The sequence below is a fragment of the Anolis carolinensis genome, chromosome 2, assembly GCF_035594765.1.
Source record: "Anolis carolinensis isolate JA03-04 chromosome 2, rAnoCar3.1.pri, whole genome shotgun sequence".
NCBI classification, from domain to species: Eukaryota; Metazoa; Chordata; class Lepidosauria; order Squamata; family Dactyloidae; genus Anolis; species Anolis carolinensis.
Genome location: NC_085842.1, coordinates 150,808,003 through 150,922,186, shown reverse-complemented (window position 1 = coordinate 150,922,186; position 114,184 = coordinate 150,808,003). Strand labels below are relative to the sequence as shown.

General features: G+C 42.4%; 3 protein-coding genes across 8 annotated transcripts; 2 read left to right on the top strand and 1 right to left on the bottom strand.

Annotated features, from left to right (window-relative positions):
- Window positions 1-2,867: 2,867 nt before the first annotated feature.
- Window positions 2,868-70,680, top strand: kif19 (kinesin family member 19). 5 transcript variants are annotated; one of them, XM_062970836.1, is made up of 20 exons: window positions 2,869-3,310; window positions 7,058-7,138; window positions 27,784-27,894; window positions 32,193-32,280; window positions 33,276-33,412; window positions 37,110-37,235; window positions 40,782-40,976; window positions 41,678-41,824; window positions 44,534-44,656; window positions 45,609-45,756; window positions 47,236-47,410; window positions 47,623-47,821; window positions 47,980-48,250; window positions 54,801-54,922; window positions 58,150-58,304; window positions 58,613-58,718; window positions 59,142-59,238; window positions 59,682-60,082; window positions 64,696-64,855; window positions 67,834-70,680. In XM_062970836.1, the coding sequence occupies exons 1-20, from the start codon at window positions 3,266-3,268 to the stop codon at window positions 67,986-67,988; spliced, it is 3,042 nt and encodes a 1,013-aa protein (XP_062826906.1). In that variant the 5' UTR covers window positions 2,869-3,265; the 3' UTR covers window positions 67,989-70,680. The 5 variants fall into 5 exon arrangements, with proteins under 5 accessions (XP_062826907.1, XP_062826906.1, XP_062826905.1 ...); XM_062970835.1 differs by having other exon boundaries at window positions 2,870-3,310; window positions 59,679-60,082; XM_008104121.3 differs by having other exon boundaries at window positions 2,871-3,310; window positions 58,610-58,718.
- A 434-nt stretch (window positions 70,681-71,114) lies between these two features.
- On the bottom strand, window positions 71,115-80,041 carry btbd17 (BTB domain containing 17). Its single transcript, XM_003217100.4, has 3 exons — window positions 79,879-80,041; window positions 75,906-76,182; window positions 71,115-73,447 (listed from the first exon to the last, which is right to left on the bottom strand). Exons 1-3 carry the CDS (start codon window positions 79,970-79,972, stop codon window positions 72,367-72,369), a joined length of 1,452 nt encoding a protein of 483 aa, XP_003217148.1. The 5' UTR covers window positions 79,973-80,041; the 3' UTR covers window positions 71,115-72,366.
- A 25,514-nt stretch (window positions 80,042-105,555) lies between these two features.
- gpr142 (G protein-coupled receptor 142) lies at window positions 105,556-112,376 on the top strand. Of its 2 annotated transcripts, XM_062970838.1 has the most exons (3): window positions 105,556-106,461; window positions 108,728-108,874; window positions 110,270-112,376. In XM_062970838.1, the coding sequence occupies exons 2-3, from the start codon at window positions 108,748-108,750 to the stop codon at window positions 111,130-111,132; spliced, it is 990 nt and encodes a 329-aa protein (XP_062826908.1). In that variant the 5' UTR covers window positions 105,556-106,461; window positions 108,728-108,747; the 3' UTR covers window positions 111,133-112,376. The 2 variants fall into 2 exon arrangements, with proteins under 2 accessions (XP_062826908.1, XP_016846736.2); XM_016991247.2 differs by lacking the exon at window positions 105,556-106,461 and having other exon boundaries at window positions 107,920-108,874.
- Window positions 112,377-114,184: the final 1,808 nt, after the last annotated feature.

Genomic DNA, 114,184 nt, shown 5'->3' with positions numbered 1-114,184 from the left:
TGCTCCAATGATGTGCAGACACAGCTAGAAATGATAGCATGCTACTACAGCAAGACCAGGAGGGGCTGTCACTCCAGCCTCATGCTGTTTTGCATACATCCCCATAATAATTAACTATTTCCCAGATGAAAGTGAATCTCAGAAAGAGATTTAAGGGAGAGAAACACTCGCAGGAAAGATGTTCCTTTAGGGCAGGTGTGTAGAATGCAGCTGAAAGACCACATGCATTCCTCAAAATCATATCATGCACGTCCAGGAAACAATGTACTGTACTCCTAAAAAGGCCAGCCATGCCCTTAAAGGCTTCCAGAAGGGATGATTAGCACCATGGAAAATCCTATGAAACTCATGGGCTTGCCATAGGTCAACAGGCAACTTGAAAGCACTTGTATACAGTCCTCAGTCAACACTCTTAAGCTTCTCATCATACTTTTTGGAATATGTTGGGGGATAGAGGAGGGCCCATGCACTACAATCTCGATTAGCCAAACCGAATAAATCTACTAAAGGCCTTTTCTCAAGTTGCTGTATGACTTTGTAGAGATGTGATGAGGATTTAGAACGGATGAACACAGCAAACAATGACAGATGCTGTCAAAAAGTAATCTTTTCTGTCAATCAACTGGGGCACTGGTACGCAAAGTAATGATCTATGGATTGGTGTTGATCTCTGAGGGCACTTCCAGACAGCACTAAAATCTACGTTTTAAATCTAAGACAAAAAATCCCAGAACCTGTCTCGGAAAATGCTCTGTTGCGTCCTCACAGTCTTCCTCTGCAGCGGATCAAGATGGAGGGTGAATGGGGGATATTTGGTGGAAGTTTTATTTCAGAAAATTCCTGTTATGTACTTGACCTTTTATGTGCACATGCGAATATCTTAATATAAACACAAGCAGACTTATATGTGTGCATATGAGGTCCAGCGCATAATGGAGTGAATTAAAAAAACTTCCTGGACCTCTGTCTTTTCCCAATTTTTAATCCAAGCTCTGTTTAAGATTATAAAGTGTAAAATAAAGAGTTTCAGAGAGTTCTAATTGCATTCCCCTTGTGCTTCCCTTGAGCCACCTGTGTATCCGTTAGACTGCCGGTTGAGCTGATCAGTTGTTTCGGGCTTTTTAAAAGCTCACATGCACTTGAGCAGTCTACACAGGGAGGAGGGAAGCATGTGTTTTTGCATGTTGGTAGGAATATACAGTCATATAAAGGTGTGCATTTTTCAGGTAGGATCGGGTTTTAAGCGCACCTTTTTAACACATGCTTTTAATTGTCTACATGGGTGGCTGAGATGGTGATATGACGTAGTCATGTTTGCCTCTTCTTCTGATTCTCAGAAGCCAAGGTAGTTGGTACGGAGGGTGTTTTATCAGCTTCTAGGTCAAAGCATGATAAAGTTGGGCCTGCCCCCTTTTTCCTTCCCTTTGAGGCCAGGACAGTTTAAAACAAACAAACAAACAAACAAACAAACTTTAGATGAGATGGATGGAGGGCCTTCCATTTGTTTTGGGTCAAAGCATCATGTCTGCCTTTTCTCTCCCTCTAAAGCAGTTTCTCAAACTGTGCTTCTCCAGATGTTTTGGATTTCAGCTCCCACAATTCCTAACAGTTGGTAAGCTGGCTGGGATTTCTTAGAGCTGAAGTCCAAAAGGAATGGAGGAGCAGTTTGAGAAACACCACTCTTTAGTAAGGCCAGCGGCAGTTGGGATGGCCGGAGGGCCTTTTAAACTCCTGGTCCGAGGCATGGGCGAATTGTGCCTGCCTCTTCTCACGGTGGCAGCAGTTGGTATAAACGGAGGCCCTTCTGTCTACTTAGTCACAGTGGACTCACTCTCAAGAGTCCAGGGCAGTTGGCACAAAAGGTGTTTCCACAATTACTAGGCCTAGCCATAACAGAGCTGGGTTGCTGTGAGTTTTCCAGGCTGTCTGGTCATGTTCCAGAAGCATTCTCTCCTGACGTTTCACCCACATCTATGGCAGGCATCCTCAGAGGTTGTGAGGTGTGTTGGGAATTAATATATTATAATATAATAGCGGGGTTTATATATCTGTGGAAAGTCCAGGGTGGGAGAAAAAACTCTGTCTGTTTGAGGCAAGTGTGAATGTTGCCATTGGCTACCTTGATTAGCACTGAATGGCCTTGAAGCTTCAAAGCCTGGCTGCTTCCTGCCTGGGGGAATTCTTTATTGGGTGGTGTTACCTGGCCCTGATTTTTTCATGTCCGTGTTTTTGAGTGTTGTTCTTTAACTGCTGTCCTATTTTAGAGCTTTTTAAATACTGGTAGCCAGATTTTGTTCATTTCCATTGTTTCCTCCTTCCTGTTGAAATTGTCCACATGCTTGTGGATTTTAATGGCTTCTCTGTGTAGTCTGACATGGTGGTTGTGAGAGTGGGTCCAGCATTTCAGTGCTCTCCAATAATGTGCTGTGTCCTGGTTGGTTCATCAGGGGCTCTACTATGGCTGATTTCTCTGGTTGAGTTAGTCAGCAGTGCCTTCCATGTTCCTTGATTCGTGTTTGGGCAGTGCTGTTTTCCCTCTTGAATCCAGAGCAGGGCCTTTTATTCGCTTTGAGGCCTAACTTCTCTTCTATCCGGCCTTTTCTCCTCCATGGAGAGGGTGGTGGCAGTTGGGATGCATGGAGGCCTTCCCTGACTTCTAGACTTCTCCTCAGGATGGGGCTGGGCCTGCCTCTTTGCCCCTCTCTCCAAGACTTCGCAGGCATGGGCAAACTTCGGCCCTCCCTCCGGGTGTTTTGGACTTCAACTCCCACAATCCCTAACAGCCTGCCGGCTGTTAGGAATTGTGGGAGTTGAAGTCCAAAACACCCGGAGGGAGGGCCGAAGTTTGCCCATGCCCGCCTTGGGCCACTGGCCTGCAGGGGGCGACGAGGAGCCCGCTCTAGGGAGAACGGGCGGGAGCGGGCTGTTTGTGTACAGTTAGCCAAAGATCTCCAGGAGAAACACCCGGAGGCTGGCAGGGAAGCGAAGAAGAAGAAGAAGAAGGAGAAGTGAAGAGCCCGGGAAGGGGGGCGGGGAAAGGGGATGCCAGGCTGAGTTCCCCACCAAGAGGGCTCGCCGGCTCTGCCTGGACGGGAAGGAGCCCCAGGCTGCGCCGACGGGGCCGAAGGAGGAGAAGGGGCGGAAAGCGGGGCCGGTGGGGGTCGCCCCGGAGAGGGCAGGAGGAGGAGGAGGAGGAAGGCGCCCCGCAGGTGGCTCTTTGGCCCGCCGACGCCTCCGCTGCCCCGCTTCTACTGCTGCCGCTGCCATGATCACCAAGGAGGCCTGCGACGCCAAGGACCACCAGCTCACGGTGAGTAGAAAGGAGCCCTGGCATGGGCAAACTTTGGCCCTCCGTCCAGGTGTTTTGGACTCCAACTCCCATATTTCCTGACAGTGCCGGCTGTTAAGAATTGTGGGAGTTGGAGTCCAAAACACCTGGAGGGAGGGCCGAAGTTTGCCCATGCCCGGGATGGAGAGAAGTCCTTCAATCACCATCCCTGTCAGTCCCCCAGATGTTGGACTGCTAGCAAATATATACAGTAGAGTCTCACTTATCCAACATAAACGGGCCAGCAGAACGTTGGATTAAGCGAATATGTTGGATAATAAGGAGGGATTAAGGAAAAGCCTATTAAACATCAAATTAGGTTATGATTTTACAAATTAAGCACCAAAACATCATGTTATACAACAGATTTGACAGAAAAAGTACAGTAGAGTCTCACTTATCCAACATTCTGGATTATCCAATGCATTTTTGTAGTCAATGTTTTCAATGCATTGTGATATTTTGGTGCTAAATTCGTAAATACAGTAATTACTACATAGCATTAATGTGTAATGAACTACTTTTTCTGTCAAATTTGTTTGTATAACATGATGTTTTAGTGTTTAATTTGTAAAATCATAACCTATTTTGATGTTTAATAGGCTTTTTCTTAATCTCTCCTTTTTATCCAACATATTCGCTTATCCAACGTTCTGCCAGCCCGTTTATGTTGGATAAGTGAGACTCTACTGTAGTTCAATATTCAGTAGTGCTAAGTAGTAATTACTGTATTTACGAATTTAGCACCAAAATATCACGATGTGTTGAAAACATTGACTAAAAAATGCGTTGGATAATCCAGAATGTTTGATAAGTGAGTGTTGGATAAGTGAGACTCTACTGTATTAGCATCTTAGGAGTCCAAAAATGAAATTCATTTATGTTTCATATATACAGTAGAGTCTCACTTATCCAAGCTAAACGGGCCAGCAGAAGCTTGGATAAGCGAATATCTTGGATAATAAGGAGGGATTAAGGAAAAGCCTATTAAACATCAAATTAGGTTATGATTTTACAAATTAAGCACCAAAACTTCATGTTGTACAACAAATTTGAAAGAAAAAGTAGTTCAATACACAGTAATCTTATGTTGTAATTACTGTATTTACGAATTTAGCACCAAAATATCACGATGTATTGAAAACATTGACTACAAAAATGGCTTGGATTATCCAGAGGCTTGGATAAGTGAGGCTTGGATAAGTGAGATTCTATTATACCTTATATACATAACCTGTATACCAGACATGGGCAAACTTCGGCTTTCCCTCTGGGTGTTTCAGACTTCAACTCTCACAATTCCCAACAGCCTACCACAAAGGTTTCTGATGGTTCATGTGGACATTTTTAAAAATTATTTTGGAATTACATATAAGAGGTGCTCAACCTGTACTTGGGAGTCCCCAATGGTGCAGCAGGTTAAACCACTGGGCTGCTGAACTTGCTGACCAAAAGGTTGCCAATTCAAATTTGGGGAGTGGGGTGAGCTCCCACTGTTAGCCCCAGCTTCTGCCAACCTAGCAGTTCGAAAACATGCAAATGTGAGTAGATCAATCGGCATTGCTCTGGTGGAAAGGTAACGGTGCTCCATGCAGTCATGCTGGCCACATTACCTTGGAGGTGTCTACGGACAACTCCGGCTCTTCGGCTTAGAAATGGAGATGAGCATCAACTCTGAGTTGGAGACACAACTAGGCTTCATGTCAGGGGAAAACCTTTACCTTTATCTTTACCTTTACCTGTACTTAATAATCCCTTTAGTCCTTATCATTTTTAAAAATAAAAATAGTAACAAAGGAATACTAGAAAGAGATTAGCCTTGTTGTTCCAGACAAGACATGTTGCCCGAAGAGTGCCCTCTGGTCCTAATAAATCTGTTTCCGTTATCGAAATGTGATATACAGAGTACCGCTTCCTTGAGCATGCTATGTCTGGCTGGTTAGAGGAGCAATGGTATTAGACTCTATTTAATCCTTTCTTGACCCAGACCTAAGAGGTCAAGCTGGTGTAAATGTTTTTAGCTGCAAATAATGACTGGGCATAGGAGGTGGCTGGCTGGCTGTGTTCTGCCTACTGGCTTTGTTGCCACAATGCCCTTAGAATAACCAGTTAACCTAGTACTATGGCTAACCATTGCCTGTGATGTCCTGTTAAAGAAAATGGTAGCCAATACCTTTTGTGGTGTATCTTGGTAGAAAGTTTCTTCCGTTTTCAGCTGGTAAACAAAAGACGTTTTGGCAACAGTAGCTCTCGCAGCCGTTGTATGCATTTTTGCACTTAGTATAATTTCATTTTGTATGTATGAATGGATTTTTTAATCTTGTCAGAAGAGATTTGAGAACGCACTGCAAGTTGCTTCTGGTGTGAGAGAATTGGCTGTCTACAGAGATATTGCCCAGGAATGTGATACCATTCTGCTGGGAGGCTTCTCTCATGTCCCCACAAGCTAGAGCTGACAGACAGGAGCTCACCCCATCTCATGGATTCAAACCGGCAACCTTCAGGTCAGCAACCCAACCTTCAGGTCAGTAGTCCAGCTGGTCTACTAATATTCACAATATTAAAGTTCCCATTTGCAACACACTTAAAGTCTTATTATCAACACACATGGCTAGAAAATAGAAGTAGCAATATAAAAATTAAGCAGTGGTAAAATACAGCAACATAGAATAGTAAAAGCTGGGGAAGGTATATGAGCATAGGATGAAAGAACTTCATGTGGAACCACTCCATTAAAAAAGTAAAATACGACAAATATTTATACTATGCTATACTGTATGAATGATTTTGAGATTTTTTTGGAAGCAGGACATAATTAGCAACCCAAAATTTAGGTCAGCAGTTCAGCCGGCACAAGGGTTTAACCCATTGCGCCACCATGGCTCCTTCCTCCTCAGATGAAGTCCTGGAAATGGATTTAAGCCATGCGCCAGAGTGTCATTAATAACTATGCTAGCACCTATGTGCCAAAAGGTGTGGGAGGCAGTCGCAATTTTAGACGATTGTTACAAAAGCTACAAAGAGTTTTGCAGTCCTTAGTTTTAGTTCGCATAAAGTTTCATGGACTTCTGCAGTCCATGTTATCAGATGCTTCTGATAATTGTGGCTACAGTTAAAGAAATCTTGTGCCAAATGAAACCTTTTTATCTTCAAGGTACCACAAGCTTCTTTTCCCTTCTAGTGGCAAAGATTGAATTTTTTTAAAAAAAAAATCAGCAAATGGCACACACATTTGAACATCTTCCAAATTTCAAGCTTTTGGCTTGAGAGGGCGACTTCGGGGGAGGGGGGGCATGGGGGGGGGGCAGAGATTGAAGTTAACAGTGTTTGGCTCAAGTTCTAAAGCAGCCCCTGCTGATCAATAGCTGAGCCAGTGTGCAAAGCCAAAGATGAGCTCTCTGAGCGATATTTCCTTTCTTCCAAGAAAAATACTGCAATTGTCTGTGTTTTGCTACCCATCAGGGCCTCAGAGCCACTGATGATTGTCTTTAACAGACAGGTGAGGCACTCACGAGGCAGGGAGGAGATGGAAGGTATTAGCCAGAAGCATCAATACGGTATCTTCAGTAATGTGTAGAGGTGCAAGGAGGGAACATTCTCCGTGTGCTGTACCTCTGGATGGCCATGGCTTCCGTGCAGGTGCACACTTGACTACTCTCGGGCTCTCCCCTCTTGCTTTCTTCACTGCAGGATACTCTGTAACTCATCCATCTCTTCCTTACATTACAGGTGGCACTTCGCATACGACCAATCAGCATGGCGGAACTGGAAGAAGGAGCCACACTCATAGCCCACAAAGTGGATGACCAGGTACCATGATATTCTTTCCTCAATTTTGGTGAAGAAGTGGGAAATGTAAGGGTGGATTTTGAAACTGAGGACCAGAATGAGATTTGAGATGGCATTCAGAGTTTCACTATAAATGCTTCTATTGCTTGCAAGGCAGTGTAAAGTGAGATGCTCGATTTAAGCAGTAAAAGCAGTCCATGCGGGTTATGGTTTGCTACCATGTCTGATTTGAAAGATTAGTTCATATCAGAAGGAAGTATGGCTATGGACAAAGGGCGTGGAAAAGGCATTCAGCATATGGGAACATCAGGAGCTGCTTTGTTCAGTACTAGCTAAATATTTTCTACTCCATCTAGCTGAAGACCTCTAAGCTCACAGGCAAAAGTCTTTCTTATCTCTGGTGGCCTGGTCCTTTGAACTGGGCATGCCAGACATTGAACATAAGATATTTTCTATGTGAAGCATATGCTTTGACATATGTGTGCAGAGCACATGCTGTTCAGCTTTGATCCTTTCTAAGAGAAGCAAGGCTTTATTCTCAGACAGGACGTTCTTGTCTCCTATGACCTCTTCAGGCTCCTCAGAGTCCCCAGAAAAACCTTTCTGTGGTCGAAAATGAGTAATTTTCTCTCTTAGAAGCCTAAAGGAAAGATGGGTCACGTTTAATCAAGTATGCATAACTGTTTTTCAGAACTGTAAATTGTCTTCCAACCACTTCTGTTGGGTTTATTGGGGGGGGGGGGATGTTGTTTTTGGAGAAGGGGCGGTCTCAGAGTCAGAAAATCCACTGCATTCCCTAGCCTTCCTCTCAGCATTTCCCATAGAGGAACCAGAGTCACTCATTTTTTGTTTTCCAACCCCGTTCTCTAGGCCTAGAAATCAAATAGTTCTCCCATGATTATTCATTGTTGAAAGATCCAGCCTGGGTCTCTGAACATTCCAGGATGATCAGCAGTCAAGGGACAATGCAGATTGTTCCAGAATTTGGAGTGCCCCTTTCTCTCCTAAAAGCTGTCTGAAATAGTTGTCCAGAGCATTCTTCTCAAATGCAGGTTGTTTATTTGTTTGCATGTTGTGGGAGAGCATTTCACAGTGCGAAGCATTAAAATTCTGGAATTTAAAAAAACACATGTAGAGCACATGTATTTGTGCTGAGGCGCTTTGTGAGGTATTTATTTATATTTATGATGTCAGAAGCGAATTGAGGATACAATTATAATGTATTTTAAAACACTGACAAAGTTAAAAACTTGGCATTATATTAATTTCCTTTTACCAGAAGTTGGCCACTTGGAGCATTTCTGGTGTTGCTGTAAGAAGGTCCTCCATTGTGCATGTGGCAGAGCTCAGGTTGCATTGTAGTAAGTGGTTTGTGGTTTGCTCTCCTCCACACTCGCATGTCATGGACTCCACTTTGTAGCATCATTTCCTAAGATTGGCTCTGCATCTCGTAGTGCCAGAGTGTAGTATGTTCAGCGCCTTCCAAGTCACCCAGTCTTCTGCATGCCCAGGGGGGAGTTGCTCATCTGGAATCAGTCATGGATTGAGGTTCCGGGTTTTAGCCTGCCACTTTTGGACTCTCACTTGCTGAGGTGTTCCTGCGAGTATCTCTGTGGATCTTAGGAAGCTGTTTCTTGATTTAAAGCGTTGGCATGCTGACTGATATCCGAACAGAGAATGGGCCGGAGATGTCAATGCCTTGGTCCTTTCATTACAGGCTGCTACTTCCTGATGGATGTCAGGTGGTACAATACCGGCTAAACAGTATAATTTCTCCAGTGGTTTGGGTGTAGACATCCTCTGATAATGTGACATGTCTCATTAAGGGCCACATCCACTGTTTTAACGTGGTGAGATGTATTCCACACTGGGCATGCGTATTCAGCAGTAGAATAGCAAAGTGCAAGAGCAGATGTCTTCACTGAATCTGGTTGTGATCCCCAGATTGTGGTAGTCAGCCTCTGTTTGATATTATTTCTAGCGCCCACTTTTTGCTTGATATTCAAGCAGTCCTTCTTATAAGTCAGAGCACAGTCCAGAGTTACTCCCAGGTATTTTGTTGTGCTTCAGTGCTCCAATGGGATTCCTACCCAGGTAATCCTCAGAGCTTGAAATGTTTGTCTGTTCTTAAAGTGAAAAGCACATGTCTGCATTTTAGGTGGATTCAGAATCAGCTGGTTTTCCCTGTAATAGGCAGTAAGAGCACCTAAAGCTTTGGAGAGCTTCTGTTCAACCATTTCAAATATCTCTGCTTGAGCAGTGATGGCACGATCGTCAGCATAGATGAAACTCTCTGTCTCTTCTAGCAGTGGCTAGTCATTTGTTTAAATGTTAAACATAGATGGAGCAAGCACGCTCCCCTGAGGTAGGCCATTTTTTTGTTTTTGACATCTGCTTCTTTGACCTTGGCATTCAAGAAAAAAGCTCCTGTTTTATAGCAGATTTCCTATGAAGCGGGTGAGGTGGTAGTCCTTCGTGATATTATACATTTTTCTCAGGAGAAGGCAATGATTTACAGTATCATATATTGCTGACAGGTCTATGAAAACAGCTCATGTAATCTGCTACCTTTTAAAACCATCTTCTATGTGCTTTGTGAAGTTTACCACAGCCGTTCCTAGCCTGCTCTTTCTTTAATGCAGACTCATTATTCCCTATTGGCTTTTTGGACTTTCCATTTATTCTTTCCTTTATCCTTGTTTTTTATCCCATCATTTGCTGTGCCTGCCTTCCTTCATCCCTGTATCTCTTCACTAATATGTAATCCTTTTTCTTCCCTAGAGTTCTCTAAATCTTTATCTGCAGCAATCAGGATTTAAAATGGGTTTCTTCATTCAGGTGTCATTTAAGGCTTTGGCTGTTGAAAATCCCTTTATGGTTCTAAAGGCAAAATAATTTTTGTTACACACAAGCATATATTCCCAAAGTGAAATGGCAATGTTTGGTAAAATTGAGAGTACAAGCTAATCCTCACATCTAAATGCCTGCTCAAAGTCCCCAAGTGAGGGCTGGCTGAGCAAAGCAAAGTAACTGCCTTAGGCAGCAGATGTTGGTTTCTATGAAAGGTCAGTAAGCTGTTGGGTATTTAATTTGCTATTATGGTGATTTCAACTTTAATTTTCCTTTGAGGGCTATTTAGATGGGTTTGGGTGCAATGCACATTGATTTGGATGAGTCATAGAGATGACATTTGCTTTTCTATCTCAGGCACAAAAAGGGCATTGACCGGCCCATTACGAAATATGAGTGCTCTTAATTTATCCTGAGATGTGTGTCATGTCAGTGGTTCTGACCTAAGATTTCTCAGAGTACAAAATATAAGCAAGAGTTCCCAATCCCAACAAAATTGTTTCTGAGATCTGCAGTTCATGGTTCCTCTTCATTTCTGATCACTTTCAGAAATGTGTTTCATTAGCAACTGCTAAGCAGCCCTGCTTGATTCCCATTCACTGGAGTCAGGAGGGAAATTAAACACCTTGATTAGTAGAATTTTTTCTAGTCCCCTTGAGAGTTGCTGGAAAGTGCTCTCTTTGCTCTTGACATCCAAACAATCTCCAGTGGGAGCTGAACTCTGTGCCCATGTGCTAGATTTGGAGAATTGCATCTTGTCTAGGCAGTGCAACTGGATTTGACTCTTTTGAGTGGTGGAGGCAAATAACTGTGTTTTAAAAAATTGCTGAAGGGAACAAACAGTGCTCATGGTGGGTATAATTTGTGTCCGTGGTAGATAGGTCTAACAAGGTTTGTACTGTTTTATTGCATCAAAGTGATATGTGTGTGCATGCTTATATGCCTTCATGTTACTTGTCAATTTATGGTGACCTCATGAATTTCTTAGGTTTTCTTAGGTAAGAATTACTCAGAAGTGGTTTTACCAATTCCTTCCACTGAAATATAGCCTAAAGCTCTGGTACCAACATGTTACTAGTACAAAATAAATTCTGTTGTGTGCTTTCAATTTATGTCTATGGTCGCGCTAAGGTTTTTCTTGGCAGAATGTTTTTGGAGTGGATTTGCCTTTGCCTTGCTCTGAAGCTTGGAGAGTGTGACTTTCCCAGAATCACCCAGTGGGTTTTCATGGTCAATTGGAGCGTCATACCCTGGTTTCCCAGTGTCCCAGTCCAACACTCAAACCCCAATACAGCACTGGCATAATGAATATTCGATATGACATCAGTTCTTTAAGAAATAGTGGTCCATGCTACTCAATTAGAGTGCTATTTTTCCATTTTAAATGCCATGGGGACATCCTATGGAGTCTTGGGATTTGTAATTTGGTCAGAGGCACCAAAGGAGCTGCATGACTGCTAGACGCCACAGGATTCCATAGGGCAGAAACATGACCACTAAAGTGCAATCATAGCACTATGATTCTGTAGTATGAATGGAGCCCAAATATGTTTTGTGCCCCCAGTGTAATGCTTTTTAAAAAGAAAAGTTAGATAACACCAATGGTACTTCTAAAGTCAGAGGAAGTTGTATGAAAATCAGAAAAGAGTAGCAGTACTCTACCTCAATAATATCCTTGCCTCTTTAAAGATGCACACTTGTAATAGAGTTAGCCCTCATTAAAAAAAATCAGTCATGGGATAAAAGAGTCCATCTGCCTAGTTTTTGTTTTTTGAGTGTGAACATGCAAGACAAACTGCCTTTGAAATGGTTTCATGGTTTTGCAACAAAAAAGACATAGAAAAATAAATCTTAAAATGAATTAGGCTGTTCATAGAATGTTTTATAAAGTTGACAGAATAATACTTCTATTGAATCCCAAGGGATGAGAGGAATATGGATGCCTTATTCCATCATGTCTGAAGAGGAAGCCTGTCTCCTCTGTGGAAGATATCCATGTGAATCACAACACTTTTTCTTGTCCACCTTCAGACCCACATGGAGAGACTCCATGGATAAAAAGTCATTTCTCTTCTTCAGACATTTTGCTTTTGTTCATATTATGGGGTGTGTGGAGGACTAGTACACTCTTCTCTTTATGTGTGGAGCAAACAACTTGAAGTATGTTTGCATAGGTTATGAATCCAACCAAAAAATTTCAAAATGATACACTTTTCTTTAATCTGAATGTTGTATGTGTTCTTTTTTAAAAAAAAAAATAGAAAAGGGGAGTAGGAAACGTGGTTGGGGACAGAGTACAAGAGTGCTAATATGTGCCAACCACAGTGTAGAAAATATAATTTTAGAATTAATATGGAAACTGAGGTTTCATATCTGAGATCACAGTGCAGGAGGACCACCCGGGGTAAAATTGAAAATAAAAAGGGAGGTGGTTTTGTACAGTTTTGAGAAAAGGGGACTTTTATTATTTTATTACTAAATTTATTTATACCCCACTTTTCCTCAGGATTGGGACCCAAAGCGGCTCACAGTCAAAAAGCAATACACATATACAGTTTCTCCAGGATATGATAAACAAATGCAAACATGACACACTGGAGGTCTTCACACCCAAATTATTATTTCCCCCCATGTATAAGAAACAATATTGTTCTTTTCCTGTTACATGGCTATTATTGTCAACTGCATGTCAGCAGCATGTTTATCTGGCACCATACATATCAGTTTCCAAAATAGATGTGATATGCATGTGGGAAATCACAGTGATGAGTGAAAATATTCAGAATTGTTGATTAGGAGGGTGGTATTGATGCTAGATGTACACCTACTAAGGTGTTCCACCAGCATAGCCAGTGATGGTGTCTTGGCTGCTTCTTGTGCATTGATCTTCAGCTGCTTGTTCTCTCTGTGGCACCAGTTGGCGTAGAAGCTGTGTAGGTGGAAAGTTCACTGGAAAACAGAAGCCTTCCGCTGCATACTGTTCCCAGTTGCAAATGTCTGCGATTCACTGGAATCCCCTTTCTCCTGAGATGGAGGATGCCCTCCCCTTCTCCTGGAACCAATGTTTCCTTGGAGATATCCCCCCCCCCCCACCCCAAAACTCTCTCTGCCCCATCCAGCTGAGGATAATGCTTTAACCGTCAGGCCAGCACATTGTTTATGGGAGTGACTTGTCGCCCTGACAATAATGTGCTGGATTCAGGGCGTGGGTTGAGCAGCCAGGAGGAACAACACCCGGGTTATTATTGGAGGGTGGTATGCAACTGCTGAATGGATTAAGTCTTTCTAAAATATACCGTATGCATCCTCTAGCCACATATAAGGCTGGGCATCGTTTCCACAGTGGCTCTTGCTCTGGCTACAGGGATTAATACTGTATTTCTTGGATTCTAAGGCCCCATCTATACTGTCATTACAGTGCAGATTGAATTGAATTATATGGTCAGTGTAGATGAGTTAAACTGCATTATATGAGTCTATTTGTTTATTTACACCCACCTTCCTCCCTGTGGGGAATCAGGGCAACTAATAATCCCACACTTTGGTCATAGTTTTAAGAAGTTCAATATAATAATAATAAATAATAATAATACAGTGTGTATTAAAGTAAAAAGGATAGAAGTGGACTATAGAGTTGCCCTGGAGGACCTGAATATTCTTAAAGAAAACTTTTTTTTATCAAATCCACATAATCAAATCAACAAATGTAAAACCCACCAATATGTAGGACAAATAATATTTCCAGGTCAAGAGTATGTGACAGGCACAGTCTGAATCCTGGCACCTTCATTTTCATTAAATTGCGGTTGGCAGTAGGCCTTCCTGGGCTGAATAAGAGGTTTTTATTTCTCTCTTGTCACCCAAGAAGAAACCTTTGTTGCCAGACATCCTGTGTTTGGTTTGGCATCATTTCCAGAAAGGGAAGCACAATTTATTCCAGGTCTTGTTTGTGTTTTATTAAAGTAAATATATGCACAATTCAGTTTGCTTGTTGGCTGATATAGTTATTTGTTTGCTGCCCGATAACCTATTAGAAGTGTGGGTGGAAGAGAAAACCCAAAACTAAGCAAGTTTCTGTACTGCTGCATGTCAAACCAGTTTCCTTCTCCCCAAGGGATTCTTCCATCTCAATTTTCTGGATTTTTTTCCAGTCACTTAATTGCTGATCTTAGAGTTTAAAATATTAGCTTAAAAATAATTTGTTTTGTGAGTGAAGTTAATAAATCAGTTTGTTATAATATACAACAGTTTGCATTCATGTACCATACATTTTGATTTCAACTGTAACATGAAGTAGCTTACAAGGAGCATGCCCTCTAATTTGGTGTGAATGGCATTCTTTGTTTCTTCTCTTTTTGTAACTATAATGTTCTGACTGTGAGGAGAAGATGGGGTGATGCTGACAGCGGATAGGGAAAATGCAGAACTACTTAATGCCTTCTTTGCCTCAGTTTTCTCACAAAAAGAAAGCCAACCTCAACCTCAACAACATGGAGTAGATGAAGGATTAGGGGAAATCCAACCCCAAATAGGGAAACAAGTTGTTTAGCAATACCTGGCCATTCTACGCGCATTTACGTTCCCAGGGCCAGATCAACTACATCCAAGAGTATTGAAGGAACTAGCGGAAGTTATTTCGGAACCACTGGCAATAATCTTTGAGAGTTCTTGGAGAACGGGAGAAGTCCCAGCAAATTGGAGGAGGTCAAATGTGCAAGAAGGGAAAAAAGGATGACCCAAACAATTACTATCCGGTCAGCCTCACTTTGATACCAGGCAAGATTCTGGAAAAGATCATTAAGGAAGTGGTCTGCAAACACTTAGAAACAAATGCGATCATTGCTAATAGTCAACATGGATTTATCAAAAACAAGTCATGCCAGACTAATCTGATCTCTTTTTTCAATAGAGTTACAAGCTGGGTCGATACAGGGAATGCCGTGGATGTAGCGTACCTGGATTTCAGTAAGGCCTTCAACAAGGTCCCCCATGACCTTATGGCAAACAAACTAGTCAAATGTGGGCTAGACAAAACTACAGTTAGGTGGATCTGTAATTGGCTAAGTGAACGAAAGGGTGCTCACCGATGCGTCTTCTTCATCTTGGAAAGAAGTGACAAGTGGAGTGCTGCAGAGTTCTGTCCTGGGCCCGGTTCTGTTCAACATAGAATCATAGAATCATAGAATAGTAGAGTTGGAAGAGACCTCATGGGCCATCCAGTCCAACCCCCTGCCAAGAAACAGGACATCGCATTCAAAGCACCCCCGACAAATGGCCATCCAGCCTCTGTTTAAAAGCCTCCAAATAAGGAGCCTCCACCACAGTCTTGGGGAGAGAGTTCCACTGCTGAACAGCTCTCACAGTGAGGAAGTTCTTCCTGATGTTCAGGTGGAATCTCCTTTCCTGTAGTTTGAAGCCATTGCTCCGCGTCCTAGTCTGCAGGGCAGCAGAAAACAAGCTTGCTCCCTCCTCCCTATGACTTCCCCTCACATATTTGTACATGGCTATCATGTCTCCTCTTAGCCTTCTCTTCTGCAGGCTGAACATGCCCCGTTCCTTAAGCCTCTCCTCATAGGGCTTGTTCTCCAGACCTTTGATCATTTTAGTTGCCCTCCTCTGGACACATTCCAGCTTGTCAACATCTCCCTTCAACTGCGGTGCCCAGAATTAGACACAGTATTCCAGGTGTGGCCTGACCAAGGCAGAATAGAGGGGGAGCATGACTTCCCTGGATCTAGACGCTATGCCCCTATTGATGCAGGCCAAATTCCATTGGCTTTCTCAGCAGCCGCATCACATTGCTGGCTCATGTTTAACTTGTTGTCCACAAGGACTCCAAGGTCTTTTTCACATGTACTGCTGTCTAGCCAGGCGTCCCCCATTCTGTATCTTTGCATCCCATTTTTTCTGCCGAAATGAAGTATCTTGCATTTATCCCTGTTGAACTTCATTTTGTTAGTTTCGGCCCATCTTCGTCTAAGTCGTTAATAAAGATGTTAAACAGAACTGGGCCCAGGACGGAACCCTGCGGCACTCTACTCATAACTTCTTTCTTTATTAACGACTTAGATGAAAGGTTAGAAGGCACGATCATCAAGTTTGCAGGTGACACCAAACTGGGGGGGGGGGGGGGGGGAGAGATAGCTAGCACTCCAGAAGACAGGAGCAGAATTCAGAACAATCTTAACAGACTAGAGAGATGGGCCGAAACTAGAAAAATGAAGTTCAACAGGGACAAATGCAAGATACTTCACTTTGGCAGAAAAAAATGGAATCAAATGATACAGAATGGGGGATGCCTGGCTCGACAGCAGTACGTGTGAAAAAGATCTTGGAGTCCTCGTGGAGAACAAGTTAAACATGATCCAACAATGTGATGCGGCTGTTAAAAAAGCCAACGGGATTTTGGCCTGCCTCAATAGTAGTATAGTGTCTAGATCCAGGGAAGTCATGCTCCCCCTCTATTCTGCCTTGGGTCAGACCACACCTGGAATACTATGTCCAATTCTGGGCACCGCAGTTGAAGGGAGATGCTGACAAGCTGGAATGTGTCCAGAGGAGGGCAACTAAAATGATCAAGGGTCTGGAGAACAAGCCCTATGAGGAGTGGCTTAAAGAGCTGGGCATGTTTAGCCTGCAGAAGAGAGGGCTGAGAAGAGACATGATAGCCATGTACAAATATGTGATAGCCATGTACAAATATAGGGAGGAGGGAGCAAGCTTGTTTTCTGCTGCCCTGCAGACTAGGACGCGGAGCAATGGCTTCAAACTACAGGAAAAGAGATTCCACCTGAACATCAGGAAGAACTTCCTCACTGTGAGAGCTGTTCAGCAGTGAAACTCTCTCTCCCGGACTGTGGTGGAGGCTCCTTCTTTGGAAGCTTTTTAGCAGAGGCTGGATGGCCATCTGTCGGGGTGTTATGAATGCGATTTCCTGCTTCTTGGCAGAGGTTGGACTGGATGGCCCATGACGTCTCTTCCAACTCTATGATTCTATGATTCTATGACTATTTACTGAGTTCCTGGTGTATTTATAGCAGTTTCATTTTCCCATTAATTTGGATGCAAGAGTGCAGTTGGAGGATTATATGTGACCCCCAAAGCTGTTTTTGTCTTTGACATGCGTCTCCGTGTATGCTGTCTTGGACAGCAGCGGCTCCCAAAGTGACCCATTTAAGGTGGAATCAGGTGTCAAGCAGGGATGTGTTATTGCCCCTACCTTATTTTCCATCTTCATCGCTATGATACTTCACCTTTTGATGGGAAGCTTCCCACCGGAGTGGAAATCATCTATCGGACACATGGCAAGCTATTTAACCTCAGCAGAATGAAAGCCAAAACCAAGGTCACCACAACATCTGTTATAGAACTCCAATATGCTGATGACAACGTAGTCTGTGCGCATTCAGAAGAAGACCTACAAGCCACTCTAAACACCTTCGCAGAAGCATACGAGAAGCTCGGCCTCTCACTGAACATCGAGAAAACCAAAGTGCTCTTCCAACAGGCACCAGCTAATCCCTCTGCAAAGCCAGGAATACAGCTTAACGGTGTAACATTAGAAAACGTTGACCATTTCCGCTACCTTGGCAGCCACCTCTCCACAAAAGTCAACATTGACACTGAAATACAACACCGCCTGAGCTCTGCGAGTGCAGCATTTTTCCGTATGAAGCAGAGAGTGTTTGATGATCGGGACATCCGTAGAGATACCATGGTGCTTGTTTACAAAGCCATTGTCCTCCCAACCCTGCTCTATGCCTGCGAAACATGGACTGTCTACAGATGTCACACTAAACTCCTGGAGCGTTTCCATCAGCGTTGCCTCAGGAAAATCCTGCAAATCTCTTGGGAAGACAGGCGGACAAATGTCAGCGTGCTGGAAGAAGCAAAGACCACCAGCATTGAAGCGATGTTCCTACGCCATCAACTCCGCTGGACTGGCCACGTTGTCCGAATGCCCAATCACCGTCTCCCAAAGCAGTTACTCTACTCCGAACTCAAGAATGGGAAACAGAATGTTGGTGGGCAGGAAAAGAGATTTAAAGATGGGCTCAAAGCCAACATTAAAAACTGTGCCATAGACACTGAGAACTGGGAAGCCCTGGCCCTTGAGCGCTCTAATTGGAGGTCAGCTGTGACCAGCAATGCTGCGGAGTTAGAAGAGGCACGAACGGAGGGCTTAAGGGAGAAACGTGCCAAGAGGAAGGAGCATCAAGCTAACCCCGACCGGGACCGCCTTCCACCTGGAAACCAATGTCCTCACTGCGGGAGAATATGCGGGTCAAGAATAGGTCTCTTCAGCCACCTAAGAACCCACCCCCAAGACACCAAGGATGGAAGACAATCGTCCTCGAGCTACGAGGGATCGCCTAAGTAAGTAAGTACTAGTATTCCTCAAAAAGGCTATTATGCCATTCCTAGAGATTTTAGTAGTGTAACGGAATCCTGGGATTTGTAGTTTGTTGAGGTGCCAGCAGATTTCTGCATAGAAGTCCAAAAAGCTTTCAAATCCAAAGCCTTTTCCTCCCCCCCCCCCCCCCCACTTCCTGAGTCATCATTTTTGTGCATCAGGAGAGCTCTCCGGAGGGTATACGTTTTGAGGGGGAAATTGGGGGCTGGGGGAGGTGTGGCTGATTGCCCTTTTGGATCAACATTTGGTTAACCTGGAAAGGCATGTAGTCACCCTCCAAGGGAAAACCCAAAGCTTGAGTTGGGGGTGGGGACAGCATCCTGGGAAGAAGTGGATTAAAATAGCCCAGTTCCTCCCAGATTTTGGGCAGTGTAGACGGGCCCTAACTAATATGGCTCATTACAACAGAATCCTGGGATCTGCAGTTTGGTGAATCACCAGCACGTTTTTGCATAGGCCAAAAAGCTTGTAAAACTAGAACTCCCATGATCTTATTACATAGAACTATGTCTGTTAAAATGGTGTCAAACTGCATTAATTCTATAGTGTAGATACAGCCTGAGTGACTGCACACAAAGATGCAACAGAATTAGCTGTCTCAAGCAAAAACCGACTGGTTGGAAAGTACTAGTGATGAGATTGAATCGTTCAGACAATCTTCTTTGTAGAGCTTAAACAAATTACATTAGTATGATGGCCCCCTAGCAGATCATTTCTCATAATAGAACAATTATTTAGTTTTGTTAACTTTTCAAAATCTCCTTCCTCCCATAAAGATTCTTTTCTGATGTGTTATAAAGACATAAACCGTCTGGTCAATTTGTTCACTGGCATAGATATACAATGATCAAGTAAGGTCTGGACTGTTGAATTGCTGCCTGTGTTTGCACCTCTTAAAGGTGTGAATCATGGCTCTTAAAAACAACATAAAGGAAAAGGAGGCCACATTAATTTACCTCTCTCTCTCTCTCTCTCTCTCTCTCTCTCTCTCTCTCTGTCTGTCTGTCTGTCTGTCTGTCTGCCTCCATAGTAGGTCACCTTCTCTTTTCTCCCAATCCCGGACTCAGCACTCATGACAGCATCTCACAGAGGTCTGATTGTCCAAGTGGAGTTACAAGACTGGCCAGCAAAGTTTTTGGCATTGTTCACAAAGCGCCCATTAATGCCCTCTAAAACAATGTCCTGTTTCTCTGGGCACAATGGCCCAAAGAGCTGCCTGTAGCACAGGCTGTTCTTGTTACTGAGAGCTACCTGCAGCTTCACCTGAAACAAGATAACTGTTCAAATCCACCAGGGCGGGGGGAGGATAGGAAGGGGCAAATTATTGTTGTGTGGAGGTAAAATCTTGAGAGAATTGTACTGCTCCATTGACATTTTAATGTACTTAAACCATCTGTATCATTCCCAGTCCTACCATTCTCTTTCTTTGGTTTGCAATCCAATTCTTGGATGTCATATCATACTCAAGCACTCGAGTCAGGAAATCATAGAATTGGAAGAGAGTGCAAGGCCCATCCAGTCCATCCCCATTCAGCCATGAACAAAAATACAATTAAAACCATCCAGATTCCAGGGAACGAGACTCTCCAAGGCAACATATTCCACCTTCAAACAGCTCTTAATATCAGAAGGTTTTTTCTAACGGTTAGGTGAAATCTCTTTTCCTGTAGTTTGAATCCATGGTCCTTCTAAGGAGGAAAACAAGCCTGTTCCTTCCTCAATGTGACATCCATTTAAACTTGCTTTTTCCAGATTAAACATAAACTGACATTCCTTGACTGTCCGTTTCAACAGTATATGTGTCTAACGTCACTGTATATGTGCTAGTTGACTGGAACCAAGATGGAAATCTAGTAATTATTTTAAGGCAGGCTGGAGAAAAGGTAACTTGCTGGTAACTCTTTGAGACTATTCCAGACAGCACCAAATTTTAATAGGTAGGGGAAAAAACCCAGGGCCTGAGAGCAGGTCTGCACAGGTGCCGGGATTTGTGCGTGCAATGTCTGGGCTTGCTCTAAATCCTTTGTTCCAGGATTTAGAAGCCTGCAAGATGACCACTGTGGGATATCCGCCGGAAATTCTGGTGACTTATTTTTTTTTAATGCGCTGATGCAAATATGTGCATTGTTCATACGAGTTTTGTTCCTGGGTTGTAAATGTTGATTCTTCATTGGTTCTATCATAAAAACCTGGCAAAAGTTGTTTACAAGGCAAAAACTTTCTCATGGCAAGAGACATCTCCTCCCACCCATTTATCAAAGTTTGTGACACACAAACAAAATTTTTACCATGTAATAAACTTTCCCCATGTTTTTACAATAGAAGCAATGAGGAACCAACATTTATAACCCAGGAACATCACCCCGCTCTTCCAAGCACAAATACACCACCAAAGCTGTCCTGACAGATGGCCATGCAGCCTCTGAATAATGATGCTAATGATGAAATTCTGTTCCTGGTTTGAAAGTTTAATGGTGTAGACCTTACTTTGAAAGTACTTATCATTCTCTACAAACTTTGTTTGTGTGCCACAAACTTTGATAAATGGGTGGATGGCGATGTCCTTCTTGCCACAACAGTTTTTGCCCTATAATCCATTTTCACCAGGCCTTTACAATAGAAGCAATGAAGAACTGACATTTATAACTCAGGAACAAACCAACATAAACATTCCATATTTTCTGAGTGCAGGGACATACCGAGATTAGAAGATCCTAATCTTCTGGCCAGAACCGAGATATTCCCTCACGTTTTTATCTCGAGTTTTTTTCAGCTTTGTAGCAATTCTTCTCGCATTTTCACCTGATGTCATCTAGCCACTCTCTATTTTGAACTGGGAGCTCCTGGGATAAAGGTACTGTGCGGATTGACCCTGAATGATTTGTAGTAGATCTGTAAGGGTTTTTGACTTTCAGTAGCAATGCTTTTCCTCTCTCTATAAATTATATGAAGAGATGCAGAAAAATGCTTAGTATAGGGAAACCAGGAGTGGGTTACAATGCTGTGAGTTCACTTCTAATAATGATCTTTCTGTGGTGCTGGGATATTAGCTCTGAGGTTGTGCTAATAGTAGTATTGCAATTGTGATGAGGTCTCCCAAGTCAGGTAGACTTCTGTTGAGGAGACAGACTATGAAAAATTATACCATTCAACTTCTTAGCAGCAACAATAGTGAGGGGTGACACGGTTAAATAATCTCTTATGGTGTATCTACAATATAGAAATAATGAGTTTTGGCACCACTTCAATTGGCTTGGTGCTATGGAATTACAAGTGTTGTAGTTTTACAAGGCTTTTGGGCTTCTCAGCTAATGAGTGCTGGTGCCTTACCATACTACAATTTGCAGGATTCCGTAGCATTGAACCCTATGGCAGTTAAAGTGGTGGCAAACTGTGTTATTTCTACAGTGTAGATGCATCCACAGAGGCAATGGCAGTTGCATTTCCCAAATTCTATATACAGTGTTCCCTCACTACTTTGCGGTTCACTTTTCACAGATTTGCTGTTTCACAGTTTTTCATCAGACAAGTAGGACCTGTATAAAAGACTATTATAAATAATAAAAATTACAATTTACAGCCTAAGGAAGGGAGGGAGGAGAAGCCAAAGGGAGAGAAAAGGAGCCCAAGCGGCAACTGGAGGAGAAGGAGGTGATTTATCAACACACGATTGGTTGATAAAGACTTAAAATAGTGTATAACTACTAAAATAATTATAAATATTAAAATAAATATAGTGTCCCTACTTTGTGGATTTTCACTTATTATGGGTGGTCCTGGAACCTAACCTCTGCAATAAGTGAGGGAACATTGTATGTTAGTACAGTAGAGTCTCACTTATCCAACATAAACGGGCCAGCAGAACATTGGATAAGTGAATATGTTGGATAATAAGGAGGGATTAAGGAAAAGCCTTTTAAACATCAAATTATGTTATGATTTTACAAATTAAGCACCAAAACATCATGTTATGCAACAAAAAAGTAGTTCAATATGCAGTAATGCTAAGTAGTAATTACTGGATTTATGAATTTAGCACCAACATATCACGATGTATTAAAAACATTGACTACAAAAATGCGTTGGATAATCCAGAACGTTGGATAAGCGAGTGTTGGATAAGTGAGACTCTACTGTATTACATAAAAGCAGTATTGTTAAATCACTTCTACATATCTTTTTTCTTGATAACACTATAATGAGACAATTAAAAATGAAGCAAGATATAGTGCTGGAATATGAGACTTCCAGGTCAGAGGATACTCAACTAGCTCCTGGGAAATAGTAAAGAACAAATACAAGTAGTTCTGTAGCTAATGTCACCATTGTACTCAGTTGAAAAGGACATTCAGTTGCAGAGATGCACAACACTGAAAGGAAAGTTTGAAGCAGCGCATCACATATAACAGGAAGGGGAACATCACAATAGAAGAAGACTCCTGTTCCTTGGATCAAACATTTGTCAAATTGGGGATTGTAGTCAAGAAGTCAGAAAATGAAGACTTGGAAGAGCAGCTCTAAAGGAACTAGGCTGGATCCTCAGTTACAAAGATGTGCAATTGAATACCAGAAGTCAGGATTGACCATCTCACAGTGATTAAGATGCCTGTCTATGGCCATGAAAGCTGGAGAGTGAAGAAAGGTGACATGAAGAAGGGCAAGCTATTTCAAGTGTGATCTTGGAAGAGGAGTCTGCAGATAGCATAGATAGATAAAAAGACAAAGAAATGAATCTGAGAGCAAGTCAAACCTAACCCACTAGAAATCAAAATGGCTACACTGGGGCACTTGTTCTGTGATCATATCATGAGACAGCATAACTCATTAGAAAAAATAATGGTGGAAGGAGGGAAGGAGATAGATTGAATCAAGGAAGTATCAGTCTTGGGTTTGCAAGGCCTGAATGATGATAACCTGGGCTCAGTATCTGGCTTCTACTTAAAACAAAAGTACATTTCGCAATCTTGAAATCCACTCTCTCCTGTTCTAAGATATATTTTGGAGTATTTAAGTAACTTGCAATTGACATCATTATTGTATTTGTAGCTTACTGAAGCCCAACTAGAACTTTTAATAATGTTGTGAAGTGTATGGCTATGCATCTATGCAGAAAAAACTAATTTACATTTCAAAAGAACAAAGCACAAAACTTTCAAATAGGCTGTTTTCCATGCAACAGGAAGGTAAAGAAAAATACCCATAATGGAAACTTAATTTCCCATTTGGTCTAGATCTTTTTCTTTGTTCAGTAGGCAAGAATGGATGAAATATTATGCAGATGAAATGTTCAAATGCAGTTTCCAAATCTGAATATCTTTTTTGATCAGTATTTGTCAGACTTGGGTCTCCAGATGTTGTTGGTCTACAACTCCCAGAAACTGTGGCTAGCAATATAAATGCAAAGATGTTTCTGGAGTTGTAGTCTAACAGTATCTAGCAGTGCAAACTTTGGAACTACTTGTTTAGGATATTGTTTTAGTTATGGGGAAAGACTATGACTTAGTTGTAGAGCACATACTTTGCAATCCTTGTCACGAAATAGCAGATGACAGGGAAAAACTCTGGCTCTGGAGCCTTTTATTCATTACAAATTAATTTTTAAAAATTAGAAGTTTTCTTTTAAATTGCAGTGTTGCTTCTAAAAATCTCTCTTTGGCACAACTGAGAGGACAAACTGAAATGACCTGTATAACCGAAATTGTCTTTATAGTTTAATGGATGCTAAAGGAATTATGGGCCATCAAAGATTTTAGAAAAGGGATGGGGAATGTATGTGCTTCAGTTGGTGTTCCCCACAATACTTCACAGTTGCTTTGCTGTCAAAGGGTAATGGGACTCGGACTCCAGCAGGATGTGGAGTGACACTTATTCCCAGTCTGTTTCAGAGGCAACTAATGAGCAAGCTGCTTATTTTGGTAGAATGAACATAAAGCAAGAGTTATTCAAGCCTTGCAAAATGAGCCATTTCTTCCCCCCTTTTACCATTTTTGGTACAAATGTTGAGCAACCATTGTACTCCCTGTACAACTCATTCCTTATTTATTCTAAGGGTTCTGATAATGATACTTTAGTGCTAATGAAGTGCATTCAGATGCTTTGTATGACTTATTGTAATTACATATGGAGATTTAGTTTCATTTTTAAGAATCTTTCCTCTCAAAGGAATCCCATGCTTACTTTATTTACTGCGCTTATGTTCTTCCAAACTCAGTACATGTTCCTTATCGCTTTCTGTTTCATATGATGCAGGATAAATTGAAAAGCTGTTGTAGGCTAAAGCTCTCATGGGAGCTCTGAGTTAATGCAGGAAGGTGAACTTGTGTCTCTCCTGTCCTAGTCTAGCTACACTGCTTTGAACAGTGCCAATTAATTGCTCCCCACATCGTTCCAAGCCACCCTTTTTATCAGTTGCTGGGAGTGGGGATCATCTTTCAAAGAGCCCCTATTAAGGCCTCCTAGATATAATGAAATCCAACCTAATGTTGCTTCTCAGGGCAATGTGATCCCTGCACACACAAGGACAACAAGCTGTGCTCACAGGGGACAGATGCTGACATCTCCTTTACCATCAGTAGCTCCTTCTACATAGCAGGTGTCCAGTTCTCCTACTAAATAGCTCATTGAATTGAAAATTGCGGGAGGGGGGCTTGCCTCACCTCGGTCAGTGCTTTTACATGTACTTAATGTATGTGAGCAGTATTGGTCACATGGATACAGGCACTTTAAATTAAGCCCATGATAGAACACCCCCCCCCCCCGAGCTGATAAATACATTTTTTCAGAGGGAAGAAATACTGTATTCCACAGAGACTATCTATAGCACAGCAAAATCTTTGAATCTAGTGGAGTATCCCTTACACAGAATTCAAAACTACACTAAAATCTGATCTTCTTCATATGGATGGCTGAAATAGGGGCCAAATCTATACTGACTAATACATCTGGCATGTAGTATGCCAGATCAGCCCTGGGTAAGGGCCAAACACAGTTCACCACTGCTGGGCAACTATTTTTCCTGTCCTTTCAATGTTGTAGTAGTCTCCAGCTATGATACAGGTCCTACCTGTCTGATGTTGCATACAGTGATGTTGGAGGATGGGGCACTGGAAGAGAGAGGAGACGGAGAAGAGAAATCATCCCTCCTTGCTCCCTTCCCAGAGCACTCTGTCCTACATCACTGTATGCGATAGTGGATAGGAAGTACCTACATGGCAGCTGGAGTCCACTGCAATATGGATTGGGGAAGCAACTGCCATTTCATGTCTCCAGACCCAAGCCTGGGACAAACAGGATGGCAGTGGGAATAGTTCTGCTTTGGAACTAGTCCAGCTGATCCCACAGACCTAAAGTCAGGAGGTAGTCCTAATTCTGGGCAAGAATTCAGACTTTCCCAGGACCTTGAATAACATAAGGCAAGGCTGCACTAGGGTGACCTTGCCCCACGTTACCCCAGATCAGCCTCGTGTAGCATTTGTAATCTAGCTCTACATAGGCCTAAGTCCTCCAGTGTAGATGTGGCCTGTGACACCTTGGCTTTCTGTAGGTTCAGTGTGCACAAACTTGGTTTTATGCCCAAAATTATTAAAAATATTGCATAAGGTGTATATGATAAATGAATTTCGTGTTTAGACTTGGATCTCATTTCCAAGATGTCTCATTTTGCCCATATATGCAAATACAGGTATTCCAGAAACCAGAAAAAAAAATCTGAAATCCCAAATGCTTCTGGCCCCAAGCATTTCAAATAAGAGATACTTAAGTTCCACAAAGAATCAGATTTATTTCAGTACAAAAAATATAATAAATATACAAAATATAAATCCCTCCACTTTTTATTGCCTCAAAAGAGGCCCTGATTTCTGCACAGTCTTATATGGGCGGTAGTAGAGTTATAACACTGTTGACCCCTAGCAGATGCACAAAATGTTCTTTGCCCCCTCTCTCGTCCTGTTGCTGATCTTTCAGGGATTAAACCCAACAAATAGTTACCACATTTAAGACTACATATGGTATCCCTATGGCTAGTACAGACCTGTCCCCTTTGTCAGTCCAGATTAAGGTTAGTAGGGATCAGAGAAACACAAAGGAAGATTAATGGTCCTCACACAGGTGGGTGGACACTTGATTAAGGGAAGCAGTCAACACAGAAGCTGTTGGTTGTTCTGCAACTTCATTTCTTTGTATTATATTACTGTCTGGCACTCCCAGGGATTCTCTTCAAATTGAACTTCCCAGAGGGAAGAAGTGTGTTTACCCGTAGAGCTCGGGATTCACATGGCAGATACTTGGTACTCTGGATTAAATGTCCAGAAGGCAGGTCATCGGAAGTATCTCTGTTTGAGAGCTCTGGAAAACTATCACCAGTAGATAATACTGGGTTTGATGGATGAATAGGTTCACCTGGTATAAAAACAGCTTCCTGTGGCCTTGTTATCATGCAAGGATCTATCCCTTGAGAGTCCTTTTTGGTAAAGGTTAATTTTTTGAATCCCATGACAAAGCTACCCTCTTTTCAAGCCAAATTCCGATTGTTGTGTGCCCTCGAAGTCCTTTCCAAATAATGATGTCCCTAAGAGAACCTATCACAGGAATATTTTTTGCAAGATTTTTTCAAAGGGGGTTTACCATAGCCTTCCTCTGAGGCAGAGAGAATGATTTGCCCAAGGTCATCCAATGGACCAGTACACTGGTTTCACTTAAACCACTATACTATGTTTGCCGCTTTGGTTTTAAGGCAATACTTGCAACCAAAAAGCTATTAGAATGTATCTACATTCTTACTGACAATAGGCTTGAAAACACAGCAGTAGGCTAAGTTAGAAATATGTAAACCGTTGGGCTCTCTATCCCACAATTCTCTAGGTACCTCAGAAGAACCCAACATCCTGCTATTTAATGTATGTTTCCCAGCATATCTGTATGTATTACACCAGGGTAACTTAATTAGTCAGAAGCCAGTTCACAGCTTCAGGCTTAACACCCAAGGGGATCTCTGTTATTAAAGGTTATTATATCTTATGGGAGATGGCTTCAGGGGGAAAGCATAGGTAGATGTTGGAAAAACTATAGATATTACAGCTGCCTTAGACAAAATGTCATCAGATTTAGAAATTTCTGAGACCAAACGTCATCAGATTGAGAAATTTCTGAGCTATTTCCTAAATAAAATCTTTATGTTACAATCCATATTATCGCATCTAGAGATCAGTGTCATCTGAGGAAAGAGGAACAATGGTTAGCTGCAAACTCCAAGCCATTTGGTTTCTTAGCAGGGGTCAGAAAACGGTTTACAAGGAGGAATGGTGTACGTATTATCTTTCCCTCCTTGGTTATTTTTTTCCCCTGATTTATTTACACTTCTCCAGTATAAACACCATCAAAATTCTGATACTGTTCTTTTCAGATGGTTGTCCTAATGGATCCACTGGGGGATCCTGATGATGTCCTCCGTGCTAACCGCTCACGAGAAAAATCCTATATGTTTGATGTAGCCTTTGATTTTGCTGCTACCCAGGTAAGGGGTCAGGTATTCATAACCACTCAAGTGGGGCCCTATGGAAAAATAGATATGATGTGGGAAATGAATGTAGCAGTTTCCTCAGAATTTACTACTTTATCACATCAACCTGTAGTCTTGTGGCATTTTTTAAGCAAGTGGATGTATACCGTCATTGGCAATACTACTTTCACACCTTTTTGCAATTGTGCTATTCTGGAGTTGTGGTGATGTGAATTCACACAATCAGTCTTCCACGCAACCTTGCTTTCTACCCATCCACATACTTTTTTTCCACCACAGTTGTGCAGTCATGCTGTTTTTCATTCTCACAAGACCTTCCCTCCCTCAGTAATATCAGGACTGCAAGTGTTGGGAAACTGTATTATCAAAGGCTTTCATGGCCGGAATCACTGGGTTGCTCTGAGTTTTTTGGTCGGTATGGCCATGTTCTAGCAGCATTCTCCTAACATTTTGCCTGCAATTGTGGCCACCATCTTCAGAGGTTCTGTGACAGTGAGGCAACTACGTAGAAAAAATCAGCAATCTCAACGCCAATAACAAACTTAACAGCTTTGATGTGGTGTTTCTATTCACTAAGGTCCCCATAGCAGCCACCATTGCACTTATTAACTGGAATTTCCCAGGAGACATCACAGTCCTGTTTCAACATTGCCTCACTACAAGTAACTTCCAGTGGGACAGTGAATTAAATGAACAGAAAGATGGAGTAGCCATGGGGAGCCCTCTTAGCTCTGTTATAGCAATTTTTACATGGAACAATTTGAGAAACATGCCCTGGAAACATTATTTAAAAATCCCACTGTATGGTTTTGATATGTGGGTGACACATTCACCATTTGGATCTATAGAGGAGAAGAACCACACAAGTTCCTGGACCACATCAGCAACATCCACCCAAATATCCAATTTACCATGGAAAAAGAAAACGAAGGAAAACTACCACTTCTAGATGTCCTAGTCATCTGCAAACCAAGTCAACAATTGGGTCACACATTTTACAGAAAACCTACACACACTGATAGATGCCTACATAAAAACTCCAACCATCGTCCAGGTCAAGAAAGAAGCACAATTAAAATCTTGGTAGATGGTTCAAACAGGATCTGTGAATCTCACCTCCTCCAAGGTGAACTGGACCACCTAAACTGGGCTCTACAGGCCAATTGATACTCCACTGCAGACATCAGAAGAGCTGCACGACCAAAGACAAGCAACAGGAGTAAAGACAAAGATCTACCTAGAGGAAAAGTGCACTTACCATATATTAGGGAAGCTGATGAAGAAACATAACCTACAAACAATCTACAGACCTACTAATAAAATTAAACAAATACTATGTTCAGCAAAGCTTATGAGAGATCCTCTAACCACTGCAGGAGTCTCACGTATACCGTGTAGTTGTGGACAAGTCTACATAGGGAGCACCAAACGCAGCACCCAAACAAATAAAAGAACATGAAAGGCACTGCAGACTAATTGAGCCAGAGAAATCAGCTATAGCAAAGCACATGATAACCCAACCTGGACACAATATTATTTGAGAACACAGAAATTCTGGACCACTCTGACAACCATTATGGCAGACTATACAGAGAAGCCATTGAAATCCACAAACACATGGGCAATTTCAACAAAAAAGAGGAAACCATGAAAATGAACAAAATCTGGTCACCAGTATTAAAACACACCAGAATCAAGACAATGAATAATGAACACTACTCAGAAACAGGAGAACTCCAGACAATCAATCAAGGGCCAGTTAAAACCTCCCAGGTAGAGGATGCCTCCAGGCAACAAAGGACAGTTACCTCTATGCAGATGCCCTCACTGATTGACTTTGCAAACTTCATGACTACTCCAATGCTAATTCAAGTTTGCTAAGTGCAACATTCATACTTGCGTTGAACAGACAAGGGTTCTTTCTCCCACCCTGGACATTCCACAGGTATATACTCCACTTGCCTCACTGCCACAGAATCTCTGAAAATGCCAGCCACATATGCAGGCAAATGTTAGGAGGGAATGCTGCTAGAACATGACCATACAGCCCGAAAAACTCACAGCAATCCTGTAAGGTAACTATGACACAAGAAATAATGTGGGACAACAGTGATAATGGATTCAATAATGGATTTTTCTATCATTAAAAAGAAATAATCCAATTATGATTCTAGCAGAATGCCACCACGAGGCAGACATAAAGTCACATAATCAAACCTCACCAAATGTGTTTTTGTCCAGTTATGATTTTTTCATTGTTAGCCTAGTGTAATCTTCAGCCAGAGGAATGGCTAGAGGAAGGGAGGTTTTAGTGGGATTATTATACCTTGCGCCAAAAGGTGTTTTTTGTATTCCAGATCTCCCATCTGCTTTGCAACTTATAGGGAGAATATTATACAATGTTCCCTCCCTACTTCGTGGTTCACTTTTCGCACCCTCGCTGTTTTGCGGGTTTTTAATAAACTCTTAATTAGTATAAAACATAAAATAATATTATAAATCCCTTATAAATTCCTCTTTCTACTTCCTTCCTAAGGAGAAGCCTAAGGAAGGAAGTGAAAAGGAGGCTGAAGCAGCTTTGTTTTCACCTCACAAGGCAGCAGCAGTGGTGGGAGCGCGCATGTGTGTGCTTGAGAGGCAAGGAGGGGACAGAGATGCTACTTGCAAACAACACAAATGTAGCGTCCCTACTTCATGGATTTTCACTTTTTGCGGGTGGTCCTGGAACGTAACCCCCACGATAAGTGAGAGAACACTGTACATGGCCTTATAATTCCCCCACCTGTTTTTCATTTCTTAAAAAAAGATAATATATACATCTTTTGTGTTACATCTAGTTCAGCTTGAAGGCACTTCCGTAATCCCAACCTCTCCCTCCTTTATCTTGAAGGTAGTACCGTACCAGGTGGCATGTAGGACCGCTGGAACAAACCATAAGCTCCTGTTTCATCAGTTCCATTTCAAACTAATTTGCACACTAGACTGAAACTGGAGCTTCCTTCCCCTCATCCCATTCGCTCCTCAAGTGAGAATTAGGAAGGGGGTTGGAGTGGAGAAGAAGCAAATGGGTAGGAGGATGGATTGTTGTTAAAAGACAGTGGGTGAAAGTGTGCAATCACACAGGTGTCCTACTCCAGACAGTCACTACTTTATAGCCCTTAATGGACATTGACCAGTCATGATGTGGAAGAAATGACACTGAAATCTCCTTAAGGTTGCAAGTCTTCTTGGCATTCATTTGTGTGGATGCATAACAGCTCCCACAAAATGGAATGACTGTGAAGTAAACTTAATAAGGAAGTTTGCGCATTTGTTGAAGGAAATGAGAACAAATATGCAGGGAGAGGCAGGTTCCTTGGCCAAGACTTCAGGTCACTTGAGTCATCCTGCAGAAAGAGCTCGCCAGTCTGTCTGCAAAAATGGGTGATATTAGTAGGAGCCCCGGTGGTGAAGTGTGTTAAAGCACTGAGCTGCTGAACTTGCAGACCGAAAGGTCCCAGGAGAGTGAGCGCCCGCTGTTAGCTCCAGCTTCTGCCAACCTAGCAGTTCGAAAACATGCCAATGTGAGTAGATCAATAGGTACCGCTCTGGCAGGAAGGTAACGGCACTCCATGCAGTCATGCTGGCCACATGACCTTGGAGGTGTCTACGGACAACGCCGGCTCTTCGGCTTAGAAATGTAGATGAGCACCAACCCCCAGAGTCAGACATGACTGGACTTAACGTCAGGAGAAACCTTTACCTTTACTAGTAGTTGCTTTGGAGATAGCCCCCCTTTTCCCTTCAACAGCTTGAGTTCGATGAAACTATGCCTTTTGGCCTACTTTGCATCCAGTTTTGCAATAAGCTATATAGTGTAGAGAGGTCTGATACATAGAGATTGTTTTTCTTTCAAGGGATTCAAGAGAGCTCTAAGAAAGACTGATAGATCAGGTGCATAATATTAAATTATTAAATATAAACATTATTATAAAAAGAAAAATAGTGAATAAATATCAAACAGGTGGGTGATGCAACATAAAATTAGCTCAAATTTATGGCTAACATTTTTACCTTGAGGAGTGTTCAATGTCTTTCAGCCCTAAGAGCAATTATTGTGACAGTATTTTTTTTAACTCTGTGCTGCTGTGTTTGCCTGGCTGCAGGGCTGTAGTTAAGGAGAAGAGCAAAGAGCAGAAACAACTGGCATAAAAAACAGTTTGTTGACATCTGTTTGCTCTTATTCAGTATATTTGCTTCCTGGGGAACAAATTGTTTTATTGATATACTCATCTGCTCATCTTCCTTTGCAGGACATAGTCTACCGCACTACCACAAAAGGGCTCATTGAAGGCGTCATCTCGGGCTACAATGCTACTATTTTTGCTTATGGCCCTACTGGTAAGAGGACAAACTCAGCTGTTTTTGCTCTGGTCTTAACAATGGGTTCTGGCAACTTTAAGCATAAGATGTTTTATGTCAGGAAGCAGTAGGACAAACTTCAAGATTGTGTTCTTTAGGATGGATTCCTAGTAGCATTCTCTTCCATTAAATGGGGTAGGCTCAATTGAGATCTTTTGACTTGGTCTTTTTGAATCAATGCATTTTTACCCAATGAAAATGACCTGTTTTTTAGCACAGTAAATCTGAAGTACAAAACTAGTCCAAATTCTCTTGTTCTATCCTTGTTATATTTCAGTGTCTTATTCCAGCAAAACCTGTTGAACATAACCTTGTCCATTCCACTACAGCCCTAGCTGCCAGGTTCGAATCCCACCCGGAGAGAGCACGGATGAGCTCCCTCTATCAGCTCCAGCTCCATGTGGGGACATAAGAGAAGCCTCCCACAAGGATGATAAAAACATCAAAACATCTAGGTGTACCCTGGGCAACGTCCTTGCAGACGGCCAATTCTCTCACACCAGAAGCGACTTGCAGTTTCTCAAGTCGCTCCTGACATGAAAAAACAAAACAAAAACACAACCATGTGGGAAATCATTTTGTCACTGGGAAACCATGTTAAGTCACTTTGTGTCTCTTTTGTGGAGAGAAAAAGCAGGGTATAAAAGCATTATTATTATTATTATTATTATTATTATTATTATTATTATTATTATTATTATTATTCTATAATTTGTTCCTAATCAGTCACATTTTGTTTCATTTATGAGCATAAAAGCAAAGAACTTGGGTTCCCAGGGAGCCATTAACTATGTCTACTTTAAAGGGTTTGATAATCAAGACATCTCACCTCACCTCTGTTGGAAAGTAAAGAGTTGAAGGAGCAAAGAGTTCCTTTTAAAGTGTAATTTGTTAAGATGGAGTTCTAATTTGGGCACCTCCTAAATGAAAATATGTCACCTGTTTACTGAACATGTTCTAATTCTTCTTCTCAGGTTGTGGAAAGACCTACACCATGCTTGGCACAGACAGTGAACCTGGCATTTATGTACGCATGCTCAATGATCTCTTCCATGCTATTGAGGAAACCAGCAATGATATGGATTATGAAGTGTCTATGTCTTACTTAGAGGTGGGTTACTACCAGAGCAGAGGAGGATTTAGGATCATAGAATCTTAAAGTTCGGATTTTTGGGAGTTGTAGGCCAAAGCACTTGGGGACCCACAGGTTGAGAACCACTGAAATACTGGCTTCCAGCTATTTAGTGACCTCCAAAGATGAAGACCCCACTACTCTCTGAAGCTGGCTATTTCATGCTCAGTTAGCTCTCATAGTAAAAAAGTTCTCATGTTTAGGTAGAATCTATTTTCTTGTAATTTGAACCTTTTGGTTGGTGTTCTAGTCTCTGGGTCTTCAGGAAACAATCTGTCTTCACCTTCTACATAATATCTACATTCTACATAATGCGGCAACTAAAAAGCCAATGCGGTTCTAGGCTGCATCAAAAGCAGTGTAGTATCTAGATCAGGGGTTGTCAAACTGTTTCAGCTGCTGCGCCTTTTTTGAAGCAAAAATTTCTCATGGAGCCCCAATAAATGTTTATATATTACACTAGCTGTGCCTGTTGCTGTGGCTTATGGGAATACTTTGTTGACCAGGTGGAATAGCAGTGAATAGCCTTGCAGCCTCAAAGCCTGGCTGTTTTCTTCTTTTGCGAATCATTGTTTGGTGAGCTGAAATACAATGGAATAGGCTTGCTGCTTGGAAGGCTGGGTACTTGCGTTCTAGGGGAATGGTTTTTTGGCCAATTTGAATTGCACTGAATATCCTCGCTGTTTCAAAGCCTGGTCGCTTTATAGGGGCATCCTTCCTTGGGCAGGTTGAAAGGGACAGAGTAGGCTTGTGGCTTCAAAACCTGAGGGTTTTCTATCTAGGGGAAATCTTGGTTGGCCAGGTTGAACAGCACTGAATAGCCTTGCTGCTTACAAGCCTGGCCACTTTCTACTTGTGGAATTCTTGGTTGGCCAGGTTGAATAGCAATGAATAGTTTCAGTGTAGCAAGTATGAATGCTGCAATTAGTCAACTTGATTAGCATTTAATAGCCTTGCAACTTGAAAGCCTGGCTGCTTCCTGCCTGGGGAATCCTGTGTTGGGAGGTGTTAACTGGCCCTGGTTGTTTCCTTTCTGGAATTCCCCTGTTTTCAGAGTTTTGCTCTTTATTTACTGTCTTGATTTTAGAGATTATATTGTTCTGTATTATTATACCACAATAATTTTTGATATTACATTTATAATCTTATATTACCTGCTTAGAACTGGATTATATGAGGCCCCTTCTACACAACTGTATAAAATCCACACTGAACTGGATTATATGGCAGTGTGGACTCAAGATAATCCAGTTCAAAGCAGATACTGTGGATTATCCTGCCTTGGCATTCTGGGTTATATACGTGTGTGGTAGGGCCTTGAGTCTACACTGCTATATAATCCAGTTCAAATCGGATAATCTGTATTTTATAGGCAGTGTGGAAGAGGCCTGAGTCAAGAGGCCCTGGGTGCCATTCTGGCTGAGTAGGTTGCTAGGAGACGAAGTGGGCGGACCCTACCCTTCCAACTGGAAGCAAGAGGAAAAAACTGTTCTTCCTCTTCCTCTAATTTGGGCTTTATTTTTCTAGGGTTTTTTTTTGTTTGTTTGTTTGAAAGACATATTTTGGATGACTATGTCTTTTGTGGCCAAATTTGGTGTGATTTGGTTTAGTGATTTTGCTGTTTATTTAATAATAAAGTGCACATTATATTTTTATATAGAGAGATTATATAGTTGTACATTATATATTCTATATAATGTATATGTATCAGGCATGGGCAAACTTTTTGTTGCATTGTGTTTTAAAATTTGACTGACAGGCCAGGCCAGTGGCAGATGGATGGAGATTGTATGTGTGAACTAATTGAAAACAATGAACAAATTCGTATGCACACTGCACATATCTCATTTGTAGTGCAAAAAAGGAAATAAAGAACAATACAATATTTAAAAGGAAGAACAATTTTAACCAACATAGACTTAACAGTATTTTAGTGGAAATACTCCAGTCCAGCCCCCTTTTGCCATTACATCAGTGTATGTTCATCTCAGAAACCTGAATAGACAAAACCTCAATGGGATCGGTTTTTCCAATAGAAATGCGTTCTCGCCTTAAATCTGTGCCTCGTCTTAACCCAGTACTTTGCTCTGACACCCTTTCCATCCTTTCAGCCTTTATGGCTGCTGTACACATACTAGTATGCACAGATAATCGCCTTGGTAACACATCAGGCCTCAAGCTAGTATAATATTGACATATGTTGGCAGTTTGGAGCAAACAGCCACCTGGCAACAAACAGGAAGTGAGATGAGCACCACTGTGTAATAACATGCCAAAAGAACTAAAGTGCCTTTCTGTTTCTTCTCATATTATGGTTGGGTACTTATTCCATCATCCAGCCAGCTTTGCTTTTGGCATCTGTGCTGAAAGCAATTTTTCAACTTTCACTGTTCTTCTCCCAAATCAATTTTCTTCTCCCAAATCAATTTTCACTCTCAAGGCTTATTCAGATATTGGCAAAAAATATTCTAAAATGTTCTGTTGCCAATGTATTGTTAGGTTGTGCATTCTAGGGAGGAGATGGCATTGGGGTGATGTTGCCAAATGTCTTGAGCAGACTAATACTATTAATACTATCTAGAAGTAGACTGTACCTAGCATTTATGCCTAAGCAGCAACTATAATTGCAGATTCTAAAATTATAGCTATTACACATATAGAAAGCGTATTGAGGTAGCCATGTTGGCCATGCAGCAAAATATAATAACATCCAAAATCCACAATACTGTGATACATTTTTTGGGCTAACCAACAACATAAAATGCATGATGCAAGTTTTCAAAGCTTCTCTGGCTTTTTCATCAGGCAAAGGTGTTAAAATGTTACAGGAAAAGAGAGAAATGACTATGTTAGAGTCCCAGGCCTACATTTTGTCAAGATGTTTCTTTTGTTGTTGTGAGTTAAGATGGTCTGTCGAGATATCTGTGAAGATAGTGGCCACTCCTCTCTTAGGCCATGTGGCTTTGGGTGACAAAAATTATAAAGTCTAGGCAAATAATTCAGATCCCATTAGCATTAGAAAAAGTAACTTCCGAATCCATCTTAGACTTCTAGGGATCGGGTCACATTGCTTTCAGGAAGACTAAATTTACGCAAGTGTTAGGACTGTTGTGAAGGCCAATTTCTTTGTTATCACAGTGACACAAAATTACTGATGAGATGTCATAACCATACACCTTGCTACTCGGGTGGAATACAGAAGCATTCCAATACATCTTGCTGTCAGAGGCTTAGCAGCAAATGCTATTACCCACTCTGGTCAAGCTGCATTGTGCCCAAAGCCTGCCAACTCCCCCAAGTGCTTCTTCCCATGCACAGTAGGAAATCAATACTACAAGATTTAATAATCATTTTCAGCCTTTTTATGGTAATCAAAATTTGTTGCCTGGAGTGGATGCATCACTGCCTAATGTTAGGGCTGGCACTGGTGAGATCCAAACACACTGGTCAGCTCAATATCTATTCTTTACAAAACTAGATAGAACAAGCCTGTGGAAACCTTGGCAATCTATGTGCCTCTATTCCCATCATGGTACACCATGAGACAGATAGTCTGAGGCTGCAGAAAACTAGAGTTCAGTGACATCTGGCCCTGAATTTAAAATAATAGCTAAAGCTGCTTGATAACATTATACTTCAGACCTTGTCATGGGTCTTTGTTCTTTCTCTGAATTAGATTTACAATGAGATGATCCGGGACCTGCTTAACCCATCTCTGGGCTACTTGGACTTGCGTGAAGACTCCAAAGGTGTAATCCAAGTGGCTGGGATCACCGAAGTGTCCACCATCAACGCCAAGGAGGTGAATGAGTACAAACCAATTGTGGCAATGGAGAGGAGTGGAAGGTCATATATTTCACTGCTGCTAAATGCGACTGCAGAGCAATAATACTAGTACTAGTTTCATATTCTGTGAGAGTGGCACTCCAAAGAGTTACAAATCTTTTGGGTTACAACTCCTATCAAAGTGGGTTACAACTCCAACCAAAGATTTTGGAAATTATAATGTAAACAGATAACTTTTCTAAATTCCATGCAGGAGCCTTTGTACCTGTCACTGTGGGTATCCTAGACTGTTTTAAGTGAAGATTCAGATTCAGTCAGTTTGATTTTGTTTTGGTCAAACTTAGGGTCCATCTAGCACACCTTCCTGTGGCTGGGATGGCATAATTACCCTTGTTGAAAATGCTGTCATCCCAGCATCATTAATAGTCCAGTCTTATGTTTGTCTTTTTTGTTGCTAGAGATTTGAGCAGTCTGTTGTTCTTTCGTTTATTGAAAGGTGACATGGCTTTCCATAAGCTCTTGGTAAGCCATTAAGCTGGGGATAAGGGTGAGTTTATAAAGGTGATATTTGTTTGCATTTGGATTTATTTTTTGAGGTGGAAGAGAAAAACACTGATATTGAATTTCATATTCTTGTTTCATGCATCTTATTTTATCTTCTTGGGTAAGAGGGGAAAGAATCAACCCAGTTCCCACTACCCAGTTAGTAGTGGGATGTTGAGGCGCGGACAGCCAAATCCCACCTATATGTACTTAGAAGTAAGTCTTGCAGTGTTCAGGGCAGCTTCCTTTCAAATAAGTGAACGTAGGCTCTTGCTGCAGACTTAATAGCAGAGACATTCCTGTTTGGTGCTTTTCTAATTGGAGATCATCCTGTTTCTCCCCCCCCCCCCCCCCCAGGAAATAATTTTTATTAAACATTTCCGGGCCGGCGGGGGGAAGGAAAAAGAAAAAATCACGTATAATAGATTTGTTATGGATTAGTTTCATCTACAAATGTCTAACTTTTTCCTCCAGCAAGGACCTGGCCGAGGGAGATCCGGGGAGACATCCCTCGGCGAGCCCTCACCGCTTGGGAAGCACCCCACGAGCGTTGCTGCAGCTATCGCAGGGCGCTTCTCTGAGCCAAGCCCTTGCCGATCACGGGGCGTTTCTGGGGCACTTCCTCCTCCCTCTCCATCTCTTGAGCTTTGTTCGTTCAAGAGAAGGAGAGGGAGGGGCGCCCCCGGCGGCGCCTCATAATACAGAGGCTTGGTTAACCGAGACTCTACTTTGGTAATAATACTTTCCCTCTAGAACTCTTGGGTTCAAAAACTCTTCTGATTTAACTCATTATGATAATATTCTTATAGCCCATTTTTCAAAACGTTCCCAGATAGCTATTGAAGACCAGATCTCTTAAACTTCTCTTTCTCGAGGTTTTGTTCCCACTAGTCCACTCAACATTTGCCTCCAGTATCTTGCTCAGTTGTTTCTCCACCTCTGATTTCTGTTTTTCATGTTCTGCAATCTCAATTCACATCTTTCTCAGATTTTGGACATTTTCAGAGCCACCATTCCATCTGAGTGATCTTTGTAGAACTGTATATTATCTTGTAGGTGTAAATCTTTTGATTGGAAATCATTCAGCTTTGATACTTCACCAGTTGATTTCTTCTGTATTAAGCTTCCAGATTTGATATACATCGTATCTATAGAGTGTAAGATTTATCTTGTAATTTATCCAGTTTGCTGTTTGCAATTTCAAGGGCATTGTTTAAGAGTTCAAATTGTCTAATTATTTCTTTTTTCCATTTTTCGTCTCCGTTTCTGTCTGCTTCTGAATACACAGTCATTCTTTTATCTTGTCCTTCTCTTGACAAAGTTTATAGTCTTTAAAAGCATGAGATGTCATACAGATAGATAGATAGATAGATAGATAGATAGATAGATAGATAGATAGATAGATATATTCTGTTGCTGGCTGTTGAAAAACAGATTCCTCCAGTTCTCAGGGAGTGTCAGTTCTCATTAGACTAAACAGCTTTTTCAAGGTCAAATTTCCAAATAATAATAATCTTCTCTTTGGACTGGCAAATTATAAATCACAGTTAAGTAAAATTCTTTTTAAATTATTTAACCAAACACTTGTGTTATAATTCCATTTGGAGGTTATTTATATTGCGAGATAACTTTCTTCCTTGCTCTTTTATCTTCTTTTTTTTTACAGTTCAGATCAATCTCACCTACTTGCTAATTGTTCTTGCTTACTGGTTTATTTCAAAGCCAGGTGTCCTTTAAAAATCATTGAAACATTCTCTTTCATACTAGTTGTTTTTAGTTGTATTTCTGTTTTCATATTGTCTCACCTTTTTATCTTCTCCCTCCTCCCTCTATGATTAGGACTTTGAACTTCAAACTTCTTGATTTCCTTGCTTCTTTCCTTCTGGCTTCTAAAAATCTTCTGGGGTGTTGGGGTGTAGAAAAAAATAAGTAAAAAAAGTTTGCTGGAACGGAAGGCAATATAATGATGATTTAAAGCTGCAATCCATTGTGTGTTTTGGTATCTTCTTTCCTTCTCTCAGCCAAGTTGGTTTTTTTTTTTTACAGCTGCTATGCAAGAAGTTTATAGAGCTATCTGGCTCTTTAATTTATCTAGCCTAGACAGCCTTCCTGACCCATTACAGGGCACTTGGAAGCCACGAACTCAGTTGTTTGCCAGAGCTAACAAAACCCGGTTGTCTTGCCACCATTGTCTAGGCTCAGAAGTCTCAGCATTGAGACCATCCTGTTTTGATACCTCTTCTATTGATGTTTTCTGTGCTAAACTTTCAATTTTGTAATTCAGAGTGTCTGTCATGCTTGATATATCTTGCAATCTATCCAGTTTGCTGTTTATTGTGTCAAAAGTTTGATTCAAAATTTCAAATTGTCTACTCAGTTCTTGCTTCCAATCTTCTCTTCCATCTGCTTTTTTCTGAATCCATATGTACAGTCATCCTTTTATTTATCTTGTCCTTCTCTAATCAAAGTCTATAGTCCTTTAAACCAGTAGGTATCATATGTTTATTATATTTTCTATTGCTAGTTGTTGATGAACAAATTTCTCAAATTCCTTATGGGGTGGCAACATTCACTTCCAAGGTCAAGTTCCCAAGGCACCATAATCATTCTCTTTAGACTCACAAATTATAAATCACAATTTAGGTAAGATTCTTCTAACATTATTTGAACAAACATTTGTATTATAGTTCTATTTAGAAGTTATTTATATTATAAGAGAGCTTTTCTTTGCTCACTCTTTTATCGTTCTTATCTTGTCTGCTTTACTAACTCCTTTTACCTTTGTGTCTCTCCGCCCTCCACAATTAGGACTTAAAGCTTCTTATTTTTCTTTGCTTCTTTCTTTTAACTTCTAGAAATCTTTAGGGGTGTTGGAATGTTTAAAAAAATTATTTTGCCTGTTTTGTTGATGCTAGCATAGAATGGTCAGAACTTAGATAAGCCTCCATGTACACTGTATTATGTTCATTAGTTCTGGATAGTTTTTTAGGGTTGCTTTAGCTCCTTTTCTTCCTTGCAGATAATGCAGCTGCTCATGAAGGGCAATAAACAACGCACACAGGAGCCCACGGCAGCCAACCGGACTTCCTCACGCTCCCATGCTGTACTGCAGGTCACTGTTCGTCAGAAAAGCCGCATCAAGAATATTATGCAGGAGGTGCGCGTGGGCAGACTCTTCATGATCGACTTAGCCGGCTCAGAGCGGGCCTCTCAGGTATGAGATAAAGGGAAAGTCCTTCTCTATAGCAAATGCCCACAAACACACCCCAGTGAAACCATAGAACAAGAAACCCAGAAGAAAAAAGTAGCATGTTGTTGTTGTTGTTGTTGTTGTTGTTGTTAACATTTATTTGTTACTTCCTCCCCCCCCAGTCACAGCTCAAGGTGGGTTATTACACAATTAAAATTCATAGCTTAAATATGAGATTATTAAAATACTTACCCTAAAAGACATAAGACACCTGCTCTTGTCAATGGAATTGGGAGAGGTCATAAAATGTTTGGCTCTTGTTTTCATGAAAACAGCCTCAGTGGGTTTTTTTATCCAAATATTGAAGGGATGTCTTAACAACTCTGCCCCATATCACTAGCACAATTGCTGTTTTCTCCCAGCCACTCTATCCGCTTCCTGAGCCTATTATATTCTTATCCTTTCCCAGCTTCCTTGTCCCATTTTTTCTACCTGGAAAACTATTCTTGTCACCCTGGCTTAATTCAGGCCACATTACTTTTCTGCCACCCTTTTCTTTTGCAAATGCTCCTTTTGAAGGCAACTGAAACGTTGGATGTGTGGAACAAATTCCAACCCACTCTGAAAATTACAGGCCTGAAAAATGGCACAGCATTCTCCATGCCTATTCTTTGCCAGAACAACTACTTCATTCTCTTGTCCAACTTATTTTCCTTCTCCCACAGACACAGAACCGTGGGCAGCGAATGAAGGAGGGAGCTCACATCAACCGCTCCCTGCTGGCTCTTGGCAACTGCATCAATGCACTCAGTGATAGGGCAGGCGTCAAATATGTCAATTACCGGGACAGCAAACTCACACGCCTCCTAAAGGTAAGTATGCCAGTAGGTGGAACTGGTGTGTGTGTGGGGGGGGGGGAGCCATTTTTCTGATGGCTCAATATGCACAGGCTTTCTTTCATGCCCAAAGTTATTAAAATATCATGTATAAAATTACCTTTTGGCTATGTGTTTGAGATGTATATGAACATAAATGTCAAGATCCAGGGCTCTGCCGGTATGCAGGCAGAGATTAACCAAGACAACACCCAGCTTGTGTCAAAACTGTTTTGCTTAAAGCAGTAACTTAATCACTTGGCTGTTTCAGGATCTGAGTGCTAACATAAAGATAGCACATAGCTGAAGATATAAAGTAAAGTCTCATGGAGTGTACTACAAACTCCGATTCAGGATCAAAAGTACACAGTAGTCAAGGTTGAAGTCCAAGAGTTTATTTATTTATTTATTTTGTGCCAAAAGCATTGCATAATAAATAAGTTTAAAAGCGATAAAATAAAGGAATCACAAACAGCTAAATAGTTTTAGACCAAAAGTGGGCAACAGCAATCGCATTGTCCGTAGCTTTGAACAACTCCTCCTTCGTGCATGAGGCAGGGCATTGTGGGCAAGCATACATATGAGGAGTTGTTTGTTCTGCTCCACAGTCACACAAGGTGGATGATTCCTCCAGGAAGTGCCATCTTGCCAGGATGTCTTTTGATCTGCCCACTCCGCTTCTCAGTCTATTTAGGGACTTCCAAGTTGCCCATTCTTTGTGTGCCCCTGGAGGAAGACCCTCATGGGGGACCATCCAATTGGAGTTGCTTGGTTTAGCTGCCCAGAGGGACACCCTTGCTGTTGCTGGGGGAACATCAAGAGGAGTGGTGTTTCTCATGAAGCTCCTCCTTGACTTGAATCTACTGGGAGGAGGCTGATAGTCATGCAGTGGGTGGCTTTCACAATGTTCGACATTATTTCTCTCACCGTAAGCAGCAACTTCCCATCACACATTGGGGGGGGGGTACCAGCTAGCATAAAGAGTTTATCAACAGGTGTAGGTTTAAGGCATCCTGTGATTATTCTACATGTTTCATTCAGTGCTAAAGTCCAAGAGTCAAACGCCAAGAGTTCACTGATTAATATTCCAAGGGTGTTTAAGGTTTGATTGTAGTCAACCTCCGAGTTGATAGAAAAACCTCATGCGCCTCCGAGTCAAACCTCTGTTCCGGCCGCCATCTTGCAAGAACTTTGCCCACCCTTCAATGCGATGGTAAGAGCAGGTCTCCTGATCCGGCAAGGCCTGTTTGAAAGTTCTCCGACACAGCAAGGTTCAAGAGTTCAAAGCATAGTCATAGTTTCAAAGGTCAAGCCAGATAAACCAGAATTCAAGGATAGTCAAGAGTCAGTCCAGGGATTCAAGGTACATCAAGGTCCACAACAGGATACAAAAGCAACTGAGTTCACCAACAAAATGATCACCAAAATGTTCTAAATTTACCACACCAGAAACATGGGCCTCCAAGTTCAACACTGACTTTAGAAGTGCACCCAAACTGTGAATCTGAATCCTCAGGGGGGCCGAAGCCAATCCAACACAGGCTGAATCCCTATTCCTTGATCTGCTTTTTGACTGACCAGGAGCACCTTTGTATTGTCAGGATTATGTTTCAATTTGTTCAACCTCATCCAGTCCATTACTGATGACAAACACTGTTTTAGAGGCTCATTGAACTGGTGAAAAAGAGTAGTATCATCTGCATATTGATAAATATAAAGAACATTCTTGTCTGCCCATCCTCCTCCTCTTACACACATTTGGTACAACATGCTCCCTGCCCTGATATGGACTAAAGACTATGTCACCCTTACTCTGTGCTGAAACTGACCAGGAGCTCTTCAAACTCCATGGATGCTTAAGTGTAGCCCTTGAGAACTGAGCTATAGCTGCAGAACCATTGATAGCTCCAAGCATACACCTAGTAGGCACAAGGATTAAATTTTGCGCTGCACTGAATATGTAGTGTATTGTTGACCCTTCATTGCTTTCTGTCTTTGAAGTAAGCACATGCAAACTTGATAAGGATCAGAACTATGGCATGTCGCTAGTGGGGCTTAAATTTTTCCTTAAACTCATTTTCACTCTCTTAAATTTCCCCCTTTTCCAGGTGACCATCCTCCCGTAAGGCTTTGCACTCTTGCTGAAGGGTCTTAAATGAATTTTTATCTCAGTTGGAGCTTGGGACTCTGGCACCTCTTGCCCGGCTCCCACATTATATATTGGCAGCACTAATGAACAGGTGAAGGAGGGACAAGACTCTTGAAGTAAAGAAAGGGCAGGGAATGCCCAGCTCCATTGAGAGGTCCCAATTTCTTACGCTTTGCCTTATGGGATTCCTACCTGCCCTAATTAGGCTTGTTGTCAAGGCCTGAAGTGGAGCTCAGCATCTCTACATGTACACTGTAGAATTAATGCACTTTAATACCACTTTAAATGCCATGGCTCAGTGCTATGGAGCAGTGGGAATTGTAGTTTTGCAAGGTCTTCTGCCTTCTCTGTCAAAGAGGGCTAGTGCCTCATCAGTTCCAAGGATTCTATGTAATTGAGCCATGGCAGTTAAAGTGTTGTCAAACTGTATTTATTCTGCAGTGTAAATACTCTCTGTCTTGTTCCTGATCCAGCTGGTTCCTATTTCTGTGTCAGCTGCTGAGAGTCAGTTTCAGGACACCTCCATTAAGCCCTCTGGTCTTGTTCTCTTAACTTAGGACTCACTGGGAGGGAACAGCCGAACAGTGATGATTGCTCACATCAGTCCCGCCAGCAGTGCCTTTGAGGAGTCTCGTAGCACCTTGACCTACGCTGAGCGTGCCAAGTGTATTCGCACAACGGTATTGTCCTGCAGCCTTTGCACTTTGCTCTGCCTGTTCTTACTACTTTTCTTCTCCTTTGCACTTTCTATTAGGTGGGCAGCCTATTTGTTCTGACTCAAACAAATCCTTCCTCTAGCCCTGTTTTCTGTATTCACATTAGCCTCTTAAGTGGCAAAATATGGAAGTAATTTGTTACCCTAATGATTGCAGCTTATAACAATTTACTTGGGTTGATGGGTGGGTGGATTTAATGAAGGACACTATGTGGGAATTTAATTTTTATATAAAATAACCACTCCTGGGTTTTGCACAAGTACCATGTTTTGTAGGGTGGAGGTATTCTCTTTTAAATAGTTACACAATCAGCAGATTAAAAAAAATTAAATCAGATGTCTTCTGCTCTGCTGTTATATCAGCATGAAGCTCCAGTTTAATCCAAGAGAAATACACTGCAGGACGTACAGCACTCTGATAGCATTTACTGGAGTAGTCAAGCAAAGTAATGCTCTAGCTATTCCCAGGAACTGCTGGCAGCTGGCTGTTTTTCTTCCCAACCATGACAAAATAGTTCCCCAGCCCTGTCCTAAGACTGAAGTGCTCAACCCAACACGTCTCAGCCTAGTTGACAGGAATCATTTCTTAAAAATTTGAACAGACATTTTTTCCTTGGGTAAATGCTGTACTCTCCTTTTTAAAGTCTTTGTATATTATTGTTACTATGTTTATTTTTACCCCACTTTTCTCTTCAACAAGTAGATTCAAAGCAGCTTATGCTGAACTTGCCTCTATTTTATCATATGTTATTGATATGGAAAGTAATTTTTATTTAATAGCTGTGAACCACCCTGAGTGGCCACCAAACTCTTGAAAGGTGACTTACAAATCCTTCAAGAAATAATACTGGAAGTTGTACTCCGTGTGTCCTTCCAACACTTATATCCACACCCACTTTCCCTTTCTGTCTTGGCAGGTAAAGCGCAACCTTCTTAATGTTTCTTACCACATTGCCCAGTACACAAGTATCATTGCTGATCTGCGGAATGAGATTCATCGGCTCCAACGCAAGATTGAACAACAAGAGCCACGGCGAGCAAGGCATGATATCCGCAGTATTCAAGGTAGAAAGATCCCTGCATGTTATGAAGGGTGTTCCTGTCAAGTTGTAGGGCAAACGCATTTAGGAGATTAAACAAATCCAAGAAAAATAATGACTGCATCTTACCTTTCATATCAGAGATAGTACGCTTCCATGGATGCCATTTGCAAAGAGGGGTGGGGGCTTTCTATAGCATTCATGTCCTTCTTATAGGTGCCCCAGAAGTAGCTGGATGAAAGTAGGTGAACAGACTAGCTAGGCCTTGGGTTTGCATCATCTGACTTACATTCCTATGTTAAGTTGTTCTCTTCTCCGGCATCCTTTCAATTGGCCTTTGGAGGCTTCAGACCTTATATGAGGGCTAGCAAGCCTAATTCGGACTGGGCAGGGCAAGGGGCATACAAATCCTAAAACTGGAGGATAGGCAGCGTATAAATAAAGCTACCATATATACTCATATATCAGCTGACCTCATACATATGTTGAGAGCAGGTTTGGGGCAAAATTGCGGACCCATGGATAAGTTGAAGGTTATTCTGCAGAGAGGGGAAGAAACCATTGTCACCTTTCCTATAATGATGATGAAGTTAATGATTTTTATTACATTTATTTCTACCCCACTTTTTCACTCCGCAAGGAGACTCACTCCAGCACTCAAAAAGGCCAGTGGTGGTGCCACAGCAGGGAAAGAGTAGAAGTTTGGTGCTTCTTTTAGGCTCGCTCAGGACGGACTAAGTTCTTGCCTTTCGCCACTCTATTCAGAGATGGTTCTTTTTTTAATGGGAATTAAGGTAAAAAGAAGCCTTTGGGCCAGAGAGCCCTGCGGGGTGCAGGTTCCCCTTCTATGCTGTACAAAATGACAGGTATGCAAAGTATATGAGTTTTGTGGAAGACAAGGTGAAAATGCATAGTTTGCACTGCAGGGAAAAAGGGAATCTGCTGGCACAGGGCTGATCAACTGCATGAGGTTCAGCTGCCACATACACCTCTCAGAGGACAAAAGTCTACTGCAGTCACCATTCTTGAAAAATATTGTGAAACTTGTAAGTTGCTATGTTTTGAGTAAAACGCTGGGGTGTTTTACTCCGGGGAAAAGCCATATTTGAACCAGGGAGGAATTGGAAATGCCTTCTGCTTGACTTCTTGTTTTATAAAGGAGGCCTAAATGAGGTTTGGGTCAGGGAAATTGCAAGATGGCTTCCACAGCCATTTGGGAAGATATTTTGAATTTTAAAATATTTTCCCCACAAACCTGAGAAGCCCATGAATTGGGATCTTTTCACTTCAAAAATAGCCTTTTAGCTTTGTATAGTCAACAGGCTGCAGTTTACCAACCCCTCTCCTAACATATAGCTGATATATAGAGAGAGACTGGGTGATGTGGGAACCTTGCAATAGAGCTTTGCAAGTGCTATGCTGAGTTCTGTAACCTTTTCTCTCAGCATTTTGACTGGACTTCTTGCATCAGCGCAAAACTTCTTCTCCATGTTTTATATCACAGCGGAAGTGCAGCTCCATGGAAACTCCTCTGAGAGGCAGGAGATGGACCAGCTGCGGGAACAGCTTATCAGCACCTTCCGAGAGCAGATGGATGTGCGGCGACACCTCATGGAGCTGGAGAATAATTACATGGAGATCCAGATTGAGAGCTCCCGCCACCTACTCATCATTGCTGAGTAAGCAGGAAACAAGAGTGGGCGGGATGCATTCACTAGGCTTTTGGAATGCCCTGTTCAGTGTCCACCAACACTGGGAGTTTAGTCTGCCATGTCTCTGCAAGGGTGCCAGGCAAATATTGCAGGGCATCCATTTTCTGCTTGACTTTTGCCAGCTCTTGATCTAAATATATTCCTTTTATCTTCTCTTCCCCTTCATCCCCACAATATAGCTGGGAGCAGGAGAAGGCCCGCCGGGCCCAGAAGTGGCGAGAGGAACAGAGGAAAGAGAGTGACACCAAAGATGAAAGTGAGAAGGACTCTGACACTGGGGATGACCTGTCTGATGTGCCGGAGCCACAGGAAGTGACGTTAGCTCGAGAGCACATCACTACCCTCCTGGGAGAGCAGGATAAATTACAGAAGCAAAAGGTTCTTAAATCCAGGGATACTGATTGTGGGATATCAGCTATAATAGAAAGTGGTATTTTAGTTACAAGGAAAGAGCAATATCAGTGGTGTGGAGCAGTTTTCAGGTCAGGAGAAGTCCTCTGCTGGCCCTGTGAACTTGTGACTCTCTCCTGTGACAGGCAGAGCTAGAGAAGCGTTTCTGGGAGGTTCGGCAGCGTGGTCACCGGCTGGAAGAGGCCTTGCCTTGGCGCATCAGCTCAGAAGAGCAACGGGAGGTCCTGAGCCTGCTGTGTAAAGTGCATGAACTTGAGGTGGAGAACACAGCAATTCAGTCTGGTTCCCTGCTCAAGGACAACCTCATCCGCCACCAAGAACGAACTGTGCACCACTTTGAGCGCCACCGCAGCCTTTGTCATCGCATCATTCATGAACAGCGACAAATAATTCAAGGTATGTTTCCACTGTTACTCAGTGTAGACCAGGGGTCCCCAAACTTTTTAAACGGGGGGCCAGTTAACAGTCCCTCAGACCGTTGGAGGGCCGGACTATAGTTTTTTTAAAAAAAACTATGAACAAATGCCTATGCACATGGCACATATTTTATTTTGAGGTTAAAAAAAGAAACAAATACAGCCTCAATGTTAATAATAATAATAAAGAGGGTTGGAAGAGACCCTTGGGCCATTTAGTCCAACCCCCTTCTGCCTTTGTGCACCAAAAGCACAGCAAAGCACCCCTGACAGATGGCCACCCAGACTCAATGTTACTAATAATAATAAAATAATGGAGAGGGTTGGAAGAGACCCTTGGGCCATTTAGTCCAACCTCCTTCTGCCTTTGGGCACCAAAAGCACAGCAAAGCACCCCTGACAGATGGCCACCCAGACTCAATGTTACTAATAATAATAAAATAATGGAGAGGGTTGGAAGAGACCCTTGGGCCATTTAGTCCAACCCTCTTCTGCCTTTGTGCACCAAAAGTACAGCAAAGCACACCTGACAGATGGCCACCCATCCTCAATGTTAATAATAATAATAATAATAATAATAATAATAATAATAATAATAATAATAATAATAATAATACTGGAGAGGCCCCACTAAGGCCTCCAGCCCAGGGAGAAATCCAAAATAGCAATATACTCCAGATTTCTCCCAGGACTGGAAGCCTGAGTGGGGAAAGAAACTCTCCCTCACTCAGGTCTCCAGTCCTGGGAGAAATCCGGAGTATATTGCTAATCAAGAATAGCAATATACTCCAGATTTCTCCCAGGACTGGAAGTCTGAGTGGGGAAAGAAACTCTCCCTCACTCAGGCCTCCAGCCCAGGGAAAAATCCGGAGTATATTGCTAATCAAGAATAGCAATGTACTCCAGATTTCTTCCTGGACTGGAAGCCTGAGTGGGGAAAGAAACTCTCCCTCACTCAGGCCTCCAGCCCAGGGAGAAATCCGGAGTATATTGCTAATCAAGAATAGCAATGTACTCCAGATTTCTCCCAGGACTGGAAGTCTGAGTGGGGAAAGAATCTCTCCCTCACTCAGGCCTCCAGCCCAGGGAAAAATCCGGAGTATATTGCTAATCAGAAATAGCAATATACTCCAGATTTCTCCCAGAACTGGAAGTCTGAGTGGGGAAAGAAACTCTCCCTCACTCAGGCCTCCAGCCCAGGGAAAAATCCGGAGTATATTGCTAATCAAGAATAGCAATATACTCCAGATTTCTCCCAGGACTGGAAGTCTGAGTGGGGAAAGAAACTCTCCCTCACTCAGGCCTCCAGCCCAGGGAGAAATCCGGAGTATATTGCTAATCAAGAATAGCAATATACTCCAGATTTCTCCCAGGACTGGAAGTCTGAGTGGGGAAAGAAACTCTCCCTCACTCAGGCCTCCAGCCCAGGGAGAAATCCGGAGTATATTGCTAATCAGAAATAGCAATATACTCCAGATTTCTCCCAGGACTGGAAGTCTGAGTGGGGAAAGAAACTCTCCCTCACTCAGGCCTCCAGCCCAGGGAGAAATCCGGAGTATATTGCTAATCAGAAATAGCAATATACTCCAGATTTCTCCCAGGACTGGAAATCTGAGTGGGGAAAGAAACTCTCCCTCACTCAGGCCTCCAACCCAGGGAGAAATCCGGAGTATATTGCTAATCAGAAATAGCAATATACTCCAGATTTCTCCCTGGACTGGAAGCCTGAGTGGGGAAAGAAACTCTCCCTCACTCAGGCCTCCAGCCCAGGGAGAAATCCGGAGTATATTGCTAATCAGAAATAGCAATATACTCCAGATTTCTCCCAGGACTGGAAGTCTGAGTGGGGAAAGAAACTCTCCCTCACTCAGGCCTCCAGCCCAGGGAGAAATCCGGAGTATATTGCTAATCAGAAATAGCAATATACTCCAGATTTCTCCCAGGACTGGAAGTCTGAGTGGGGAAAGAATCTCTCCCTCACTCAGGCCTCCAGCCCAGGGAAAAATCCGGAGTATATTGCTAATCAGAAATAGCAATATACTCCAGATTTCTCCCTGGACTGGAAGCCTGAGTGGGGAAAGAAACTCTCCCTCACTCAGGCCTCCAACCCAGGGAGAAATCCGGAGTATATTGCTAATCAGAAATAGCAATATACTCCAGATTTCTCCCAGGACTGGAAGTCTGAGTGGGAAAAGAAACTCTCCCTCACTCAGGCCTCCAGCCCAGGGAGAAATCCGGAGTATATTGCTAATCAAGAATAGCAATATACTCCAGATTTCTCCCAGGACTGGAAGTCTGAGTGGGGAAAGAAACTCTCCCTCACTCAGGCCTCCAGCCCAGGGAGAAATCCGGAGTATATTGCTAATCAGAAATAGCAATATACTCCAGATTTCTCCCAGGACTGGAAGTCTGAGTGGGGAAAGAAACTCTCCCTCACTCAGGCCTCCAACCCAGGGAGAAATCCGGAGTATATTGCTAATCAGAAATAGCAATATACTCCAGATTTCTCCCAGAACTGGAAGTCTGAGTGGGGAAAGAAACTCTCCCTCACTCAGGCCTCCAGCCCAGGGAGAAATCCGGAGTATATTGCTAATCAAGAATAGCAATATACTCCAGATTTCTCCCAGGACTGGAAGTCTGAGTGGGGAAAGAAACTCTCCCTCACTCAGGCCTCCAGCCCAGGGAGAAATCCGGAGTATATTGCTAATCAGAAATAGCAATATACTCCAGATTTCTCCCAGGACTGGAAGTCTGAGTGGGGAAAGAATCTCTCCCTCACTCAGGCCTCCAGCCCAGGGAAAAATCCGGAGTATATTGCTAATCAGAAATAGCAATATACTCCAGATTTCTCCCTGGACTGGAAGCCTGAGTGGGGAAAGAAACTCTCCCTCACTCAGGCCTCCAACCCAGGGAGAAATCCGGAGTATATTGCTAATCAGAAATAGCAATATACTCCAGATTTCTCCCAGGACTGGAAGTCTGAGTGGGGAAAGAAACTCTCCCTCACTCAGGCCTCCAGCCCAGGGAGAAATCCGGAGTATATTGCTAATCAAGAATAGCAATATACTCCAGATTTCTCCCAGGACTGGAAGTCTGAGTGGGGAAAGAAACTCTCCCTCACTCAGGCCTCCAGCCCAGGGAGAAATCCGGAGTATATTGCTAATCAGAAATAGCAATATACTCCAGATTTCTCCCAGGACTGGAAGTCTGAGTGGGGAAAGAAACTCTCCCTCACTCAGGCCTCCAGCCCAGGGAGAAATCCGGAGTATATTGCTAATCAGAAATAGCAATATACTCCAGATTTCTCCCAGGACTGGAAGCCTGAGTGGGGAAAGAAACTCTCCCTCACTCAGGCCTCCAACCCAGGGAGAAATCCGGAGTATATTGCTAATCAGAAATAGCAATATACTCCAGATTTCTCCCAGGACTGGAAGTCTGAGTGGGGAAAGAAACTCTCCCTCACTCAGGCCTCCAGCCCAGGGAGAAATCCGGAGTATATTGCTAATCAAGAATAGCAATATACTCCAGATTTCTCCCAGGACTGGAAGTCTGAGTGGGGAAAGAAACTCTCCCTCACTCAGGCCTCCAGCCCAGGGAGAAATCCGGAGTATATTGCTAATCAGAAATAGCAATATACTCCAGATTTCTCCCAGGACTGGAAGTCTGAGTGGGGAAAGAAACTCTCCCTCACTCAGGCCTCCAGCCCAGGGAGAAATCCGGAGTATATTGCTAATCAGAAATAGCAATATACTCCAGATTTCTCCCAGGACTGGAAGTCTGAGTGGGGAAAGAAACTCTCCCTCACTCAGGCCTCCAACCCAGGGAGAAATCCGGAGTATATTGCTAATCAGAAATAGCAATATACTCCAGATTTCTCCCAGGACTGGAAGTCTGAGTGGGGAAAGAAACTCTCCCTCACTCAGGCCTCCAGCCCAGGGAGAAATCCGGAGTATATTGCTAATCAGAAATAGCAATATACTCCAGATTTCTCCCAGGACTGGAAGTCTGAGTGGGGAAAGAAACTCTCCCTCACTCAGGCCTCCAGCCCAGGGAGAAATCCGGAGTATATTGCTAATCAGAAATAGCAATATACTCCAGATTTCTCCCAGGACTGGAAGTCTGAGTGGGGAAAGAAACTCTCCCTCACTCAGGCCTCCAGCCCAGGGAGAAATCCGGAGTATATTGCTAATCAGAAATAGCAATATACTCCAGATTTCTCCCTGGACTGGAAGCCTGAGTGGGGAAAGAAACTCTCCCTCACTCAGGCCTCCAACCCAGGGAGAAATCCGGAGTATATTGCTAATCAGAAATAGCAATATACTCCAGATTTCTCCCAGGACTGGAAGTCTGAGTGGGAAAAGAAACTCTCCCTCACTCAGGCCTCCAGCCCAGGGAGAAATCCGGAGTATATTGCTAATCAAGAATAGCAATATACTCCAGATTTCTCCCAGGACTGGAAGTCTGAGTGGGGAAAGAAACTCTCCCTCACTCAGGCCTCCAGCCCAGGGAGAAATCCGGAGTATATTGCTAATCAAGAATAGCAATATACTCCAGATTTCTCCCAGGACTGGAAGTCTGCGTGGGGAAAGAAACTCTCCCTCACTCAGGCCTCCAGCCCAGGGAGAAATCCGGAGTATATTGCTAATCAGAAATAGCAATATACTCCAGATTTCTCCCAGGACTGGAAGTCTGAGTGGGGAAAGAAACTCTCCCTCACTCAGGCCTCCAGCCCAGGGAGAAATCCGGAGTATATTGCTAATCAGAAATAGCAATATACTCCAGATTTCTCCCAGGACTGGAAGTCTGAGTGGGGAAAGAAACTCTCCCTCACTCAGGCCTCCAGCCCAGGGAGAAATCCGGAGTATATTGCTAATCAGAAAGAGCAATATACTCCAGATTTCTCCCTGGACTGGAAGCCTGAGTGGGGAAAGAAACTCTCCCTCACTCAGGCCTCCAACCCAGGGAGAAATCCGGAGTATATTGCTAATCAGAAATAGCAATATACTCCAGATTTCTCCCAGGACTGGAAGTCTGAGTGGGGAAAGAAACTCTCCCTCACTCAGGCCTCCAGCCCAGGGAGAAATCCGGAGTATATTGCTAATCAGAAATAGCAATATACTCCAGATTTCTCCCAGGACTGGAAGTCTGAGTGGGGAAAGAAACTCTCCCTCACTCAGGCCTCCAGCCCAGGGAGAAATCCGGAGTATATTGCTAATCAGAAATAGCAATATACTCCAGATTTCTCCCAGGACTGGAAGTCTGAGTGGGGAAAGAAACTCTCCCTCACTCAGGCCTCCAGCCCAGGGAGAAATCCGGAGTATATTGCTAATCAGAAATAGCAATATACTCCAGATTTCTCCCTGGACTGGAAGCCTGAGTGGGGAAAGAAACTCTCCCTCACTCAGGCCTCCAACCCAGGGAGAAATCCGGAGTATATTGCTAATCAGAAATAGCAATATACTCCAGATTTCTCCCAGGACTGGAAGTCTGAGTGGGAAAAGAAACTCTCCCTCACTCAGGCCTCCAGCCCAGGGAGAAATCCGGAGTATATTGCTAATCAAGAATAGCAATATACTCCAGATTTCTCCCAGGACTGGAAGTCTGAGTGGGGAAAGAAACTCTCCCTCACTCAGGCCTCCAGCCCAGGGAGAAATCCGGAGTATATTGCTAATCAAGAATAGCAATATACTCCAGATTTCTCCCAGGACTGGAAGTCTGCGTGGGGAAAGAAACTCTCCCTCACTCAGGTCTCTAGCCCAGGGAGAAATCCGGAGTATATTGCTGATCAACGTATTGCTAAACCTGGAGGAAACACACCTTAGTAATTAATAATTAATTAAATAATAATTAAAATACCTTTTGATCAGCAGTAAAAGGCAAGGCTCCTCCACAGCTTATGCAGGGAGAGTGGGGAGCCAGGTGAGGCTCAAAGGCTCATAGAGCAGAAAAGTGGCCGGGAAGGCGGAAAGGCAAGTCTCCAAGGCTTGTGCAGGGAGCGGGAAAGCTGCCGCGGGCCGGATAAATGGCTCCGGCGGGCCGGATCTGGCCCGCGGGCCTTAGTTTGGGGACCCCTGGTGTAGACATTCTGGACCAGTGCATATATAGGCTACATCCACACTCTGACTCATAACAGTACAGAAGGAATCTGCATTTCTCACCTCTTGTGTTTAATGCCAATGTGGGGTGTGTCTCAGAGGAGAGAAAGAGAGATGTCAGTGTAGAAACCTACTCTTATAGAATCTCTGTCTGAAACATTTTAAAACACAGCATGGAGCCACATTTCTCTTCTCTTTTCAATTGAGCACAAACTACCCTTTTTCACTGACATAACATTTTGCATCCTAATTCTGTGGTGCAATCCAATGCTGTTATTTTGCAATTGGATGCCCTTCCACTGGATGATGCTGTTGGATACACTGCTCTGCTGCAATACAGTGCAATGGGTGCAGTTACACACCAGAATTGAAACCTGTATGAGACGTTTGCTTTTCCATTGTGTATCTTTTTCTTGTCTCCTCTAATCATGCCAGAGTCTCAGACGTTGGTGCCATCCCACCTTGAAGAACTGTATCAGGCTTACCTGCAAGACCTGGAAGAAGGCAGCTTAGATCGAGTTGCTGCTCTTGACCATGTAGCTGTTAGGGTTCTTAAGGTACTGTATTGCCACTGTGTCTGAAGTCCATTGTTCCTAATCTAGAACCAAATTCACTGCCTATGTATTACAAGAGTACAATGACTTGATAAAATGCATAGATAATAAAACTAGGAGCCTAATAAAGAAGAAGATTTCCTGCTTCTTAACGGGGGGGTTGGACTAGATGGCCCATGAGGTCGCTTCCAACTCTACTATTCTATGATTCTATGAAAATACCGGATAATACTGTCTGGGGCTGATTATCTAATGCTTGTCTCACCAAAGGCCAACTGAAACATCCAAGTCTTTAGTTGTTTCCTGAAGGAGGATAGTGAGGGAGCTAACCTAATCTCCCAAGGGAGGGAGTTCCAGAATCGGGGAGCCACTGCCGAGAAGGCCCTCTTGTCCCCACAAGACGTAGTTGTGAGGAGGGTGGAAACGAGAGGAGGGCCTCCCCGGAATGTCTCCAAGATCGCGTAGGTTCATAGGGGACGACACGGTCACGAAGATAGGCTGAAACCGTTCAGAGCTTATTAACTATTATAATATCTCTGTTTTATATTGTATTTTGTTTTTTATCTTTTTATACTGTGAATTGTATGTATGCTGTTTTTGCTTGATTGTATTGTTCGAGTTCTGCCCCATGTAAGCCGCCCCAAATCCCCTAGGGGAGATGGTGGCAGGGTATAAATAAAGTTGTTGTTGCTATTATTATTATTATTATTATTATTATTATTATTATTATTATTATTATTGTTGTTGTTGTTAACAATATCTGCATATAGCAGGAAGCTAAGCCTAATATGCTTTACCTTATAAGGCAAAAATCTAAGGCCATGGGCAACTTATTAAGAGTCTTGTACAATCTTTTTTCCTTCCCAAGATTCTACCTCTTGTCAGAATTTGCATTGTATTCTTCCTGCTTAGAGTCTGTTTTTCCTTCTAGCTGTTCTTATTTGTGGTGTCTGTGAAATTGCACACATGGTCTTCCGCACATGCACGAAGTAGTTCAGAACCTTCTAGAAGCTTTAAGTGAAACATTTTAGCAATAGCCCTGCTCACTGTCCCCCAGCTAGTATATATATGGTTAGGCAGAGCCTGAGCTTCAGTTCCTTTTGTCAGCCTAGCAGCAGCTTAGGAACCTTGTTTAACTTATTATCTTCAGCTTGACTAGCGTTATATAACTTGGACTGTACTGATTGGTTTTGACTCTGCTACGTTACGAACCACTCTGTTGCTCTCTAGACCAACTACCCATCCTCTCCAACCAGCAACCCGTGACTACCCGCCTCCTGTTGATAGAAGTTAAAATATTCTCCACTATCTTCTTTAAGAAGTGCTCAGCTTACGGAGGTTGGCAAACTCCCAGATACTGATGGCCACTTGATGTGCCTATTTTGCTTTGGCAAAGGGCACTTATCACATTCCTGCTATATCTTCCAGGCATTTGCCCCCAAGCATTCCAAAACAGGAAGTCTCATCTCAAGGTGCTCCTCTATGAACAGGTGTTGATGGACTGAATGTCTTGGGCATGCATGATGTGCTGTCGGAACATTTGTAGGACAGCTGATCTCAGAGCCTAGAATCAGTCTTCCAGAAGGTAGGCCTTCTTTGCCATGGAGTCTAGTATGGCTCCTATAAAGTGGATTTGCTGGGTTGGAGGCAGGCAGGATTTTTCCCAGTTAACAGCAAGGCGAGACAAGGTTGATGTATTGTCAGCTAAGATTCAGAGTCAGCAACTAGAAGCTAATCATCAATTGCACCAGGGTTTCAAAGATAGGTGACAAGGTGTCTGGAGCCCAGCTGAACCGAAGGAGGTGCCGAGGGAGATGCCAGAGGCGGGATTAGAGCTCCAGTGAGGGGGGAGCCAAAGACGGAGTGGCATCATGGTGTTTCCCCATCTTTGGCTTTTTATTGACTTCTTTCAGAGGCTGGGCGATCTTGGATCTTTTTGGCTTTGGCACTGCCGTCAGGCCTGATGGGCCATATCCCATAGCAGAGCCTGCCATAAATGGTAAGACATCAGGCTCCTGCACCTCTGAAATGGCCTGTGTACCCACTGTGCTAGTGGTAGAAGCAAGTGGCTCTAGACAGGGCACTATACCGGTCTAACAGTTGATGCCATTAACACCTGTTCATAGAGGAGCGCCTTGAGGCGAAACTGCATGTTTCAGCTTGCTTGGGGTTAAATGCCTGGCAGACATGGCAGGAATGTACTAAGTTCCCTTATTGTTTTTCAGGCTCCCTAATTCGAGTGATTCTTAAGGACTATAAGAATGCACACACCCCAGTAGCCCCTTCAGCCTTGAGCCTAGAAATAGTCCTATCTCAGCTCTCAAGAAACCTTTTTCAACCACTGGCCTCCCTTGACCTCTCCTACCTTTCTTGGAAGACTGTCTTCCTCAGTATGATGTGCAAGTGAACTGCGCCCTGCTGGTGAATAAGCCTTATCTATGTTTCCATAAAGATGGTGCTTCGCATAAATATTGCGTTCCTACCTAAAATGGTTTCTCGCCAAAACATCACCTGGCCAGCCTTTTTCCAAACTCCATCCTCCCCTTTAGAATGAACCCTCCATTCATCGAATGACAGGAGAGCATTGGCGTTCTATATTATTAGGACACGGGTGCAGAAAAACCAAAGATGGCAAAGAAGAAAGGGCCTGCATGGCAAGGAAGAGAAGGAAGGAAAGGAAGGTGCTTTGGCGGTAGGGGAGCAACCAGCTGACTGGTGCCTCCTTCCCCACCACTGCACATTTGGAGGGGGAGGAAGAGGGAAGCACGGAGCCCCTGACTGCTTGAGAACTGCTGATCTAGTCTGTTCAGCTTCAGTAGAATTAAAATATGAGGCAACCCTTGCACACATAACAATCTCACCCAACTTTTATTTTTGGGCACATTATTCTACTTGAGTAAAGAAAAATATGTTGAGTAAGTATCCTTCAGGAGAGATAAAGCGGGGTATAAATAATAATAATAATAATAATAATAATAATAATAATAATAATAATAATAATAATAATAATAGAAAAATAAACTTTCAATGTTTCAGTGCCAGAGAAAATAAATCTAATTGGACGGCAAAGCTAAGCATGTGTCTGCTGAAGTTTGAGCTACAGCTGCTCCTGCCACTTTCTATCGGAATCTCTTTAAATCATTAAGCATTTTAGAAGGGGAATGCTTTACTACATTGATTTTTCCTACAGGTGTACAGTTATCACAACATATATGCTGTTTGTCCTCCAGGACACATCTGTGCCAAAGCTCCCCCCACTCCCAGCAGAAAGTATCATAGACTCTGACCAAGAGAGTGTAAGGACGCTGGGCTCTGAATATCAGCACCAGCTGTGGCCGGATTCTCGGAGAGGCACTCTCCCACCCCTTGTTCCAGAGATCGACAGGTAAGATTTAGTCTGGTACCTCTCACAAGTGTCTAACTTGGACTTTCCCTTCAGCATTTGAAAAAATGCTTGTTTGGGACACCTGAATAATGGCTCTTCAGGTTGTGCCTCGACTTTGACATTCCTCCCACTGGGTCTCAGGCAGAATGGGGTTGGACTGGATGGACTTTTTGGTCTCTTCCAAATCTATGATTCTACTTTTTTTTCTCTTTGCATAGGTAGTAAGTGCCTGCTTCTGAAGATCTTGTTCAGCCCTGGTTTTGGGAGCTCATGATAACAGGCTGCCTTTCTGTCTCTTTTCTCAGTAGTGAAACAAATCAAGTGTTCAAGACCAGTCCTCGGGCCCGGCAAATCAAGAATCCAGCAGTAGTGACACCACCTCCTATCCATGTCAATGGCATGATCAGTCAAGAGGTATGAACAATAGGGAGTATCTTGAGACATAGAGGAGATGCATGGGAATTCCTATCTCTGAAGGGAGATTATTTCAGAGGAAGTGAGGATCTACTAATACTTCTAATAGCATAGTACAACCATGTTTACAGAAGAGCATAGCAAGTTTAAAGATGAGGAGCTTCACTGAGCATTAAGAAGTGTGATTATGTTGGAATATGCATATTTCAAAACTGCAGTGGTGATATCATGCTGGGAAGGAGAGGCCATGGGGCATCCACTACAGGGGAATAGTAAGGAAATAGGAGGAAATGTTGGGGGACGGGATTGCTGCCACCAGCTTCTGCTACTCAGTGAGGTTGTTTAATACTCCCTGATGGAAGGGCTAGCCCTATTATAGTAAGTTGTTCTACCTTGACTTGACTTGTTTGTCGATCTCCACAGTATACAGCCCGGGAGAGTTTGGTTAGCCTGGGTAGTCAGCGAAACTCCTCTCCTGACAACAGCGATCACTATTCAGATGGCATCCTGACACGTGGAGGTAACTAGAGATATAAACAGTAACAATTCTCTAGCAGCCTCATCTGCCTTTTCTCATTCATGTCACAGAGTGAGAGAAGCAGTGGTAAATTGTCCTGGAGGGATAGTCCTGTTGTTCCCCTACCTTCCATAATGAATGTGTATGTGTGACAATTCTCATTTTAGTTTACCTATTCACCAGAATGTACTAAAGTCAGTAAAATTCAATTTTGTGGATTGTGGGGAGAGGACCCTCTACTACCACTGTGTATTACCCCCCCCCCCCCCAAATTTTTTGTAACTATATTACTTTGCAATTTGGCCCTTCAAATCTCTAATCTCAATCCATACCCAAAATCTGGACTAAAGAAAGAAGAAATGATGGCTGCATTTGTTAAATATGAATGCCAATGTATTTGGGTTTGTTTTTATTGCTCTTTTTACACACACATCCTCCCTTAGCAGAGCGCAAGGCAATAGTGACTGGCACCAAAAGCATTGCTGTGAAGGCTGCCCGGCGTCGTTCCCGAGTGCTGGAATCTGACCGGCTGAACCTGCTGGAGCCAACTAAGGAGCACAGCAGCTTGTCCCTCCAGTCTCTGAGCGAGAGTGAGGACCCTCTGTGCCGGGAGACCCCAAACCTCGGCCAGCCAGCCAGCCCCAACCTGCAGCATGCCATCAGTGAGGACAACTTGTCCACCAGCACCGGTGAGACCATTCCAAGGAGGAATGCCCCCAGGCACTCCCCTGGGCCCTGGATTCGAGTTAGCAAAAAGGGAAGCAAGAAGCTTGAGAAGAGAGAGGAATCACTAGAGGCCAAGAGGAGAAAGCGGCGGTCACGGTCCTTTGAGGTCACTGGCCACAGGGTATGTCTTCAGGGTTCCAGAGCTATAATTTTGTGGAATTGGGGTTTTCTAGTCAATCGGAGGCAAATGAGATCACCACCTGATCGTTTATTCCTTGTTAGCTTTGGTCATAGTTTGAAAGCTTTCTACTTTTTTTGCACCACAACTCTCAGAATCCCTCATCCACTTTTCCCCAACTTCCGACTGATCTGCCATCATCTGGAGAACAGATTCCTTCTTTTCTCTTACTGCAAACAGTAAAGCTCCCTCCCCTCCACAGGATAACTGCAGCTGGGGATACTTTTTGAACGCTTCTTCCACTCTCAAGAAAACAGTGATATTGGGTAGCATGATAGGTAGTATTTGGAGGGAGTGTAACAGTTTCCCCCAGTAATTATAATCAGGATTCCTGGTTCTTCTTTGTGGGCTCTGTGAAACCACACATATGGGTCTTGTGCACAGGTGCAGGACAGCTCAGAATTCTCTATAGCTATAAGAAGCCTCTCAGTAGTAACCCTGCCCACTCTCCCTGGAGTATATAAAGCCATCAGGTGGGGCTAGCACCTCAGTTCCTTTCGTCCGCAGCATTAGCAGCAGCAGGGAATTTCTCTTAGATAAACTACCTATATTCTGTTGTATCCCAGAGCAGGAACCCCTCTGACTTTAGACACCACACCAGTTGAGTATAATCAGCAAGCAGTTTATTGAAGAATATAAGAGAGCAATGCAATAAAAAATGATGCAACGAATATAGTTCAAAAAGGTCTATATAGGCAACAATTAGTCCATGAATTTCCAGGTACAAGGATAAAACACAAGGAACAAGGCTGCAAAATCCACCAAAACAAGGCAGCTTAAGATCAGGAACAGAAACAGCTTAGAACAGGAACTTGGCAAAACCATGAAACTAGAAACTAACTTGGAAGCAAGACTGTAATGAAAATTCAACAATGACCAGACTGAAGTAAAACACCCTCTCTTATCTCTTATAAAGCCTTTCCTGTCTCATGCAATGAAAAGAACATATTCCGATTCACTTTCCCACCAGATAAAAATTTACTTTCCCTTTTTTCCCAAAGACAGGCTGACCTTCAATGGCCCTGTGAACTCTCCCTTTGTTTATAAAAGTCTTGTTTTCGATCTTCCGGCTCATTAATTTCTGCACCTGAAAAATCATGCTCAGAAGACCGATTCTCAGAGAATGACTGCTGAGGGTCTCTCAGGAATTTGGCCTTGAGTATCCACACACTGTTCGAGAGAAACCTTAGGTCTCTCGGAGCCAGGCCTGTCAGGAAAACCATCATTTCCATTGTCATTAGACACAGGCCCAGAAACCACAATATCCCCATTGACATCAAACACTATCACAGGCTGAACTACAACATATTAAGTGTCTGACTCGGACTGGCTTGACTATTCTCTTGCCTGCTCCTACACTTGTCTCATTGTGTTGACCTTTGGATAGTTTGGCTTCTCTTTGTTTACTCCTACTTGTTGGTTTTCCTGTGTGGGGGGTTTTGCTGCTTTCGGTGAAGAGGCAGCAGTGCAACTCTCTGTCCAAGGTGCTTCGGGGCAGAGGTACTGGGACAGCCCCTGTTCAGGGAGTTCCTCTTACCTGGATAATGGCTTACGTGATTCCCCTTTGCCATCGCAAGGGTCCATCAGCAGCCATTCTTGTAGCCATTCTCAGGCATCATCTTGAAACTCCCCTTGCAGAGGTGCCCTTTATGGCATGAGATCTGTGGTGTATTATTTGGCTGATGCCCCTCAAGGGAACATGTATTATCTGTGCCTCCTGTTGACTATGGGCTCCACTCAAGACGTTCCCATTATGAGGGCTCGCCTGTCTCTCATCACTATGGGTCTTGCTCTCAGGACCTTACTTATGACTACCCAAGGAGCCCTGGCTATCACATTGCTACCTACTCTTCCTCTTGAGATCATGAGTTACTCAATAGACACTATGCCACTCCACCTCGCCAACTCCCACAGGTCTCTTCACTGATGCCTGGCCTGCAAGCCATCTTTCCATCAGCAGGGGATGAATGGTCATCTTGCGCCCCCCCGACACAGCTAGGTGAGGTGAGCATCAAGCATGGTTCTGAACTTTCTGAGGCACCAACACCAGGGCCTCCTGAGGGAGATCGTGTGGAGGATTCAGATGTTTTCTCTCCAGAGGACTTTAATTTCTCGGTTCTGATGCTGCACCTGGCACACACATTGAGTGTGCTAACTTCACAATCACTGCTGCTTGTGGAGGATCCTATCTTTTCTTCTAATTAGCACTAGTCAACAGTGCTCCCTCCATCAAGGTGAGAAGCTGGCTAGTCACCCATATGTACAATTTCACAGAGATCACGAAGAAGAATGGGTTGCTTACCTATAACCATGTTTCTTCGAGTGGTCATCTGTGAAATTTACACATCCCCACCCATCCTCTCTGGTGTTTGTCATGGCTCGGTTGCGGAAAGCTGCTGTCATAGCAGCTGGGGAACTGAGGTGCTAGCCCTACTTGATAGCTATATATCCTCCAGGAGAAAGTGGGTGGGGCTACCACAAAGAGGCTTCTTAAAGCTGTAGAGAATTCGAGCTATCTTATGCCTGCACACAAGACCCATATGTGCAAATTTTACAGGTGACCACTCGAAGAAACATGGTTACAGGTATGCAACCCATTCTTCTTTGGTGTTACAAGCAGGAAACAGTTGTCATCAAATTATTGTAGTTAAATCTACTTCCTGTCACATTCTAAAGATCACTGTGCTAAGAAATGTGTGTTTCTGTGTGTGAGAAAATATGTGAGTGCACATGAACGTGTAACACTATGTATTTTTATTTGCATGGGTGTTTTAGAGCATAAGAAGGTGTGTATATTAGGGTTGTGCAGTTTGGCTGAACCATGATCCGTTTTTGATATCCGAATTTCGGTGGACCCATGGATCTGTTTTTGTGATCCTCCCAAAAACAGCCAGTGTCCGAAAACCATTTTCGGGTCCACAGCCAAAAAATGCAGGAAAATCCGGCCATTGGCTGCAGTGGGGGGCTTCCCAGGCTGGTACTATTTGCTGGTGCAATTTTTATTAATAATAATCTTTTCAAAGTATTTTCTTCTGGGCAAAGCTTCAACAAAAGCCAAGCCTAATATTTTTTTAAGCATCAGCCAAATTAAATTAAATTAACTATAATAAATAGAAGGAATAAAGCAACAGAGAGAAGAACTTGATGAGATTTCCAAAGGAAAGATATTTGGTATTGGTAATAGGTACTTAAGTAAGTAGGTACGGTAGATACTGGTAGTGGATTTTCTGAGACTGAGGCTTTGCTGTTTGCTGGTACAATTCTTATTAATAATCATCTTTTGAAAGTATATGTCCTGATGGAGACTAGAAATAGAGGAGAGAAGATGGGTTCTGTAGTGTAGTTCTTTAGGCAAAGCTTTAACCAAAGCCGGTCTAATTATTTTTAAACATCAGCAAAATTAAACGAAATGTAATAAATAGAAGAAATGAAGAGCAAAGAGAGAAATTTTGTGATTAAATTAAACAACAGAGAACTTGATGAGATTGCAAAGGAAAGAAATTAGGTATTTGTAGGTAGGTAGGTAGGTAGGTAATGGTTTTTCTGAGACAGCGGCTGTGCTGGTTGCTGGAATTCTTATTACCGTAATAATAATTTTTTTAAAGTATTTTCTGAAGGAGGGGAGGGAGAAGAAAAAATATAAGGAGAGGAGAGAAGTTAAAGAGGGTGAATCACGGCTCAGAGCCACCCTAATATTTTTAAAGAAAAACACTCACCCACCCAAGAGATACTGTTCCTTCCAAGTCCCCAAACGCACACCCATCCACCCATACTTTCCAACTCCCAGTCCCATTAAATAAATAAAGAATCAAGAAAGAAAAGGAAATAAAGCAAAATCATATAATAAAACCAGATTCAAATAAATAGATTTGCTGCTGCTAATGCTATTTGTTTTGGAGTCAAAATGCCAAGCCCAAAGCTAAAGCTACAATCGACAATCAAAGTGAAGCACAATCAATGTGCCTCTCTCTAGATCCAGAGCGCAACTGAGAAATGGAGGCATTCTGATTGGCTCAATAGGCAGGGCTCACATGACACCCCGTGCAAGCACATGGCAGCCTCTCCACACTCCGAGTTTTCCCAAATAGAAACCAAAAGTAGCTGCGATCGGCAGTTGCGTGGTCTGTTTCGGACGAAAAAAAGATGGCAGAGGAGCCCTTGTTCTTACAGACATCTAAATCAGCTGAACCAGCAAAATACCATTTTTTAAAACGGATCTATGCACAATCTTAGTGTATATGCCTGCCTATGGACCTCTTCAGTCACTGTTTAATACTCTGTGGCCTGTTCTGTAATCTCTTGTGTACAGGAACAATCCCTCCACCGACAATTGCAAGGATACTATAATGCTTTAAAGACTAGCAACATTCATTGAAGGGGGGCATATTGTGTTTCAAATAAAAAAGCTGATCTTTGTTTGCTTCATATTGCCATTAACTCCCCATTTCCAAATCTTCCTCACACACGTGCCTTAATAAGGTATGTCCTAGAATAAATATCCTACTCACAAGGCATATTCTCAATCTGTGTCCTCCATCCTTTTATCTTATGTACAGCTTCCATGTCCAAATACCAATGGTGGTCGCTGGCGTCCACTAGAGAGCAGTTCCGAGCACAAGATTATAGCAGCAGGAGGGATGCACAACACTCGTGGCATTGGAAAAGCTGCAGGACAGACATCTAAAGTGAAGCTTCTTCCAGCTCAGCCATCATCGGGTGAGTGAGGCTAAGCCCCTGGGACCACGGTTAATTGCTGTTGTTTCCCATTATAGCAAAGATGCTGTGGGTCACAGCAGAGCAGTTAGTTATCAGTTAACAGAAAGCATATGTGCTCCAGCTGTACATATAAGATCTCACTTTAATTCATCTGTCATGAACACACACTTGAAGGCTGGAACGTGGCAGAGATAGTGCAGTTGTATAGAAGGTTAAGAGGGGGAAAAAACCTTCAAGTTGTTTCTAATGTATTGCTGACCCTAAGGTGACGATATCATGAGGATTTCTTGGTAAGGTATGTCCAGAAAGCATTTGCCATTGCCTTCCTCTAGATCAAAGAGAATGTGACTTGCCCATGGTCTTCCAGTAAATATTCATGGTCAAATCAGGTTTTAAATGCAGTAGGTCTCTCATAATCCTCAAACTACAATACCACGCTGGCTACAGTACCACACTTCACCTCAGATTGGTGTGAAAATCAGTATGAATACTCCCACAAGGTAAAGCAGTTTGCACTACTAACCAAGAAAGCACTGTTTAGTTACTATTTCCCCTCCTTTATGGATTAGGGCAGGAATGTCAAACTCATTTTCATTCAGGGCCACATCAGCCTTATGGTTGCCTTCAAAGGGCTGTTGAATCCATGGATGGAGAATCCATGGATATACCAGTCCAAGTGTAATTTTTTTACATAGTAGTTAGTGTTCTTTAGTTTTTACCCAGTTTGGATCCCCAGATATTATTGAACTAAAACTCACATAGTTTTGATTATCCGCCATGTGGTCTGAGATTGTGGGAATTGCAGCCCAAGAGCACTTTTGGCTCTGAGGTTGGGAAAAGGTTAAAGGACATTTTAGAGTCAGGCATCCTAAGTAAAGGTAAAGGTTTTCCCCTGACATTACATCTATAATAATAATAATAACTTTATTTTTATACCCCGCCCCATCTCCCCGAAGGGACTCGGGGCGGCTTACATGGGGCCTGGCCCGATAAAACAAACAAATAACAGTAACAAAGCAATAAAACAATTATCCCAGTAAAAAACACCAACATCAATAAAAACAATCATTAAAATCAATAAGCAGGATACAGTGTTAAAAACAGGAGACTAATTCGTAGATCCCAGGTGAAATGCAGAGTGTTACGAAATGGGAAAAGGAAATTTCACAGTTGGACAATAAAGTGCGGTATAAAATGGCAAGACAACAACAATGGGACTATTATGGAATGGACAGATAGATCAATCCAGCAACAACGAAACATCGAAGGCCTTTTGAAACAGCCAGGTTTTTAAGCTCTTCCGGAAGGAGAGGAGGGTAGGGGCCTGCCTGATCTCTCTAGGTAGAGAGTTCCAAAGCCAGGGGGCCACGACGGAGAAGGCCCTCTCTCTCGTCCCCACCAACCGTAACTGTGAGGGTGGTGGGAGCGAGAGAAGGGCCTCCCCCGACGAGCGAAGAGAACATGTGGGTTCATAGAGGGAGATGCGGTCTCTAAGGTAGGTGGGTCCCAAACCGTTTAGGGCTTTGTAGGTGATAACCTGCACCTTGAATTGGGCCCGGAAAGTAAATGGCAGCCAGTGAAGCTCCTTAAACAGAGGCGTTGAACGCGCCCTGTAATTCGCTCCGGTTAGAAGCCTGGCTGCCGAACGCTGTACTAGTTGTAATTTCCGGGCCGTCTTCAAAGGCAGCCCCACGTAGAGCATATTGCAATAGTCCAGTCTAGAGGTAACTAAGGCATGGACCACCATGGTCAGATCAGACTTCTCGAGGTATGGTCGCAGCTGGCGCACAAGTTTTAGTTGTGCAAAGGCCCTCCCGGCCACGGCCGACACCTGAGCCTCAAGCGTCAGCCCCGAATCCAGGAGGACCCCCAAGCTGCGGACCTGCGCCTTCAGGGGGAGTGCGACCCCGTCAAGCACAGGTTGCCACCCAATACCCCGATCAGACGTACGACTGACCTGGAGGAGCTCTGTCTTGTCGGGATTAAGTCTCAGCTTGTTCACCCTCATCCAGGCCAACACAGCGGCCAGACACTGGTCCAGAATCCGAGGGGCTTCCTTGGATTTAGGTGGAAAAGAGTAGTAGAGTTGGGTGTCATCCGCGTAGATGACACCCAACTCTGCACTATCTCTGCCACATCTAGTTGTGTCCGACTGGGGGTTGGTGCTTATTTCCATTTCTAAGCCGAATAGCCAGCGTTATCCACTCTCTCACCCACCCTCCCTCACTCATTCATCCGGCAGGAGCAGCAATCCTTCTTAGATGGCTGCTGGAGCAGAGGCAGCCAGAGCAATATAGTGGGCCTGGAGCAAGGGCCCAGCCGGCACTGGTAGGGAAGGGTTCACTAGCTCCCCGGGGCTTGCAAGGGGGAGAAAGGCCACATAACAATTAAAATAATGTTTAAATGTATACCCCAGTTTCCCCACGAAACAGTAAATCTGCAATAAGCGAACCACGAAGTAGCGGGGGGACACTGTACTCACATTTGCATGTTTTCTAACTGCTAGGTTGGCAGAAGCTGGGGCTAACAGCAGGAACTCACCCCGCTCCCCAGATTCTAACCGGTGACCTTTTGGTCAGTAAGCAGCTCAGTGGTTTAATCCACTGCACCACCGGGGGTTCAGACCTCACTAAATAGAAGAAACTGCAGTCTTCCAAATGTTACTCTATCACAACTCCCATTAGCTCTAGTCATGATTTCTAATGATGAGGGATACAGGAGTTGTAGTCCAACATCTGGAGGGCAGCTTAAAATGACTTGGCAGACTGGATTTGGCCCTGCGGATTTCTTTAAATAGGGTATGTAGTTCCTGAACTTTTGGGAGGTGGGAGGGCTTGGGTGCTGCAAAGAAAAAAAGAGGTTTGGAGTTACCTATGACCCAGAGCATTCATTTGCCCACTACTGATAATGTTGGCCATTGGTTATGATGTGAACATGGACTCTCATAACTCTTTCTATTTTTTGTTCTTGCTCTTCAGATCCCACAGAAGCCTCCTTTCTCTCTGTCACCTCCAGCCAAGCTGGTATAACAAAAAAAACCTCCCAACCTGGTCAGCGCCCGCTACGTCTGAACTGTGTTGCAGTGCATGGAACCAACCTTCATGGCAAGGATGGAAGGACCCGGCGATGCTAAACGCAGAGGACTAACAGGCAGGGTCAGAAGCTCCTTTTGCTGCAAAGTGAAGAGGCAAAGTGGCCAAAGGCATTGTAGGAAGATGCAGAAATGGCTGCAGTCACTCAAGGCAAGCTCCCAAAGGATTGCCTGATCGGTTGTAGGTATGACTGTCAGGGTTTCATCTCGGTACAAGAATCATGTCAGCCCCAGGACTGGATCCTCCAGACAGAAATAAGTAATTCACTGGATGGCTGGACAGAAATAAATATGTCCATGCCAATATCGGATGCTGTCACCAGGATGGAATTGAAGGATCCCTTGCGCTGAAGGCACATGTGTCTATTTTCAGCGGAAGCATCTTACAGCTGTATTATGCCTTTGGAGGGGGGAGGCAAGAGTGCCACAACATCTGTGTGGACCCCTGCTTTGAGATAAATCGCCACATGTGCTGTGTGCTTGCAATATTTTTTTGCCTCACTCTTGGGAGTGAAATACATTTCTTGTGAACTGGAATCTTTTAAACCAACTGACAACTGGCCAGAACTTCTCTTAGAATAGAAAGAGTTAACACCAGAAGGCTCACAATTTCGAGTTGGGATCATGGGGCTGCATGCTAATCATTGGCCAGCCCCAGTTAAATAAAAGGATTGTACAGTTATTTGAGATTGTATAGAAGTTTATATGAGCTCACCAATGTGTTGGCTGCCATGAAGTCATCAGGAGAGCTGGCAAATGGTTCAGAAAAGTATCTGTGGTGGATTTTGTTTCTCTGATGATTTACAACAAAAGACTGAAGACAGAACCAGTAGCACCTTCTAAAATATTCTGAGAATTCTCTTCAGCTTCTTGTATTATTGCCTTCTTATTCTATGTTGCAGGGACTCCATCCTGCTCCAGATTCAGCCTCGCCCACTCAGGAGTGGGCTTATAGTAGGACCACATAGGTCTGTATATATTATTAGGTTGTTAACTTATTCAGATAGCTATTTCCAACATGCCCCACATCCTCTTCCTACCCAATTCTATCATTGTTTTCCATACAAGAGTCATTCCTCCCGTCTCAAGACATTAATTATTCCTTAATCCTCTCCATGTATTCCTTCTAATTCAACCTCTTTCCTCTCCTCCTTCCATGTAACCACTGCTATACCTAAAAGAGGGAGATGAAAAGAAGATGCAACAGCCATTTATGTTCTGGGCTTGGGGATAATTTGACAGATTTGAGACACTTCCACTCATATTGCAAGGCTGGCTCCACTGTGAATTTTAATAGAGCAATATAACTGCCCTAGAATCACTTCCTCCCACTCATTTCTTTTCCAGAAAGTGCTAAATTATTTTTCAGTTTTGAAGCAGGATTTTTCACACCAGTACTTCGGGAGTATAACAAAGGTAAAATATTTTTAACCAGCCAAACTTGAAGATAAACTGAAATTAGACTTGCAAACATCTGTTAGCCATTCTCTTTGGACTTATTGGGACCTTAGCCTTGGGTTGAGTAACATGCAAATGCCAGAAATTGCAAATGTAAGTAAAGACAGAATGGCAATTTGCTTCTAGGTGGGGGAAGAGTGCCAACATTTTCCCACACACCTCCTGTGCCATTTTTCCAGTTGAAATAACTTTGTGAATGCCCTATAGGCTGAAATACAAGGACAAACCCCAAAAGATACTTGAGCTGCCAAAAGAAAATATTTATTACCTTTCCCCAGGTTCCTTCCCCCACCATGGTTTATGTGTGTGTGTGTGTGTGTGTGTGTGTGTGTGTGTGTGTGTGTGTGTAATATAAAACCAAAAATTGGGATGACCATTCCTAGCTTGTAGTGCTCTAATTAGGCAAGTAATATTACAAGGAGAGCTATGGCAGGATAATAACTTGCTTGGCAAATGTATGGGTTTGAAATTAGGCTTCCATCGCAGGCTCTTATTCACTGTGCAGACTTGAACTTGAGTCATCTGGATCCCTACTAGACTCCCAGCTATACATATCTTGCCAGCAAAAGTTGCCATGCACATGCACATTCCACATTAGTTAGTGATGCTTGTTCACATTTATTAGGTATTAATGTAATGTGTGAGCTGTGAATGAGCCTGAACATCAGTTTCATAATATAGAGATTGCTCAAGAGGCTCCCTTTAGGATACTGGAACTCTGTCCTGGGAATGAAGACAGCTAACAATGACGTGTTGATATAACAAAAGCATGCACTATTTTTCAAACAGTATATACTCACAATTTGAATCATAAGTAGTTAAAATGTCATTTCTGTTCCAAAGGCATGGTTGAGAAGCTCGGAGTTTTATTGGGGATTGCTTATGGATCTAGCTATGGAAAGTTTTTCAGACTCCTGCTATGGCCAAAGGAATATGTACCTATGGTACAAAAATTTGGTTAAGTAACTCTTTGTTTGGCTGATCGTGTTTCTAGATAGACACCTTATTTCTAAGCTGTTTCTATCAAATGTGTCAAAACAACAACAAAGACTAGTAACTGAATACTCCACTTCTATCTTTCTTTCAAGATTAGAGAGGTTTGGCAGCTAAGATGTCATGCCTTCACTGTTTTACTTAATTTCTGTCAATATTCCTATTTACTTTCAACAGTTGATTTGTCCAAATAATATTCCCCTGAATCATTACCTATGTGTTTGCTGACTTCTACAAGCCAATTCTCATTAAATTACAAATGTTTCCTCTGGTGCAGTTTAAACGTATTGCAGTTTCATTATGACACACTCTCTTCCTCCACCGTCAGAAACAAACACCAGTATTTGAATTGTTGCATTACATTTTACTCATGCAGGATGATATTATTCCTGTACCCCTACAACCTTTTGTGACGCAAAATAATTTTCAGGGACAAAGAGGAAGGTTTCACAGAATTCGCAACATATCCTATCAGTGGAGCAAATTTGAAGCATTAACATAAATACACTGAAAATGTATAATGTGGGAAATTGAGAAAATTTGGAGAAAAGCACATGGGAGTGGTGTCATAGGAGATGTTAGTGTTAGGATAGAAGCAAAAGTGATATTTAAACCAAAGATCATGAAATCGCCAGAGAGGCTTTCAAAGATTAGAAGATTGCAATCAATGCTGGAAATCCATTAATATCTGAAAATAACACCACATGGTCATTGCAATGTATTTCCTTGTTTTTATTCAGAAATTTGTATCTGCTGAGGTTCTGTTCAAGAGGCTGAGGACAGTACTTGTAGGGAACAGTACAAATCCCGTATTTCTACCTACCCTGTAGTCTGCGACCTGTGTGGATAGTGGTCATCCTCTCCTCCAATCTCAACTGAGGTTGCAACCACTGCTATAGAGTCTGGTTTCATTTTTCTCTTCCAGTTATTATTTTATCCTTGATATTAAGACTTTGTCGATCCATTGGGAAGTATAGTTAGAATACAAACAAGATCTACAAGATTTCTAATGATGAGAGACAACCTCTAGAAGAAGACATTTTTATAATATTACAACTGATGAGACAGCATTCCCTATGCTACATCTGTTCACTATTATTTTTTTCCCTGATAAAAAGGTTCTGTAGATATTTTTAAACTTTCATTTATTTTATACTTTAAATTTTCAAAAGTTGGCAGAACCTGTATGGCAACATGCAAGAGTGGGTAGAGACCAAAGGCAGTAATGTCATTTTTAGCACTTAAGAACTGTTGGGTCCATCTGAAATTTTTGTAGGAAAAAACGGATTCCACTGATAAAGAGAAGCTATTCCATTCACATACACCAGGTTATTTCCTTTGAAGATTTCCTCTGAAGTTGGTACGTAATGTCCTAGAGTTGTCTTGGAAAAGGCTGAAAAATCTGGATGTATCAACTAACCTGAGTAATTATACAAAATTAACTTTCATAATATACCAGGGAACCTTTTCTACTTGTCATTGTTTACTTTGCCCACATCTATCAATTTCCAATAATCCTATGGGACTACAGGACATGGAATGCTTAAAGCAGATTCTAAAGATGTTGGGACACTAAGGACTTTCTAATGAGTTATTTTTGAGACTATCCTGATTTCGGACACCGCTGAAGTTCCCTCATCCTGCCCAAGTCCTTTAAAGAAGACAGTAAGGAGCTAAACATAAGTAGAAACAGAGTTAAAAGTCTCCACCATATCCCATGATCTTAAGAGTTTTAATCCCCCATCTATTAAAAATAATCACCACATTTGCAAGTGAAAAAGTTGTTTTTGTGCAAAAAACACCCAGGCTTTTCCTAAGAGGCTGCTCTGGTATACACAGATGTCATATTGAATAACCAGTGTCAGTTGTTTTTGGAACTTCGTGGTGAAACCATTGTTGTTCAGTACAAAATGCTAATCCCACCCCCACCCCATTTTGTTCTGCTGTTCCCCTTGCCCCCACAACTCTCCTACTTTTTAATCTTGATCAGTGAGTGGTAAACTGGCTTAACAATGATATGCAGATGCAGAGAGTTGTCAATGAGGTATTCAGAAGTGCGCTTCTGCAGATCGGCATGTACTAGGAAATCAGCCACTTCGTCGGTGCTCTGGTGGAAGCTGTAGGCGTGTTTGATAAAGACTTTTCCCTGCTGCCTCACACCCACCAAAATGGTCTTCTGGAAACTGACACCAGCAAAGTCAGAGCTCGTTGTGGCTGGAGTGATCACCAGGCGGGGGCGGCCATCTTCAATCCTGATGGACTGGATGGCCCCAGAGACGGAGTCTGAGTAAACAGGACGCAGGCTGACGGGGAGCCAGCGGGGAGAAAACAGGACATTCCAAGTCACCCGCTTGGCAGAGTCATGGTTGCTAGGTCCCAACTGGGTCTGGAAACTGGTACTTCGGTCATCTCGGGCTGGGTTGTTGATGACCCATGGGGAGCCCCAGGCAGTGGAGAGGTAGTTGCGGGGCAGGAACATACTGCAGTTGACATCAAAGTATTTGGCAAAGTGGATTGGGGAAGCAGAGTGGAACTGGAAGGCTTGGAAGAGGAGGTCTTGGACGACATTGTAGTGCTTCATCATCACTAGAGACTGCTTCTGCAAGTGGAAAAGGTGGCTAGGGGAGATCATGGGATAGCGCAGGGATCTCAGCATCTTCTCTACTACAGGATCTTCAGGCTTGTGGGTGGCAATCCACTCCTCCACAGCTGTGTAGAGCTCCAGTTCACTCTGCAGAACCAAGTCGGACCGTTCCAGCAAGAGAAGCAGCAGATCTATGCTGACGGAGGCCCACTCTGCACTGCCCATCACTGCGGAGAGATTCCAGGCCAGGAACTGGAGGCAGCTTTCCTGCAGAGCTTCATCACCAATTCTCACTGCATAGTGGTACCAGCCCACTACATGGCCCTGGTTGGAGTCACTGGCCAGGCGGCTTTTCATATACTCAGACACTCCTCGCTGCAAGCTGGAGACACGGTATTTGCTGGCTAGTCGGTGAAGCGGAATGGCTTGATGAAGGAGTATGGAGATCTCACCACAGTATAGATACCTAGAAAAGGGGGATGGGGTGGCGGAAAAGTTCATATTGAGCACTTGTAATCACACTTGGTTCAGTAAGTATCATCCCCAATGTTTTCAAATACAGAGCTGTGTTGACTATGGACAGGTATGTCCAAAGTCCTTCCCGCTCTTGCTAGGCCTCCCTCCTTTGTTTCTTTCCTCCCTCCCTCCCTTTACTTCCTCTTTTTGTTCATTTGTTTGTTCTTCAGGATCAGGGCCCCCTTGGGAGGAGGGAAAGAGAGATGGCGGCCTTTTGCATCCCTTCACCTTAGTTAAGCGTTGCCTTGCCCTTGGGTGACTTGGGTATTTTTGTGTGAATTTTAATTCCACAAAAAATAGTATTTTTAATAGGTGCGTTTGAAAGTTAGAGGCATCATGCAATTCAAAGGGTGGGGGGTCACCTTTTTTCTAGTACTCAAAAACATTTTATCAGGATGTCAGGCTCCAAATGTGTGCCACAGAGTTTCAAAAACAGCTTAAGAGGTTGAAGTATGTAGAGCAATCAATCTAGAACACAGATGGGCAGACTTAGGCTTCTAGGATTTACTATGCTGTTGGCTTTTTAACAGGAATTTCACAGTATAGCGAAAGCCAAGTGCAAACTAGTGGCGTGGGAATGGCTTGGAGCAAGTGCATACTTAAAATTTGTGAGAATAAAAAACCCTTAACTCCACTTCAGTCCAGAAAATGCATGTGTGCCAGAACTGAGCATCGCATAACAGTCTTCTTTTCTTACCTCTTGAATTTTTAAGAGGAATCCTAAACTGTGGTACAAAAGTTGGAATAATTTTTGACAAATAATTTGTTAAGGGCATTTTTAGGAATGCTTGGTGTGTGTGTTGTTTTAATTGATTAATAGCAATGTGTAGTTGTTTTAAATTGCGTTATTAAAGGTGTCAGATTAATTTGACATAATTTTCTTAATGTGCCAGTTTTAATGAACTACATTTCTTTAGCTATTTCATGTTCATATAGAATCAGAAAACCTTGCTACAACAGATAACGCTGAAATCTATCAGTAAATCTGTCTGGCAAGATTGATTTGGCAGGGGTTCTGCAGTTTAAAATAAGTAGTCAGCAGTTAAATACACAGGGAGTGGGCAGACTCTATTCCAATTTTGGATGCAATGAGCTTCTCTTGTTCCCTCCATTCATCACCAGAGTTTTAAAAAAAAATCAGGGATATCAATGGGTGCATCCACCTCACCTCACTCTCATGACCTCATTCAATTTTGGATCAAAATACTGTTTTTTTTAAAAAAAGATAGAAGATCCAGTCATGGATTGCCAGTGTATTGCCAACTTAACCTTTCGATGCTCAGCTAAGCTTCCTTTAAGCTCAGCCAAAACAACTCCATTCTGGCCATTCCTGGCTGAGCAGAGTGAGGGAAAGACTAAGCTCCAACAAACTTCATTTAGAACAATGTTTCTAAATGTGGGGCCAGCATTTTTTCTCTCTCCAGTGTGCCAGGGACCATCACCTCATTTGTGCCTACTGACTATAAACGTTTCTTTCTTTCCTGGAAGCACAGCAGGGAATGGCAGCCAATAGTTCAACAGCCAGCATCAGTCTAAAGACCACCCCTTTGAGTAGCATAGATCAAGAAAACAAAAACATGTTCAATAAGTAGTGCATCTCTCTATGCCTAGGCAATCTCTCTCCATTTCCTTCTTTTCTCACGATATCTGGCATCAAGCAGCACTTCCAACCCTGTCTGTTGCTGATGCAGTGGTCAGATCTTATTAGCAGTCCACCTAGAGTTTAAACCCATTGAATCTCTGGGAATTTTTATTCACCATTCAACAACTGATTCAATGTTTCTGCCCAAGCTGTGATGCTAATAGCATTTTAGGTTAATATCTCAACTAGCTGGGCAGAAAGGGAAGCCCATGGTAGAGCGGGAAGAAGTCAACTCATTGAAATGTAGTGCTGGAAGAGAGTACTACAGATATTGTGATTTGCCAAAATAACAAATAAATGCGCCCTAGCCTAAAACCTCAAAACAGAATGACTATATTGAGGTTATCATAGTTAGAACACATTGTGAGACATCATGTCTTATTAGAAAAGATGCCGAAGAAATAGGAAAAGAGGAAGGTGGATGGACTCAACTAAGGAAGCCACATCCTTGAGCGTGCAAGACATGCGTCATTAATGACCAAGGCTCTTGGAGATCACTCATTCAGGGGTCACCATAGGTCAAAGCCAGATAGCACATAACCACATTGTTACAGATTCAACAAGACTTGGCAAGAGACATGGGATAAATGGGAGGAATCCAAAAAAAAGGCAAAAGTATTTTTTTCAGGCTGCTTAAGTCAGATTTAGGGGTTGATGGAGAAGGACCCAATAAAATTACTCCCCCATTCTCCTTCAGACCTAAGTTTAATATATCTTCTAGTTCTCGCTGATTCTGAGTGCGGAGAGCATGCAACCAAGCTCTTACCTGATGAACTTTTCAAAAAGGGCCGCACTGTCTGGAGGCTCGTGCAAGGTGAGAATTGTTTGGTTGTGCAAGAGGCTCTCAAAGATCTCACTTTGCAAGCTGAGCATCAACTGGTGGGTGTGAAAGACTTTGATTTCATCGGAACCAGAAGTGCGCACCCGCAAGGTGGTGTCACTGGCATTCCCATTGTGTAGGAGCTCCTGTAGTCGCTGCAGCAATGACATGGAGTGGTTGATGGTAGCCACCGTAGAGTCCCCAGTGAGGTCTGCCTTCTGGACTGCAGAGAACAGGACACAGAAAAACATGAAGCAGAAGTGAGCTGGTGGGCTGGAGGATATGGGTAGAGTACAATGGAACAGCTTTCAGTGATTTCAGTGGAAGGCTAAATGCAAATACACCCACACAAGTCAATTTAAGAGGATTTCCATTACTGTGGCAATTTCAGACCTTGGAAGGTTACATTTGTGGAGTACAGCTCCCAGAATCCTTCAGCCAAGCATGGCCGGGAGCTTGTGTGAAGTGTGAAGGAACTAGCCAAAGTACTAAATCCGACTCCCAAATAGGTTCACTGCTTTAATGTATCTTTTAGAATTAGGACTAAAATAGAGAAGATTCGTCACCACACTGATATCAGAGCCCCACCCATCATGATGTGGGCGTATGTGAGTGAAACCATAAACACATGCAGTTTACTATTCAGGAAAGGGAGAGGACGAGAGAGAGGTATAAGATACATGGGGAGCTTCTACAGAGACACTATAATCCAATCTGGAAGTGGATTAAAACTAATTGATTTGTCTATGCAATGCCTACACAAACACTCCAGGAACTAATTCAGTGCTGGGACAGTGGCTACAGTATTCGCTAAATGTGGATCAGAACTGGACCCAGAAACCACAGTATCCATGGCTAGACAGCCACTGGAAAATGCAGGGGTGGGGGGTTAACCAGTCCGCTTAGATGCACTGCTGAACATATTCATTTCCGTTCGGGACCAGTGCTGAACTGTGGCAGGGCACAGGACATAAGAACAAAGAAGTGTAAAGAAAGAGTTCCCATGGGATTGCTGTGACTTCATCTCCTGGGGAATAACTCGTATTTATCTTCCAGCCAGCTGTGTTTCCATGTTTTTCAAAGTGCCCTAGCACTAGGGGTGTCCTAATAAGCATTGATCAATGTGTTGTCAAAGGCTTTCATGGCCGGAATCACAGGGTTGCTGTGAGTTTTCCGGGCTGCATGACCATGTTCCAGAAGTATTCTCTCCTTCTGCATGACCATGTTCCAGAAGAAAATGTGTCTGGAACATGGCCATGCAGCCTGGAAAACTCACAGCACCCCAAGCACTGATCAATTTTTGGTTCCAGTTTCAAGCCCTGCATGGGATATACTCTGATCGGCTCCAGCACATCATCTAGTTTATTCTGAACTTTCTGGTGGGCTTTTAAAAATGCATTATTCCTGGCTTGATATGTACTGCAGTTCATTTTATGGACACGACACCCTTGAGCTGGCTTCAATTTTATGGTCTGTTAGAAGGGCACTTGGAGGGATGTGTGTGTGCAAAATCTTTCTTTGGGGATCTGATGATGCTCCAGTAAATCCTCATAGACGTCCTGGTTGATTGTTCCCCTTACACCCTATTAACAATGAAACCAATATTGCAGAAAGAAAGAAAAATGGTCTCAAGTGATCTTTCACACAAGGAAATTGCCTCTTGCCATTTCTCCCATTGCAGGAGACATAGGAAACAATATAATGCAAGCCAGTTGGGGAAACAGATGAACATTCTCCAACAAAAGCTTGTACGTCCTGAGTCCTCCCTTTCAGGGAGATAGGACAGTTTATTTATTTTACTCAACTCCCCCATGGAAACCAATGGGACGTGTTCTTATTTATGCATATTCACATGGTCTATGTTTTTGCCCTCTGATGAACTGCAAACTTTTTAAAGCTGATGACTTTTTAAAAGAAACAAAACACTGACATTTTCAAGATTTTACTATGCCTCCATATCTGAGCCATCTAGCTGTAAAAGTTGCAATGAAATCATTGAAGGTAGCATTGCCTGGTGGTCCCGTCTGAGTGTCTGACATTGAAGGTGGCAATTAAAACCAGCCTGTCACCCCAAATGCGCGCACACACACACCCATGCTCTAGCTAAGCCTGGCTAGCGCTTGTGGGTATCACAACCTTCTCTATACTACTCTTGGGAGCTGGATCTGAGCCAGCAGTTTCACAGCCATCATTAACTCAATGAAATCACTGCCACCGGATGAAATAAATGCTTGCACTGTGCCAAATTACACTTCTCGTTCTCCCTAGAGAAAGAAAGCTTAGCCTGTTCTTACTCTTCCCATTTCTTGGCTTGCCTCTCCTGCCCGATCCAACTTGAGCAGGGATAAAAGGTGAAAATCCAAAGGCAAACAAATCTGAACCCTTCTAAGGACAAAGAGGCACAGTGGGGTGGGAAACAGCAACTTCAAGGGGACGGGCACCAAGTCTGGCTGTTTTCATGAAAACATCACTTTTGTTGAAGCTGCTTTTGAAAGGAAAGCATTTGTGACTCTTAGCTCCAGAGAATGGGGGTTGAAAGGAATTCACAATTGCAAAATGTTCTCTTTCACCTTCAAATTGTCCGTTTCTTCATCTGCTTTTTTCCATGGTTTCCTGCCTACCTTTGTTCCAATATGATCTACTTTTTGCATGAGCAGTCATTCCCAGCACATGACAGAAGACAATTGGAGTGCTTATTTTATGCACAAGCCTGGCAAGTGAATGAGATCACCCTCTCCTTTGTCTCTGCCCAAGTAAAGTTGTAATAGATCCTTCAAAATGTCAATCCCCTTTACAAGCCCACGGAAACTCTATTAGAGGCATCCATTCAATTTGTCATCAAAGTTTGGCTCTCTTAAATAAGGTTTAGATTTCCAACATTTGCCTGAGCACAGTTATAAGATCTAGTTTTCAGTAACTCCACTACCAAAAAAAAAAAAAAAAAAAGGATAGGGAACATAGTGTGTCAGTGAGATGGATACAACTCACTAATACTCTCCGGTGAAGAATGCATCCCTTATAAATAGTCCCATTCGTTGAGTTTGAAAATATCAAGTCCCAGTCTTACCTTTGAGGTTTTTTTGCATCCACCTTGCCTACAGTATATCTGGATCTTATATTAAATCATTTAAATTCTTTTTCTTATTGAAGGATAAGCTATCTCACATATGTAACACAGTTCAACCAATCTCAATTGGAGAATGGGAATGGGTGAAACAGTCTGTCTATTCAGAAGGGAAGCGTGAACTTTGGTACTGAGTTTTCTCCAATTTATTCCATAATCTATTTATGATTGAAGTTTCTATTATAGTGATAATCAAACTTCTTCTGACAAATGGTTGTCTGTAAACTCTTCACAAGGCATAGTCCATTCCTGTTACTGGGTTTTTCAGCCAAGGGGCATTTTGGGGCAAAGAACAGAACAGGCAGACCTTCAAGGTCAAGGTGTCAATAATGCTGCCTGTTGAGTATTCGCATACATTAACATAACTTTTTAAGCTATTGTATTCTTCTAGCAGAATAGTCTGGCAATTAAGAAACACGCCTGAAAGTTAGCTTCCGTTCCTCAGGCAGGCTCTTTGTGTAACCTTGGGGAAATCTTTCACCCCTCTAGGTTGCTTAGGAACAAAGCACAGTCCCAGTTCTTATGGCACTGGGATGCTGAAGCCAGGGATCCAAATACAGGATTGTTGGAGCTGCTACAGGGCTGAAACAATAGATTCGTCTCCCGTTCTCTGCGGTTCCTTCAAAACCGCATTGTCCTTGGCTGTTACACTTCTCTAAAGTGTCTTTCAAGAGATTCTTTACACTTCCAAAGTTCTGCAAGACAAAGTGACATTTGTGGCTCTGCCATACCTGAGTTCCTGCCCTGCCCGCTCACCTGGCCAGGCTCCTTCCCAGCTGCCCTCCTTCTCCTTACCTGCTTGGACAGCCAGGCATAGCAGTGAGACGGCTGCAAAGGAGTAGGTCCATCGTCTGGGAGTGGCCGGACGGACCCCTGTCCCCTTAGCCATGGCTTCTCCTTTGGGCAGAGTGTGCGCAGCAGAGGGAATCAGCCCCCAACTGAGCCGGCTAATGTGTCTGACTCTTTATGTAGGACACTGACTCTCCCAGCCCCGCTTGCCATTGATTGGTGGAAAACTGGTAACAGCTGTTACCAAGGAAACCACTTAAGATGGGGAATTGATGCCTGTTGGGCAGTGCGGAGTCCCTGGGCCGCAAGCGGAGCCTCCTTTGGGACAACGCGGCTACCTTGAGCCCTCAGCCAACACGAAGCTGTACAGGGAAACAAGGAAGAAGTCCCACCTCTGCACATTTGCCCTTGAAGTTTCTAAACTTCAAAACTCCTGCAAAAGCCATTTGCAATTTACATGTGCTGCAGGCAGCAGATTTTTGGAAATATAGATTGTGTATCCCCTATCTGAAATGCTTGGAACCAAAAGTGCTTTGGATTTCAGATTTTGGGGAGGATTTTGGAATGCCTGTCTTTGCATATACGCACAAAATGATATATTTTGGAGATGGGACCCAAGTTTAACCATGAAATTCATATATGTTTCATATACATCTTATTCATATAGCCTGAAAGTAATTCTATACAATTTTAAAAACTTTTTTTGCATGAAACAAAGTATGTGTACACTGAATTACTGGAATACAAAGTCATCACTATGGACTTCATCAGACACTTTGCAAAAAGCCGGGAGGGAGGGATCGCCTTCTTGGCAAAGCGTATCATCCCCTTTCATTTTAAAACATTTTTTTTTTCATTTTACAAACCCCATCCGGTGCTTTATGTTCCCTGGGCTTCTCTCATTCTGTCCCATATTCTGAAACATCATACGAGAGAGTGCAGTCCCTGCTCACTCCAGATTATTTTTTTAATGATCTGTCTTTCCCATAAACCACTTTGCTACGACCCCTTCATCCTGTGACTTTTCCCCCCTCTATAATACCAGTACTATTGTAAACCCCTTAACCATGATCCCTTCTTCTTCCCATGCCTTTTCAGGCTAGCCCCCACCCTCCAAACCTTCTGCACACAATAAAACACCTGGCTTTTCTGACAAGCTTTCAACCATTTGATTCTCTAATAATACATATGAAGAACTTTAGATTCTTTATTAGCACTTTACAATTCTGAAATCGAATATACTATATTATCTACAGCAATTGCTGTTTTTTATTGTTTTTACCAGGGGGTACTGTGAATTTATGATGTTGTGTTGACTGTTTATTGTCTATGTTTTGTTTTGCACTTGTTGTATTTTGCATGTCACACCTTGAGTGTTCTGTGAGCCGCCCTGAGTCCCTCCGGGAGATGATGGCAGGATATAAATAAAATGTACAAATCCCAGGATTCCATAACATGAGCTATGGTAATTAAAGTGGTGTCAAACTGTGTTAATTCTACAGTGTAGATGCACCAAGGTCTCCAAAGCTCACTTGCTTAGTGATAGAGGCCCAGTTGACTGCAGGAGGTATACAAAGAGGCAGAGCAAATGTTGTCAGATTACCTAAACTGGGAGATCTTTCTAGATGGACCCACTCAAGTTTGTTCCCTTTCCAAGAGTTGCCTTTGTCTTAGGCCAGACATAGCACAATAAACAGCACCAAGACAGCACAGCATTTCAATACCACTTTGATTTCTGTATTTAAACCTGAGCTATGAGACTTGGGACTTTATCACATAAGGTCAATAAAGTGCAATTATGACCAGATTATGTGCCTTTGTATGTAGCTTACCACATGGCAGCGTGTTTCCTGAAGTTGCATTGCACTCGTAGTTGGATTGTCTTTTTTCATTGATGGGAGAAACCCATCAATGAATCCAATATAGCTATTGCTCTGCTCAGTTGCAACAAAATGGGGATGGGGGAGGGATAAAAATAAGGGGACGGGGACCTATAGCACTCATGCACTGATCAGGACCAGTATGGGTAAGAAGCAAAGCTGTACAGAGGACTGTTTGCAAAAAATTGCAATCAAAAAGTGCCAGCATAACACAATTGTAGTAAAGTGTAAAAGTGAGCATTCTAATAATAGTATGTTTATGTTTGCTATATATATATATATATATATATATATATATATATATATATATATCTCCTAAACTATTGCCACAAGATAACAGGTTGTGTGATGAAGCCATTAGTTATCACCAAAGCTTTGAAAAATTTCCTTTTTTGTACTGGAATGTTTGATATCAAAAACAAGAGGTTACATCCTTGTCAGAAGAGGGCACTGTAAGCTCAGCCTCATCACACCTGTCCCAAACCTAGTTTGTTTCCCCACCTATGGCATTGCTGCTATTAAGCTCATGTGAGTGTCTTCTTTCTTCCTTTAACCACTGTCTGACAGTAGAGTAATAACCAGGAATGGCAGTGGATCCTACTGTATGGACTGTATGGACTTTGTTCACAGAGATAACAAAACATTAGACTTGCAAGCTTTAGTGGATCAATCCACATAATTATCAAATTACCATACTAATTATTAGTTAAAATGTTCTCAACATTCTTGAATGATTGCTATTGTGTAGGATGCAGGGGCATGTTCATTTTCTCAGTCTTCTGAAAGGTGATCTAAAAGGTCTTTTGAGTACAGCTTTTCTTTCACAGCATACACAAAGTTTTCAGGTGTCCTTGTTCTCTCTTTTAGGATGTGGAGGTGGAGACTGGGGCCTCTTCTACACTGCATTGAACTGCATTTTATGGCAGTGTAGGTGGAGCCTGGCTTTTTGCCTGCAGAACAACACTTTCTCTAACATCCAAAACCAAAGATGCAGAACTCCAAGAGCATTGCTTTTGTTTCTTCTGCATGATGAAAGAGCTAGTGAGCATTAAAAGCATGTGAAATGTTTTCAGTGACTCCTGGCTGGCCTAAAAGTATATAAAATATAAAAAGTATATAAAAGTATATAAAATAAAAGTATCGCCAATGGATGTTTGGATTTAAGACTTTCAGCGGAGTTTGCTAATATGCCTTTCTCTTCCACTTCAGTGTAATATGCAGCCAACTACCTACAAACAATATGAACACAAGGGCAGATCTAGTTACATGAATCTTCTCCATTCCATCACCACCTCCTGGCAGGGAGACAATGTCATTAGGAAGATGCAAAAGATTACCCCTGCTTCAATGAAGGCATTGTGTGAACACAACTAAGAAAAAGAGATCAGACCACTGATCGGTATCAGTCCAGTTTTTTAATCCAGATCATAATACAGTTGGCCCTCTGTATTTTACAGATTCTGTATCCAACCCAGATTTTGCCATTTTATGTAAGGGACACATTCTTACTACGCCATTGTGTATGATGGGACTTGAGCATGCATGTATTGTAATATAACTTTGTATTAGAAACGTTTCTCCAATGCATGGTTACATATCCAAAAGATTTCTAAAAGAGTTGGTTTGCTTTATATTTTCTGAAATGTCAATACAGTAGTTATGTAACCAGAGCATTTAAATACTTGATGATCCAATTATTTATGTGTTAACTTGGAAATAAGCACAATTGTGGACAATCTGGGAGCATGTGCTTAGGACTAAAGTATTAATTTTTCAAGTGCTCCCACCAAGATTATGGTGGGGCAAATACTAACCTAGATTGCCTCAGTACATTTATTTATTTTATGAATTGGCCAAGAGAAACTGATGTATTTAACTGTCTTATATTAGCTGCTTTAAGTCAAATCATCAGACTGAGTAACTATTATTGAATATTCCAGGACAGAATGGAAATAGACTAAGGTCAACTTGCAGATCTCTGACTGATTTGTGGTAGGATAAAATACCTAGATTAGCAGTAAGATAAAGCATTTTAATTGTTTGCGAGCATGGATGTTAGTGCGAAAGGACTGTGAGTTCAATTTAGTTCAGATAGTGAAAACGAGTCAGAATGTGCTGAGAAGAATCCTTTTCTTTAATTCTATGTCTTTTGGTTCTGGTTGATGGATTGTGGGACCAAAGCCAATACAGACTGTCCCAATGCCTGAAGAAGGACAACACATACCACCTCTCTCTTCCATACACCTCCACCTCCCCATCCACTTTCTGTTCCTCTCTAAGAGTTTTATCGTATAACCCATTGCCCCGCCGGTATAACCCATTGCCCGGTGGGCATCTGCGCGTCTCCTGGGCAACATCCTTGCAGATGGCCAATTCTCTCACACCAGAAGCGACTTGCAGTTTCTCAAGTTGCTCCTGACATCAAAAACAACCATATAAACTCACTATTCCACTACAGTTGTGCTGTCATTAATACCGGCTCCATATTAAGTTCAGCACCTTCAATATCATACCTCTCTTCTTTCATGCAATTGTGCCAATATGACAATTCATGGTTGCATAATGGTACCTTCACAGACCCTTTTAGCCCTGAAAATGGACAGCTTTGAATAGTGGGGGGGGGGGGGCAAGGAGAAGAGAAGGAAAAAAACCCACTCCCAGTTGTCACTTTACTGCTGGCATGCTGGCACAGATATGGAAAGGACTCATTGTACCAAGCTAAGTGATGGGAATTGTATAAGTTTGGGAGAGATTGATGGATTTTACCCGTCAGTACCTAAGGAGGGAAGATTCACAAGACAGAGGCAGCCTGGAAGCAGGATGCAAACTATGATGGTCCAGCTGCAATACCACTTTTCTTACATTATGCAATTGAGTCTGAGGGGAGGAATTATGGTTAAGGTGGCCACAGAGGGTACCACTGCTGTTGTGACATTGGCAGTCTCCAGGGCCACCCTAGGTGCAAATGATCCAGGAAGCATGGACGTTGTATACCCTCCAAGTGTCCCAATTACGCAGGGATTGTCCTGGTTAATTCTCTGCTGCCCCAGTTTTTCAGTTGCTTTTAAATGTCCCAGTTTTTCTCTCCTCCCACTTTCCCCTTTTGGCTTGCTTCAATCGCTTCTGTGGGTCTTCTCCAATTAGGATTGCCATAGACTTTAGCCCTAGTTAGTAAGTAAAATACAACTGTATACTTGTGTATTTTATGTTCTTTTTTTCAATAAAGGTGTATTTAAACATACTTGTGGTCTGTAGAAATGAATCTCTGTTATTTATTTATTTATTTATTATTTACAGTATTTATATTCCGCCCTTCTCACCCCGAAGGGGACTCAGGGCGGATCACATTATACACACATAGGGCAAACATTCAATGCCCATAAACACATCAAACAGAGACCAAGACAGACAGACGCAGAGGCAATTTAACCTTCTCCTGAGGGGATGTTCGATTCTAGCCACAGGGGGGAGCAGCTGCTTCATCATCCACTCTGACGGCACTTCCTCATTCCAGGTCATAAATTAGTTAAACTTGCCTCCCCACTTTTATAAGTGGTACCTTATTTCCTACTTGATAGATGCAACTATCTTTCGGGTTGTTAGGTCAGCAATGAGCAGGGGCTATTTTTTATTTTTAATTGACGGGTGCTCACGCCGCCACGGGCTGGCCTCGAACTCATGACCTCATGGTCAGAGTGATTTATTGCAGCTGCTCAACAGCCTGCCCCATAGCCCGGCCCCATCACACAGTATGTAATCACACAGTATGTAATAGAAAAGCAGTCACAACAGGGTATATCTGTTGTTTTATTAAAATAGTTTGGTTAACAGACCTTGGAGGAATGGCCACAACAGATACTTTGGGGAAGAGGTGGAAATCAAGCTTCAAAGCCATACGTGAAAGGCTTGTAGAGAAGCGGGCGGGGAGAGTTTACACTTCACTTGCCCACTTAATACAAAAGCAGATGCCAGCACAAATCCCATCAATCCAGACAGCTACTCAATAAATGGGAACAGGCTAATATTTCCCCAGCTGTGACCAAACTGGAGATTGCAGCTTGGATGAAGGTCAGCCAGCATGGATGAAGAGCCTGCTGGAGCCTGGCCCCGGGGCAGAGGTGCCACTGGGTGGGAAGGATGAGCCAGTGCACACTCATGTGGAGCAAAAGCCTCAATGTGACTCCTGCCGCCGAGAGGGCACCTTGAAAGAAAAAGAGATAGAGGCTATGACTTTTTTCCAGGCCCATTCAACAAAGTCACAGTTCACCAGTGCCCTCTGCTCAGCCTCCCCATCATTATATGACTGCACACTCAGTAGCACAGCTATTTGCCTCAAGCTCAGCAGCCTTCACAGAAAATCAACAATATCCCTTTCATGCCCATTGTTCCACATACAACGCTGTCAAGGCCATTTGCCACCTCTCCCCTTTCAAGCATCATTACATTTCCCTCTCCTAATCTTCAGTGCCATTCAGAGCCGGCCCCAGGTATTTTTCAAGTGTAGGCGAACAGAATTTTGGCACCCCCCCCCCAAAACCAATCACTGAAAAATAAAAGCGTTGGATAAGTGAAAATGTTGGATAATAAGGAAGGATTAAGGAAAAGCCTATTAAACATCAAATTACATTATGATTTTACAAATTAAGCACCAAAACATCATGTTTTACAACAAATCAGTAGAAAAAGCAGTTCAATACATGGTAATGTTATGTAGGAATTACTATATTTGCGAATTTAGCACTAAACATTGAACAGGGATATAGGGCAGTATGGACTTAGATAACCCAGATAACACTCAGTATTAAAAAAAAAAACCCTCTAAAATCAGGACAATAAATAAAGAACAACACTCTGAAAACAGAAGAAATCCAGACAGTAAACAATCAGGGACAGCTAACACCTCCCAAAGAAAGATTCTCCCAGACAAGAAGAAGTCAGGCCTTGAAGCCACAGGGCCATTAAATGCTAATCAAGGTGATTAATTACAACATTCACACCTGCTTCAAAGAAGAGTTCTTTCTCTTATCTTCTACAGATATATAAACCCCACATACCTAGCTTCCAAGTTCCCACAAACCTCACAATCTCTGAAGGCCCCAAAGGTGGGCTCGCATGGTGCGAAGGCAGGCCTGCGCCGGCTGGAAGGTCCAGCGCGGGCACTGGGAGGCCCGAAGGAGAAGGAGGCAGAGATTGGTGCCCTCCTCCCAGGACGATGGCGCCCCCAGGACAATGGCGCCACAGGCAAATGCCTAGTTTGCCTTATGGTTGGACCGCCTCTGGTGCCATTGGCATAGCCAGAAAAAACTATGTTCAATATTACCAAATGACAAGAAAACAATATATGTACATGTACAGACCATCTTTCTTGCCATGCAGATACTTTGCAGTTTTGACCTACAGCTATTGCAATCTTATGTCCTAAACTCCCAATGGACGAAATAGTGTGCCAAAGGATAATAGGGCCCAATTTCAGGTTTTAATGGGACTGAGACAAAGGATATCCTATTTGTATGAAGCATCATTTCCTTTTCAAAAAGCTACAGCAATCGCATTCCATGCATGGTTGACACTACCTCAGTAATATCAAGACCATAATCGGCATCAGCATCATTGCCATACATGCAAAGTGAGTAGTCAGTTTGGTTGGAGATGATTGAGAAAGAGCTCTTGTTCTTGATAAGAAAGCAAAAGGTCTCTCCATCATTTAAATAAGGCGGAAGTCCTAGTGGATTCACTACTTCCAGATTCTCATACCATTTTACCATAGCCTAGATGTGCTAAAATTGTGAGCATGCAGTCCCATAATCAGGCATTTTGAGGTGATGAAGCCTTAAGAATGCACCAATGCAGAAAAGCTGGACCTTACATATAGGTGGTCTGATATGTTTAGAGATAATTAATTGCTTTTTTTGTGTGCCTTCAAGCTGTATCTAAATTATGCTGACCCTAAGGCAACCCTATTATGAGATTTTTCTGGGGTGCAGAGAGTGTGACTTGCACAGAGCCGCCCAGTGGGTTTTCATGGGTAAGCAGAGATCTAAACCCTGCTCTCCTGAGTCAAAGTCAAACACTCAAAAGACTATGCCAGGATGGCCCCTTTGAATTACACGTTGATATTTTCCAAAACAAGAACCCTGACCCAGGATCTTAGAACTATTTGTCTAGACCAAATTAAAGCAGGACCAGATTTACTTCTTATTAATGGAGCTAATAATTATAATACTGGCTGTACATGTCCCCCATATTGCCATATGTCAAAGAGCTGAGGAATTGCAATGGAAGCTGAAAACTGTTTGGTGGGGTGATCTTGCAATGAGGTAGCCTGGCTGAGCGTATGGTCCTGAGAACATGAGCTCCCTCATCAGTTAAAATCAGATATCAAAAACATAACTGTTTGGACAACAGTTCCCAGATTGTCCTCATCTCCAATAATAAGTGTTTGAAGCCCTAATTCAAATGTGAATTACAGTAGTTGCCAGAGCAAAACCTGTTTTCTGTTGTGTGTCCTGATATCTCAACAGAGGCTTTTGACTCAAGTCATGTTCCCAAGGCATCCATTTAATAACATTCCGTATGTCAAACAACTCTGCATTATGGGACCTAAGGCAGAGGATGGGGGGAGGTTATCAAAGTGCTCCTCTTCTGAGACAAACTGAGCTACACTATAAATAGTGCAGAAAATTTCCACATGTAGGTTTAAATCCCTATTGGGTTGGGGACTGCTATTTTTGAGCATGGATTTAGAAATTTGTGCCTCCAGATGTTTATTTACTGACACATTCATCATAACTGTTGATTCCTCTTCAATCCTTTCCATATGGCAGGAACAAATATGTATCTTAAAAGTGACCGCCAATGCATGAAACTGCCCATGTTTCTGTAGTACTGAAGAAAGAGATCTCCAGTTTTCTTCAAGTCACCAGTCTAAATTTCATACCTGCATTTGTCAAAATCACTACTTTCTCTTCCTATAGGAAAAGGGAAAGATTTCCGCTGATCAAGTCTAATCTTGCCTGACTCTGGGGGTTGGTGATCATCTCCATTTCTAAGCTGAAGAGCCGGTGTTGTCTGTAGATACCTCTAAAGTCATGTGGCCAGCATGACTACATGGAGCGCTGTTACCTTCCCCCCAGAGCGGTACCTATTGATCTCCCCACATTTGCAAGTTTTCGAACTGCTGGGTTGGCAGAAGCTGGGGCTAATAGCGGAAGCTCACCCTGCTCCCCAGATTTGAATCGCCAACCTTTCAGTCAGCAAGTTCAGCAGCTCAGCGGTTTAATCCACTGCACCACCAGGGGGTCCTTCTTTTCCTATAAATATGGCTATTTTCAATGTAGGACTTTAATTTGAGAAAAGTTTCACCAGGGCTTAATTTTGAAAAAATTAAGGACACTGTAATTTAACCCATATTATCCTCCAGATCATATTGGATTGTAGGGTGAAACAGTTTTACCTATTACAGCCAGTGACCAAGGATGCCAGGAATTGCTGTCTGACAACATCTAGATTAGGTCACATGATTCCCGTTTACATCCGTAGCCCATGAACATGAGAAATGACAATAAAGAGGGCAACACCTAGGGATATATGCAAAAGGCATGCCTCCTTCACTGATAACGGATATCAACCATCATGTCCTACCACACAGAGAAGCCATTGAAATCCACAAGCATGTGGACAATTTCAGCAGAAAGGAGGAAACCATGAAAATGAACAAAATCTGGCTACCAGTATTTTAAAAACCCTCTAAAATCAGGACAATAAATAGAACCACACACAAAAACAGGGGATTTCCAGACAGAGCCATCTAAAACCTCCCAACAAAGGATTCTCCCAGGCAGGAAGCAGCCAGGCTTTGAAGCTGCAAGTCCATTCAATGTGAATCAAGATGGCCAATTGCAACATTCCCACTTGCCTGACAAGAGTTCTTTCTCCCACCCTGGACCTTCCACAGATATATAAACCCACTTGCCTAGTTTCCAACAAACCTCACAACCTCTGAGGATGCCTGCCATAGATGTGGGCAAAACATCAGGAGAAAATGCTTCTGGAACATGGCCATACAGCCCGGAAAACTCACAGCAACCCAGTGATTCTGGCCATGAAAGCCTTCGACAACATATTGAAAAATATATGTAAACTTACATTTTTCTTATGGAGTTTAACCTGGGGGGATCCAATTCTGATGTCAGTTTCAGTGGATTATGTCATATTCACATCAGAAATGTTGATTAAACATCCACAGTGCCAAAACTTGGTTGCTTCACTATGTCAGCTATTGCTGAAATTGCAATGTAAATTGGCAGAAAGGTAAGTAATGATAGTGTGAATAAACTATGAAAATTTGGTTGAGATAGTTGCAGTTCTGGAGGAATTTTTGCTTCTCATAGAGTTAAACATGGGGATTTGGTCAACCAGTTCAAATCCATGAATAAACCAGGTTTTTAACCTGAAAATGTTCGGAGTACGGACTTGGCAGAGACTATTCTGTTTGTCCAATACAGAGTTCAGGAGCATTGCTGACAGAGTTTGGTATGCATCACATTGGAGGATGAGAAAGTAAAAGCACCTCTGAGGTTGTGGGTGACCTTATTATTGCTATAATGTTGCTGCCATAATGGACTGAGGAGAGAGTTAGCATCTGGTTTTGTAGCTGTTGGAATATGTATTAAGTGTGTATGTTTGCTATAACAGGTTATGCCTTTTACTGATTATATATGTTGTATTTTAATATGTTGTTGTTCCATGCCTTGATCCATAGGGAGAGGATCACCACCATCCTTCCGTTTGGGTTCACTATTTGCAATCCCACCACCAACCAGGGGTACATATATGTTCTTGAAATTCTGGATAATGTACCATGCATCTGATAAAGTAGACTGTTGTTCACAACAGATTGTGCTATAATAAATGGGTTAGCCATTGTGACAGAAAAAAAACAACAACAGAAAGTCCTGTGGGACTTGAACAACTAATGCCCAACTAATTTGACAACTGCTGCAGCAGCATCCTAAACCTGTTGCAACCTTCAGGGGGAGTGCTGGTGTCTTCATTGAGCACCATCTTCCACAAAATTTATATTTATTTAAAATTAACATCACTGGCTGATTGATTCAGGCCTATTATTTCTCTCCAGCTAAAGAGAAGCACAGGTCAGATTGTGTTCTGGAACACACTAATGGGATCTAAAATACTGGTGATAAAGGAGTGAGAGCAGATGCATAGTAAAGTGGCAGATTAATGTGCTGCTAGGAGCAGGGGAGCCATTGGTGAGAAAGCAATTCATAGAATCATAGAATCATAGAGTTGGAAGAGACCTCATGTCCAACCCCATGCCAAGAAGCAGGAAATTGCATTCAAAGCACCCCTGACAGATGGCCATCCAGCCTCTGCTTAAAAACCTTCAGAGAAGGAGCCTCCACCACAGAGAGTGGAATAAAAGTGGCTCAGGAAGCTCTCCCTACTCCACTTTATCTGGTGGTTCATAAGTTGCAATTTTTAAATAAAGGAATCTTCTCCATGATCCCCTTATTTCCAAGTGTAGTTGGGCATGTGTGAAACACAATGCCAGTTTATTTTGTGACGAGTACACAGATAAGTTGGTGAAATACCTTTTTCTAGTGCACTTTGTACATGAGATGTAACCATTACAAAAGCTTGTATGGGGTATGTGCACACGTGTTTTCTGCATAGTTCTCTGCACTTTAAAAAGTAATCCACAAAATCCTAATATGCAAGACAGTGCAAATAGAAATCAGTGCCACTTAGTTACACATCCTTCTACCTCACGCTTCACCTGGGTGGCTAACAAGTGAATTGTGTGGTGATATTGTAAAGCACACTTTCTCAATAAAAGCACATATGCCATCTTGGCAACATCCATCTAAATGGCTGTATATAGAAGCACGATATTAACAGTTTTGGCCTGGCAACGTGATTTTTTAATGCCATTATATACCCAATATCGCCCTGAGAGTCCATTACTTAATGCTTCACCTGTTGGATCAAGAACTTCTGGTAACTATGCATCACAACACACATCTTTTTTATTTTTTTTTATTTATTTATTTTGTTTTTTATTATTATTATTATTTTGTTGAACTATCTCTCTTACTTATTCAATCCTTGGTTTTCATCTTGTACTTTAACCTCTCTAATCTTTCACCAATGTTTTCCTCGCTTTCACTGTATACATTACTTATATATTACAATAAAAATCACTATTAAAAAAAACCCAAAAAAACACACACATCTCACTGCATTCAATTTAAACCAAACCTGGGAAACCCATGATCCTTTAAAGTCCATTAGATTACCATTCCCATTAGATCTGTAAGCCTAGCTGGTGGTGAAGGATGATAGGAGTCATAGTTAATTAGCATATGAATGCCACTGGTTCTCCATTCCTGACTTAAATCCACACTGTCATCCATACCAGGTCAGAACTTAAAGGTAGAACACATGCTTTCCATACAAAAGGTCTCTCTACTATTTTCTTTTAGGGCTAGAGAGAGCTATACTATCTTTGTCCAGGTGGGATAAAGAAGGAATTCTACCTGAAACCCTGGAGATATACTACCAATTAGAATTGACAGTACTGAATTAGATGGACCAATAATGACTCAGTCTAAGACAGCTTCCTAAATTTCTGTCTTCATTCCAGTACAATGGGTCATGTGTAAGTACTTTTTGAAACCATGATTAGAGCTGGATCAGTGTGCAAGCTGATTTATCAGAATGGAGATAGCAGTCAAGAAATCAGAAGAAGACTAGCACTTAGGGCCAGGCTTTAGCACAGCTGGTAAATCACCAGCAGTAATAAGATCTACCAGCGGAAAGGTTGCCAGTTCGAAGCCCAGGTCAGAGTGAGCACCAGACTGTCAGCCCAGTTCACTGTTTACCTAAGCAGTTTGAAAACAGCTTAGAGCTGAAAGTAGAGAAATTAGGTACTGCCGTAAAAGAAAAAGACCGGCAACCAAAAGGAAGAAGGAAGTCCTGATGGCTCTTCGTCATAGAGGATGGAGCAACAGCACCCCCTGTGGCTTAATTCGAGCACAACCTCCAAGACGCCAAAGCTGCCTCCTTTCTGTCTGTTCTGTCCTGTCTGTCCAAACAGCATTGAATGTTTGCCATGTATGTGTACTGTGATCTGCCCTGAGTCCCCTTGGGGAGATAGGGCAGAATATAAATAAAGTGTCTTCTTCTTCTTCTTCTTCTTCTTCTTCTTATTATTATTATTATTATTATTATTATTATTATTATTATTATTATTATTATTAGAAGGGCAGCTAAGGGGGAACTAGACAAGATCCTGAAGTATCAAAATATATAATTGAATATTAAGGTTAGGATTGTCCTTGTCTAAGACATTGTATTTCCCATTCTATGTATGTTTGTACAAGCTGGACATAATGAAAGCTGATAGAAGAAAATAGAAATATGATGCTGTGGGAGAGTTCTGCAGATGTCATGGACTTCTAAAAAGATATATAAATAGACCCTAGAATAAATCCATCCTGAACTCTCTCTAGAAGCCAAGGTGACTAAACAGAAGCTATCCCAATTTGGTACTATCATGAGAAGAGATGATCCACTAGAAAAGGCAATGATGCTTGGTAAGGTAGAAGGCAGGAGGAAAAGAGTAGACACTCCAGGTCAATGGACTCAGTAAAGGAAGCCACAGCCCTAATTCTGCAAGACCTGAGCAGAGCTGTTGAAGGTAGGTGGAGGGGCTTGGAGGTTTACATAGGGTTACAGTTCATAGAATCATAGGATTGGAAGAGACCTCATGGGCCATCCAGTCCAACCCCCTGCCAAGAAGCAGGAAAATCATATTCAAAGCACCCCTGACAGATGGCCATCCAGAGTCTGTTTAAAAGTCTCCAAAAAAGGAGCCTCCACCACAGTGATCACCCAAAAGACTCCCCTGCTAGCTATGATTAGGAATTAGTATTCCCATTTCATCAGCAAGCATGCATAAAAGAACACATCTACTTCTGAACTAGCCTCATTGTGAATGTGGCAGGATGTTTAAAAAGCATAAAAGGGTAGCCAGCTGCATTAAGTGATCTTAAGTATGGCAAACACCAGCTGGGCTTTTTCTGGTTCACTGAATAAGTTCAAAAATGTATTTTCAGCCACATACTGTATCCTTAGATTCAATTTTACCAAATCTGTTTGACTGCAAATTTCTATGCTCAATTTGTCTTGATTTGTAATAGAGCGAACAGCTAAATGTCATTAGTTTGTTAACCATGGATTTTATTCATTCTGTATTTCAATCCATTAAAATTCAATCGGCAAGTGAAACACCTATGAACATAAACAAGTTCCTTCTGTCATAAAAGGATCATGTTAACAATGAACAATCACATTATTAACTGTGTTCATTTCACAAGTGAAGTGTGCAAAATGAGATAATTTAGGAAGAATCAGCTATCTCCTTGTACATTGACTGTCAAAAGAATATTTAAACATCTAAGATTTTCCTAGGCAGATATTGTTTCTGTGATGGAAGAAATGCACACATACGGTATAACAAAAACACCAAATTGTTGCTTAAGGTGCTCCTCACTCTCATAATATCATTGAAAATTAGATTATTGGTTTTAACCTGGCTTATTGCACCCATAAGAACATAAGGGAAGCTGTGCTGGTTTAAATCACAGGTCAGCATTGAACCCTGGAGCCTCTAGTGGCACAGCAGGTTAAACCACTGAGCTGCTGAACTTACTGACTGAAAAGTCAGCGGTTCAAATCCAGGGAGCGCGGTGAGCTCCTGCTGTTAGCCCCAGCTTCTGCCAACCTAGCAGTTCGAAAATAATAAATGTGAGTAAATCAATATGAACCGCTCCGGCGGGAAGGTAATGGCGCTCCATGCAGTCATGCTGGCCACACGGCCTTGGAGGCGTCTACGGAAAACGCCGGCTCTTTGATTTAGAAATGGAAATGATCACCACCCTCCAGAATCAGACATGATGAGACTTAATGTCAGAAGAAAACCTTTCCCTTTATCTAGTATTGAACAACATATCTGTGTGATGCCTACAATATGTCTTTTCATTTGTTACAATATAAATTTTTTGGCCACTGAGGTCCCTTCCACACAGCCATACAACCCAGAATATCAAGGCAGATAATATACAATACTTGCTTTGAACTGGCTTATCTGAGTCCACACTGCCATATAATCCAGTTCAAAGCAGATGTTGGATTTTATTCAGCTTTGTGGAAGGGGTTTCTACACTGCCATATAAAATCCGTATTGTCTGCTCTGAACTGGATTATATGGCAGTTTAGACTCAGATGATCCAGTTCAAAGCAGGCACACAAGAACAACAATCCTAATTAACTTGACTATCTCATCAGCCAAAAGCAGGTCCACATTTCCCATTGAAATACTGGGAAGTTTATGTTTGTTAAAATTGTTCTTTATTTTAAAAATGATAATTCCCCCCCCCCTCTCTCTCACACACACACACCCAGTGCTTTCACTCAGTTATTGGATCTGGTTAAGAGTCTGAAGTGAAAAGGAGGATAATGGACTATAATGAAATCTGTCAATTCCTTTAAAACTACATTCTTTTTGCAATTTGCATGGTTTAGGGACTCACATTGCCAAAAAAACCTTCTTGGGGAAAGTGAAGTAAGATTTCAGCAGTTCAATGGAAAGCTTCCTTATAAGCTTTTTGTTTTCTCTTACATAGCAGAAATAACAAACACGTCAATATTTCACAGATGAAAACTGGGACACGTGGTGAAGTAACATCAGGATGTGGTCACAATGCCAAAATTCATGAATAACAAAGAGCCCACAAGCTAGGAGAGGCTGTAGCAATTTGCTTTTGCCTGAGCCAACTGGGAGTTCTGTTGCCACCTCTCCTCTCTCCCCCAGTTGAGTGAATTGAGTGCAGTCTACTTTTGCACTTAGTTCTGAGTTTGCAGCAATAAAAGCAAGCTGAAGACAAAAGGGGAAAGAGGGAGAATCTGGCACATTTTAAAAATGTTTAATTGGGACAGTTAATGCAAACAGGGAGAGTTGGGTATGCATTATGCACATGCACCTGCTTTTGCAGATCTTAAAGTGACCATTCCAAAAGTGAGTTTCAAAGACAAAAGATAATGAAAGACACCACAGACGACTTCAACCTTTTCCTAAGTATGGCCTCAATCCCCATTCTGAAACTGGAAAGTTGGGGGGTTTTCCTGAGGGGCGGCAGGAATTCCCTCTCCCTTAACTCTTCTACTGCCAGAAAATTGATCTCATCCCATTACGTTTTTGGACGAAGAGTGTCTCCTACTGGCCATTTGAAAAGACTCTAGATCCCCTGTCAGTTTGCCAAACAGCAGAGTAAACTGCTCCTGTTTGTCAGTTTGATTGATGAAAAACAAAACTGGGGCAAGCTCGCTGCTTGAAAGATTCATTTTGGGTGGCTAGTTGTAAGGATGCCTTAAAGAAAAAGTACCCTGCCTGAAAGATTAAACTCTGTTTTGTTAGATAACCTGCTCTCTTCTTGGACATTTTTTTTAAATCATATTTATCAGGTCAATTTCAATTTACATAAAAAATAGTTTAGGAAAAGGGGAGGGTAACTAGGGATAATTAGGGAAGGTTAAGATATAGGATGGAGCCCCTGTGGCGCAGTGTGTTAAATCGCTGAGCTGCTGAATTTGCAGACTGAAAGGTCGCAGGTTCTAATCCGGGGAGCGGAGTGAGCGCCCACTGTTAGCCCCAGCTTCTGCCAACCTAGCAGTTCGAAAACATGCCAATGTGAGTAGATCAATAGGTACCACTCCGGCGGGAAGGTAACGGCGCTCCATGCATGCCACATGACCTTGGAGGTGTCTACGGACAACGCCGGCTCTTCGGCTTAGAAATGGAGATGAGCACCAACCCCCAGAGTCGAACACGACTGGACTTAATGTCAGGGAAAACCTTTACCTTTACTTAAGATATAGGATAAGTATTGGGGGGGGGGGGGGAGTTGGGAAAGAACAGAGGAAGGAAAACCAGGGTGGTAAGCTGCAGGAACAGATAAGGTAAGGGGTGGTTCCTTTGGTCTTCTTCTTCTTCTAGATCTTTCCTTGTATTATGTCTTCTATATCCTTATAGATTATTTAGCAATTCTTATCCCCTTTTCTTCTGTCCAGTCTTCCTTACTATAATCCAGAATCTAATAGTCTTTGGGAGAATCATACTAATCTTCGATTACATATTCATGTATTCTTTAAAAAGTCCCCAGTCAGTTGGTTGGATTGGTCTTCCTGTATGTTTTTTTCATTAAAAATGTTAATCTATCCATGACTATTATTTCTAACATTTTATCTAGCCATTGTTCTTTTGGTGGAACTTTTTCTGTTTTCCAGTATCTGGCATAAGTTATCCTCGCTGAGGTTGTCAAATATGTCAATAGAATATCTTTATTGTTGTCCAAGTCAACTTCTGTATCAGTAATTCTTAATAGAAAATATTCCAGCTTCATTTGAAACTTAATCTTGAGGATCTTTTGGCATTCCTCATGTATCATTCTCCAGAAATCCATGGCTTTTTACAGGTCCACCACATGTGGTAAAAGGTGCCCGCTTGTAAATCACATTTCCAACATTTGTTATTTAAATTTTTTTTTACATAATTCCTAATTTCTGTGGAGTCATGTACCAGCGGCAAAACATCTTGTACCAGTTCTCTTCTAATTCTGTTGAATATGTATATTTCAACTTTTTATTCCATATTGTTTCCCATTCATTTAGACTTACAGTTCTACCAATATTTGATGCCTATTTAATCATGCACACTTTTACCATCTCCGTTTTGGTGGATCACTCTAGTAACTTATTATATATCTTTGTAATTAACTTCTTGTCTGTTACCATCAATCGATCCCAAAAGTTCTCTTTGTCATTGAAGCTTATTTTCTTATCTATGTTGTAATGTTCTTTTAGCTGCATATATTGAAACCATGAAAAATTTGGATAATCCTGAGTTATCTCTTCTTGTGTTTTCAAGTAGAAGTTTTCATTCTTTTTTATCAATATCTTATAGGCAGGCCACTTCTTCCATCCCAACAATCTTCTTTGGCTTGCTTCTAGGGGGGATAACCATATTAGAGTTTTTGAATAAAAATGTCTTTTGTACTTTTCCCATATCTTTATTAAAGCCGATCTTATAAAATGATTACCAAAATGTTTTTCTATTTTTGTTTTCCCATATCACAGGTATGTGTGCCACCCAATTATGAGGTCAAATCCCTCCAATGTCAAGATTTTTTTTGTTTTTTCGGGGTTATCTAATCCTTAATTCATGATAAACCACAAATTTTGTAATATAATTTGAAATCTGGGAGTGAAAATGTCTTCTTGGTAATTTGTTCACTGTTTCCAAAAACAGAGAAGTGGTGGCCAAGCTGAAGCAGAAGCCCAAACTCTGCCCAAGTTTCTGTTATAGTTTAAATATTTAAATATTCAACTTTAAGTGTCGTAACAATATCCTATGAAATATACCAGTGTAATGTCATGCTGCCTACGAGGCAGCTACGGACAATGTTGGCTCTTGGCTTAGAAATGGAGATGAGCACCACCTCCCAGAGTTGGACTCGACTAGACTTAATGTCAAGGGGAAAGCTTTACCTTTATTAATATCCTTTATTAAGTACCTTTTTATACAGCAACTTCCCTGTGTTTTAGGCAAAGACAGCTTGAAGTACCGAGATAGACTGCTATAAGAGATTGGTGGGTGTGAAGCCAAGATTTAGCTACCTACCCAAAAAAGTGGCTTTAGAATCCAGTGCCTTGGCTCTGGATAAGAAAAAAAACCCATCAAGTTTTTCAATGAATTAAAAAAAATCTTGAAATAATAATAACAACAGCAGCAACAACAACAACAGCAGCAGCAGCAGCAACAACAAACTTTATAGACTGCCCTATCTCCCCGAAGGGACTCAGGGTGTTTTCCAACATATGACAACCATTCAATGCCCAAAGCAAACCATATAAATAGTTTACATCAAGACAAAGCATATTAGACAACATAAACAACCTAACTGTAACTTTATAAAACAAAATGACAACAATTAAAATAAAGACTAAAAAAGAAATAAAAGAAATAAAAATAAAATAAAAACATCTTAAATTACAAAAAAACCCCTCATAAAACACATTAAAGATAAAATATGTATAAAACCATGTACATCAAAACTCCATCAGGCAAGGTTCAGGAGTCCAATGGTCAGGAGTACTAAAACAGATTTAATTAACTATAAAATATGCAGGGTGCTTCAAATGGAGGCTGCAGTTCTCTGGTTGGGGAATTTACACAAAGACCAAAAGCAAAGTTAGCCCTTGGCCTTTTTCAGAGGTAAAATGGGACTTTGGTGTCATCTTGCACACTCCACTATCTGCTGCTCAGCGAGAGTGCCAAATTGGGTAAATATGGATTCTTGTATTACTAGTGGCAACAGCACTCAGCATTGCCTGCCATTTGGAGGTTAATTGCTAGACGTTCCATCTGTCAAGGGCTCATTTAGCTGCTGGCTGGCATGAAAAACAACAGCTTACTCAGACCATAAAGTAGGAAAGGGAGGTGACAGTGGATGGGAAAAAGCACCACTGGGGCTAGACAATTCCTGAATACTAGGAGTAGATGTGTGTTGTGAAAAAGGGGTGCCATCTAAACAAGGCCGGACCAAGGTAATTTTCAAGTGTTGGCGAACAGAAATTTTGGCGCCCCCTCCCCAAAACCAATCACTGAAAAATAAAAGTGTTGGACAAGCGAAAATGTTGGATAATAAGGAGGGATTAAGGAAAAGCCTAAATAAAAAAAACAACACTCTGAAAACAAGGGAAATCCAGACAGGAAGCAATCAGGGCCAACTAACACCCCCCAACCAAGGATGCCCCTAGGGAGGAAGCAGCCAGGCTTTGAAGCTGCAAGGCCATTAAATGCTAATCAAGCTGGCCAATTGCAACATTCATGCATGCATGCGCGCGCATCCGGGAGTACCTCAACGGTGCCCCCTACAAGATGGCGCCACAGGCAAGTGCCTAGTTTGCCTGGCGGTTGTACCACCCCTGCATCTAAAACATGGATGTGATGCCTAGGGCATCTTTGGCCCCTGACCCTGTGGCTATTTCTGACCAGGACGAAGAAGATTTTGGTTTTCTCCCACATCAGCAAGATTTGACTCCTTTCCAGATGCCTCATGTTGACATCTCCGAGCCAGAGCCAATTAGGAATGCCCTTGAAACAGTGCCGGCTCTCCCAAATTCTCCGGAAAGTTTAGTGTTTGATCGTAGAGCATTTGTACAAACAGAGAGGTCGCAAAGACAAAGCCTGCGGAGAAGCACCAGATTAGCGGAGCGTGGTGATTATGGCTAAGCCCAGTTCTCTTGGGAAGAATTGGGGAGTTAGACACCTGGTGCAGTGACGGTGACAAGCTCAGTTCTCTTGGGAAGTTTTAGGGAGTCAGGCACCTGGTTTTGGGGAGCTTATGCACTTCAATAAAAGTATTGTGCTGAGAACTTTCCTTTGCAGTGTTAACTTTACTTCTCACTGAGAAACATCATCGTCTCCAGCTCCTGGATCCCAAGCAGCCTGACGGCATGCTTACTTTTGAGTAGACCGGGCGCCGGTCTACCTCCTTGCTAAGTTTGGACTGCGTTTCAGCTCCTGTACATCTAGTTCCTGCCTTGCCCTGAAATCCTGCTTTTGGACATTTATTCTGGAGAATTCTTCTAGCCACTTGCTCTTTTCCCCACTCAATACTCAAGCCGAGTTTGAGTGTTTTTCGGTTTCTGGACTTTGGACTCTAATACTGGACATAAGACTTTCACTTATTGGACTAATTTTGATCTTTCCTGGAAGGTCAATTGCTTATTCAATTTTGCTGCTTATTTCCTTTTGGAACTTTATTTGCTTTAATAAAGATATTATATTGTTATTGGTCTTTGTGTTGTTTTCGGTGCTCTTGCTGCCTAGGGGTGTAACAATGGATGACATTTATTCAGCCCTGGAGATGTTCCTGTTGTGTGCTTCTTAACATTCGCCACCACTGGCAATGCTGTCAAACAATATCTTGAGGACTGAGTAATTCCTGCCCCTGCTCTAAAACAGGAGTCTTTAACTTAGGCATGGGCAAACTTTGGCCCTCCAGGTGTTTTGGACTACAACTCCCACCATTCCTAACAGCCTATTGGCTGTTAGGAATTGTGGAATTTGTAGTCTAAAACACCTGGAGGGCCAAAGCTTGCCCATGCCAGCTTTAACTTGTGGTTTCTATTAGCTGGATTGAAAATGGGAATTTTCTCTAATGAATGTCTTCAAAGGAAAATCCATTAAACTGAACAGAGGCCCCTTCTACACTGTTTTTATATCCCAGGATCTGATCCCAGGTTATCTGCTTTGAACTGGATTATATGAGTCTCCACTATAATCCAAGATAAAAAGATAATCTGGGATTAGATCCTGGGATACAGGGCAATGTAGAAGCGGGCAGAGATACATACTTGGGAGAGAAAACTGAGAGTCCACCATTTCTGGTTACAGACCAGAAAAAGAGGGAGGAAGGGCCAGGTGAAAAAGACACCAATGATGAGAATATTAATCTGGAACAAAAGGAAGCCATACAGCAGATCACCTAAACAGGGAATATTGCAGACTACCCTAATTTAGTAATCCCTCCCTCTGTTGCCCCCAGTGTCACATAATTATGTGAGCAAACGTTGAACCTTCTTCAGACTCATTCACACGGCACATCTATAATTCCACTTCAGCTGCTATGGCTGCATCCTATGGAATCGTAAAGTTTGTAATTTGGAGAGGCATTGGGTCTCCCTGGCCGAAACCTCTAAGCCCTCCCCAACTCAACCATCAATCCCAGAATTTCATAGGGTGCAATCATGGCAGGTAAAGTGGAATGATGCCACTATAATTCTGTAGTGAGAAAGGACTCTTTTGTTCAACAAGTCAGGTAGAGCTAAGATGGTGTAAATATATGCAAAAAAATTATTAAGAAGTGGAGCCCAAATGCATGTTGGTTCCAGGTTTGAGTAAGCTAAAGGTAACAACAAAGTCTGGAATTTAGTATCCATTTTATGCTTCCAAGTGAGTGTTGAAATAAAATGCTTGGAGCGGCACCCAAAGAAAGAAAGAGCGCAGTGAGTAGGATTTTAATAATGTCTCAGTTATTCCAGACCATGCCAGAGTGTTTTCTGGTAAATGTCAAATTGGTAAAAGCTAATACTATGTAAGTGTGGAGATTGTAAGGTTAATACAGACATAGTGTATATTAAAGTAACATAGCATGACAGACAATAGTTTTTCCTTCACTACCTTTCCTTTTTGTTACTGTTGTTTCTTTAACTCTAGATATAAACTGACAGCACACACAAACACGTTGGGAAACAAACCTAAGGAGATGTTGAATAGTTAAGTGTTTTCTACTAAGCTAAAGTACTGCATCAAGGGCAGAGATGAGAAAACCAGGAGCTCCACTTCAAAATCCAGTCTTAGAATTTTCAAAGGGTTCAATCCTCCCAGTCAAAAAGCCATCTGTTTTCTCATCTTCATCTATATTCTTCTCACCTAGTCATCCATAGCCTTTGTGGGTCGAAGAGGCTCAAGACAGGATAATAAGACTGGATCCACACTGTGCTATACCCCCAGGATCTGAACCTAGATTACCTGCTTTGAATTGGATTGTATGAGTCTGCACTGCCAGATAATCTTGGGATAAGGAGATAATCTGGGATCAGATCCTGGGATATAGGGCAGTGTATATCCAACCTAAGGCCTCAATCCCACACGTCCCCCAAACCCTGGGGGAATCCATGCCTCTAGTCACCCATTTACCTTATCACGTCAAAATGATGCATTGAGAGACTGGGGTGGGGAATCCCTCCCCACACCTCCCGACATATAATTTTCACAAACTAGGAGCTTCCTCCAGATGCGCAAATGGGGGGCTTGGAGGGGAGGTTCTTAGAGCCCAAAGAACCAGGATTGTAGTGGGGATTGAACCTGGGATGAGTCCATTCCCACAGGGCCCACACCTGGAAAGATCTGAACCTTACATTAAGCTTCAGATTTTCCAGGAGTCAAATCAATCCGGAGTAAGTTTAGCCTGGATTAATTCAGGTTTACCTGAACCGTCATTTGAATGCCTCGTGTAAACCTGTGATAGGTCCCACATTTTGGGCCTGTCTGGAAGGACCCTAAGCATGACTGTATGATGTCTGTCCACATGTCAGAAACAACAAAGAAAAGTTGTCCGTTCCAGCATCATCTTTTTAGTCTTATCTACACTGCCATATAATTCAGTTTCTGAATCCAGATTATTTGCTTGGAACTGGAAAGAACCCATCTTGCCCCTCTACATACATGTAAGAAGGAGTGGATGCACTGCTAGTTTTAGATGTGCACTAATATAGGAAAGAGGCAGTTTTTTTTTAAGACATGCAAGACATATTTATTCATTTTATGCATCTTTTTCACCTGGCCGAAATAAATATCACGGCATTTAAAAAAATAGTTTCAAAATAGTTTCAAAACTTCCCTGGGTATGTGATAGTAACTCCATAGATACCCTCCATGTTTGCCTTTTGTTCTTGAGGATTTTAGGGAAGGGTGTGTTTTGGGTGTTGATGGAGACTAGAGTTGTGCATGGAATTTGTAATCCCATTTCATTCGTTTCTTTGGTTTTTCGAGAGCACGAAACGGGAAGTCCCCTCCCTGCATGAAAATCAGCTCAACACGTAAGCAAGCTGGAGCAGGTCCTGGCGTCAAGCCTGCTTTCATCTGCAGCCAAGAGCCTCCCAGAATTGCCTCTTTGCTTTGGAAAGAGAGTGTGTGTGTGGCATGCAGGCCCAGAAAGCAAGTGCATCTGCCAGTGCCTGCAGCCAAGCGCCTCCACTAAAGTAGAAATAGCAGATAAGAAGCCTCCTTAAAGCGTATGCCCAGAAGTGGAGCCTGGGTGGAAAGCCCCCCCCCCCATTATGGTCCAATAGAAAACTGATATTTTGGGGCCCCAAACCGAAAACAGATATCTGCCCTCCCAATTTCGTGAGGTTCCCAAAACTTTTATCAGGGCCCCCACTGAAAGCCGGGAAACTAAACGGGCCAAGGTTTACCCTGAATGCACAACCCTAATGGAGACTCCTTTGTCTGCCCTTGGTAGGAAGGGATTATTTTTCTCTCCCTGCTAGTAGTTTTCCAGCCCTCACTATCTGAGTATCAGAGCGTCTTGTTTGCTTTGACATGAGGTGAGTGCACAGCTGCCATATCAGCTCATCAAATCAACACTTAGCACCTAGTGCTATTTATTTTGGGCAAGAATCTCTCAGCAAGACTCAGTGAATGGTCAGAGCAGCTATAGAGGGAAGATTTGTCTAGAAAGAGTGCCCCTAATTGACCAAGACATACTGATACTGCATTTTGGCCTGTTTAAGCTCCAATTTAGAGTATACCCACAAATGAGGGCCTGAATACCCTAAAGCAGTGTTTCCCCAACTCTGCCCCTTCAGATATTTTGGACTTCATTTCCTAGAAATCCCACCCAGATTACCAGCTGTTAGGAATTGTAGGAGCTGAAGTCCAAAACATCTGGAAGAGCACAGTTTGAGAAACTCTGCCCTAAAGACAACAGATCCTGTCTAATAAATACGGTTAGCCCTGGTTAGTACTTGGACCAGGTTTTATAGATTGAACTTGAGAGAAAAGAACTGGCAAAAGCACCTCTAAATTTTCCTTGCTGAAAAAACCCCAGGAAATTCATGGAGCCACCCCCATAAGTTGATAGGCAACCTAAAGATACATAAACACAAACATACACCCACAGTTATGCAATGGTTTGCCAGTCAAACACAGGAAGAAGAGCAACCGGACAGATATTTATTGTGATCTAGAACCTGGTTGTTGATGAACTTAATTTTTCTTCTCCATGTCTCTTTCCTACTGTATGCCATGGCTTATTTAAATTGCAAGCTGAATGGCAAGGACTCTGAGACCACATCTACATAGTCCACACAGCCTCAAACTCCATTATATTGCAGTGTAGATTTGATCTCAGTCTGGATCTATACTGCCCTGTAGCTCAGGATCTGATCCCAGATTCTCAGCTTTGAACTGGATTATATGAGTCTCCACTGCCATATAATCTGTGATTATCAGATAATCTGGAATCAGATCCTATAATATAGGGCAATGTAGAAGGGGCCTCAGTCAAACTATCTCTAAGTCACTCTGGAGCCTTTTGGCTCAATGGCAGAGCACACACACAAACACACTTTAAATAAATCAATGAGAAAATGAATAGCTCACTCCACACATATTTTTCCCAATCCAAGATGAGCATCCAGCTAAAGAAGCTCATATTTGCTGAAGTAATGATGAGTGATTTCAGCTAAACATGAAAAGTAGATTGGAGCCTGGCACGCTTGCTATTTCCAAAGAGCCAGATTCGGGACATGAAACCGGGTTTCAATGCAATGAAAATAAATTGATTTAATCTGGTCAGATAAAATGTCAGTACAGAGTCACCATTCAAAAAGAACCAACATAAGTCGAACAGAGGAGTACAGAATATTTTATCCACTTTGACAGACATTCAAAATACCCATGCCCTCTCCGGTCCAATTTCAATCTGGGCTCCTGGTGTCTGGGGAATCCACCTGATTTCACTGTCTGGAGGAAATACAGCCGGCCAGACTTTTCTGCAGTTGAGATGGAATGGCATTGTGAAATTGGGAGTTGGAGAAAAGGAAAAATAACATAAATTCATATTTAATTCATCTCTGTTTGTTTGTGTTGAATCAGGAGTGGGGTCAATTTTCCAATAATAGTAATAGTTGCAAAGGTTTTCTCCTTAACAAAGATGATGTTGCCACAGGACAAATAGTCATGATCCATCCCAGAATAGAGACTGAGAATGTCACTTTTGGGAAGAAACTACATCTTCCACCATCACCACCACTCTCCAGCTGGCAACGTTACTAGATATACTGATTAGGGAATTCTAGGTGTCACAGTCCAAACTTTCCCAGGCTCTGTCACCATTCGCTGATTGTTCAAATGGAAATAAGTGAACCCAACTTTGTTGGTTAGTGGCTCCAACAGCCACAAATGGTAGTCAAAATATTGAAACTAACAGATTGTTTGTCCATACTTAAACAAAATCAGAAATACTGGCTACTTTTTATGCATAGCACGGAAAGGATTTTCCTTCAGAAATTTTGCAACTAGTACAATAACAGCCCTTGGCCCCTTCATGCACTAGAGAAGGGAACACGTACATTTGCCCCTTCTTTGTAGGTCAGTTTCCCGATTAAATAACATTTTGCCTTTCTTCAATGTGGGTCATGCAAATAGAAGTGTGGGTTTATGAGTGACAAGGGTCCCCCTGTGGCCTGTTTCTCCATCTGTGCTGAGCCAGCCCACTTAAGCTCTTTGCCTTGTCTTGCATATCTCAATATCCATATTGCAATACCTGCCGCCCCTCCTCTCTCATTCCAGGTCTCTGCTCAGCAGCTCAGACAGCCCGCTTCACATTACTCCCTCCTCTTTTCCATTCTCTCTCACCTGCAGCTGTCAAGACCAGCTTTGCAGAGTTGGTGCACAGAGAAGGAAGACAATGCACTCCTTTACAAACTGATCCAGGAGAATCAATAAAGATCGCATCAAGGAATACAGGACAGGTTTTTCTGTGACAGAGTCATCAAGGTAAGAATCCACCAAGACCCACCTGCTGGGAAACTGGGAAGAATCTGTCTGATGATGTGAACAGGGCACCCAGAACTGTTCAAGGCTGGCAGGCTGGGCAATCTGAATTTTGCATTCTTACATGTACCATCTGCCCTCCATATACATAGATTGAACCATACATGGCATGAAAATATTCCTTTTTTTTCCTTCTAAAACCCAAATCTTGATTTTGCCATTTTATATAAGGGGTGCCATTGAACTTTGACATTGTACACACACTGGGACTTCAGTATCTTTTATAATAGCAATGAGGAACTGCAGTACCCATTTGCCATTTGTAATTATCTCAAAACATAGAGCTGGAAAGTGCCTGAGAAGTTATTTAGTCAAACACCCTGTCAGTATCTGAAATCTGCTTGTAAAGTAGGCCCTTAGTTGTCTGCTAGGGTTTGATTTCAAGATCCACATGGATACTAAAATCTGTGGATGCTCAAATCTGATTATGTACAATGGTGTAGTAAAATGGAGTTCCTTTTGTAAAATGGCAAATTTGAGGCTTGTTTTTTTGAATTAAAAAATAATTTCAAGTAGTGGTTGGTTAAATCCATGGATACAGGGTCTGTGGATATGGAGCTCTGATTGCTGTATATAACATTACTAATACGTAAATGGCACCTCAGTATGACAGAAGGAGACATAGTATAAGTATAGACATAATATCTTTTCATTATTTTATTTGTATCCATTCTGTGTTTAATGTATCAAGAGAACAACTTGTAAGCCACTGTATGTTCCCAATAGGTTCCACGGTATCTATGAAAGACTTTATGGTTCATTGAGTACATTCGTGAATTGTTTGAACTAAATAACAAAAGTAAGTAGTATGTATTAATAGTAGTTAATTTTACTAAGCCAGAAAACACTTTGTACAATTGTATTAATGTTGCCAAATACTTGCAGACCCTGCATCCAGACAAAGACTATAGGTAGTCGAAACCAGGTGTGGATGAGGGGTCTACTCTTCTTTTATGAAGAAACAAGAAAATAAATAAGAAAGTTTATTCCATTGTGAATGTAACTACCATTCATCATACTGTGAATGCAACAGTTTGATTGTCATTTGTAACCATTTATCTGAAATTTAAATTCATTTATTGTATATAATACAATGTTTAATGATATTTAATACATTGTTATTATTCCATTAGTGGACACTTGTTAGAAGGAGACATAGACCACCAAATTAGATTTTACCTAATCTCTCAACCACATGTGCCATCTAGGTGGTTCCTTTCTCACGGGCCTGGTGAAAGGTGTATCTACACTGTAGAATAACTTCAGTTTGACACCATTTTTACTGCCATGGCTCAATGCTATTGAACCCTGGAAGATGTATTTATACAAGGTCTTTGGCCTTCTCTGTCAAAGAGAGCTGGTGCCTCACAAAATTACAAATCCCGGGATTCTGTAGCATTGAGCCAGGACAGTTAAAGTAGTGTCAAACCATATCACAGTGTAATGCACCCTAAAATGCCAACTGGTATTTATTCTGTGTTCACCTGTTAGTACTTGTGCCTTGACCTGGAACTTTTGCAGTGGTACGGTAATTGTTGGCTTCTTCCATACCAACAGGATAGTGAATCCAAAATTTAAAGAGGCTAAATAGATCCATTAAAATGGAGGGTAAAGTTGGGGCGAAACCTCAGGATGCCTTTGTCACTTAATTAATATGGAGACCACCAGACTCCACTAGCTTGTTGTCCCATTGATTCACTGATGATGTCCACTAATGGTGGCCGCCGTAGATGGTGTGTGGAGAAATGTCTCTGTTCTTTTCTGAGAATGGGCAAAATATGCTGACAGATCATTCTTCTAGAACAAAACTGACTGTGTATTGTGATGGAAATGCGAACAGGCATTAGTAAGGACTCATAGGGGCAGCAGGAAATAGAAATCTGCCTCTTCATCAGCAATTTCATCTTGGGAAACACAGTCTTCTGGCAAAAAAATGGCACTCTGTTTTGTATAAACATTGCGTTTACACCATTGGTGAGAGTGAACAGGAGCAGTCTAGGGAGAGTGGAGTGGCACAGGGTGGAGGAGAGGGGGAAGCTAAAAAGTAATTAACCATTGCCTGAAGCTGCTACAGAAATTGCCATATTGATCCTCCTCTTGTTCAGTGAAGGGGGAAATTTAATGCAAGGGGTCCAGTGTTAATGGTATTATAGGAAGTAATTATATTGAATTCCTGTTTCTCTTTTTCCTTTGCAACCTGCCCCCATAGCTGGAAGGTACTGGGAGAAGATGAATGTGAGTGACCCAGACTGGGAAAACAATGCCAAAGACTCAGATGGGGAGGAAGGGTCAATTTGCATCGTTGACATGGCTGCACCCATCTATTACTGTATCCTGTTTGCTGTTGGTCTGCCAGGTAAGGAAATGCGGGGAAGTAAGCACTGTCTCCCTTGTTGTGTCAGAGAGATGCTTTGAGTGGGACACAGAGCAGGGAGGGAGAGGAAAACCTCATGACAGAGTCATATTTATAGAATCATAGAGTTGGAAGAGACCACAGGGGCCGTTCAGTCCAACCCCTGCCAGGCAGGAACATCCATTCAAAGCAGAAGACCATCCAGCAGCTGTTTATTTTATTTTACTTAGAGATAGAAATTGAGTTGCCTTCCAGATGTTATTGCACTGCAACTCCTGCTCAATGCAGGATGTGAAAGGCAATATACAGCTACATTATCCCTGATAGATGACAATGTAGTCTCTCCTTAAATCAAAGAAGGTCCAGGGACCAATGTCATACCCCATCCTGAGACTCATGGGAGCTGCACCTTCAATCCCATATGCAGTATGGAGGCAGATGGTTTTTTTTTAATGCTTCTGCTTTAAAATAAGACTATGGATACCAAAATCCAGGGGCTTTTTACACAACACAAATATAGCACTATAATAAACTGCCATAGTTCCATCCTATGGAACCCAAGAACCAAAAGGTTAGATACATTGCCCTGATTTGAAGAGAAAGTGCCTATTATATTATGGTTTGCACAGGAGGATCTTGCAATCAAATCGTAGATCTTACCCAGGGTTCATTATACCAAGAAGGATTGTGACTGGCATACTAGAGCATTAATTATAGTGCTGGGCACTAGAGGGAGCCATGAACTCATGTAGACATGAAGAACCCACATGTGCCTCTGGCTGGACAGTTTGGCAGGTGCAACTCTATGAGCCTATGAGGAAGGGCAGGCGTGGAGCTAGGCAAATGGCTCTGAGAAAAAGTGCAAAAGAGGAGCAAATCGGCTTCAGGGAGGAGAGCTGGAGTGGGTGGTACATACTCTGGCAACAGCCAAGAGTGTAGGGGTCTTGATCATAAATGGGATTATATTTATTATTTATTGGATTGATTTAATTTGGGTTCATCCCTCATTACTCTCAGAAAACTGGACTCAAGGTGACTGGAAAGATACAAAGTAAACAGTACAAAACAGGTAGGTTAAGACAACCTCAATGTTAAATCTATTTTCAAATCATTGGAAATAAAAGCAGCAGAAACTTAAATTAAAAGTCCCTTTTTTGCAACCCAACAGTAGCGCCAAAGGTCTGAATAAAATAATGTTTGATAGTGGGGGAGCAAGTAGGGCTCAAACCTGCTGCCCTGGAAAGCAAGTTCCACAGTCTGGGAGCCACCTGGAACTAAACCCAACTTTGCAAATAGAGAATATTAATTGTGCCTTACTTACAGTTTTCCTTGCCTTGGATGCAAATCACACTTTTGCGTATTCTTTATCACTATGTGCTCTTCTCTTCCTTGCTCCAGTTAACATTTTGACTGCCATCGCACTCTCACGTCTTGCTGCCCGCACCCACAAATCCTCCTACTGGTACCTCCTGGCCCTCACGGCATCCGATATCCTGACGCAAGTCTTTGTCGTCTTTGCGGGTTTCATCATCCAAGCGGCCGTCTTGGGCCGTGAGGTTCCCAGTACCTTCACCCATGCTGCCAATGTGCTGCAATTCACAGCCAACCATGCCTCCATCTGGGTGACTGTATTGCTGACCGTGGACCGTTACGTGGCCCTCTGCCACCCTCTGCAGTACAGGGCTGTCTCCTACCCAGAGCGCACTCGGAAGATCATTGCTGTCACATTTGCAGTGTCTTTGGCTACTGGAATCCCCTTCTATTGGTGGCTAGATGTCTGGCATGATGTCTACCCACCCACCACCATGAACAAGGTCCTGAAGTGGCTCCACTGCTTCATCATCTACTTCATTCCTTGTAGTGTCTTCCTAGTGACCAATTCAGTGATCATTTGCAAGCTCAAGCACTCAGGGAGGCCCAATCGGCGTCTCAGCAAAACCACAGCAATTCTTTTGGCCATCACCACTGTCTTCATTGTCCTCTGGGCTCCAAGAACATTTGTCATTATCTACCACCTCTACATGACCTCAGTCAATCAAGACTGGAGAGTACATCTGGCCCTAGATGTTGCCAATATGGTGGCCATGCTCAACACCTCCCTCAACTTCTTTCTGTATTGTTTTGTCAGCAAGACCTTCAGGCGCACTGTTCGAGAGGTACTGCTATCCTACAGGCTACAATGCACCCAACTACCGAGGAAGAATAGTTTCTTGGATCCATCCTTGAAGCCATTGGGGCTATTGGGTAGAACTTCAGTCTAGGGAGACATAACAACCTTGTGCAACTGGATTCAATTTTATGAGAAGATCCCACTGGCCAGTAAATCATTGACTTTCTGGAAAAGACTAGCTTGGCATCATAGTCAGCTACATGATGCAGCAACACTGGAAAATTTCCTGGTTTTGTCTGTGTGTATTCATGGCTATCTATTTGTGTATATTTGTGTATGTGTGTATCTGTATGCATGTACTTGGCAGAGCTTGGGAAAGTTAGTTTTTTACTACAGCTCCCAGAATCTCCTGAAAAATCAAGTTGTAGGATTCAGAAAACTCAGTTACATACCCTGCTCTATTTTCAGTCTCTTTTGTGTAGGAAGTGTATGAGAGAGAGAAAAATAAACTTGGCGGGGTATAGGTTACATTTGCAAAGTGGAAGTAGTCCACAAAGTGCTTGTATCTGCAATGGAGGTGAGAAATCTGGAATATCCTACAAAGTGGGACAGAGAATGCTACTGCTTGCCACCATCCTCCCATAACCAGAGTTAAAAGGAGGAAGTAACAAAGGTAACATTCTCTCCGCCAATGTGCCAGGAGTCTACAAATGACTGCCTCTCCACTGAATCAGTAATCTCATATGGGCCCCACCCCAGGTTACCTCTAGCCAAACTGCCAGTTTCACCTACCTCAAAGGGCTGGTGTAGATGGCATGAAGTGCATTAAGTAAGATCCATGTTGTCCAGAGCTCTTTGGAAGACAGAAGATAAATAATAGATAACATATAAATTAAATAAGAATGTGTCTTCATCCTGGAAGACACCCAAATGATCAGCCTTCTGTCTCTGTTGAGGAGAAGGAGGAGTGATTCATCCCCCTCTTGCTCTGAATCTTGAAAATATCATGGCTGACATGGTTGAGTTGAGCTGTCTTTCAGAGGCTCTGTCAGACTCAGCCTGCTCCCTCCACCAAGAGCATCCAAGCCCTAACAAGGGGAGGTGCTGGTGTTCTTTGCACTGATCACACATGGCATTCTTTTGTATGTGATACAAAAGCAAAACTTCACAAATAAACTATGAGTTTGTGATCAAATATCTTTGAGTGTATGTTTCTGAAACAAACAGGGTTGTTTGTTGGGATGGGATGGGGGACTGTAGAGATGAAATTGAATGTCCCACGGCTGTATTCCTAATGAACAGAAGCATGGTTTCTGAAAGTGAAGGTACAAGGAAATCCTGAAGAAGTGAAATACTCAGAAAAAAGGCAAGAAGAGCTGGTTCCCATGTTGGTAGTGCAATGAATCGTCATCGTCATCATCATCATTTATATTCTGCCACAATCTCCCCAAAGGGACTGGGGTGGCTTATAAAAGCACCACAAGGTGCAGCATACAATATAAAATGGTACATGAATATAAAACAATATCATATAAAAATTATAACAACGACAATCAACACATATAACATAAAATCAATATAGCACAATTTAAAAACAGAATATCTAAGAATAAAACTAGCTGCCATCAATTCACAAAGTGTCAGAGTGTCAACCTCAAAAGCCTGTTTAATAATAATAATAATAATAATAAATCTTTATTTATATCATAGAATAGTAGAGTTGGAAGAGACCTCATGGGCCATCCAGTCCAACCCCCTGCTAAGAAGCAGGAAATTGCATTCAAAGCACCCCCGACAGATGGCCATCCAGCCTCTGTTTAAAAGCCTCCAAAGAAGGAGCCTCCACCACAGTCTGGGGGAGAGAGTTCCACTGCTGAATAGCTCTCACAGTGAGGAAGTTCTTCCTAATGTTCAAGTGGAATCTCCTTTCCTGTAGTTTGAAGCCATTGTTCCGTGTCCTAGTCTGCAGGGCAGCAGAAAACAAGCTTGCTCCCCCCTCCCTATGACTTCCCCTCACATATTTGTACATGGCGATCATGTCTTCTCTCAGCCTTCTCTTTTGCAGGCTAAACATGCCTAGTTCTTTAAGCCGCTCCTCATAGGGCTTGTTCTCCAGACCTTTGATCATTTTAGTCGCCCTCCTCTGGATGCTTTCCAGCTTGTCAACATCTCCCTTCAACTGCGGTGCCCAAAATTGGACACAGTATTCCAGGTGTGGTCTGACCAAGGCAGGATAGAGGGGTAGCATGACTTCCCTGGATCTAGACACTATACTCCTATTGAGGCAGGCCAAAATCCCATTGGCTTTTTTAGCTGCCGCATCACATTGCTGGCTCATGTTTAACTTGTTGTCCACGACGACTCCAAGGTCTTTTTAGCACACACTGCTGTCAAGCCAGGCGTCCCCCATTCTGTATCTTTGATTTCCATTTTTTCTGCCGAAGTGAAGTATCTTGCATTTGTCCCTGTTGAACTTCATTTTGTTAGTTTCGGCCCATCTCTCTAGTCTGTCAAGATCGTTCTGAATTCTGCTTGTGTCTTCTGGAGTGTTAGCTATCCCTCCCAGTTTTGTGTCATCTGCAAACTTGATGATTGTGCCTTCTAACCCTTCGTCTAAGTCGTTAATAAAGATGTTGAACAGAACCGGGCCCAGGACGGAGCCCTGCGGCACTCATCACTTCTTTCCATGATGAAGACGACGCATTGGTGAGCACCTTTTGGGTTCGTTCGCTTAGCCAATTACAGATCCACCTAACCATAGTTTTGTCTAGCCCACATTTTACTAGTTTGTTTGCCAGAAGGTCGTGGGGGACTTTGTCGAAGGCCTTACTGAAATCTAGGTAGGCTAAATCCACAGCATTCCCTGTATCGACCCAACTCGTAACTCTATTGAAAAAAGAGATCAGATTAGTCTGGCATGACTTGTTTTTGGTAAATCTGTGTTGACTATTAGCAATGACCGCATTTGTTTCTAAGTGTTCGCAGACCACTTCCTTAATGATCATTTCCAGAATTTTGCCTGGTATCGATGTGAGGCTGACCGGACGGTAATTGTTTGGGTCGTTCTTTTTTCCCTTCTTGAAGATAGGGACCACATTCGCCCTCCTCCAATCTGCTGGGCCTTCTCCCGTTCTCCAAGAACTCTCAAAGATAATTGCCAGTGGTTCTGAAATAACTTCCGCTAGTTCCTTCAGTACTCTTGG

Bases quoted from the DNA above. Each gene is read 5' to 3' on its own strand.
- btbd17 (XM_003217100.4), bottom strand. From the start codon at position 79,972: ATGGCTAAGGGGACAGGGGTCCGTCCGGCCACTCCCAGACGATGGACC. The intron at 76,183-79,878 runs GTAAGGAGAAGG...TGTTCTCTGCAG, and splicing joins ATGCCTGGCTGTCCAAGCAG to TCCAGAAGGCAGACCTCACT. The intron at 73,448-75,905 runs GTAAGAGCTTGG...CCCCTTTTCTAG, and splicing joins CTTTTTGAAAAGTTCATCAG to GTATCTATACTGTGGTGAGA.
- gpr142 (XM_062970838.1), top strand. From the start codon at position 108,748: ATGAATGTGAGTGACCCAGACTGGGAAAACAATGCCAAAGACTCAGAT. The intron at 108,875-110,269 runs GTAAGGAAATGC...TCCTTGCTCCAG, and splicing joins GTTTGCTGTTGGTCTGCCAG to TTAACATTTTGACTGCCATC.
- kif19 (XM_008104120.3), top strand. From the start codon at position 3,266: ATGATCACCAAGGAGGCCTGCGACGCCAAGGACCACCAGCTCACG. The intron at 33,413-37,109 runs GTGGGTTACTAC...TCTCTGAATTAG, and splicing joins TGTCTATGTCTTACTTAGAG to ATTTACAATGAGATGATCCG. The intron at 58,305-58,609 runs GTAAGATTTAGT...CTCTTTTCTCAG, and splicing joins CTTGTTCCAGAGATCGACAG to TAGTGAAACAAATCAAGTGT.